General features: G+C 39.2%; 8 protein-coding genes and 1 long non-coding RNA gene across 11 annotated transcripts in view; 3 read left to right on the top strand and 6 right to left on the bottom strand.

The window, feature by feature from the left end:
- Window positions 1-37,293: 37,293 nt before the first annotated feature.
- LOC110919986 lies at window positions 37,294-41,340 on the bottom strand. Its single transcript, XM_022164232.1, has 2 exons — window positions 40,789-41,340; window positions 37,294-37,380 (listed from the first exon to the last, which is right to left on the bottom strand). Exons 1-2 carry the CDS (start codon window positions 41,338-41,340, stop codon window positions 37,294-37,296), a joined length of 639 nt encoding a protein of 212 aa, XP_022019924.1.
- Window positions 41,341-48,756: 7,416 nt separating this feature from the next.
- LOC110916149 (signal peptide peptidase-like 4) lies at window positions 48,757-54,092 on the top strand. Of its 2 annotated transcripts, none has more exons than XM_022160901.2 (14): window positions 48,757-49,110; window positions 49,641-49,799; window positions 49,974-50,085; window positions 50,438-50,557; window positions 50,708-50,859; window positions 50,962-51,144; window positions 51,616-51,650; window positions 51,861-52,023; window positions 52,167-52,220; window positions 52,313-52,405; window positions 52,505-52,647; window positions 53,481-53,551; window positions 53,654-53,737; window positions 53,819-54,092. In XM_022160901.2, exons 1-14 carry the CDS (start codon window positions 48,961-48,963, stop codon window positions 53,926-53,928), a joined length of 1,629 nt encoding a protein of 542 aa, XP_022016593.1. In that variant the 5' UTR covers window positions 48,757-48,960; the 3' UTR covers window positions 53,929-54,092. The 2 variants fall into 2 exon arrangements, with proteins under 2 accessions (XP_022016593.1, XP_022016594.1); XM_022160902.2 differs by having other exon boundaries at window positions 48,857-49,110; window positions 49,942-50,085.
- A 504-nt stretch (window positions 54,093-54,596) lies between these two features.
- LOC110919987 lies at window positions 54,597-55,127 on the top strand. Its single transcript, XM_022164233.1, has one exon. It carries the CDS (start codon window positions 54,597-54,599, stop codon window positions 55,125-55,127), a length of 531 nt encoding a protein of 176 aa, XP_022019925.1.
- A 1,227-nt stretch (window positions 55,128-56,354) lies between these two features.
- LOC110919988 (probable mediator of RNA polymerase II transcription subunit 26c) lies at window positions 56,355-57,240 on the bottom strand. Its single transcript, XM_022164234.1, has one exon. It carries the CDS (start codon window positions 57,238-57,240, stop codon window positions 56,470-56,472), a length of 771 nt encoding a protein of 256 aa, XP_022019926.1. The 3' UTR covers window positions 56,355-56,469.
- A 14,882-nt stretch (window positions 57,241-72,122) lies between these two features.
- Window positions 72,123-73,403, bottom strand: LOC118488308. The gene is made up of 3 exons (XM_035985663.1): window positions 73,274-73,403; window positions 72,727-73,232; window positions 72,123-72,146 (listed from the first exon to the last, which is right to left on the bottom strand). Exons 1-3 carry the CDS (start codon window positions 73,401-73,403, stop codon window positions 72,123-72,125), a joined length of 660 nt encoding a protein of 219 aa, XP_035841556.1.
- Window positions 73,404-81,195: 7,792 nt separating this feature from the next.
- On the top strand, window positions 81,196-82,867 carry LOC110916840. 2 transcript variants are annotated; one of them, XR_004882989.1, is made up of 6 exons: window positions 81,196-81,578; window positions 81,889-81,951; window positions 82,061-82,135; window positions 82,233-82,268; window positions 82,355-82,572; window positions 82,674-82,867. It is a non-coding gene; the product is annotated as an uncharacterized LOC110916840 (long non-coding RNA). The 2 variants fall into 2 exon arrangements; XR_002580070.2 differs by having other exon boundaries at window positions 81,889-82,135.
- A 4,709-nt stretch (window positions 82,868-87,576) lies between these two features.
- Window positions 87,577-88,350, bottom strand: LOC110919990 (probable mediator of RNA polymerase II transcription subunit 26c). Its single transcript, XM_022164235.1, has one exon. The coding sequence runs from the start codon at window positions 88,348-88,350 to the stop codon at window positions 87,577-87,579; it is 774 nt and encodes a 257-aa protein (XP_022019927.1).
- Window positions 88,351-101,523: 13,173 nt separating this feature from the next.
- Window positions 101,524-102,940, bottom strand: LOC110919991 (ATP-dependent DNA helicase PIF1-like). The gene is made up of 3 exons (XM_022164236.1): window positions 102,190-102,940; window positions 102,092-102,104; window positions 101,524-101,974 (listed from the first exon to the last, which is right to left on the bottom strand). The coding sequence occupies exons 1-3, from the start codon at window positions 102,938-102,940 to the stop codon at window positions 101,524-101,526; spliced, it is 1,215 nt and encodes a 404-aa protein (XP_022019928.1).
- Window positions 102,941-143,817: 40,877 nt separating this feature from the next.
- Window positions 143,818-144,179, bottom strand: part of LOC110919992 — a 1,399-nt gene continuing 1,037 nt past the window's right edge. The window contains exons 5-6 of the mRNA XM_022164238.2: window positions 144,107-144,175; window positions 143,818-144,039 (exon numbers count right to left, since the gene is read on the bottom strand). Coding sequence (XP_022019930.2) covers window positions 143,818-144,039; window positions 144,107-144,175 — 291 coding nt within the window. The remainder of the gene's footprint in view (window positions 144,040-144,106; window positions 144,176-144,179) is intronic.

The raw sequence follows: 144,179 nt of genomic DNA, 5'->3' as shown, positions 1-144,179 counted from the left end.
AACAAAGGACTCCACCCTGTGGGCTATGCAAGTCCAAGGAGCACAAAACAGTGGAGTGCAAAAAGATAAAGGACGCAACCTGCTTTAATTGTAATGAAAAGGGGCACATAAAGAGTAATTGCCCGAAGTATGCCAAGAAGGCGGAAGAAACTAAGAAGACAAATGCGAGAGTTTTTCGCTTGGATGCAAAGGAAGCGGTCAAGGACGACAATGTGCTTACAGGTACTTTTCTCGTAAATAATATATTTGCAAGAGTACTGTTCGATTCTGGCGCTGACAAGTCCTTTGTAGACCAGAAATTTTGCCAACTACTAAATATGCCAATCAAAACCCTTGACGTGAAATACGAAGTAGAGTTAGCAGACGGCACGATAGAAACCGTCTCTACCGTTCTAGAAGGATGTGAAATATCCATTAGGAACCATTCTTTTCCTTTATCTCTACTTCCTTTCAAACTTGCGGGTTTTGACATCGTGCTAGGCATGGACTGGTTATCCCATAACCAGGCCCAAATCATTTGCGGCAAGAGACAGATAGTTTTAAAGACTCCGAGTGGTGAATCTCTTACCATTCGAGGAGATACGCATTACGGATTGCCCGAAGACGTATCTATGCTGAAAGCTTCAAGGTGTTTGAACAGAGGCTGTGTAATTTACATGGCTCAGGTGATAATTGAAGAACCAAAGCCGAAGATCGAGGATCTTCCTGTCATTTCTGAATACCCCGAGGTTTTTCCCGAAGAACTACCTGGTTTGCCACCAGATAGACAAGTGGAGTTCAGAATTGACATCATTCCTGGAGCAGCTCCGATAGCACGAGCACCTTACAGATTAGCTCCGACGGAAATGAAGGAACTGAGGACCCAGTTGGATGAACTGCTGGCAAAAGGTTTTATCAGACCTAGTTCATCTCCCTGGGGAGCTCCTGTCCTATTTGTAAAGAAGAAGGACGGATCGATGCGGTTGTGCATCGACTATAGAGAGCTGAATAAAGTTACCATAAAGAACAGATATCCTTTACCAAGGATCGATGATCTGTTCGATCAGCTGCAAGGAGCAAGCTACTTCTCAAAGATCGACTTAAGGTCGGGTTATCATCAACTAAGGGTCAGAGATGAATATGTACACAAGACTGCATTTAGGACTCGCTATGGTCATTACGAGTTCCTAGTGATGCCTTTTGGGCTCACAAATGCACCGGCTGCGTTCATGGATCTCATGAATCGCGTTTGCAAGCCATACTTGGACAAATTCGTCATAGTCTTCATCGATGATATCCTTATATATTCCAAGAACCAAGCTGACCACGAGAAGCACCTCCGTTGCATTCTCGAGTTACTACAACGTGAGAAACTCTACGCCAAATTCTCGAAATGCGAATTCTGGCTAAGAGAGGTTCAGTTTTTAGGACACGTTGTGAGTGAGCGTGGTATCCAAGTGGATCCCGCTAAGGTAGAGGCAGTCATGAACTGGCAAGAGCCGAAGACGCCTACCGAGATTCGTAGTTTCCTGGGATTAGCAGGATACTACCGGAGATTTATTGAAAATTTTTCAAGGATTGCTGCGCCTTTGACTTCCTTGACCAAGAAGAAAGAAAAGTACATTTGGGGCCCGAAGCAGCAAGAGTCCTTTGAAATACTGAAGCAGAAGCTAAGCAACGCACCTGTGTTGACATTACCGGAAGGTACAGATGAATTCGTAGTTTACTGCGATGCATCACACACGGGCATGGGGTGTGTTCTTATGCAGAAGGGCAAAGTGATTGCTTATGCTTCAAGGCAATTAAAGGTGCATGAAAAGAATTACACCACCCATGATTTGGAGTTGGGTGCCGTTGTATTTGCACTGAAGTTATGGAGGCACTACCTTTATGGTATTAAATTTGTGATTTATTCTGATCACAAAGCCTCTAGCACCTGTTCAACCAGAAGGAGTTGAACATGAGACAACGCCGTTGGATGGAAACCCTGAATGATTATGACTGCGAAATCAGGTACCATCCCGGCAAGGCGAATGTAGTCGCCGATGCATTGAGCAGGAAAGAAAGGGTAAAACCCATTGGAATCAATGCCAAGAGCATTGAAGTTAAAAATAAATTGATTGAAAGGATTTTGGCTGCACAGCGAGAGGCTGTGTTGGAAGCTAATTATCCTAATGAAAAGCTGGGGGTAACTGCGGAGCAGTTGACTCTTAGCAAGGATGGAATTCTTAGGCTGAATGGACGTATATGGGTTCCGATTTATGGGGGGCTACGAGATGTTGTTCTCCAGGAAGCCCATAGTTCCAAATACTCAGTCCATCCTGGTGCTGATAAAATGTACCAAGACTTAAAGGCAAATTATTGGTGGATAGGCTTGAAAAAGTCTGTAGCCGCCCATGTAGCAAAGTGCTTGACTTGTGCTCAAGTCAAAGCCGAGCACCAAAAGCCGTCTGGCTTGCTACAACAGCCTGAACTTCCCGAGTGGAAGTGGGAATGTGTAACTATGGACTTCATAACCAAGTTACCCAAGACCAGGAAAGGAAATGATACAATATGGGTCATAGTCGATAGGCTGACTAAATCAGCTCATTTTCTACCCATCAAGGAGACGTATAGCTCCGATATGTTAGCCCAACTTTATGTTGATAAGATTGTAGCCTTACACGGCATACCTGTGTCTATTATCTCCGACAGGGATACTAGATACACATCTCACTTCTGGAAAAGTTTCCAGCAATCTTTGGGCACGCGTTTAAATTTTAGTACGGCTTACCATCCACAGACGGACGGTCAAAGTGAGCGTACTATCCAAACGCTAGAAGACATGCTACGTGCATGTGCAATCGATTTAGGCGGTAACTGGGATAAAAACCTACCCCTGATCGAATTCTCCTACAATAATAGCTACCACACCAGCATAAAGGCTGCGCCTTTTGAGGCATTATATGGTAGGAAATGTAGATCGCCTGTTTGTTGGGCGGAAGTAGGAGAGGTCCAATTATCGGGACCAGAGATTGTTTTCCAGACGACGGACAAGATTGTCCAGATCCGGGAACGTCTCAAGGCTGCCCGCGATAGGCAGAAGAGCTACGCTGATCCAAAGCGTAAGGATTTTCACTTCGAAGTGGGTGAAAAGGTGTTACTTAAAGTGTCACCCTGGAAGGGGGTGATGCGTTTCGGCAAGAAGGGCAAGCTGAGTCCGAGATACATAGGGCCTTTTGAGGTCATTGAACGAGTCGGATCAGTTGCCTATAAACTAAACTTGCCTGAAGAGCTCAATGGAATTCACAATGTGTTCCACATCTGCAATCTCAAAAAGTGCTTCGCCGACGAATCGTTGGTGATTCCACACACAGATGTGCATATAGATGAGAGCTTAAAGTTCATCGAAAAACCTTTGTCGATTGAAGATCGACAGGTGAAGAAGCTTCGCAGAAAGCACGTACCGATTGTAAAGGTCAAATGGGATGCTCGTAGAGGTCCTGAATATACGTGGGAAGTCGAAGCTACAATGAAAGAAAAATACCCCTATTTATTTGAGTAAATCTCGGGTCGAGATTTATTTTAAGGGGGTGAGGATGTAACACCTCGAAATTTTTGTGTCCAATGATGTGTTAACACGTGTCATTTGTTTACACGTGGCATCTATAATAAATAAAGGACTAATTTTGACAAACCTTGAAAGTATATAAATTCGAGGGTTATAATTGTCAACAAGGGTAAATATACTGTATAGTATCCCTAAATAATGCTTAAACCTTCGAACGAATAAATTATAGATCGTACAAAAACAAAACGCGGAAGAAAGTGAGAGATTACAAACTACAGGGGTTAACTGTGTCAACATGTTTAATAATACCTCTGAGTGACCCTTTAACGTTCCAAAGACTTTGTAATGGTATTATACCCTCACTAAAATAATATATATGAATTTCGCGAAGTTTCGATATGAAACGAGAAAGTTACGATCGAATTCGTAGAAGAAGGGTTAAAAGCGCCAACAGTGAAAGTTAAGGCTTTCCAATATAATTAATAAATAAACCGGGGACTTAATAATGCGGGTAATTAACACGAGGCCCCTATCGGTAAATAACCGAGGGCTAAACCGCAAAGTTACCCCTTCAAATCCGAAAGGTCAGGCAAATCATTACGAAAGATTTCGTTATTAATGGCCCGATTCTGTAATCATTATAAAAGATTTGAAAAATTCAGAAAATATAACCTCACGCGACCCGCGTAAGGTTTAAACATAAGTTGAGGCGGGCCGCGAGCCTCCTCTATTTCGCGTCTGATCTTCTGATCCCAGGCGACCCGCGTAAGAGTTGCATGGAATGTCCATGCGGGTCGCGTACGACGCCCAGATGCAGAAATGTAGTAACTACTTGGCTTTTGGAACCTTTGAACGATCAAACACCACTTAATGGAGCATGGGCACCCTACATTTGACCCATAACACTTAGGGGACATCTACCCATCACCCCTGACCTGTTGTGGTAGTTGTAATGATCATAGGAGCTTGTTTTTGGCTATAAATAGCACCTTTGTGTGCATAACCATTCACACAATCAAAACACACAACTACTGATCATTCTAAGTGCTCCCAAGCCTTCTCTTCTGCTCTATAATCAAGAAGCAACTTCTGTAAGTCGTTGATAACCATTTTGGTTTCACCTTTCCATAGTTATAGCTCATAAACGCAACCGTCGTAACTAACGGTTGTCATTGCAATATCTTGCAAATGGTTCAGTCTTATGACGAATCAAAAATGGTTATGAGTTGGTATTTGTGTGGGTAATAAACCTCTAAAAGGGTTCCCCCTGATCACCACTCTAACTATGTCAAGTATCGAGTCAAACGCGCGGTTAAAAAGTCAACAGAAAGCTATTTTGGCGATTTATGCATAATCTGTAATATATATGTTATGGAACCTGTTTTGATAATCATAAAACATGATAATAAGTATATAAACATGTTTGCGCTCGTTTGAATCGATCATTTACTATATAGAACCGGTTCGGAGCCGAATGTCGCAAAAGTTTGACTTTTGCTTTGACTTCAGTTCTGACCCGTTTTAGTGAGGTATAAATATACCTTAGGACTCTCTTAGGACCAGGTCACATGTTGGTATAAGCCTCTGTGGTCGGTTCATGAGTTATCCGAGTTTTTAGCGCAATTCCGTCATTCGCCTAAAAGTTGACCGTAACGGCCTTTTAAAATTAAAACGAGTATTTCGGACACGTGAATGGACCAAAACCTTGCTTGATAAATTATAAGCATGTCCTTAAAGTTTCACGTCAATCCGAGGTCTAGAATGAGAGTTATGCTAAAAGGCGCACTTTTAAGAAAGTTTTGTAATTAACGGCGCAATTAGCATAACGCCCATTTAACCCAAGTTTTCGTCACCAAAACTTTTACCCACTGTGGTAAAATAATATTTTGGGAATTTTAAAGATTTTTAATAATTTTTACCTTGCTCATAACCTGTGGTTATGGCTACGGTTCGGTAAATACCGAATATGCCCTTTTTGGCCAAAACGAGAGTTCTACAAGGTCTTTTGACCCGATTCCAATTGCCACTGGTTTTAAATAATAAATAAAGTATTTTAAGCTTTATAAGCTGTTCGGGAAACTCAGATTTCCTGTAGAACTCGAAAATCCCTTTTAAAGTCTTTAAAATGACCGAAAAGCCCCTACGGGGCATAATATAAACTTAAACTCATTACGGGCATTACGGGAGGTATCCTACTGATACCAAAATACTTTTAAGGCATATTGACTTAGGAAATAAGCGTACGACTCTCATAGTTAACCGTTTCGCCTATTTGCGCACACGGTGCGGCTCATGAAACTAGTTTTCGTGCAATAGCCGATATGGGTCAAATTATATTATTTGAACCCCAAAATCCAGAGTATGAACTATAAACCCATATAAAACAAGTCTCCGAACTTGTTGGGTCCAAATCATACTCCATTCTCGGTTTTCGCCTTTCGTGCGAATTAACCATATCCATATATATCGGAATCAACCGGTTTAAGCTACGGCTAATACAAGGACCGTTAGGATTCTAAGAGGTTAATTAAAACCTTCGTTCCAGATTAGGAGCCCCAGTAAAAGCTATCAGTGACTTGATCTAAATTAAGGATTAATACTTGCAAAGGTAAATACTTTTGACTTATTTCCCCTATATGGGCTTGGGTTACGGTATATTAATACCGCTTGATTGAGCATTATATACTTCCATCGCTTAGGTGGTTAATTGATTAAATATGATCGGCTCATTTAAACAGTTTTGTTGCTTATAAGCCTTTGGGGGGTTTAATGACCGTTGTCCCGGATATCCTCGGCATCATTTTACGAAATGGCCACGACCATCGACATCCCGGTGTAGGCGTACACCCGGTATAAAGTGTCGACATTAAAACTAAAAGACGTAGCCGTTGGTTTCTGTACTACGGTTTTACGCGAACGTGGTGTGTCTATAAATCTTTAACCCGGCACGACCCGGGCTACTGAACGCATAAAAGAACATGTAAAACGTTCACAAGATCATTATGAATTTTCCCAAGTTATAAAAGAGTTTGTGCCTTGTGCATTCAAATCAATTTTAATAAACATTTTCAAATGTGTCAGTTGAATGTATTTACCAGTGTAAACTGACGTATTTTCCCCAAAAAGATTAAGTGCAGGTACCTAAACGTAATTGGCTGGTATTAGCTCCCTAGCGTCGGGATAAGCCTCGCAAGCTTGATTGCAGTATCTAATGGAACAATACTTTATCTGTATTTACGATCCACTGTGGATATTCAACTTCTGTAATACATTTTGATATTACAACCAGAGGTTGAAATTATATATTTAAATTATGCTTCCGCTGTGCATTATATAATTGTGTGGTTTGACTATATTGTTGCCAACATCGTCACGGTAATCCCCCACCGGGCCCACCGGTGAGACACGTGGAAATCGGGGTGTGACAAAAGTGCAAACCAAAGAGACCATCTATATACTTTTAGAAAGCTATAGACGAAATCCAAAATTTTGATAAATCACATAAACCATCCATGTACTATACTCTACTAACAAATTTAGACGAGGATCAGTGGCCGAATCCAACTTAATTGTTTTTCTCTTGTTCGAATATTTTTGTGATGGCTTATTGGTTGTAAAAATAAGTTCACCATTCTATAATCGATTGATAATGCGTATATTGATGCGTAATACAATATAAAGAAAAGATTGATATGATAAATACATGTATGTCTAAGTTTGTCGGGTAATGTGGGTATAGCCTAACGCGCATATGACTTGCGCGACATTTGGGGCCATACCCCTTCAAGTCCCTCCAGTCCAGTGTTGCTCTCATGCGTGGATGGCAGCTGGGTGGAACTTTGGACTAGATGAGTGTTTTTCCTTTGGGGGATTTTGGCAGGAATAGAAACGTTCCACCCTTTCGCGACCTCTGTTGGTTGCGGAGGTTAGAGCGTGGTGTGCGTATTTTGGCCTTGAGGCATATGTATATATTGTGTTTGAATGTTTGTAAACTGTTTTCTGCAATATTTGCGTGTGTTAATCCATTTTGTGCAGGTTATCGCAAATGAGAATTGGCGTAAAGTCATGTCAGGGCGATGGAATGGATACCCAAGTCCACAATCATCCTCATGTGTGTCAGGGTAAAGATCTAGCGTGGTGCAAGGAGTCACGGCCTGCCTTGAAGATTGTGGGTGCACATGACGTTTTGTTTTAGCCAATGTGTTTTTCGTATACCCAAAGTGGGGCACGCATTTGTAGTACAGTTTACATTTTGTAAGTCTGAGGTAACGTAAAGGACCCTTACGTGCTCGTATGTAATGTACGTGGCGACTTACGTGCTCGTATGTAGAGCAGCATGCGCACATGGAGACTGGTGTGACAACTCGTATTTCAGACCTATCTTTGTACCTTGATGTAACGTTTGTGAACATGATACGACTATACGAACTTGAATGATTAATTGAATGTTATGATTGTATGCTATGTGTATTAAATGTTTGTGTTAATCGAGCCCAAACCGCACAACACCCGTCTGATCGCACAAGCTCACTTGGGGCCGTATACCTTGTGTTCGGACCAAAGGGGCAGCCCGTGATGGGCCGGCCCACTCCCCTTTACGCAAACAAACACCCACCTTAAGGGTTGTTCTCTCATTTGTTACAAAACACACACACACAAAACCCTAGTGCTCTCCTCTCTCTCTAAGCCGACGGCAAGCATCCCTTTTCTCTCGAAGATCATTCCTCGAATCGGATCACCCTCTATCTGTCACACCCCCAAAATCCACCTGCGGATAACGCCCGCTCCGAGGGCGTGACTGACCAGGATCCAGCCACCAATCATACTGAACAAGCATATAAGTAGTTATAAAAGTTTAACCATCACAATTGGTGTTTCAAAACAAACAAGTTAAGTTGCAAGCGGAAGCATAAGTTCAAAGTTATAACATAAGTTCCAAAAGTTTTCAAGTTTTAACATAACATGTAGCAATCCCTGTCCCACAACGATCCTCCTCCATGCAAGCTCCAGCTCAGTACCTATGGTCCTGCAAAGCATGTAGTAACGAGTCAACAACTAGTTGAGTGAGTTCACGGGTGGGCGTTCGTTTTAGTTGTTTCGAAAACAGTTTACTTTATCTGGCATCCTGCCGTGGGGGTTACCCCATAGTTTTAAAAACGTGACCAGTTCGTTCCCAGTTACTCCGGCACTCCGGCCGTGGGGGCTACCCCATGTAGTTATCAGGCATTTCGGCCGTGGGGGCTACCCCATGTACATCATCTGGCTCTCCAGCCGTGGGGGCTACCCCATGTGTATCATCTGGCTCTCCAGCCGTGGGGGCTACCCCATGTGTATACTAGACTCGTTACCGTATCGATTGCTGACTGTAGTCATGTTTATGTGCCCTGAAAACATCAATGTCTATCATCATTGACGTGCCCCAGATCCATTAGTTCACGCCCGTCCTCTGCGGCACGGTGTGAGGCTTGTCAGACCTAAATAGCGCTATCTAACTAATGACCCGCTCGCCATTGGCCCGGCGATTAGTCGATACAAAAAGGAGGGACTTCGTGATAGAGTTTTAGTCTAGTACGTTTATCCGTCCATCCGGACGAGGAATCACATTCCTGAACCACTGACGTCCTACCCAAGGTAGACGAGGAACCACGTTCCTTAACCCCGTTCCCAACCCAGGGAATCCCATGCTTTGTAAAGGGTGTGAACTCACCTTGGTTTGCTCGGCAGTCAAACACAGAAAGTCAATCAAGTCGCAAGTAGTCAATAACGTCCTAACACGGATATCACGTATAATCAGATTCGAACCAAGTAGTGCACAAATGTTCAACACGTTTGGCAAGCACGTTTAATCAGTAACAGTTCATAGGTAACAGTTAATCACATGTTCAAAGTCCAAACAGTTGGGCTCGTGATAACAGGCCCAAATAACTCATCAACAGTAGCACAGAAGTTCATAAGTCCGGCCCACTAACTAAGGCCCAAAGTGTGGTCTCGAGTCGCAACCGGACTCGCAAGCATGGTCTCGAGTCATGCTGTGTGTTGATCATGGATGGTTGCGAGTCGCAACCGGTGTCGCAACCATGGTTTCGGTTCATCATGCTGAGGTCTCGAGTCGCAACGGGACTCGTATCCTGTGGTTTCGGCTTGTCCTGTTATGGTTGCGAGTCGCAACCGCGTGGTCTCGAGTCATCACGCTGTGGTTGCGAGTCGTAACCGGGTGATTGCGAGTCGGTAACAGTCGTTGTCAGGTTCACGTGTTGATGCAGATATGGTCAGATTAATGGTACATTATAATCAGGCCCAAATCAGGAAACTACCAATAGCATTCCACTAACAGTTTTCCTAATCAGGTTACTAGTCAAAGATGGATCAAAATCACAAGGGTTTTCACATTCTTAACTATCATTCAAAGTGTTCTTCACATATTCAAACACATATTCAACAAGTTCATAACATATTAACCACTTATTCACCCAAAATCATGAACAACTATCAAGATACAATTTTACTAGCATGCATCCTACTTGACAAACATATTCATTAGCCGATTTTCTTAGTATAAACACCCAAACTTTTCGGATCTAATCCAAGTGCAACCAATATCATCATTCACCCTTTTTAACATACAATGAACCCATTTTCATCATCAAATATTTATGTATAGTTCAACTAATAACAAGAAACATTCATGAACCGATTTCTTTTCAAAACATTATGTACAACTCATCTTAACATATTGTCACATAATCTCATCTTACAAACATAACATGAACACACTAACATTCAACAAAGCATTAAGAACACTAACCGGTTATGGGTTTCGAGGGTGTGTGAAAAGCTTCCAACCGGGTGTGTGTGTGAGCCGATCCAAGTCCAAAGATCCAAGAATGATGAAGTGTGTTTGTGTTCTAGAGTTTAGGTGAGAGAGAGAAGTAGGAGAGTGTGTGTGTTGTAATGTTCAACAAGATGGTAACACTAACTAAGGTAGTGTATTTATAGTCAAAGTTCCAAGTGTGTGCACCCTATGGGTTTCGGCTAAGGGTTTTCGGCCCAATGGCCCAACCGGCCAAAGGCCCAAACCGGCCTAATGGTTATGGTTCACTCGAGACCACATGGTCTCGAGTCGGGTCCTTGTTGTTTCGTGTCGGGTTCTCGGTTCACAATAACACACATACATATATACAAATGCACTCACAACAAAGCACTTATCACATAAAAGGGTTCACGTTATCATTTTAACTAGTCACAAAACGTACAAGCAAGTTACAACGAAAGGTTCTAAATTTCGAGTTGTCACATCATCCCCAAGTTGAAAGAAATTTCGTCCCGAAATTTGATGGCACTCACTGAGGAAGCTAGTTAAGTTGCATGGTTTTCCTGGTTTTCCTGGGGTGTCACATCCACCCCCCGTTGATCTGGAATTTCGTCCCGAAATTCCGTAGCTTCAGCCTCAGTAGCGTTTGTACTGTTCTCAAACAGTTGGGGATACTTTTGTTTCATCCGATCTTCGCGCTCCCAGGTAAACTCTGGGCCGCGACGTGAGTTCCAACGAACTCGAACAAGAGGTATTCTAGTGTTCTTGAGGACCTTAACATCCCGGTCCGTGATCTCGACAGGTTCTTCGACGAATTTCAACTGTTCGTCGATCGTGAGTTCCTTCAGAGGAACTACGTGCGTCTCATCTGACAGACACTTCTTCAGATTTGACACATGGAAAACGTTGTGAACTGCCCCGAGTTCTGCTGGTAATTTCAGTCTGTAGGCCACCTTGCCTATTTTCTCAAGAATTTCGAAAGGTCCAACGTATCGTGGGTTGAGTTTGCCGCGTTTACCAAAACGAACCACACCCTTCCAGGGTGAAACTTTGAGTAAAACCCGCTCCCCAACCTGGAGCTCGAGTGGTTTCCTGCCCTTATCGGCGTAGGCCTTCTGACGGTCACGAGCGGCCGCCATGCGTTGTCGTATTTGAGCGATCCGCTCAGTAGTGTCTACCACATGTTCTGGACCAGTGATCTGACTATCCCCCACCTCTGCCCAACAGAGGGGTGACCGGCATTTACGTCCGTACAATGCCTCAAACGGAGCAGCTTTAATGCTGGTGTGGTAGCTGTTATTGTACGAGAATTCTACGAGTGGCAGATGCTTTTCCCAGCTGTTGCCAAAGTCGATTACACAAGCGCGAAGCATGTCTTCTAGGGTCTGAATAGTACGCTCGGACTGCCCGTCCGTCTGTGGGTGATACGCTGTGCTCATATCTAGACGTGAGCCAAAAGACTTGTGCATTGCCTGCCACAGTTCCGAAGTAAAACGTGCATCTCGATCAGAGATAATAGAAGTGGGCACCCCGTGCCTTGAAACAACTTCCTTGAGGTATATCTCCGCTAGAGTGGAGAACTTATCCGTCTCCTTGATTGCCAAAAAGTGTGCGGATTTTGTGAGTCGATCCACGATCACCCAGATAGTATCGTTTCCGCGCTGTGATCTAGGTAGGCCAGTAACGAAATCCATGGAAATTTGCTCCCATTTCCATTGTGGTATCTCTGGTTGCTGAAGTAGGCCTGAAGGTTTCTGATATTCCGTCTTAACTCTCGCACAAGTCAAACACTTGCTGACATAAGTTGCTATGTGGGCCTTCATGCTAGGCCACCAATACGTAGTTTTAATATCGTGGTACATTTTGTCCGAACCAGGGTGTACCGAGTAGCGAGATTTGTGCGCTTCATCCATCACAAGTTCTCGTAATTTGCCATAGAGTGGGACCCAAATGCGTCCTGTTACATAATAAGCACCGTCTTCCTTCTGTTCTAAGCGTTGCCTTGACCCGCGTAGGGCTTCAGCTCTAACGTTTTCTGGTTTCAGTGCTTCTATCTGAGCAGCTCGTATTTGCGAAGGTAGACTAGAATGGATCGTGAGTTGTAAAGCTCTTACACGCTTAGGCGTAGTGTCCTTTCGACTCAGGGCGTCCGCCACTACATTGGCCTTGCCCGGGTGATACCTGATAGAGCACTCGTAATCATTCAGCAGCTCGACCCATCGTCGCTGCCGCATATTCAGTTCCTTCTGCTTGAATATGTGTTCTAAACTTCTGTGGTCGGTGTAGATGGCGCACTTTGTCCCGTACAGGTAATGCCGCCATAACTTAAGTGCGAAAACAACAGCTCCCAGTTCTAAATCATGCGTAGTGTAGTTCTTCTCGTGGACTTTGAGTTGTCGTGAGGCGTAGGCTATGACTTTATCTCGTTGCATCAATACACAACCAAGACCTTGAATTGATGCATCACAGTAAACCACAAAATCTTCTGTGCCCTCTGGCAGTGAAAGAATAGGTGCACTACAAAGTCTATCCTTTAGATGCTGAAAAGCTAACTCTTGTGCATTTCCCCAACGATAAACAACGCCTTTCTGCGTTAGTAAGGTGAGAGGCTGCGCGATCTTAGAAAAATCCTTAATGAATCTCCTGTAATATCCTGCCAATCCCAAAAATTGGCGAATTTCCTTTGGTGTGCGAGGCGCAGGCCAGTTCTTAATAGATTCCACTTTGGATGGATCAACGTGAATCCCATCCTTGTTCACCACATGCCCTAGGAAATGGACTTCACGAAGCCAGAAGTCGCACTTCGAGAACTTTGCGTAAAGCTGTTCCTTCCGGAGGAGTTCCAGAATAAGCCGTAGATGTTGTTCGTGCTCTTCTTTGCTCTTAGAATAGATCAGGATGTCGTCGATGAAGACTATAACAAACTTGTCCAGATACGGTTTGCACACTCGATTCATCAAATCCATAAAAACTGCCGGTGCGTTCGTCAGCCCAAACGGCATGACCAAAAACTCATAGTGCCCATATCGAGTCCTAAAGGCCGTCTTAGAGACATCCTCTTCCCGAACTCTCAGCTGGTGATATCCCGATCTCAAATCGATCTTTGAGTAGTAGCTCGACCCCTGCAACTGGTCGAACAAGTCGTCAATACGCGGTAGAGGATAACGATTCTTCACAGTCACCTTGTTGAGTTCGCGATAGTCGATACACATTCTGAAGGTACCATCCTTCTTTTTCACAAAAAGTACTGGAGCTCCCCAAGGCGATGAGCTAGGACGAATAAAACCCTTATCCAAGAGTTCTTGTAGTTGCGTGGAGAGTTCTTCCAACTCTGATGGCGCTAAACGATAAGGTGCACGGGCTACAGGCGCGGCTCCAGGAGCTAAATCAATCTGAAACTCGACTTGGCGATGGGGCGGAAGACCAGGTAATTCCTCAGGGAATACCTCAGGATAGTCGCGTACAACCGGAAAATCCTCTAGCTTCTTCTCTTTTTCTGTGGTATCAGTAACTAAAGCCAAAATCGCAGTGTGGCCCTTTCGTAAGCATTTCTGGGCTTTAAGAAGAGAGATAATGTTCTCAACAGCACTTCTCTTGTCGCCACGAATCATGAGAGGTTCACTACCTAAACCAGGAATACGAACGATCTTCTCGTTGCAAAGAATCTCTGCTCGGTGTTGGGATAACCAATCCATCCCAATGACAACGTCGAAACTACCCAAGACAATAGGAATAAGATCGATAGCGAAGGTCTGATTAGCGAGAATAAGCTGGCAACCCTTGACTACGTGCGAGGCTTCCAAACTCTTACCATTAGCTAGCTCTACGGTGTGCTTGTCGCTCAGGGGTGTAGGAATACGCTTAAGCATCTTACTAACTTCTAGTGACACATAGCTAGTATCGGCACCCGAATCAAATAAGACTGTAACATAAAAGTCGTCGAGAAGGAACTTACCCGTCACCACGTTGGGATCATTCCTTGCTTCACCTTGACCAATCACGAACACACGTCCCCTAGCACCATTGTTGTTGTTCCCATTGTTACCATTCCCCTGATTGTTGTTGTTGTTCTGATTCAGTTGGGGACAATCCTTCTTGAAGTGGCCTTCAGCTCCACACTGAAAGCATCCTTTGTTGTTACCCTGCTGCTGTCGCTGGTTCTGCTGAGGTTGCTGACGATTCTGATTGACGGGGTATGCGCTTCTGCAATCCTTTGCAACATGACCAGGCTTGTTGCATCGATGACAGTTGCCCCTGGTGCATGGCCCACTGTGGTGTAGGCTACAACGATTGCACTTGGGGTGATTCCCCTTGTATCCACCATGACTTTGACCACTAGATGACTGCTGACCGGGGCTCTTGTGATCATCCGTCTTTCTCTGCTGAGACTGGGTTTGCACTGAAGTTGAACCCCTGCTTGAAGTTCCATCCCATTTCCGTTTATCCCCACTAGAAGCACCAGAAGTAGTTGCAGCACCTATACGCTTCGGTAACTTGTTCTGCTCCACCGCTTGGTCAGTAAGACGGTGAGCCAACTGTACAACCTGCTGGATAGTAGTCAACCTCGCTGAAGTCACATGACTTTGGATCTCTGGCACCAAGCCCTTGAGATAGAGTTCAATTCGCTTGTAGGGAGGATCCACCATAGTAGGACACAACAAGGCAAGCTCATGCGATCTCTTAGTGTATGCCTCAATTTCTGATCCCGACATCTTAAGATTGTAAAACTCATCCTCCAGTTTGTGAATGTCGTCACGACTGCAGTATTCCTCCCTGATCATTTCCTTGAAGTTTTCCCATGGGGTGGCGTTGGCAGCAACCAACCCTAACATCTGCACTTGAGCATTCCACCACGTGAGAGCCAAACCCTCGAGAGTACCAGTAGCATACTTCACCCTGCGCGCTTCAGGGCATTCGCACATTTCGAACACAGACTCCAGTTTCTCAAACCAGTGTAGGAGACCTACTGCTCCTTCAGTGCCGCTAAAAGTTGTGGGTCGACAGTCCATAAAGGTCTTAAAAGTGCACACCGGTGCCTGAGCATACTGACCTAAGGTAGGTGAAAGAAAAGACAGAGTTTAACACAAAGGTTGGTTCACGAGAGTAGGATCCAAATGATCCTAGAACATTTCGGACTGCAGGATATACCTCCTGCGTGTGCGGCTGCGAGCGCTGCGGCAACTCGTTCGTTGATCAAAGCCGTCAACTGGGCTTGTGTCATGTTAACGCGTCCAGACATGGTTCTTCATAACAAGAGTAATACGTGTGAGAGAGGTTCGCGAAAGTACAATAGTAGGACAGAGTAAGCACGCACGTGTTCAAACAACAGTAGCTATACTAATCAAGCATACTATGAGCAATGTACTACGTAATTAACAAGTAGGCAATATACATACATCATATTACCTAGAACATCGAGCCTTGCATGAGGAGCGAAGTGTCGTTGTGGACCGTTGAGCACTAAACCGGTTATAGTCTGGTTTTAACAAAAACGTTTCTCCTTTATTAAAACCAAGTTCACTATAACCAATGGCTCTGATACCAATCTGTCACACCCCCAAAATCCACCTGCGGATAACGCCCGCTCCGAGGGCGTGACTGACCAGGATCCAGCCACCAATCATACTGAACAAGCATATAAGTAGTTATAAAAGTTTAACCATCACAATTGGTGTTTCAAAACAAACAAGTTAAGTTGCAAGCGGAAGCATAAGTTCAAAGTTATAACATAAGTTCCAAAAGTTTTCAAGTTTTAACATAACATGTAGCAATCCCTGTCCCACAACGATCCTCCTCCATGCAAGCTCCAGCTCAGTACCTATGGTCCTGCAAAGCATGTAGTAACGAGTCAACAACTAGTTGAGTGAGTTCACGGGTGGGCGTTCGTTTTAGTTGTTTCGAAAACAGTTTACTTTATCTGGCATCCTGCCGTGGGGGTTACCCCATAGTTTTAAAAACGTGACCAGTTCGTTCCCAGTTACTCCGGCACTCCGGCCGTGGGGGCTACCCCATGTAGTTATCAGGCATTTCGGCCGTGGGGGCTACCCCATGTACATCATCTGGCTCTCCAGCCGTGGGGGCTACCCCATGTGTATCATCTGGCTCTCCAGCCGTGGGGGCTACCCCATGTGTATACTAGACTCGTTACCGTATCGATTGCTGACTGTAGTCATGTTTATGTGCCCTGAAAACATCAATGTCTATCATCATTGACGTGCCCCAGATCCATTAGTTCACGCCCGTCCTCTGCGGCACGGTGTGAGGCTTGTCAGACCTAAATAGCGCTATCTAACTAATGACCCGCTCGCCATTGGCCCGGCGATTAGTCGATACAAAAAGGAGGGACTTCGTGATAGAGTTTTAGTCTAGTACGTTTATCCGTCCATCCGGACGAGGAATCACATTCCTGAACCACTGACGTCCTACCCAAGGTAGACGAGGAACCACGTTCCTTAACCCCGTTCCCAACCCAGGGAATCCCATGCTTTGTAAAGGGTGTGAACTCACCTTGGTTTGCTCGGCAGTCAAACACAGAAAGTCAATCAAGTCGCAAGTAGTCAATAACGTCCTAACACGGATATCACGTATAATCAGATTCGAACCAAGTAGTGCACAAATGTTCAACACGTTTGGCAAGCACGTTTAATCAGTAACAGTTCATAGGTAACAGTTAATCACATGTTCAAAGTCCAAACAGTTGGGCTCGTGATAACAGGCCCAAATAACTCATCAACAGTAGCACAGAAGTTCATAAGTCCGGCCCACTAACTAAGGCCCAAAGTGTGGTCTCGAGTCGCAACCGGACTCGCAAGCATGGTCTCGAGTCATGCTGTGTGTTGATCATGGATGGTTGCGAGTCGCAACCGGTGTCGCAACCATGGTTTCGGTTCATCATGCTGAGGTCTCGAGTCGCAACGGGACTCGTATCCTGTGGTTTCGGCTTGTCCTGTTATGGTTGCGAGTCGCAACCGCGTGGTCTCGAGTCATCACGCTGTGGTTGCGAGTCGTAACCGGGTGATTGCGAGTCGGTAACAGTCGTTGTCAGGTTCACGTGTTGATGCAGATATGGTCAGATTAATGGTACATTATAATCAGGCCCAAATCAGGAAACTACCAATAGCATTCCACTAACAGTTTTCCTAATCAGGTTACTAGTCAAAGATGGATCAAAATCACAAGGGTTTTCACATTCTTAACTATCATTCAAAGTGTTCTTCACATATTCAAACACATATTCAACAAGTTCATAACATATTAACCACTTATTCACCCAAAATCATGAACAACTATCAAGATACAATTTTACTAGCATGCATCCTACTTGACAAACATATTCATTAGCCGATTTTCTTAGTATAAACACCCAAACTTTTCGGATCTAATCCAAGTGCAACCAATATCATCATTCACCCTTTTTAACATACAATGAACCCATTTTCATCATCAAATATTTATGTATAGTTCAACTAATAACAAGAAACATTCATGAACCGATTTCTTTTCAAAACATTATGTACAACTCATCTTAACATATTGTCACATAATCTCATCTTACAAACATAACATGAACACACTAACATTCAACAAAGCATTAAGAACACTAACCGGTTATGGGTTTCGAGGGTGTGTGAAAAGCTTCCAACCGGGTGTGTGTGTGAGCCGATCCAAGTCCAAAGATCCAAGAATGATGAAGTGTGTTTGTGTTCTAGAGTTTAGGTGAGAGAGAGAAGTAGGAGAGTGTGTGTGTTGTAATGTTCAACAAGATGGTAACACTAACTAAGGTAGTGTATTTATAGTCAAAGTTCCAAGTGTGTGCACCCTATGGGTTTCGGCTAAGGGTTTTCGGCCCAATGGCCCAACCGGCCAAAGGCCCAAACCGGCCTAATGGTTATGGTTCACTCGAGACCACATGGTCTCGAGTCGGGTCCTTGTTGTTTCGTGTCGGGTTCTCGGTTCACAATAACACACATACATATATACAAATGCACTCACAACAAAGCACTTATCACATAAAAGGGTTCACGTTATCATTTTAACTAGTCACAAAACGTACAAGCAAGTTACAACGAAAGGTTCTAAATTTCGAGTTGTCACATCATCCCCAAGTTGAAAGAAATTTCGTCCCGAAATTTGATGGCACTCACTGAGGAAGCTAGTTAAGTTGCATGGTTTTCCTGGTTTTCCTGGGGTGTCACACTATCTCTCGGTTAGTGTTTTGTTATTGTTTTTCTTGTTGAATGATGATATGATTCCATGCTAGACTAAACCGATTAGGGTTGTATATGTGATGATAAGCTAATGAACCATATGTTGGTATTCTTGTGAATCGGAGTTGCATGAGGTTAACCTAAAACCGATTAGATGATGCTAGACTATCATGTCCTGTTTTCGGATTTATTGTGTGATGAATTTAAGATTTAATGATGTAATCGGTGGTATGTTTATGAATCGGACCGAATCACATGAGTGGTTAGTTATTGTTTATGCTTTGAATCATGATTAGGGTTCATAGGGATTAAAAGATAGTTGTCTTGTTTGATCGAAATCACCATGATTGAAACTGATTATCTGTTGATTGATTTGTAAAATTGGAAACTGATTAAATTATGTAACTGATTGCCATGATTTTCGGGTAATTTAAATGGATCGCACAAGTCATCTGGTCGCACAAGATGACCTGGCCGCACAAGAGGTTCTCAGTCGCACAAGGCTGTTGGGTCGCACAAGTTGTATGTTTGTTTAACTGTTTGGGCCGGATGATCATGTTGGGTTGGGCTAGTTCTAATCGCACAACCCAACCGGATCATACAAGGCGACCGGATCGTACAAGCCCATCCGGATCGCACAAGATGCATCATTCATTGGGCCGTATATGTTTGGACTCCCTTTATGATGGGCTTATTTAATTGTTGGGCCGGGTCTTTACGGATCGCACAACATGTTGTGGATCGCACAACATGTTGGGCCGATTACTATTGGGCTTATTTTATTCAAGTTGAATGTATTGTTTGACCTTTAAGTGTTGCCATGATCTATACGTGCTTGTAACGTGTTAACTTGTGTGAAACCTATGTGCTATGCTTGAGTCAAAACTGACTTGTATGGTAACCCTGTTAGGACGTGGTTGACCACTCTTAGTTCAAGAAACCTTTTGTGTATCTGCCGAGCAAACCAAGGTGAGTTCACACAGCCAAGGCATGGGGTTCCCAGGGTGGGAATGGGATTTGGATGATTTATTCGTACATACTTAGTTAATAGAACCTAATGATATGGTCCTCGGGTGAGGAAGAGTAATGATAAGATACGGCTAGACTAGTATATCAATTGAACTGATCTTCGCACACACGCCAGGGGTCGGCCGCGATATTATGACTAATCATTCGCACACATGCCTAGGAAGGCCGCGAACTATATATACTAAAACTTCGCACACATGCCAGGGTGGCCGCGATACAAATATACATAGTCTAGGATATTTGGGGAATATTTCCCCTAATCTTCGCATACATGCCGAGAGGGCCGCGATGGAAACTAATACGAGACATGACTTAACGAACGAACATAATGCTACTCATACTGTTACAATTACTGAACTGTACACTGTGAACTCGCTCAACTAGTTGTTGACTCTCTGCTGCATGCCTTGCAGGACCTTAGGTACATATGGAGCTTGCACAAGGAGGAGCAGGTTGTTGTGGGCAATGGATCGTGAATGCTTGTTAAACGTTTATGATATTACACACTTAATACTTATGTTTGGGTTTTTACATTTATGCTTCCGCTACACTTGATTATGTTGGTTTTGAAAACACCTTTCGTATTGTTGAATAACGATTACTACTTATTCACATGTTCAATATGATTGGTGGCTTGATCCTGGTCATGTCACGCCTCCAAGCGGTGGTACTCCGCGGGTGGATTTTGGGGGTGTTAATTGTAGAATACACAGACTCAATCACTGTTAATTATATCTTAAAACATTTGAGGTTTTGTAAAAACAGCTTACAAAAAGAGTTTATAAAAGGAGAATGACTCACATTGTAGATTTAAGTAAAACTAAAGCTTCCTGGGAATCTCATGATTATTATCTATTAAAATTAAACATTGCACACGTGTTAGTAAAATAACCCAAATCACATTAACCGTATAACTCGAGACAGAACTCCAATGGCTGAGTCTGGCAGAGCCTTGACATGCATTACGGAGTCCTAGATCAATCGGGTGTAACACGAGACAGAATTCCAACGACTGAGTCGGGCAGAGCCGACATGCGTTACGGAATCTTAAATCGATCGTGTAGGGTAATAACAGGGTTATAATACTTACAACGAGGTAGAGCTTTGCTTTATAGTGGGTATTATGCCCGGGTATTACTTCTACTTATAAGAAATTGAGAGAGAATTTTAGAATTTGAATGACTGACAAATGAGCTCGAACACTCAATTTATAGGCCTGATCGGACACCTTGTCGCGCCCCGCGAAGCCCCAGGCTAAGCCTGTCGTGGCCCCCGAGATCTTTATGGGCGGCACTAGCTTAGTCTAGTCAACAGACTAGACTTGACACACATAGGACACGTGGCACAATGCCTTGTCCTACAAACAAAGGGGCTCGCGCCCCGCGAGACCTACGACTGTCTGGGTCGCGGCTCGCGAGCAGCCCATTTTATTTGTTTTTCTTGTTTTTCACAAGTACAAAGGTATTTCGGGTCCGTTTTTCACGTACGGGGTACGTAAGGAACGTTTTAGGGTCACGTTACGAGTTCTAGGAGGGTTGTTATATCCTCCCCACCTTGTTTTAGATCTCGTCCTCGAGGTCTACTGGAACAGGTGTGGGTATTTCCTTTGTATCTCTGATTCGAGTTCCCAAGTGTATTATGGTCCTCTATTGGAATCCCATTTTACTTTGACCAGAACTAGTCTCTTGTGTTTGAGGTTCTTGATCTTTATATCTTCAATCTGAACGGGTTTCTTGATAAACTTAAGTTTCTCATTTACCTCTATGTATTTGAGAGGTATCACTAGTGATTCGTCTGCTAAGCACTTTTTGAGATTACATACATGAAACACATCATGTATTCCTGCCATTTCCTCTGGCAGTTGTAGCTGATAAGCTACGGATCCTATTCTTCTAATAATCTCAAATGGTCCAACATACCTGGGGCTTAGCTTTCCTCTTTTAACGAATCTGACTACTCCTTTCCATGGAAAAACTTTTAATAATACTTTATCTCCTATTTGAAGAAGAAGTAGTAATAAAAGTGAAGTGAATGTAACTTGAGAAATTGTACCTGGATTATCCTTATTTATAACCGAAGTTTGGGTGGGAAAGTTTGTTGACGGAGGACGTAACGGAAAGTAATTTCCGTGAGCGGTTATTTTCTCCCTCGTTAATCACTAACGGATGTGTGTGCACACGGATCGTGGTCATGATCAACGACTGGGGAGGTGCCACGTGGAAAGTGGGCAAGTGTGGATCTTCCTTCAATTTGGTGCCATCATCGTGACTTTGAGGAGTGCTTAGGATGATGCCACGTGACCATTCGGTTATAACCGAATGGTGATGCACGATAAAGCCTTCTAGAAGGTTTACAGCTGTACTCCCATGTGGCTTTGCTTCATGTAAATTCTGTTGTAACAGAAAAGTTATTTTTATCCAAGTCTGAATGACATTCGCGCGGAGATGTTGTTAGGACCTTATCCTAACTATTCTTCTGCATGAGAGCTTGCGCAAAGATGCGTTGGCTCTATCTTGGCGCGCGGACGTTGGAGACTGCTTTCTTTTAAGTTCTCTTCTTTAGAACCAGTGCACTGCCGCGCAAGGTTCTTCAAAAGAGGTTTATTGGTGGTGAAGTTGTGATATGGTCTCTAGCATCTGCGCAAGGTTTTTGGGACCTTCAAGGATGCATTGCAGAGGATGTGGATTAAATTTATAAAAATATAGAGATAGAAAAAGTAAAGATGTAGAGAAAGTGGTAAAAAAAATATGAAAAAGGGGTTGTGTTTATAGAGTATAAAAGTTTTTTTTTTTAATTAACTAGTTGTTTGGCTAACGACTACCCCCAACGGTCGGATTTCCCCAGCCAGGACCAATCACAGCTAGCCAGCTTCCCCCTCACCCCCTCCCCCCAACGCCGGGCTTCAAACCGACGCTGGCTGGGCAACGCTAAACCAACGCTGGCACGGAGTGAGCTAGCCAGCGTTGACTGGTTTCCCCCACCCTAACCAACGCCACCACTCCAGTCGCATAGTATATATTTGACTTCGTATTTACTTACGTTAATAATATAATTCTCAGTTTTGATTAAATATTTAGATTGAACTAACAAAGTTTGTTCATGGTTATTTTATTATCTATAGTCTTCTGTCATTAATTATGTCATACGATGTTAACCAAAGGATTATCAATTCACAAGTATTTAAGTTAATTTAATTCATATCTTAATGAGCTTTTACTTTAGACCATGTGACATATAATCAAGATGAATTAAGCTTTAATTTTTATTCAAAATCAATCTGACTAACACCGTCTTCTAAGGTAAGATGTAATTTATTTTGTTGAAAAAAATGTTATATATTTTTTTATTTTTTTGCACATGGTGTCATTTAAAAGATCTTATTTATTTCTAATTAAAGCTATTTACATTATTTTCCCAATAATATTTGTTAATGATTGAAGCTATAATCTTAGTTAAACCGTACCGTCCAAACTTAATGCACCGTCTCATCAGTACGACTTGTACGGACAGATCTATTTACCGGTCTAGCCGGTTGCCGGTTAATGCAAAAGGTATAATCTCCACGCGTCTACCATTCCTAGGCTATATACACTCACCATTCAAGTAGGTCCCATTTTTGAAAATTAATTTTGTATGATTTGAGATATTTTTCAAATGTTTGACTTTCTATTATTAAACATGGCTCGTAGGCCGGTGTGAAAATGTGAAATCACACTTTAAACTAGAGGTGTACATAAAAACCCATTTTAGGAGCGGAAAAAACCGAAATTATTTTTTTTAATAAAAAACCGGTTTTAAACTGAATTGAACCGTCGGTTAGTATATTGGCTAGGAATCTTTATCTTCGAATCCGGTTTAAAAACCGAAAACCGGTTATAAAATCGGTTATTTTGGCTCAAACCGGTTATAAACCGAACTGGTTATACCAATTTGGGTTCCCATCGTGAAAAACTAAACTGGTTAAAAAACAAACCATTTTTTTTTAAAACAAGTTTTTTTCCCACACAAAATGAGCGGTTTGGTTAAAAACCAGACTGATTAAAAAAACGATCTGTACACCTATACTTCAAAGTAACCGCAATGTATGAATTTTACAAATTCTAAAATATTATATTATATTACCTTATACTATGAAAGTTATGCTAACAATAAATCTGAATGATTCATCCTTTTTTGTCTTTTTTTCTTGCTGTGTTGTCTTTTTAAATATTTTATTTTACCCTTCAACTTTTAGCATTAACACTTACAATCTTTTAAGTTTTTAAAGTCTTTAAAATCGAGTTTTATGTGTTTAATTTTTTATATATGTGTGGGGTTTAAATTCAAATTGATTTACGTTTCGACGTAAATATTTATCGGAAATGAGTTAGGTCAAATATAATACGTTCTTATGCTTATTATCATGTACGTTTTCGGTTAGTCTACGTTTTGACGTAAATTTTATTTTTTCCCGGAAATGAGTCGGGTCAAATATAATATGTTTTCATGCTTATTTTTTATGTACGTTTTCAGTTGTCCACGTTTTGACGTAAAATTTTTCGAAACGCCACGGCAACGCACGAGATAATTTACTAGTTAGTACTATACACCATATAAGCTTTTGATAGGTTGGTATCTAACTTATAACAAAAGACTCCAACCTCATAACGTGGTATCTAAATAATGGCACATGACATTCTCTCCTTCAACCTCATAAATTTTATTTATATTTGTTTAATTAATAAATTTCTTTTAATATTAATATTAATTAATAACCAATATATAGATATCACTTATTTTTATCCTTATCTTTATCTAAAATTAATAAATAACTTCGATTTTGCAATTTTGACTCTTTGGTTTTTACTTTTAACCCATAGTTTTTCATCTTTTGCAATTTAATCCCAACGCTTTTTTATTTTCAATTTTGGTCCACCATGCTTTTCATCTTTCCCAAGTTTTTCGTTTCGTTCTAAATTTTTTGAGTTAACGCACCGCAACGTGCGCGTGGGATTCAACATTTTTTCGTATATTTTTTTCCTGTTTGACTGTCCCCATATCTATTTTTCTGTGTTTGACAAGTTCGTCCAACACGCGGGTCCTGGACTTGGTTATTTTTTTCTATGTTTTACGTTTAGGTTTAATTTCTTAGCAACGAGCGTGCGCGATTCAAAGATTTTACGTCTGCTTTTCACTCGACGTTATTTTTCCTGTTTTTATTTATTTTGTTTTTACGATCTTTTCCGTTGGTGGTCACTGACAATGGTATAGTATTGCTACCACTTAACACAGTTTTATGACAACTGCTGCAACGTAGAGGTATAATACTAGTTCGTTTATATACTGCATTTGGTGATGAAACTAAAATTACCAAAAATTACATATATAGAGTCAAGTGACTAGGAGTTTTATATGCGTAATATATAAAATTGACAATGTTTTTTAGAGGCTTACAGTTACTCAAAGTTGAGTGACATTAACTTAAACTGAAATTTCCCACCCACATTAGATATCATGTTTTTTTTTGAAGAGTGTAGATCAGATGGAAATCCACTACTGAAGAAACATAGATCTAATTTGGGAGTTAATTAGATTGGTTTATGTTCCTTTCATGTTGGTTAATCTTCTTAATGATATTTAAGCTCCGACTTGGTGATCTTAACCTGCAAAACAGAACACCGTTACTCGTTAAGAGGGGAATGTGGGGGTTTCCCTCTTAACCAGGCTCCGGCGTGAGAATAAGCGACTGCTTTGAGAGTAATTAAGTGTAAAGAGTGAGAGCCAAGGGAATAGAATGTTTAACCTGTGAAGCAAGGTCTCTATTTATAGCCGGAGAGGTGTGAGGGGTTATGGGCTGATGGGCCTTGGGCCAGAAGCGGACAACAAAACGGATATGCTCTTTGTCTCACTGGCGTCGACCGCTTAGTGGCTTCTAGATGCTCGTCGGTGCTGGCGCACCTTGATTGGAGCCACGTGTCATTGTTGTCGGCCTTGTTGTCCTTCTGTCATCAGCAGACGAGTGGAGATCGTGGGACAGTTGTCTCCGTCCTCTGATTGGTGCCATGCAGGCGTCCTTGTGTACTTCTCGTCAGGCGATCGTGGCGCACGATTGACCAGAGCCTGCTAGACGCTCATTGGCTCCTTTTACTGCCACTTGTACCTTGTGTACCACTGTAGGTAGCCGCGCGCTTCCCTACCGAGTGGCTCATCTCTTCCATTGTTTTATGTTAAGTGCTGATATCTGGGTTTGTTGTGTGCATTACCTCGCGCGGGATAATCGTAGAGCGATGTAGGCCGCGCAAGGTTGTTGTTAACACCTTGTTGTGTTAAGGAGTATGGTCCCACGCGCAACCTGATCTCAGGTTTGCGCGACTTTCTGGGACCATACCCCTTCAAGTCCCCCCAGTCCAGTGCTGCACCATGCGCAACGCAAGTGGTTGGAGCTCTGGACTTAATAAAAAATAAGAGAAGGGGAAATGGTTCCTTTGATCCTGACTTGTATGGCGGACGTTGAAAACTGTTGTTTTCAATGCGCAGGTACTAGGCAGGTGTCGAGTGATTTCTTGTTTGTCCTTTTAAGCGCGCGAGGTTATAGTAGTTTACGTATATCTGGCGCGACTCATGTGACTTCTGCATGAAGTTACTTGCACGTTTTATGGCGGGAAACTTCGAAATTTGAACTTCTGACAGGTTGGTGAGATAAGTCGTTGAGGGCGACGTTTGAGTTGACCCCTGGCACGGGTGTCATCATACCGCCTGCGGCGGTTGCACTTCGTGTCAGGAAAGTGAGGCCCACGCGCGCGTGGTAACCGTCACCCCTGGTTTTCCGCTTGATGTGGCAACCTCCCGTTGGTTAGCCTAGCGGCGAACGCGGCACGGTTACCCATCGCATTAAATGCGATGGGTATATATATCCGAAGAGAAGGTGAGAGATTCTCACTTCTCTTCGTTTCTTCTCCACTTTTCTCTCAAAACTCTTTGAATCTTCAAAGTGTTCTTCGTCTTCTTCAAGATTTCTTCAAATCTTCAAACTTTCTCTTCAAGCTTTTTCCCGATCTTCTTAGAAACATGAGTGAAGAGCATCAAGAGGCTCCTGTTATTGAGGAGGGACCAGTTCCTGTCCTCAAGTGGGATTTAGGTCTTTTCGAACAGATTGTTCGAAGTTTTAGATTCCCACCGGAGTGGGATGCCCGGTATCCGGCTCAGGGCCAGACCGCGGCTGATGCACCACCCGGTTATATCACCCTTTATGAAGACTTTTTTCTTCAAGGGAACTTCCGACTGCCGGCGACCAATTTTCTGGGCAGTATTCTCTCTTACTATAACTTCCATATATCCCAGATGAGCCCACCCGGGATGGTGAGGGTGCGGCACTTCGAATTCCTGTGCCGGTCTCATGGCATTGAGCCATCGGTAGATAAGTTTCGTGCTTTCTACCAGTTGCAGAGAACGATGGGGTTCTTCTCGTTTGCGAGCCGAGGTGCGGCGAAGAAGATTCTGCTGAATCCTCCTAAGAGTTTCCACGATTGGAAACCTAAGTTCTTCTTCATCAGGGAAGAAGTTTTGCCAATCGCTATGCCTTTTAGGGAATGGACTGAGGCCATACCCAAGGAAGATCTCCCGATCCCGAAGACTGCTCGGTGGTACCAGCAGCTAACCCCAACCCCTAACCGGGTGTTTGGGGAAAGTGTTTTGGTTGCTGCTAAGATGAGTGACCAGTGGTCGCCTAGCAGCAAGGAGGTTCCGGTCTTGAAGATCGGTGATCAAGGTTAGACTTTTCTTTGCTCCTTTTCTAAGTGTATTCGCTTTACCTTGTTACTTACTTATTTTTGTGTGCAGAAGCGCAACTCTATCAAGCTGCCTTCTCCACGTTTGGTGGCTCCATGGGCGTTCGCCCAATGCGCGATGATGAAGAAAGCTGGTATGACCAGATTAAAGGAAACTTCATGTTTCCAGCTGCTGATGCCTTCGCTTCGCCGCCAACTGCTACTGAAGGTGCGCAATATCCAAAACCTCGTCCATTGCGCTCTGTGACTCTCGCTGGGAAAGAAACTTTCTATCTTTCCAGCGAGGAGTCTGTAGGTTCTTCCAACGGCGAGCTAAGCTCTTGGTCTGAAATCTTTGCAGGTGTGTTGCGCGACCTGGGGATTGACCCCGAGGAGAAGAAGAAAAAGCCGGTGAAGAAGAAGAAGAAGGTGGAGCCTGAGGTGACCAGTAAGGGCACCGGCCCTAGTCGCGCAACATCTGCTGCTGTCAAAGGTACTCTTCGCCTTCGTCAACGTGATTTAGGCGACTATGTGATAATCAGTGACTCATATGAAGGTTTATCACATGCAGCTAAGGGAAAAGCTGGTGCTGGTGGGTCAAAGAGTTCTGGGAGCGCGGGTTCTCGTAACCCAGATGCTGGCGCGACCCCCAGTTTTCCCGAAGATGTGGAAGAGGAGGAAGATGCTGGTGCCCAACTTATTGGGCGAAAGAGGGGTAGGAGCGAGGCTACGACTGGTGTGGCTTCCGCGCCTACATCTGTGGTGCTACCCACTATAGGGAAGACAAGCAGGCTGCGCTCGTTGTACCAATTTTCTCCTGGTATGTTCTTCTTTTCTTCTCTTTTCTAAAAAACCTCTTTGCTTACATACACTTGCCTTATTTTGCAGAGATCAAGAAGAAGACCCCTGAAAAGGCGGTTACATTCAGTGAAGCTGGGGTAAAGAGGCCCAAGATAACCGTCAAGTCCACTGACGCTGCAGCCCAGGACGCCGCGAAGGCGGCTGAGGCGCAGCGAAAGGTGGAGGAGGCGCGTAAGAAAGAAGAGGAGAAGAGAAAGAAAGAAGAAGAGAAGGTAGAGGAGGAAAGAAAGAAAAGGGAGGAGGAGGAGAGGAAGAAAAAGGAGGAGGAGGATAGGAAGCGGAGGGCGGAGCAGGAGAGGTTGGCTGAAGTGGCGAGGAAGCAGGCCTTGGAGAAGGAGCTATTGGCGAAAAAGGCTATGGATCAGCCTCTTAAACCTCCAGGCCCTGAGGTTATCACGCCAACCAACACCGGTCCTGTTACTACTTCCAAGGGTTCCAGCCGCTTCTCCTCAAGCGGCGCGAGCTCTGGTGGAGCTGGGGGTTATAACCCCAATGTGGTAGGTGCGAAGGACACCGTTGGGGATATTTACTACAAAACTTACACCGAAGAAGAGCGTGGGGACGCTCCTCATCAGGCCCCCTGGAGTTTAAAACAGAAAGATACTTTCATCGAGTTCAGCCCTGCACGCGAGTGGTTCCTGAACTCCTTTACACCTGCTGAAGTCCATCGGCAAAGGGCGAAACCTCACGAAATGTTGTATCGTACTTATATTCTTGGTGAGGCCAACGCTCGTGCTGCCAACCATCAAATAGTTCGCGAATGGCGAACGATGGTTAGGGAGCGCGCCGACTGGGAGGCTTATCGCGAGCGTATGCTGAAACGTATTGCTGAATTCGAAAAATCTAAAACCGCGTTTGGTGAGGAGAGGGCCAAGTTTGAGGCTGACAAGAAGGCTGAAGCGTGGGGCCGCGAGGGGCTGCAGAAAAAACTCCACAATGTTGAGAAGCAACTGGCCAAGGAGACGGCCGAGTTTAAGCGTATATGCGCCCAAGACAACGATCGTGCTTATGCGCTACGACAGAAGATCGTTGATCTTGAGGCTAAAGTTGCGGACTTGACCTCAAAGGTGGAGGAAGCGCAGGGTGAAAAAGCTGCCAAGCAGCAGATGGAGGTTAGTTCTACTGACTCCCGCTCTTCTCTTTTTTGTTTATGAGATTTCTTTAAGTCAATTCTCAAGTCGTTTGCCAATTTTTAGGTTGAACTGACTGAAGCCAGGGTGCAATTGTCCAACAAGGACAAGGATCTCCATGCCAAGGACGTTGAGATTGCGGAACTCAAACGTCGCTTGAATGATCAAATTGACAGATGCGAGTCTTTGGAGATTGACCTTGAGGCTGAGAAGGTCAAGGCCGCTGATGCGGAGGAGGCGCGTGCTGTGAGCACTGCCGCGCTGAATGTGGCCCAAACCAACTACTCTGAGGCTCAAGGTATCGTTGATACACTTGTCTCAGAAGCGGAGTGGATGCGCACTCGCGGAGTAGTGTTGGTAAGTGCCTTATGCTTTTTTCTTAATTTGTTTTAAGATTTTTCTTTAATGCTTATCTTTTGTTGAAGGTTGCCAACTCCATCCTAAATGCGAACGAGCTAGATCGTGCCGTAGCGGCTCTGACAGATGCGGCGCGTGCGGTGGGTCATCGGGGAGGCTACCTGGAGTGTGCTGATCATGTTGAGCAAATGCTTGGGCAAGAATTTGACACAAGTCATTGCTCAGTGACAGAACATGCCGATGCTGCGCTTGCAAGTGCTGAAAATTCCTATGACAACCTCTCCTTGCCTATCATGGAGTTGGTTGTCGAATCGTTAAAGAAAGACGACTGGTGCCAGCGTCTTAAGGCAATCCTCGATCCACCGGTTACCGTCGAGTTGTCCGACGAAGAGCCTGCCGGTGACGACGGTGATGATGATGGCAATGACGATGATGGTGAAGACGACGGAGATGATGGTGATGATCGTCGCGAAGAATAGGATAGTTTGTTGAGTAGGTAGTTGATAGGCATTGGTGCCTTTGTAGTTTCTTTGATACTCTATGTATGATGCTGCGCAGTTGCGCAAGTTGTTAATGAAACCTTTTGTTTTTTCTGTTGCAATTACTGCGTTGTTATAAAAACTTTATGTTAAATTAGCTCGAATAAATGGAAGCGCTTTCTAAGTATTAAGGTGGCCACCCGGTCTCGCGCTTTGTTTGCGGAGGACCTTGGAGGTGGTTTGAACCACCTTGAAATGCTGGAGTGTTTTCGCGCTAATCAAAAGTTTAACATGCATTTGTAACGAAAAAATGTAATAGAAAAACATGTCGTATGTTTTCATTCAAGTCAGAAGTTGGCTCTTAGGCCTTCATACATATTCGCTAATGGCTCGTAGCCGACGTAGTGAATTGAAAGATGGCGCAAGGCCGAAAAGATTACATATAGCATTTGCGCAATTGTTGCGCATTCCAAGTTCTTGGTAAGATGTGGCCATCTAAGGTGCGCAATTTGTAGGCCCCTTTGCCCAGGACCTCATGAATCAGATATGGGCCTTCCCATTTAGGTGCTAATTTCCCTGGGCGTTCCGCATTTGATGCTTCGTTGTCGCGAAAGACGTATTCCCCTGGATTGAAGGTACAAATGCGAACCCTTGTGTTGTAGTACCTTTCCAGCTGGGTTTTGTACTTGGCCTCTCTGATTCTCGCGATTTCGCGTCTTTCTTCTAACAGGTCCAAGTCTAGGCGCCTTTCTGCTTCATTGTCAACCGTGTTGACCGTTGTCATGCGTGGCGAGGGCAGGCCAATCTCCGCCGGGATTACCGCCTCTGAGCCATAAACCAGGCTGAAAGGGGTCTCGCCGGTACTCGTCTTTGGCATGGTCCGATGAGCCCATAAAATGCTTGGGAGCTCATCAACCCATCCGCGCCGCCTTGTTCCTAATCTGGCCTTTATCCCTTCGACGATGCATTTGTTCACACTTTCCACTTGTCCGTTGCCTTGTGGGTGTGCAACGGAGGTGAAAGTGTGTTCAATTTTCATCTCCTTCATCCAGTTCTTAAGATCGTCCGAAGCAAAGTTGGTGCCATTGTCTGTCACGATCTTGAGCGGGAGGCCAAATCTGCATATGATGTGCTCCCATATGAACTTGCGCACAATCATAGCTGTGGTGGATGCAAGGGCTTTGGCTTCTACCCACTTCGTGAAGTAGTCGACAGCTACTATGATGAACTTTACGGCGCCGGGGGCATCCGGGAAGGGTCCCACCATGTCAATTCCCCATTGCTGAAAGGGCCATGCGGTGGATACGGGGATAAGATCGTTTTTAGGACGCAGCGTTTTTGGAGAGTGCCTCTGGCAAGAGTCACACTTGCGGATCTCCTTCATTGCGTCAACATGCATACCAGGCCAGTAGTAACCGGCGCTCATGATCTTCGCGACAACCATCCTTGGTCCGGAGTGGATGCCGCAAATCCCTTCATGGATTTCCCTTATCAAATAACTCGCGTCCTGGGGGTCCACACAGCGCAGTAGTGGTCCCAGGAAGGATTTTCGGTATAAGATACCGCTGTTCATTTCGTACTGTAGGGCTTTGTTTTGGATCTTTCTTGCTTCCGCTTTGTTTTCGGGAAGCACCCCTTCTTGCAAGTATTGGATGATGGGGGTCATCCACGATGTTTGCCCTGTTTCGATCACATTCACCTGTCGCAGCAATACTGACGGGTTCTTGAGTACCTCTATCCTTACATCCTTGGCGAGATGTTGAAAGGAAGTCGAGGCGAGTTTGCTCAGGGCATCTGCGGGCTTGTTTTCTGAGCGATTGATATGTATGACTTCGTGGGTTTTGAATTGTTGGAGCAATTCTTTCGCTTGTTCCAGATATAAAGCCATGACTTCACCCTTCGCGTCGTATATGCCATTTACTTGACTGGCTATCAGGAGTGAATCAACATGTGCGCGCAAGTTTTTTGCTCCCATCTTGATGGCGAGGCGTAAGCCTGCCAGAAAAGCCTCGTACTCAGCTTCATTGTTGGTGTTTTTGAAGTCGAGCTTAATGGCGTAAGTAAACTCGTGCTTTTCTGGGCTCACTAGACGTAAACCTGCTCCCGCGCCATCTTCATTTGATGCCCCGTCAGTGTAAAGCATCCAAGTCTCTGTTGTATTTTCTTCGGGAGTCTCTACCAGCTCGCACTCCTTGACTTTATCGGCCGGCACTTCTGTGATGAAGTCGGCGAGGACCTGCCCCTTAATGGCTGGGCGCGGCCTATACAAGATGTTATGGCCGCCCAGTTCAATGGCCCATTTCGCCAATCTGCCTGATGTCTCCGGCTTCTGTAGTATAGTGCCAATGTGGAAATTTGTAAGCACAGTTATCACATGGCCTGTGAAGTATCGGCGCAATCTTCGGGAGGCGTGTAGTAGCGCAAGAACCAGCTTTTCCATTGTGGAATATCTTGTTTCTGGGTCTGTGAGTACCCTGCTGACGTAATAGATCGGGGTTTGCACTCCGTTCCTGTCTACCAACAATACTGACCCTACTGCCTTATCCGAGGAGGACAAGTACAGCACAAGGGGCTCTTTTTCAAATGGTGCCGTCAGGGTAGGGAGTTCGATCAGACAGGCTTTCATTTGTTGAAAAGCTGTTTCGGCTTCCGGGGTCCATTTGAACTCTTGCTTCTTTACACAATTGCGCAACGTGCTAATGAAGGGATACGACTTTGCGGCGTGATTGGAGAGAAAACGATTTAGCGCGGCCAGCCGGCCGGCTAGTCGTTGCATTTCCTTGATGTTTCTTGGTGATGGCATTCGTTCTATAGCTTGTACCTTCTCTGGATTCACCTTGAAACCGCCGTTTGTGACAATGAAGCCCAGAAACTTCCCTTCTTCCATGCCAAAGGAACACTTGGCTGGATTTAGCTTCATATTGACGCTGCGCAATGAGTTGAACGTTTTTTCGATGTCTTTTAACATTTGGTCCTCCTCGGGACTTTTCACCACTAGATCATCGATATAAACCTCAATATGCTTTCCGATGTCGCCTGCGAAGGTTTTGTCCATCAAGCGTTGATATGTCGCGCTTGCGTTCTTCAGACCAAAGGGCATCTTTGTGTAGCAGAAGATTCCAAGGTCTGTTCTGAATGCTGTCTTGTCTTCATCTTCTAGCTTCATCTGCACTTGATGGTATCCTTTATAGCAATCCAGAAAGCACTTCCATCGGTATGGCGCGAGAGAATCGATTTTTTTATCGATCTCAGGCAAGGAATAGCAATCCTTTGGGCACGCCTTGTTGAGATCAGTGTAGTCTACGCACATGCGCCATCCGCCATTTGATTTTTCTACCATCACAGGGTTCGCCACCCAACTCTGATATCTTACCTCTCGCAAGATCCCGGCTTTGAGCAGCTCACATACCTGCTCGTTCATTGCTTTTGTCTTGTCTGACCCTAGGCTGCGCCTTCTTTGGACCTTTGGCTCGACAGATGGGTACGTGTTTAAGCAATGCTCGGTGATGTTGCGCGGGACACCGGTCATGTCTGCCGGCGTCCAGGCAAATATATCCATGTTTCGAAACAGCAGTTGCTTTAGACGTGTTCTGATGTCTGACGAAATGGCGTGGCCAATTGTCACGGTCTGCTCGGGGTATTTTCGGTTTAAAACCCATTTCTCCGGCTCAGTCGTGGAGACCTTTGCCGCCTTTGTTGGGCGCAGCTCGTCAGTTGACATTACTTCCTTCTTGGCGTATATGATTGCTACTCCTGTTTTGGTTGGGAAACCTATTGCAGAATGAGGCGTTGACGTCACCATGTTTAGCTCGCCTTGTGTTTCCCTCCCAAGAAGCACATCATGCCTTGATTTCACTGGCATTACCATAAAGTTCACATTTGTTGTTCTTGAGTGTTTCCCGTCAGAGAGCGTGACAGGGAAACTGATCTGTCCGAGAGGAAAAACCATTTCGTTGCAAAATCCAGACAAAGGATAATCGACAGGTTCGAGTCGCGCTTTATCCTCTTCATCCAGCTGATTGAAACATTGCTCATAAATGATGTCGGCAGTACTTCCCGGGTCTATGAATATGTAGTCAGTTTCATAATGCCCGAGTATGCCGGTGATGACCACAGGACGTGTGGCGCGAGGTCCGCCGCGCACTACTGGAAATACAACTTGCTGCTCTTGCCACGAAGGTTCATAAGGGCGTTTGCCTTTCTCTTTCGCGCTGTACCTGGGTCCGTTGACCATGTGAGTCTCTAGTCGACGGACCTTTTTGTGGTTACCTTCATCATGGCGCTGGAGTTGACGGGTTTCCTTGCGTACATTCTTCACTAAATGGCTTAGTTTGCCGCTTTTGAGCGCTCTCTCGATTTCTTGGCGCAAGCTGTAACAGTCGTCGGTTAGGTGCCCTGAATCTTTGTGAAAATCGCAGTACAAGTTAGGGTCTTGCCCTTTCTTGTTTGTCATTGGCCTTGGCGCCTTGAAATCGACATTCTCCGTCATCAATACCTCCTTTGGAGTTTTTGTGAGCGGAGTCCAGTGTTTGTCACGATTGTCGTCTCTGACTGCTTTCTTGTAACCGATTCGGTCAATCGTTTCTCGCGCATCTTCTCTGTAACGTGGCCTGTCGTCGCGGCCTCTGGGTCTCTCAGACTTCCAGTCATGACTCTTGTACTTGTTGCGCTTGTTGTTGTTGTCGCGCGTACTTCCTCTTGAAAATCGATCTTCTGGGTAGTAGCCCTTTCCACCAGCAAGGGACTCCTCAGTTTGCGCGACGATTTTTGCGGCTTCCATCAGTTTATCCCACTCCTTCGGCATTCCATCTTTGCCTGTGATGGTTCTAATGAGACTATCGCAGCGTATAGCCTTTTTGAAGTGACAGCGCATGAGTTGCTCGCTGACGCCGCCTATTTCCAAGCACTCTTTGTTAAAACGTGTGATGAAGTCCTCCAGACCTTCACCATCTCTTCTCCAAATATCTTCTACTTCGGCTGTGTCGCGTTGGTAGCGACGTTGTTGGCTAAAGTAGCTTAAGAATTGCGTCTTGAAATCTGTCCATGACTTAATCTTTCCGGGCGGAAGGCTGTCAAACCAGGCGCGAGCCGCTCCGGTAAGAGTTTGAATGAACAGGTGGCACCACATGGGCATGTTCCACCCTCCCATGCAGCCTACACTCGTGAATGTTCTGACGTGATCGTCTGGGTCAGTCAACCCATTGAATTTCCCAACGGTTGGGGGTAGCTTCTCTCGTGAGAGCGGTGCGAGTGCGATTTTTGGAATAAACTTGGAGTGTTCCGCAGCTTCCGCTGGTCTGTATGCCAGGCGGAAATCTCGTTCAGCTTCTTCTGTATAGCCAATGTGTTGTCTTGGCTTATAGTACTCATGGTTTTTTGGTAAACGATTAAAGACCGATGATTCTTCATCACCTTCCCATGTAGGATCATATGGGTCGGTTTCTTCCCATTCGTTGTTCATGTTGCGCGGCGTGAGCCGGCTGTGCACAGGGCCTCGTTGAAGGTTCGACGGATACTCATAGTAACTATCCGTTTCCCCTCTTGTATCGCGCGTGTCTTGTACGCTTAAACGCCTTGTAGGGGGAGGCCTGTTGGTTCTGCCTTGTATATTGGCCGGTGGTGGCATTTGGCGCACCCCCTGACTCGGAGGGGTGACCAAGGACGGTTCTGCCGTCAAAACTGCTTGCTGCGCGATGAGCGATTGGTATGCTGCATTGATAGTGGCGATGTTCTTGGCATACCACGAGGCCGGGGTTTCGCCCTCTGGTAAGCCAAGTAATGCAGATACATTTTGAGGTGGCGCTGTGTTCGAAGGTCCTTCTCCGTTTCCTGGGGTGACCACTTGTGTGATGCGGGTGAAGCTCCCGCGCGGACCCCCAGTATTGTTGATTTCAACTTCGCCGATTTCTTCGATTTGTTGGGCTTGGAAGGTTTGGACTCCTTCACCCAACGCCGTGTTAGAGTTGGTTCCGAAACCGAACTCTGGGATGACTCCTTGACCAGTCATAGTCGGAAGGAAGGAAAAGATGTCAAAAGCTCAAATAAAAGAAGATGAGGGTGGTTATAGAAAAAATCGGTGGGCGCCAATGAAGAAACAGATGGAGGTTAGTTCTACTGACTCCCGCTCTTCTCTTTTTTGTTTATGAGATTTCTTTAAGTCAATTCTCAAGTCGTTTGCCAATTTTTAGGTTGAACTGACTGAAGCCAGGGTGCAATTGTCCAACAAGGACAAGGATCTCCATGCCAAGGACGTTGAGATTGCGGAACTCAAACGTCGCTTGAATGATCAAATTGACAGATGCGAGTCTTTGGAGATTGACCTTGAGGCTGAGAAGGTCAAGGCCGCTGATGCGGAGGAGGCGCGTGCTGTGAGCACTGCCGCGCTGAATGTGGCCCAAACCAACTACTCTGAGGCTCAAGGTATCGTTGATACACTTGTCTCAGAAGCGGAGTGGATGCGCACTCGCGGAGTAGTGTTGGTAAGTGCCTTATGCTTTTTTCTTAATTTGTTTTAAGATTTTTCTTTAATGCTTATCTTTTGTTGAAGGTTGCCAACTCCATCCTAAATGCGAACGAGCTAGATCGTGCCGTAGCGGCTCTGACAGATGCGGCGCGTGCGGTGGGTCATCGGGGAGGCTACCTGGAGTGTGCTGATCATGTTGAGCAAATGCTTGGGCAAGAATTTGACACAAGTCATTGCTCAGTGACAGAACATGCCGATGCTGCGCTTGCAAGTGCTGAAAATTCCTATGACAACCTCTCCTTGCCTATCATGGAGTTGGTTGTCGAATCGTTAAAGAAAGACGACTGGTGCCAGCGTCTTAAGGCAATCCTCGATCCACCGGTTACCGTCGAGTTGTCCGACGAAGAGCCTGCCGGTGACGACGGTGATGATGATGGCAATGACGATGATGGTGAAGACGACGGAGATGATGGTGATGATCGTCGCGAAGAATAGGATAGTTTGTTGAGTAGGTAGTTGATAGGCATTGGTGCCTTTGTAGTTTCTTTGATACTCTATGTATGATGCTGCGCAGTTGCGCAAGTTGTTAATGAAACCTTTTGTTTTTTCTGTTGCAATTACTGCGTTGTTATAAAAACTTTATGTTAAATTAGCTCGAATAAATGGAAGCGCTTTCTAAGTATTAAGGTGGCCACCCGGTCTCGCGCTTTGTTTGCGGAGGACCTTGGAGGTGGTTTGAACCACCTTGAAATGCTGGAGTGTTTTCGCGCTAATCAAAAGTTTAACATGCATTTGTAACGAAAAAATGTAATAGAAAAACATGTCGTATGTTTTCATTCAAGTCAGAAGTTGGCTCTTAGGCCTTCATACATATTCGCTAATGGCTCGTAGCCGACGTAGTGAATTGAAAGATGGCGCAAGGCCGAAAAGATTACATATAGCATTTGCGCAATTGTTGCGCATTCCAAGTTCTTGGTAAGATGTGGCCATCTAAGGTGCGCAATTTGTAGGCCCCTTTGCCCAGGACCTCATGAATCAGATATGGGCCTTCCCATTTAGGTGCTAATTTCCCTGGGCGTTCCGCATTTGATGCTTCGTTGTCGCGAAAGACGTATTCCCCTGGATTGAAGGTACAAATGCGAACCCTTGTGTTGTAGTACCTTTCCAGCTGGGTTTTGTACTTGGCCTCTCTGATTCTCGCGATTTCGCGTCTTTCTTCTAACAGGTCCAAGTCTAGGCGCCTTTCTGCTTCATTGTCAACCGTGTTGACCGTTGTCATGCGTGGCGAGGGCAGGCCAATCTCCGCCGGGATTACCGCCTCTGAGCCATAAACCAGGCTGAAAGGGGTCTCGCCGGTACTCGTCTTTGGCATGGTCCGATGAGCCCATAAAATGCTTGGGAGCTCATCAACCCATCCGCGCCGCCTTGTTCCTAATCTGGCCTTTATCCCTTCGACGATGCATTTGTTCACACTTTCCACTTGTCCGTTGCCTTGTGGGTGTGCAACGGAGGTGAAAGTGTGTTCAATTTTCATCTCCTTCATCCAGTTCTTAAGATCGTCCGAAGCAAAGTTGGTGCCATTGTCTGTCACGATCTTGAGCGGGAGGCCAAATCTGCATATGATGTGCTCCCATATGAACTTGCGCACAATCATAGCTGTGGTGGATGCAAGGGCTTTGGCTTCTACCCACTTCGTGAAGTAGTCGACAGCTACTATGATGAACTTTACGGCGCCGGGGGCATCCGGGAAGGGTCCCACCATGTCAATTCCCCATTGCTGAAAGGGCCATGCGGTGGATACGGGGATAAGATCGTTTTTAGGACGCAGCGTTTTTGGAGAGTGCCTCTGGCAAGAGTCACACTTGCGGATCTCCTTCATTGCGTCAACATGCATACCAGGCCAGTAGTAACCGGCGCTCATGATCTTCGCGACAACCATCCTTGGTCCGGAGTGGATGCCGCAAATCCCTTCATGGATTTCCCTTATCAAATAACTCGCGTCCTGGGGGTCCACACAGCGCAGTAGTGGTCCCAGGAAGGATTTTCGGTATAAGATACCGCTGTTCATTTCGTACTGTAGGGCTTTGTTTTGGATCTTTCTTGCTTCCGCTTTGTTTTCGGGAAGCACCCCTTCTTGCAAGTATTGGATGATGGGGGTCATCCACGATGTTTGCCCTGTTTCGATCACATTCACCTGTCGCAGCAATACTGACGGGTTCTTGAGTACCTCTATCCTTACATCCTTGGCGAGATGTTGAAAGGAAGTCGAGGCGAGTTTGCTCAGGGCATCTGCGGGCTTGTTTTCTGAGCGATTGATATGTATGACTTCGTGGGTTTTGAATTGTTGGAGCAATTCTTTCGCTTGTTCCAGATATAAAGCCATGACTTCACCCTTCGCGTCGTATATGCCATTTACTTGACTGGCTATCAGGAGTGAATCAACATGTGCGCGCAAGTTTTTTGCTCCCATCTTGATGGCGAGGCGTAAGCCTGCCAGAAAAGCCTCGTACTCAGCTTCATTGTTGGTGTTTTTGAAGTCGAGCTTAATGGCGTAAGTAAACTCGTGCTTTTCTGGGCTCACTAGACGTAAACCTGCTCCCGCGCCATCTTCATTTGATGCCCCGTCAGTGTAAAGCATCCAAGTCTCTGTTGTATTTTCTTCGGGAGTCTCTACCAGCTCGCACTCCTTGACTTTATCGGCCGGCACTTCTGTGATGAAGTCGGCGAGGACCTGCCCCTTAATGGCTGGGCGCGGCCTATACAAGATGTTATGGCCGCCCAGTTCAATGGCCCATTTCGCCAATCTGCCTGATGTCTCCGGCTTCTGTAGTATAGTGCCAATGTGGAAATTTGTAAGCACAGTTATCACATGGCCTGTGAAGTATCGGCGCAATCTTCGGGAGGCGTGTAGTAGCGCAAGAACCAGCTTTTCCATTGTGGAATATCTTGTTTCTGGGTCTGTGAGTACCCTGCTGACGTAATAGATCGGGGTTTGCACTCCGTTCCTGTCTACCAACAATACTGACCCTACTGCCTTATCCGAGGAGGACAAGTACAGCACAAGGGGCTCTTTTTCAAATGGTGCCGTCAGGGTAGGGAGTTCGATCAGACAGGCTTTCATTTGTTGAAAAGCTGTTTCGGCTTCCGGGGTCCATTTGAACTCTTGCTTCTTTACACAATTGCGCAACGTGCTAATGAAGGGATACGACTTTGCGGCGTGATTGGAGAGAAAACGATTTAGCGCGGCCAGCCGGCCGGCTAGTCGTTGCATTTCCTTGATGTTTCTTGGTGATGGCATTCGTTCTATAGCTTGTACCTTCTCTGGATTCACCTTGAAACCGCCGTTTGTGACAATGAAGCCCAGAAACTTCCCTTCTTCCATGCCAAAGGAACACTTGGCTGGATTTAGCTTCATATTGACGCTGCGCAATGAGTTGAACGTTTTTTCGATGTCTTTTAACATTTGGTCCTCCTCGGGACTTTTCACCACTAGATCATCGATATAAACCTCAATATGCTTTCCGATGTCGCCTGCGAAGGTTTTGTCCATCAAGCGTTGATATGTCGCGCTTGCGTTCTTCAGACCAAAGGGCATCTTTGTGTAGCAGAAGATTCCAAGGTCTGTTCTGAATGCTGTCTTGTCTTCATCTTCTAGCTTCATCTGCACTTGATGGTATCCTTTATAGCAATCCAGAAAGCACTTCCATCGGTATGGCGCGAGAGAATCGATTTTTTTATCGATCTCAGGCAAGGAATAGCAATCCTTTGGGCACGCCTTGTTGAGATCAGTGTAGTCTACGCACATGCGCCATCCGCCATTTGATTTTTCTACCATCACAGGGTTCGCCACCCAACTCTGATATCTTACCTCTCGCAAGATCCCGGCTTTGAGCAGCTCACATACCTGCTCGTTCATTGCTTTTGTCTTGTCTGACCCTAGGCTGCGCCTTCTTTGGACCTTTGGCTCGACAGATGGGTACGTGTTTAAGCAATGCTCGGTGATGTTGCGCGGGACACCGGTCATGTCTGCCGGCGTCCAGGCAAATATATCCATGTTTCGAAACAGCAGTTGCTTTAGACGTGTTCTGATGTCTGACGAAATGGCGTGGCCAATTGTCACGGTCTGCTCGGGGTATTTTCGGTTTAAAACCCATTTCTCCGGCTCAGTCGTGGAGACCTTTGCCGCCTTTGTTGGGCGCAGCTCGTCAGTTGACATTACTTCCTTCTTGGCGTATATGATTGCTACTCCTGTTTTGGTTGGGAAACCTATTGCAGAATGAGGCGTTGACGTCACCATGTTTAGCTCGCCTTGTGTTTCCCTCCCAAGAAGCACATCATGCCTTGATTTCACTGGCATTACCATAAAGTTCACATTTGTTGTTCTTGAGTGTTTCCCGTCAGAGAGCGTGACAGGGAAACTGATCTGTCCGAGAGGAAAAACCATTTCGTTGCAAAATCCAGACAAAGGATAATCGACAGGTTCGAGTCGCGCTTTATCCTCTTCATCCAGCTGATTGAAACATTGCTCATAAATGATGTCGGCAGTACTTCCCGGGTCTATGAATATGTAGTCAGTTTCATAATGCCCGAGTATGCCGGTGATGACCACAGGACGTGTGGCGCGAGGTCCGCCGCGCACTACTGGAAATACAACTTGCTGCTCTTGCCACGAAGGTTCATAAGGGCGTTTGCCTTTCTCTTTCGCGCTGTACCTGGGTCCGTTGACCATGTGAGTCTCTAGTCGACGGACCTTTTTGTGGTTACCTTCATCATGGCGCTGGAGTTGACGGGTTTCCTTGCGTACATTCTTCACTAAATGGCTTAGTTTGCCGCTTTTGAGCGCTCTCTCGATTTCTTGGCGCAAGCTGTAACAGTCGTCGGTTAGGTGCCCTGAATCTTTGTGAAAATCGCAGTACAAGTTAGGGTCTTGCCCTTTCTTGTTTGTCATTGGCCTTGGCGCCTTGAAATCGACATTCTCCGTCATCAATACCTCCTTTGGAGTTTTTGTGAGCGGAGTCCAGTGTTTGTCACGATTGTCGTCTCTGACTGCTTTCTTGTAACCGATTCGGTCAATCGTTTCTCGCGCATCTTCTCTGTAACGTGGCCTGTCGTCGCGGCCTCTGGGTCTCTCAGACTTCCAGTCATGACTCTTGTACTTGTTGCGCTTGTTGTTGTTGTCGCGCGTACTTCCTCTTGAAAATCGATCTTCTGGGTAGTAGCCCTTTCCACCAGCAAGGGACTCCTCAGTTTGCGCGACGATTTTTGCGGCTTCCATCAGTTTATCCCACTCCTTCGGCATTCCATCTTTGCCTGTGATGGTTCTAATGAGACTATCGCAGCGTATAGCCTTTTTGAAGTGACAGCGCATGAGTTGTTCGCTGACGCCGCCTATTTCCAAGCACTCTTTGTTAAAACGTGTGATGAAGTCCTCCAGACCTTCACCATCTCTTCTCCAAATATCTTCTACTTCGGCTGTGTCGCGTTGGTAGCGACGTTGTTGGCTAAAGTAGCTTAAGAATTGCGTCTTGAAATCTGTCCATGACTTAATCTTTCCGGGCGGAAGGCTGTCAAACCAGGCGCGAGCCGCTCCGGTAAGAGTTTGAATGAACAGGTGGCACCACATGGGCATGTTCCACCCTCCCATGCAGCCTACACTCGTGAATGTTCTGACGTGATCGTCTGGGTCAGTCAACCCATTGAATTTCCCAACGGTTGGGGGTAGCTTCTCTCGTGAGAGCGGTGCGAGTGCGATTTTTGGAATAAACTTGGAGTGTTCCGCAGCTTCCGCTGGTCTGTATGCCAGGCGGAAATCTCGTTCAGCTTCTTCTGTATAGCCAATGTGTTGTCTTGGCTTATAGTACTCATGGTTTTTTGGTAAACGATTAAAGACCGATGATTCTTCATCACCTTCCCATGTAGGATCATATGGGTCGGTTTCTTCCCATTCGTTGTTCATGTTGCGCGGCGTGAGCCGGCTGTGCACAGGGCCTCGTTGAAGGTTCGACGGATACTCATAGTAACTATCCGTTTCCCCTCTTGTATCGCGCGTGTCTTGTACGCTTAAACGCCTTGTAGGGGGAGGCCTGTTGGTTCTGCCTTGTATATTGGCCGGTGGTGGCATTTGGCGCACCCCCTGACTCGGAGGGGTGACCAAGGACGGTTCTGCCGTCAAAACTGCTTGCTGCGCGATGAGCGATTGGTATGCTGCATTGATAGTGGCGATGTTCTTGGCATACCACGAGGCCGGGGTTTCGCCCTCTGGTAAGCCAAGTAATGCAGATACATTTTGAGGTGGCGCTGTGTTCGAAGGTCCTTCTCCGTTTCCTGGGGTGACCACTTGTGTGATGCGGGTGAAGCTCCCGCGCGGACCCCCAGTATTGTTGCTTTCAACTTCGCCGATTTCTTCGATTTGTTGGGCTTGGAAGGTTTGGACTCCTTCACCCAACGCCGTGTTAGAGTTGGTTCCGAAACCGAACTCTGGGATGATTCCTTGACCAGTCATAGTCGGAAGGAAGGAAAAGATGTCAAAAGCTCAAATAAAAGAAGATGAGGGTGGTTATAGAAAAAATCGGTGGGCGCCAATGAAGAAACAGAGATCTAATTTGGGAGTTAATTAGATTGGTTTATGTTCCTTTCATGTTGGTTAATCTTCTTAATGATATTTAAGCTCCGACTTGGTGATCTTAACCTGCAAAACAGAACACCGTTACTCGTTAAGAGGGGAATGTGGGGGTTTCCCTCTTAACCAGGCTCCGGCGTGAGAATAAGCGACTGCTTTGAGAGTAATTAAGTGTAAAGAGTGAGAGCCAAGGGAATAGAATGTTTAACCTGTGAAGCAAGGTCTCTATTTATAGCCGGAGAGGTGTGAGGGGTTATGGGCTGATGGGCCTTGGGCCAGAAGCGGACAACAAAACGGATATGCTCTTTGTCTCACTGGCGTCGACCGCTTAGTGGCTTCTAGATGCTCGTCGGTGCTGGCGCACCTTGATTGGAGCCACGTGTCATTGTTGTCGGCCTTGTTGTCCTTCTGTCATCAGCAGACGAGTGGAGATCGTGGGACAGTTGTCTCCGTCCTCTGATTGGTGCCATGTAGGCGTCCTTGTGTACTTCTCGTCAGGCGATCGTGGCGCACGATTGACCAGAGGCTGCTAGACGCTCATTGGCTCCTTTTACTGCCACTTGTACCTTGTGTACCACTGTAGGTAGCCGCGCGCTTCCCTACCGAGTGGCTCATCTCTTCCATTGTTTTATGTTAAGTGCTGATATCTGGGTTTGTTGTGTGCATTACCTCGCGCGGGATAATCGTAGAGCGATGTAGGCCGCGCAAGGTTGTTGTTAACACCTTGTTGTGTTAAGGAGTATGGTCCCACGCGCAACCTGATCTCAGGTTTGCGCGACTTTCTGGGACCATACCCCTTCAACTACCGACTTGCAACCGAGACGGCAAGCCACCCGGGTTCGAGACGGGCACCCTACCGAAGCAGAGCTAGGCCGCCCTCTGGAGCACATGTATTCCAGCGGTGCCACAACAGAGGCTCGAACTCGGAACCCATCGTGCGGGAACCTCCCTAAGGAGTAAACCCTCACATTAGATATCATGTGTGAAGGAGAAAAAGAGACAACCCGTTATGAAAAATTAGGCTAATAAATGCTATGTATCATAAACCAACGCTTTTTTATTTGCGAAATTCAGTAGAATTTGAATGATTCCCTTACAAAGAAAGTATATATGGAATTGAGATTCACTTCAATTAATTTCACGCTTTTATTACCTTTTTTTTTTTGAACGGTAAATTTGGATCACTGACGGACCATTGGAGTATCATCGTGCCATCAGCAGAACCACCCGATCATATCCATCTCCACTAGGCAATAATGTCACACCAATTCAGGAAGAAACCCAATAAATCTGGGAAAAACCCCCTTTGTGGGAATCGAACCCATGACCTAATGGTCATAAGCCTTATCCCACCACTAAGGTACCACTAGGCTATAATGCCATGAGTGCTTTTATTACTTTTTTATTTGCGAAATTCAGTAGAATTTGAATGATCCCCTTACGAAGAAAGTACAAATGGAATTGAAATTCACTTCAATTAATCTCACGCTTTTATTATTGAGGTGTGATAAATATACCCATCACAAGGATTAATATACCCAAAAGTCAAATTTAGTAATGATTAACTACTTTATTGTATTATTTTATTATTATAAGTAAAAAGTAATAATTATGTTTTATTATAAAGTCAAAAGTAATAATTATGTTTTTTATATTATTTTATTTTATAATACTTTTGTTACTTTTTTTATATTTTCCTATACTATTATTAGTATTAGTATCAATATTAATAAATAAATAATCAAGACACTTTATTATAAATACGAAAGTGAAAAAGTTAATAATAAATAAATAAATAACGAGTCTCTAATAAAACAGTAAACGTGCAAACATTAAAACAATTAATCACCTAGATCGACAAAACCACTTTCACGACGATAAAGCTTGGTTGTCCACGAGTTTTTTTTTTAACTTGAGGTTCTTGAATGTCGGTTTTACCTGGAAAAAGGATACTTTTGTTATTTTTTTATATTTTGTTATATTTTGTTATATTGTTAGTAGTGTTAATAGCAATATTAATAAATAAATAATCAAGACACTTTATTATAAACACAAAAGTAAAAAAGTTCATCATAAATAAATAAAAGTTCATCTAATATTTCTACACATTTCAAACGAATTTTTATTCAACTTGAGTATGCCAACTTTATATATAAACAAATTATATATAATAAACAAATCACAAGAGTATGCCAACTTTATATAAACAAATTATATATAATAAACAGATCACAAGAGTATGCCAACTTTATATATCTTAAATTAAAAAACTAAAGCATTTATATGACAAAAATTAATGATTGTAATTAATAATTAAAAAATAAAATACAAATATTAGGTAATTAATGACACTCATTTTCTCTCTCCTGCCCACCTTTCTCCCTCCTGAAAGGTTGACTTTTGGGTATATTTAACAACACCCTTATTATTTTCTATGTGAATTGCAAAGATTGTCATTTATTTTTATACCACATTTTAGGGGGTCTCATTTGTCCTTAAATTTAATAAGATTTGTACTTTATGTTTCTAAATCTTGCAGGTTATGTCATTTGGGCATAACCCACTTAATTTTTTTCATTAAATCAGATCATGTGAGCGTCATGTGAGGTATTGCCGTCTTTTTCCACTCTGATTAAAAAAAAAAACTTAAAACCCACCCACCCTTTCTCTCTCTACAAATACACACAATCTTCCACCCTCCTCACTCTATCACAACCACCACCTTCACTTTTCATCAGATAATCTCAAATGCCCCTTTAAATCTTTAATTTACATCGGTTTTCATTATTCTCACACTTTTAAATCTTATTTTCACATCATTTTTCACACACTCTCTCTATATATATATATATCTAAGTATGTATAGAGAGAGATAGAGGGAAGTGGTGTATGAATATTAACTCCCTTCACATAATATGCAAGGCTACTTCACGTATCAACAATAAAACATCGAGCAACATCAATTAAGAATCTTCCAGAATGCAAAATCATCACATTCAATGATTCATAAAATACTAATTTCGAACGAACAAGCTCATCAGCAATCTTCTTCTGAATCAACGCATCAAGCAACGGATATTATTACATCAATACGATGTTGTTTGTCGGCGCTATATTTCTCTGATTATCCGTACGATGAGTAATCATTTGGGGACCTGTATCGTTCCATGGTCTTATTAGTATCATGTTGTTTTTTTCATGTATTGACATTGTTTTTGTTTGTAATAACATGTGTTGTTGGGTGTGTAAAGTAATTTGGTAGTTAAAGTCGTAACGTGATGTGTTAATTGAGGTTTGCGAACATGAAACCTTAGAATCTATCTTCTCGATCTGCAAATTAGGTCAAAGATTTGGGGTTTTTTTATTTCCAATATCAATATTGCTAACCAATAGCGTTAGGGGGTGTGGGTGGGAGGTGGTGAACGATGGGGATGTGGGTGGGAAATAGTGAACGATGAGGATGTCGGAGGGTGGTTTGAGGGTTTAGGGAGAGGGCATGGGTTGGGTTGTGTTGTGTTGGTCGGCTGGTGGTGGCTGGTTGTAAGGGGTGGGTGGTGGTGGTGGTGGGGGGGGGGGCAATAGGTAGTGGCAGGTGGGGGTGGTCGTTGAGGGGGAGAGGATGAGATGAGACTAAGCTAAGTGGTTTTTGTTATATATTAAAATAAAATTAATAGTTTTAAATTTGTTTTTTGTTTTATTTATTAACATATTTTGTAAATTAATTGATAAAAAGACTAAACTACCCTTGAGAGACCTGATTTAATGAAAAAAATTAACTGAGTTAATCCCAAAAGGACATAACGTGTTAGATTTTGAAACATAAAGTAAAAATTTCATTAATTTTAAAGAGATAGGACATCGCCTGAAATGTGATATAAAGATAAAAGAACAATTCTCTCAATTTACTTTTTTTTTACCAACATTTAACTTTTATTCTCCACAAAATACCCCGAAAACATTTATCATGTTTCTTCTCTTTTGAATCCAAATTCCATCCAACCTAAAGCAAAAGAAATTGTTGCCGAATCAGTACGCAATGTTTTTTTTTTTTTTTTTTTTTTTTTTTTTTTTTTTCAAAACCATTTCATTCTTCCAAATTTGTATAATGGATAGCCAAACTTTAAGTACGTAGCTAATTTTTGTTCTAAATATGTAACCGCTTTTAGTATTCATGTGAAAAATTGTGTTCTTTACTCAATGATTGGGGTTTTGTTGACAGTCATTTTGTCGAATTCGTGGAAGAAGACATCATAGATATTATCTGATATAGGCAAGGTTTTATGTTGAATTTTGCCGACTTCAAAAATTAACAAAACACATGCATTTCTTTTCTTTTTTTTGTTGGTTTTCTTTTTATTACATATCTAATTAATTTATAGTTTTTTCTTCGTACATATATATTTTTAAATCTTAAATTAATTACGACATCATCCTGTCTATGGTATTATAGCCTAGTGGTATTTTGGGGTGACATAAGACTTAGGGACCATTAGGTTTTGAGTTCAATTCCTAGAGGTTTTCCCAGATTTATTGGGTTTCCTCCTGAATTGGTGTATAGATATTACTTGAATTGGTGTATAGATATTACTGCCTATTGGAGATGGATGTGATCAGGTAACTCCGCTGGTGGCACAATAATACTTCAATGGTCCGCCATTGATTCAAATTTATCGTTAAATTTTTTCTTACGACATCATCCTATTTCTAAAACTGGCTCAACTGATGAATTAATAGAGCAGTCGGTTCGATAACTCGTCAGGTTTTAGAAACCTTGGATTTAGGAAAGGACGACTAAATCTCATTTATTTCTCTTTGCATTCTGCGTCAATTTACAAATCATATATCATATAAATTTTATTGGATTAATTACAATTTCTCTTCAAAATATTAAACGAACCCAAATGCATCTATAAAAAGTAAACATATTTTCATAAAGTTTATATATGGGTTAATTTTCCATTATTATATGTATCCTAACATATATCAAGCCTAAATCTCATGCTAAAAAATCTAAAAGATTAAATATAAAAACTATCTAAAAGATTAAATATAAAAACTAAAATCAAGCCTAAATCTCATGCTAAAAAATCTAAAAGATTAAATATAAAAACTATCTAAAAGATTAAATATAGTTGTCATGTACAAATAGTTTCAACCGTGCGATTTTAGTCTACTCCCTTAATTCCATCTATTTTTTCTGTTAGCTAGAAGGACAATTCTGTCATTTTATATGGCCGAATTGCGTTTCTAGTTACATATAAAATGTCATTTTAGCTAATAGAAAAAATGGATGAAGTTAATCAAATGAACTAAAATGACAACATTTAAAACTATTTAAACAAAATATAACATTTCAAATATTTGGATTAAACTGTCAAAATGATTCAAACACGGACTAAAATAACATTTAATTTAACTCTTAAATATATAGCAACGACTTTCGAGTTGGGCAGAGCGTCTGTAAAGCACGCAACGTCTGCGCGTAGAAAAGAACCAAAGAAAAAGAAGCCAGGCACACTAAATACTAAGCAAAGCAAGTAAAAAAATCACACGCTTCCTGTACGTATAAATTTCTCATTTCGTACCATGTTCATCTCCACCATCATCTAACCACGATAACAGAACAAACCAAATATCATACAAAACCCTAATTTTGACTTTTTTCTGCATCATTCTCTCTTCATCAACTGCTACTTCTTCTTCACACCAAATAAACTCAACAATCCTCTAATGGAAGTACCAACAAACCGAAGCAGAGCCGTACTTCAGGTAGCTGTATTTTCCCTGATTTGCAGCTTTTCTTTCGTTTTCGCTGGAGATATTGTTCATCAGGATGATATAGCACCTAAACGGCCTGGATGTGACAACAATTTCGTTCTGGTATGCTTCAATTTCAGACTTTCAGTTCTGTGTTTAGATCATTGTTGTATTGTTGTTGTTTTGGTTTTTGATCTTTAGGTTTTCATGTGTAGATAGGTTTTTGACTTTTTGTACATGATTAAACGGTGATGAGTTGACTATATGTGTTTATTGTTGTTATTGTTTTTTAGCAAGTTGAATTTTGAATAAATTTGATTAGATTTCTTGTCAGTTTGCTAGAATATGATACGTGGTTAGAAGAATTAATTTCTTATGTGGAAATTTGTTGATTTTTTATTTGCAATTGTCATTTTGTCCTTTTGTTGATGTATTTTTGGTATAAAATTGAAGATTGTTAAGTTGTGATCTAGGATTTAGGGTAGAATATAGAATTTTAGTAAAGTGTGATCTAGAAATTCGTTGTGATGGAAATAAGAAATTACATGTTTAATAGAGGTTTTGCAGTATGAAAATTTGATTTTTTGATGTAAATGATATTTTATGATTATAGGCGATGTTTTCTTGTTGTTTGCTTATTTGTTGCATAACAGGTCAAAGTGCCTACTTGGATTGGTGATAGTGAAGAAGAAGAGTTTGTAGGCGTTGGTGCCCGATTCGGTCCTACATTGGAATCGAAGGAGAAGGATGCGAATAAAAGCAGAGTCGCTCTTGCAGACCCTCCGGATTGTTGTAGTACGCCTAAAAACAAGGTTCACCTCTCTCTCTCTCTCTTTCTCTCTCTCTCTCTCTCTCTCTCTCTCACACACACACACACACACAAGTTAGATACATGTCAACGGTAAGTGTGAGGATGGTTATTTGATAGCTGTTTGAGTTTGCTACTTATATCAGAACTCAGCATTCGGAGGTCTTATTGTCTGTAGCTTACGGGTGAAGTTATCTTGGTGCACCGAGGCAACTGCAGTTTTACTGACAAGGCACATGTAGCTGAAGCTGCAGGCGCTTCAGCAATCCTTATTGTTAACAACCAAACAGGCACGTCTTTTTACAAGCATTTATCTTGTCAATAATCCCTAGCTCAGCTGGTGGGTTGGCTGGTTGTCTCCATTGGAGGCGCCGGTTCGATCCCTGGCTGCTGCAGGGTGAGACATCCGGGTGAAGGCTCGGCTCGGGATTCATCCCGGGTTCGAATCTAACGGGGGGTGAGGGTTTACCCATTCCACGGGGTTCCCGCGCATCAGGGGTGTGCTACGCTTTCTAGCGGTGGTCGAGTAGTCGGCCTTTGGACATAGCTCCGAAAGGGTGGGTTTACACGTGGAAAGCAGTTAGCCGTTCAAAAAAAAAAAAAATACCTTATCATGTGAAACCTAACAAGATATTTCTACAGAACTCTTCAAGATGGTGTGTGAACCAGATGAAAATAATGTGCATATTGGCATCCCCGCAGTAATGCTTCCCCAAGATGCTGGTTCTAGCTTGGAAACAAGTATCCAGAATAAATTAAACGGTATTTTGTAACGATTATGCAAGCTTCTATATTGTCACGTATGTTTTTCCTTATATTTTTCGAAATTTTGTTGGTGAGTGGTTGTGTGCAACATAGCATAATTTTTCAGTTTTTTTTTCCTTTTTCATTGAAGATATGCTCTTTTCTCAGTTTACGTGCAGCTATATTCTCCAAAGCGCCCTCTGGTTGATGTTGCTGAGGTGTTTTTATGGCTTATGGCTGTTGGTACCATATTATGTGCGTCTTACTGGTCTGCATGGACTGCACGAGAAGCAGCCATTGAACAGGACAAAATATTAAAGGTCATCCATCCTAAGCTTATAAATATCTATTGAATTGACCCCTTAAAAGGCTTTTATCATTTACAAATGATAAATACTGAATAATAATAATATTCTTGTCAGGACGCTTCTGATGAATACTTGAATACAGAATCTTCTCGATCAAGTGGCGTGGTGGACATCAACACAACATCTGCAGTTCTGTTTGTTGTGATCGCATCATGTTTCTTGATCATGCTTTACAAGCTGATGTCATACTGGTTTATTGAGGTCCTTGTTGTCTTGTTTGCCATTGGTGGTGTTGAGGTGTGTTTTATAGTCATATAATAAATAAATGAATAATAATTTTGAATAATGCAAGTGGAGGCCACTTACGTATTCAATTTTTTCATCAAGTCTAGCCATATATTGAAGTCACTTTATAAGCCACCCAAGTGGTTATCAAACATGCTAAATGACGAAAATGCCTTTAATATTTTTGAAAAGACAAAAATCACCCTAGTATCGACCTATCAAAAAGCAATGATTCGATGTAATAAAAACCATGGGATTTTGTTATTTTACAACAAATCAGCTTATGTCGGCTGGATTTGGTATAAACGAAATCGCATATGTGCTTGGGTGCGCTATAAAGTAGTTTCAAAGTATGGATGTCCTTGATAAACAAAAAGTCAATATTTGGGTGTCCCCTACATACATTATTTCTAATAATTTCACATTTAATTGCTTTGATTGTCATAATGTTGATGGCTGAGTTTTAACTCTTTTCATTCCCAGGGCCTGCAAACTTGTTTGGTGGCTCTGTTATCATGGTATTCAAGTTCCTTTTTCTTTATTATTACCTGTGTATGCAAATTTATTAAACTTTATTGGATACATCATACATAACAATAAACCGTTACATAGATCACACTATTCACACAACGTTTATTTAAAAGGTAGATATGTAATAGACAAATAGTAACTATACTTAGTTATAGACTTATAGGTCTATAGTCTGAACTAACACTCAAATATTGCAGTTTCAGATGCTTTGATCATGCTGCACAAACATTCGTCAAGGTTCCGTTCTTAGGTGCTGTCTCGTATTTGACCCTCAGTGTCTCTCCATTCTGTGTAACATTTGCTGTTGTATGGGCTGTTTATCGCAGAATTTCCTTTGCTTGGATTGGTCAAGATATACTTGTAAGATCATTTTTTTCTTATCTAATTAATTTATAGCTTTTCAATACATGATAGTAGGTACATTTGTTTGTTTGTTTGTAATACACGAATAAGACGGTAAGTTCAAAAATTAATATGCTCATTTTGTATTGGTCTTAAACCAGGGTATCGCGCTGATAGTCACGGTAATCCAGATAATACGAGTGCCTAATCTCAAGGTACTTGTATTAATCCATTATCAGCTGCTTTCTTCTTTCATTAATTCATTATTGCTTAATGGGCTTCGATTATTTGCTTTTTATCAAATTAGGTGGGAACAGTTCTCCTCAGCTGTGCATTCTTGTACGACATTTTCTGGGTGTTTGTTTCCAAATGGTGGTTTCATGAAAGTGTGATGATAATGGTGAGATTTTGTCAGTTGTCCGTTGATCACCATTATAAACTTTATTTAATTTCAGAATTTTCACAAAATGACCATGTTATTCCTCTGAATACAATACAGGTAGCACGTGGTGATAAGAGCGGAGAAGATGGCATCCCAATGTTACTGAAAATCCCACGAATGTTTGATCCGTGGGGTGGCTATAGCATTATCGGATTCGGTGACATTATATTACCGGGGCTATTAGTGGCCTTTTCTCTAAGGTTTGAACAATTGGTTCCTTTTATTGAACATTAATTAATTTAAACCGCAAGTTTTCCAACAATTTGCAAACTTTTAAACCTCTTAGATTCACTACACCAAAATGATAATTGATTTGACTTGATACTTGGTTAGACTAGTTGTCAAAATATAGAGGTGGAAAAATGGGTGGGTGGATAACGGGTCAAAATGGGTGTTTTTAGGTACTAGTCATATGTAAATAGACTGAAATTACCAGCTTTAAGTAAAATGCCATTTTCGTCCTTAGTTTGGCCAGTTTTGCGACTTTCGTCCAAAGGCCATTTTTCCGTATCTGGATCCAAAAGGTTTGAAATCTTGCCGTTTTCATCCGCCTCGTTAACTCCATCCATTTTTCTCCCTTAAATCAAGGGTATTTCCGTCTTTTTGTTGACTTAAAGGGCAATTTAGTCTTTTTCATGGGTATTTACATAAAGTGAAAAAGACCGAATTGCCCTTTAAGTTAACCAAAAAGACGGAAATACCCCTGACTTAACGGAGAAAAATCGATGGAGTTAACGAGCGGGATGAAAATGGCAAGATTTCAAACCTTTTGGGTCCAGATGCGAAAAAAAAACCTTTGGACGAAAGTCGCAAAACTGGCCAAACCTCAGGGACGAAAATGGCATTTTACTCACCAGCTTTAGTTAAATATCTAAACCATCCCTCATTAAGATGCATGTGGACCCAATTAAATAGCATGAATTGTAACAAAAACAATGAGTAATAGGTACATGAAAGCTTTCAAAAAAAAGGAAATATTGCAATTTTATTATACATGTTACTAGTTTTCTGACATTATTCTCTTCATTTATAGGTATGATTGGTTGTCAAACAAGAGTTTGCGGGCCGGCTACTTCTTATGGGCAATGCTTGCTTATGGATTAGGTACAGGAACCTAAAAACATGTTTTTGTGCACAATTTGGGACCTTTTGGTTGTGTATCTTGGTATAATAGTTATGTTGATAGCTTTGCTTTTCGTTCTGCAGGTCTGCTAATTACGTACGTGGCTCTGAACTTGATGGACGGACATGGTCAACCTGCTTTGCTTTACATTGTTCCTTTCACAGTCGGTATGATTTTTCGTTTGGCGGATTAATGAAAAACAAGAATGACACATAAGAGAAACTCGTGTTGATGGTTTGAATTTGCAGGCACGTTATTGACGTTAGGGAAGCATCGAGGAGATCTGAGACACTTGTGGTCAAAAGGAGAACCTGACCGGCTTTGCCCTCATGTTCAACTACAATCTTCCGAACAATAAAGTTATGTATGGGACATTGCTCATAGTTTGACAATAATTTGTCCCGTTTAGAGAATGTCGTGTTTTCTGATAGACTGAGAAACAATATACTTAGATTAGAGTTTTAGACGACTTTGGGCTTTTTATCATCGCGATTGCTTCTCTCACCACTTCGTATATTCATACACCAATCTAATGTGTTTTCCCATCTAATGCAACCCCCTCCTGTGGGTGCGTGTGCCTTGCAAGATGGTAGATACCGAAACAGTAATTCCAGCAAGTTTGAAGATTAATTTTGGCATAAGAACGCTATAGATATTAATCAAGGATCAATGTGTAGTCGATAATCAGAGCCGCGGAAATTGGACTTCTTATTGATCTATAAGTAGTCATATTCATAGAAAGTGTTGGGTAAGAAAATGTAATGTGTATTTATTCTGGAAAATTTAAATATCTGAGTGAAATATATTAATTTAAAAAAAAAAAAGGAAAAGAACAAGGATTTTAGTGCAAGCATTGCTGTGCTTGTGGTTGGTTTTTATTTTTTATCCTTTATATTATTTTCAAACTGGCATATTTCATGTTAAACCTAGTAACATAACTGGATATCGGAGAACAAAGACAAATGGGTTTGGTCCTTGGAGGCCGATGGAATCTTCTCTTCTGCATCGTTAAAAAGGCTGGCGGCTATGGATCAAGTGAGGGAAGGTATGTCTCCTTATTATAAGTGTTCTTGGGTGCCCGAGAAATGCAATATATTTGTGTGGAGATCTAGGCTTGATCGGATCCCTACTAGACAAGCTCTAGCTAGGCGTAACATCCATATTGTTTCGGTCGATTGTGTGTTTTGTGGGGAAACGGCCGAATCGGTGGACCACTTGTTTACGGCTTGTGAGAAATCCATGAGGGCGTGGAATCGGTTTTGTGCGTGGGCTAATATCCCCCACATCTTGGCGTTTTCTTTCGGTGATCTAGTTGATCATTACAAGAGCTGCCCTGGGAATAAGGATTACAAAGAGGTTATTAAGGGGCTTATTGTCGTGGCTTGTTGGTGTATATGGAAAGCGAGGAATGCGAAGTTTTTCTCGAGTATGGAGAGTAGTTGGGGTGAGATTTTTAGGGAGATTAGGACTCTTGGCTTCTTTTGGTTAAAAAATAGATCGAAGCATTGTAATATTGAATGGATAGAGTGGTGTAAATCCCCGTTGTATATGTTCTAGTTTTGGGTGCGGTTCTGGTGGTTTTTGGTGCCAGGCTACCTATTAATAATATTACCTTTCAAAAAAAAAAAAAAAAAAAAAAAATAACTGATTCAATAAAATATAAGCAACCTAACTTTTTTAGTTTTGTGATTCTCTATAATAAGCGCTCCCATAGAGAGAGTCGGTAATCATGTCAAAGCATACTCGCACATATGGTCCTTAATTATTTATGTAGATAAAAAACATCGTATCCATTTTGGATGACATACATTACTTCAAATTTTTATCACATTATAGTGTTAGTTATGAATATAGATAGCAATCAAAACTTTAAATACACATGCCTCATGACCAATAATGGTAGCAATTTCTTCATCAGTAGTAAAGTGCTCTAACAACCCAGTAAACATAAAAATCTTCCCACAAGGCAAATAATAAGCATTTACCTCATCTTTCTTCACCACCAAAACTTCCCATTTCAACCCCCTCCAAATGCACACTAGCCAACTTATTGCCACTTTCTGAACCCTCTTTGCAATGCTTCAATCACATCTTTCAAAATCATTCTTACCCTAACACTTTCTGGATGAATTTTTTGTAAAACTTTCTTTTTAAAATTACCCTTGAGCTTCTGAAACACATACACCCCAATCTTTCTCTCAAACATATATGGCACTACAATGAAATGCTTCCGTTTCGTATACGGTATCGTCTCGACTTTCCCTTGAGCTTCTGAAACACATACACCCTTGAGCTTCCGTTTCATTTTGTTTAGGGAGGACCGGAGGGGTGAGCTTGAAGAGAAGATGATAAGAGTGACTCAGTGACTAGTGTTATTGCAATGGTGCCTTTTTTTAAGTTAAATATAACTTAAAAAAAAAAGAACATTATTATCTTTGTTGGTGTTTTATAAATTTAAAAACGCATGATTATATTCATTTTGAAACTCTAGTTTCTAAACATATAAGTTAATGAACGCCAAAAACGATTACAATAGAACATCAAAGTTACACCGACTCGACCATTCTAGTGTATTAAAACTCGATCTATTTTGAATCACACAAATAAATATGCTTTAATATCCTCGAATAACCTATACAATTATACCAATTCAAAACAATGAAACATAAACATCGAGACTTAAACCCTCAACCTCAAACACAAAACATAGAAACATTAAATAACACAAAATAAGACGTAATATAAAATATGTATGAAATCGTTTAACACCATTCAATTCATAAACATTTGTCACCTTCAAAAACCCCATAGCATGTTGTATGGCAAAAACAGCACATGAACACTATCTCGTTCCGTGTAACCTAAACTAGCACTTGTCACAGGATGTTTACAACGATCATCATACCGAGCTAATACGATGGCTGATGTGCTTGCCAAACCTGCTGTCTTGGTGTTTTGGAGCCAAACCCAGCCTCAACACGTCATGCACCTCAATCATTTGTATTCTTCTCTGTCTCTTGGTCTTTTCTGCTTCCTTGTAACGTTCTTGAATCTTTCTTTTAGTGGCCTCAAGTTTCGCTTCAACACTTCTTTTGTCCGAACTCATTAACGAAACAACCGACTTTGTCGGCATTTGCAACTTCATTGTTTCAACAGTAGCAGAAGGTTTCCGACGATCCACTGCGGTTGATTGTTTCTCCAAAACAACCATAGTTAATGGTTTCTTATGCTGTAATTTGGGTTCTTTAGGTTTTTTGTTTGCACCGTTAAACACTGTCGGTCCCACTGGTTTCTCTATGAGGGGATATTTCTTGTTTGATTCATAACATTCTTCATCTTGAACAGCAGGCATATGATCATTAGCAACCACCCATTCACCCACCATGCGTCTCCATGATCGGACAAGCATCCTTGCAGTCCGCCTAACATCTTTTGATGCGTGATTCATAAGGCCGGTAACACTCACTCCGATCATGGATACCTGAAGAACCTTCATCGACACCACCATTTGTTTAAGCTTTGATAACTCACACAAGACCTGTTCAGATTTATATCCACTGCTATTAAGAATGGCTTTGATCCTTAAAACTTCACCAATCATTCTGGTTTCTTCTTCTGTTTCACGAATACTATCAAGAACGCCTTTAACTCTTAAAAACTCAGAGCCCATTTTTTCAAAAGTTTCTCGAATTTAAAATCACAAACTGAGAGAGAGAGAGAAGTTGTAAGTTTTGTCACAAACTACGTACGGAAACAGGAAAGATCGAAGATAAAGATATTGTATGTAGGTTAAGAGGGGTGTTTGGCTGACAGTTTGATTTGATGGTGGGGAGAGAACTGCATGTGAGTAGTGTGCGTAGATATATATATAGATATATAAATGATACAGAATGACGATTGAGTTGCCCTAATTTCGAATTGGAAAGATATATTTATTAAATATCACAAAGCTGTTAAGATATGGGTTCGGTAAATATTTATTATCAAATCTCACTAAAGATATTAACTAAACAAAATTAATATATTCTGCAGTCTGTAGTCATTTTTTTTATGGGTTCGGTAAATATTATACATTATATTTTATACATATGAAAAAAAAGTGGTGATGAATAGTAATGATATTTTTTTAGTATTTGTTTTTTTAGTCTTTTATTTGTTATTTATTTTGATTTTTAGTAATGAATATTATTTTTTTTATAACTCTCAAAGTATTTATTCTTTTTATTTATGACAATAAGTATTTTAGTTACATTCAGTTTGATTTTTTTAGTAACAACTTGCGTTCGTTGACTTAAAAAAAAAAATCTAAATTCATCAGGGTAGCGAAACGATATCCGTAATCAAACAAGTGAATGCATATCGGTACCGGTGTTGTTAGGTTAGGTGCAGTATGGTAGCGGCACGATGTCAAATTTTTGAAAGCAAAGAACAATAAAAATTAATAGTGGTACCGATACATATGACGTACCATTGGTTTCGGTTCGTTTTGATACGATAGTTATAGCAACGCAATTGAACAACATTACCGGTATTAATATTCGTATTTAATTACTGTTTTAGATCGATGTAAGGTCTCTTTCAATAACTATAGCGAGTGCCAATATCATAATAAACCAAACAGATATCAACCAAATTCTCGTCGCGAAGCGCGGAAAAATTTCACTAGTTTATTATAAAATCTCACTAAAGATATTAAGTAATTTTTTCGCTAACAGTATGAAGTGAAGTGAGAAATTTACCTAACTTTTATTCTTTCTGACCTAACAACAATATTATTCTTTTACAATAAAATTAAATCTTTAAAAGTAAAAAAAATCGTTGAAATAAACTAGTAACGGTGTAGGTCCGGCTAGGGGAGGATCTAGTCGCCTACTCCTTGTGTACAAACCAACCCGGTTGTGCGGAATCCAACCGGGAAAGCAAACCGAGATAAAGATCGACAAGAACACGAGATACAAGACACGTAGATTCAATGTATAACACACTTGTATATCAAAGAGAAGAGTTCAAGTACAAGATAGTTCAATATCCGATTAACACACTAAAGCTCTCTCTCTCTCGGGTTCTCACCTTGTGTTACTCCGAAATCACTTGATATAGTCATATATGTGTGTTCTTCACATGTTGTTTGGTATGGGGTTCGGCCCATGTGAGTAGAAGCCCAAACATTTTGATTGGCCCAAAATTCATATACATGCACGTACATGAATTCTCAAATATGAATATTGTAACATATTAGTCATCGACATCATCATGACATCATCATGACATCATCATGATGATGTCATGATGATGTGGCAGCGGGAACCGGCTCGCGGCGCTTCGTGCTTCACGTGTCGAACTCTGGGACGCACAACGGAGGAATGTCGTGACGTTGGGCTTGAGCCGAACCGAACCGAGTCGAACCGAACCGAGTCGTGTCCACATAATATGTATCAACAAACTCCCCCTTGGACACTATCGTGAGGTTCATCTTCCATGTCTTCCATGTCGGAGGATCTTCAACGTCTTCACGTGTCGTAAGTAGAAAGTGTATCAACAAACTCCCTTTTCATTTAGGTAGTGTGCCAATAAACTCCCCCTTTGATTATGCTTGTGAATCTTTTGACTTCAATGCTTGAGATCCTTGTGGTGTTGGTAATGGTCAGCGGCAACTCGATCATCTTTATCTCTTGAGTGCCTTCACGTCGTGTCTTCATTCCGAAGCTTGTCCACGAACATGTTCTCTTCGCCTTTAGCATCTGCACATGCAAGAAATCTAAACGCGTAATGAGAACAACTGCTTGGAATATAGGTTAACATAAACAAATAACACACATGTGACCATATTTCAATCAACTACCGTCCGACAGCTTGAAAGTTTAACAAATTTATCAATTTTAGTTTTCAACTTTCAAAACTTGCAAATTTCGACCGTTTATGAAGATTTAGTCAATTCGGTTTTCGGTCAGGTTTCAGGTAACGAAGACTCGAGCTCCAACATCGTACGATCGAAAATAAGATAGAAATAAAATCTTTTTGGCTTTTATAAAGTTTATATTAAAACACACCTAAAATCTTTTTGGTATTTTTGAATATTTCAAATGTAAAGACTGAAAGCAGTAAATAAATATTCACATACATTCTTTTTGCGAGTTTCGAGGGTAAGAGAATCATATCAGTGTACGGTCACGCCAAAACGCTCTTGTTGTTCAGTTAGTTAACATTAAGATAAGCATCCTATAACGATTATCGGTATTGTTGTCCACATAAGCTCAACTTATCAGATGTAATCATGGCGAGGGGATACGTTAAGGTATAATTTATACTTACCGACCGGTGTTCATCCACATCACGACACATTCCCGTATCAAGGTATGCACGAGAGTTCATCTTACCGGTGAGTATACCGATTATCATCTGTTTGACCGTATATGATGTGAGAAACTCACTTATTTGATTGAAAACAAGCCTTATGTGATAGAATCACTTATTGATGAGGAACTTGATTTTCATATGCATGAGGGCACAGGAGCAAGTCCGTGAACAGGTCAGTACTTTCGTACAGCAGAGAGACGAACTTGACTCCCGGATAAATGTGATATTTTATCACTTATTTGTTTGGACATGTGATTGTTGATCACTTATTGAGGTCGAATGCAGTATGTACACGTATGTATAGTATCATGGAAGATCTAGACTTGCGTCCCCGTTATTTTTCGGTAAAAGATACAACCATGATACCCAGATGATAAGCAACATAAAGACCGAATATCTCAGAAACTCGGCAATCTATCAAATGAAATTTCGGTACTAAGACCATATGCCAATGAATGGTTCCCACCTGATCTTTAGTCTATTTAAGTTTATATCACCCTGCACACTTTAAAATGGTTGTGAGCCTACCGCTACATCTTATATAGAGCTGCTTATCGTTTTTCATTTAAGATTTAAAGAGGTTTGGATAGACCACTGATATACTATCATTTTCTCTTTTGCTCGCCAGGAAACTCATTTTTGTTTTTCTATTGTTTTTGTGTTTTTAAATTTTTCAATGTTTTTGGATTTTCAAATTTTGGATTTACTCCCCCTAAAATCAACAAACTAAGACAAATTTAAAACACAAAGGTATTTACAAAAATGATTTTCCGATGTTGGTTTTACTCTTGCTTGACCTTAATGCCGTTTACCAATAATAAAAAGTCAAATCTTGATTTGTCAAATGCTTTGGTAAAAAGGTCGGCACGTTGGTCATCGGTATGGACCTTAACAACATCGATTAGCCTTTTATCAAAGCAATCACGTATGAAGTGATATTTGATTTCGATGTGTTTGGTCTTTGAATGCTGCACAGGATTTCTAGTGATCTGTAATGCAGCAGAATTATCAACGTAAATAGGAGTAGTTAGGAATTCAAAACCGTAGTCGCGTAATTGTTGTTGGATCCACAGGACTTGGGAGCAACAACTTGAGGCAGCAATGTATTCAGCTTCGCATGTTGATGTAGCGACACAAGTCTGCTTCTTGCATTGCCATGTGACTAGGCGATTTCCCAAAAACTGACATCCAGCCGTTGTGGATTTGCCGTCGATTTTGCATCCGCCAAAATCAGAATCACTGAAAGCGATCAAGTCGAAGTTATTATCCCTAGGGTACCATAGACCGGTGTCAGGGTAACCCTTCAAATAACGAAAAATCCTTTTTACAGCTGCAAGATGTGAGGCTTTCGGGTTGACTTGATATCTGGCAAGCAGGCACGTTGGGTACATTATATCTGGTCTTGATGCTGTGAGGTACATAAGAGATCCGATCATTGCGCGGTAGTATGAGGGGCTAACAGCTTCACCCTTCAAGTCTAGAGTAATTCCATGATTTTGTGGCAATGGGGTACCGATGGGCGTTGCATCAGACATCTGAAACTGGCTCAAGATGTCACCAACATATTTAGTCTGATGGATGAATATCCCAGACTCAGTTTGTTGCACTTGTAGGCCCAAGAAGAAGGTCATTTCCCCCATAGCACTCATCTCGAATTTATCCTGCATAATGCGCTCAAAATTCCTACACAAAACATCATTAGTAGAACTAAAAATAATATCATCAACGTATACCTGTACCAGAAGAAGATCTCCATCTTGTTCTTTGATGAAAAGAGTGCAGTCGATAAGACCTCTGCGAAATCCATTCTCCAGCAGATAATTTGATAAGGTTGCGTACCAAGCTCGCGGTGCTTGATGTAGACCATAGAGAGCTTTGTTGAGCAACCAAACCCGATCGGGATGGATAGGATCTTCAAAACCTGGAGGCTGTTCGACGTACACCTCTTCTTCTACCACACCATGTAAGAATGCACTTTTGACGTCCATCTGGTAAACCTTGAATCCTTTGAATGAGGCATAAGCCAGAAAGATCCGAATTGCTTCCAGACGTGCAACAGGTGCATAGACTTCGTTGTAGTCGATCCCTTCAATCTGACGAAAACCTTGAACGACTAATCTTGCTTTGTTTTGGATAACTACTCCACGGTCATCCTTTTTGCATTAAACACCCAACGGGTACCAATCTTCTTGTATCCAGCAGGTTTCTCTACGAGTTTCCAGACACCAAGCTTCTGGAATTGTTGCAATTCTTCCTGCATTGCTTCCACCCAAGAGTTATCTTTCATAGCTTCTTTCCAAGTTCTTGGTTCTTCCTGTGAGACATAACACGCGAAAGACCAATAGTTTTGTTGCCCGGATTCTCGAATAGCTGCATACAGGCATGCATTGTTGTTGTTCCGCAACATGTTTCTTGTTTGAATGCCACTTTGCACATTTCCGATGATGTTTTGTTGAGGATGGGTATTGTGAATCCTTGTTTCTGGATTATCTTGAACTGGAATATTTATACCCAGATTGTTGAAATTGAGATCAACAACTAAATCAATGCCCGGAATTGATGAAGAGGGTGATGCAGTAGCTTCAGCTGTTCTAGGGGCATCCACTGGAGGAGTACCATCTGAAGTACCAAGAACTGCTGTTGTCGAAGCTTCTTGATCTGCATCTAGAAATTCATCATCCTCTGAAGATTCGTTCAATTCGGTAGCATCGTGAAAATCCTCATTGTCGAGAGCATTGTTGTTCACTGAAGATGGTTCTTGATTGACAAGAATTGGACGAACCACCGGTGAAACTGTTGCATTGTCACTCTCGAAAAACATCCTTGCTGTAGCATTTTCTTCAACGGCTTCAACATTGATCGAATTGAAAAAGTCATCGTACTCAAACATCCAAGGCTGACCAGGACATTTGACTGGCAATGTGTGCCTTTGTACTCTGACCTCAGACCATTCCTCGACCCTTTTTGTCTCTAGATTCCAGACTCTTAAGTTCGGGGTGGCATACCCAAGAAAGTATCCTTCAATTGCTTTTGCCCCAAACTTTCCATTAGGATCGATTATTGTGCATGGAGCTCCAAACGGTTCAAGATACGACAAATCTGGTTTCCGTTTGTGAAGAAGCTCAAAGCAGATCTTGTTGTGCCTTTTAACTGTAAGGACTCGGTTCAACGTGTAACATGCAGAGGCCATAGCTTCAGTCCAGAATGGAATGGGCAACTGCGACTCTACTAACATTGTCCTAGCAGTCTCGATCAATGTGCGGTTCTTACGTTCAGCGACGCCATTCTGTTGAGGAGTATAAGCTGCACTAAATTCATGAAGAATACCTTTTGAAGTGCAAAACTCCGCCATGGCATGATTTTTGAATTCAGTACCATTGTCGCTACGTATCCTCCTAACCTTCAATTTATACAAATTCTCAATCTGAATGATTAAGTTTTTGATAATACCAAAGGTTTCACTCTTGTGTGCCATGAACGCCACCCAAGAAAATCTTGAATAATCATCAGTTATCACGAGGCAATATTGATCATTCCTGATACTTTTGTGCTTGACAGGACCGAACAAATCCATGTGCAAACGTTCAAGAGGAACTGCCACCGTGTTGATCTTCTTAGTAGGATGTCGTTTCTTCGTTTGTTTTCCTTTCTGGCACGAAACACAGATGTCTTGAAGATGGAAATTTTTAAGAGGAACACCATTCACCAATTCATTTGACACCAAATGATTCATTTTGCGTAAGTGAATGTGTCCCATTCGTCTGTGCCAAGAGATTGAGTCTTTTTCTGTGGCTTGGAAACGAAACATGTTGCTTGTGCAGACATAGTAATAGCTTGGCTCATATCAAGGACATACAAATCATTTATCCTTGGAGCAGATAAGAGAATCCATTCTTTTGGAATTTTGAAGCCCGGTTTCAGCACATAACATCCATTAGCATCAAAGTGTACTGAGAACTGCTTATCACAGATTTGAGAAACGCTGAGAAGATTGTGATCAAGTTGTTGCACGAAGTTGATCTTATCAAAACTGACAATCCCGTTGGATATCATTCCTTCACCCGTAATATATCCGCCCTTATCTCCAGCAAAAGCAACATAACCTCCTCTAATAGATTTGACGTCGTAGAGAAGCTTCATGTCGCCTGTCATGTGCCTGGATTGTGACAACCCGTAATTCTGAGGTTAGTATGACTTAGATTCCACAACCTTTGACGCGTATCTCGGTACCTAATTATTTATTTCATTTCGCGATCGTACAAATTCATTTACTTGTGTGTGTGTGTGCGTGTGTTGGAAATGCTATGTGTGCAAAGTGTGTACTCGAAGTCGTTAAAGGACCTTGCGTATCCGACTACTTAAATCTAACTCGTGTATGGGCCAATCTTATGGACTACTTAAACCTAAGCCTAGACCCAATTCAGCAATGCATTCGGTAGAGGGAGCCGGCCCAAATAACTCTCGTCTCACTAAGAAAACCACCGGCCCAAAACCCTCATCTTATATTTCCCTTGTACGTAACTGTGGTAATGCACAAACACCAAACCCTACTTCCCTGTTTTGAGTAGCGATGGCATAGCAAACACTCCTTCGGAGTATAGATCAATCGGTGAGTATTACCACCCTCAATCCTTGTTGTTTATGCGACTATGATCCGGTGACTAAGCCCTCGTTTGTACGCAACCCAGGGAATTCGTAAAGGAGACGGCAGCTCGGAAGCTTACACTCTCCGGTTTGGGGTGCATCTTGGTCGACTGAATCATAGGTTATTACCCTCCACTTGTTTGTTACATGCTATATGTGTGCTTATGTTCCAGTCAGGTGTCGAGTAGGGTTAGAAGCAAACTAGGGTTACGTAGGGTCATGCATGAACTGTAAGGTTATTTGTGTAAAGTATATGAGTTGATTTGATTGCTTAATTGCTGTGATCAGAACCGAACCCAACCAAGGATATAGAACCCTATCGAGATGAACCATGGTCTCATGGTTATGCCATCTCCCAGAACGCATCACTAGACTGCTGTAAGACGTTGTGTCGGGTATTGTCGAGCGAAACCGCATTGACCCATACGCATGAAATAACCCACTGTTGAATGCTTATCCTACTTGATGTTAAACTGTGAATTGAAAGTGACATGTATTAGTGATTTAATATGTTGGATAGCATGCTGATAAGAGTATATACTGATTAGATTAAGCTCATAATAGTCATTAAATCAAGTGAAGCAATGCATGTCCACAAACTGTATAATATTAACGTATGGACAAGTGAAGGAATGTGAATTGATGCAATGAGTGGGCTTGACAGTTTGGTTAGCCGGGTAGGAGGTATTGCTAATGGGCCATGAAACTTGGGCCGACCCACTCAATAGGTAATCGGATAGGGTGGGTTGTGAGTGAATGTCGAGCCCACAAATGTGTATATACTAAACTGTGTGAATATGTGAACAAGATGAATAAATGGTAGGTGATACAAGGACCGGAAATACACTGGTTATGTTTGTGGGAATTATAGTATGATCCAATGTGCTGTTTGTCATTAAAGACATTAAGGAATTTAATGATCGTATGCATTACTTATACGTGACTTATGTGATGATACCTGAAAACGAATTGTGAAACTGATAAACATCAAACACTTATCTAGGTCGTGAGTATTGAACTTATTTAACGAGTAACTTATCTGCCGAGCAAACCAAAGGTGAGTTCATTGCATTTTCTCAAGCATGCGTCCCGATGGTTTGGGACAACTGGTAAACATTTGGAAGGGAAACATTGGGTAAATAACTTAATCGGTTTTGGTTATTGCCTGGAGGGCAATGGGGGTGATTAGTTGATAGCGCTATTAGGTGGGAAACCTCACACCGGGCCGTAAGGACGGGCGTGAACTAATTATCTGGGTATGGCTATGGTTGTTAGAGGCACACTCCTCGGATACATATGGGCACTCTCCCTAGGGTATCTAACGAAGGCAACATAGCAAACGGTCGTTAAGGGGTACCCACTCCCCGGATACTTATGGGCACACTCCCTAGGGTATCTAACATGAGCAACATCAAAACGTCAAACATCATAACAACAAACAACACATCATTTTGCAAACTGTTTTACTCACTTGATCGGTAACACAACTTGGTAAACAAACACAAACCTTGAACTCACCAGCGTAGTCTGACACACTTGTTTACATGCTTGTAGGTAATTATTGAAGGAACTTGGAAGCTTGCTGTCTGATGCTGCTGGAGTGGTTATGGTCATGATAAACATTTATATTGATTGGGTTTCGACACATTTATACATTTATACTTTTATGCTTCCGCTCAATACTTTGGTTTTGGTTAAACTTCTCAAACGTTATATTTATTTCAATTGGGTATTTCAATACATTATGACTTGTGTTTGATATGATTGGTGGCTCTTTGTTGGATCGTTGCACCTCCAATAGGGACATACCCTAGGTGGTAATTTGGGGGTGTGACATGGATGCCCCACTATCAACAATCCAATGACTACTGATAGTTCCTCCTGGAATACCCTGCACATGAACTCACTTGATTAGTTGGAGATGGGGACCTAAGCCATTGTGGTCTTGGGTCTTCCATTTTCATCAGCAATAATAACTTCTATTCTTTGATGATTTGTAAATTGTAATGATCCCCCTGATTCAGTAACCGTTTTTCGTTTCCAGGTCTGTTTTGTTTTACCAGTGTCATTCTTAAAAGTCTTAACTTCATGGTTGTCTGAAGTTTTTGAATTGTCTGGTTTTACAGAAACAGATGTTTTGTTGACCACATCGGCGTTAATTGCCTTTTCAATTTTCTTGACCTGTTGGCGTTTCTGTTTCTTTTCCCTTTCTTTTACAAGACGGGGATCTGGTTTTGTTGAAACAGATCGCTTGCGGTCACTTTGTTCATGGGAATCATCAACTTTTCCTTTTTGTTTATGAAGATACGGACAGTTTCGAATTATATGTCCAATTGTACCACATTCAAAACATGATCTTCGTTCAACAAACCCCGAAGTATCATGTGATCGTCTTGCCGATGATGATGAACTTTGTGAACTCGAGGTACTAGGCTTTGAACAGTTTGGTTCATTTCTTTTTAACACTGTTGCTTGTTTAACAAAATCTAAGTTAGATTTGTTTTCAAACGTTTCAATTTTGTCCGTTCCCTTTGATTTCACAAAGTCCACCTTCTTGTTCTTCTTTTGGGTCTGTTTCTTCTGACCCTGAGTCGGTGATTTTCCTTTTGGTTTGGTATGATTTGGCTGCCTTTTCTCTGTTGGTAATTTCTAATTGCCATATTGTTTTCGAATTTCGGCCTTTGGAATAAGAGGGCACTGTGTAACTGTAACATGTGATCCTGTCTTTCCCAAAAACTTACTTGTCGAATTTTCAAAGACTTTACTGATTAAAGACTGATTAACATTCTTAATAGGAAAATCTTTGTCAGAATATATTTTATCATCACCAACAAGAGTGTACAGCAACTTCACACTCTCCGACTCTTTTGCAGACGAGGACTCGATTGCAACAGTCTTGGCGGGTTTTGCAGGAGGATCACACAGAATATGATTCTCAGGAGGTATGTCCTCTTCTTTGATTCCCGCATCAGACTTTGCTGGATTGGTATCATCGGATTCATCATCAGAAGAATCAACATCCTCAATAATCACTGGAGGATCCTGATTCTGTTCAGCAGAAGACACACATGTATCTGCTGATACATCTGAATCTGATGATCCTTCTTTCTTGTATCCGAGTCCTGTTGCAAATTCCTTTACATCCAAAGGAACAGATGGTTTAAAGAAAGTTCTATCTTCCTCGTCAGGCATGGCATCATAATTGTGTCTCACAGGTGGTGGACATTTCTTGTAACCTATGCATGTGACATCCCGTTTTTCTTTCTGAACGTCAATAATGTGATCCAACACATAGCTAGAGCTCAAATAACTGTCTAGCTTAAGTTGGATCGCCTCACTTTCGGTTTTCACACAAGCCATCTCTTTTTGCATTATCTCAAGGCGAGTTATATACAAATTTATGTCAGTTTGTTTTCTGGAAACCATTTTAGTTAATTCGGTTTTATCTTTCTTTAATTTCTCAATTATCGATTTAAACTCCTTTTCATGGTTTTCATAAAACATGTTGGCTTCAGTGCACTTGGAAAGATCCACGGTCAATTTCTGATTGTGGATGAATGTCACATCATATTTCTCTTACAAAGCCTCGTGTTTGCTTTGCAATCCACACCACTTATCATTCAACGAAACATGTTTGTCTTGCAAGTCAAACAAACTAGCTTGTAAAGCATCATGTTTTCCTTGCAACTCAGACATGTTTGCTTCTAAATCAGCACATTTAACACTCAAACTATCACAATTATCACATATAACAGCAGTGAGTTCATCGACACATACCTGACTTGATGAATTGTCGACATTAGCCATAAAGGCTGAATGGAGAGAAGACGAAGAATAAGCAGCTTGATCCACCAAAATAGATCTTCTATTAATTTCTGCTGCAGCTTCCTCCAAAAGCTCATCAATATCTGCATCAACTGACACACTTGATGTCTCACCCACATGATCATCACCTGAACTCGAGGATTCTTCATCCGAACTTCTACTGTAACCAGAAGAGTCTTCATCCTCAGAAGATTCAGCACCATTGGCGGAAGATTCTCCACCACTGGCGTGATTTAAATCCTTCACAACTTCAGCAAAACAGGCTGTTCTATCCGAAGCATCACCACTCAACTGGATTGACCAATCACAACCTTCATCTACTTGAACCATAAGTGCTTGGTTGGCATTTGATGGTCCTGCTTGACTTTGGTTGTTGATAGGTATCAATGTACGCTCATTGTTCCTGTTCTGATTCTGCTGGTTGCCTTGATTTCTAAAAGGGTTATGGTTTCCATGCTGAGCTGGCTTTGTACATTCCCTTTTGAAGTGACCCCGTTCACCACAATTAAAGCACTTTACAGCCTGCTTATCGAAACCATACTTGGTGTCTTTCTTGCTTTCCAAGCTGGTTCTACCTGTTCTCTCCATGAAATCCTTTGCTCTCCTCACAGCACTTGCAAAGGCCCATTTGATATCCATCAAATCCATCTCTTCCTTATCAATCTGCTGATAATCTTCTTGTGTCAGATTAATGTTGCCAATCTGACCTTCCACTAATCCACAATACGCGCTCACCAAAGTGTTTAGTAGCTCCATGTGTTCCTTAGCTACTTCCACACTGACTTTAGAAAAGCTTGAGGTGTCGAGCCGTACTGTATTTGGCTTAGATGGCTGACTAGCAGATGATGTACTTCCATAACATGCTTGTTGTTGAGCAGGAAGTGGATTCCCATATAGATCAGTTGCTACGGTAGATGGCCGATATACTTGCTGTTGAGGAACTGGCTGAAGAGGATTTCCATACAAGTCTGTTGTCGGAGCTGGCTTGACAGGAACCTGTATCTGATTCCCATAAAGATCTGTGCTCGTAACAAAAGCCGTCTGAAGAGGAGCATGAGAGACTGGTCTTGCAGAAGAGGTGCTGGAGGTTCCAAAAGCTGCACGAAGTCGTTGATGTTTGTTGTAGCCAAAACCCCATTGTACTTCAGGATTTCCAAGAAACTATTCCATTGAGGTGGCAACGCATCAGCAAACTTCTTCACTACCTCTACTGGAGTTGTCACTACCCCAAAATTACCCAATTCGGTAAGCAAGTGATATAACCGACTTGTCATATCTCCCAACGATTCCTTATCCATACACGTGAAGCCATCGAATTCTTTCTTGAGTAGATCATGTCGCAATTGACGTGTTGCTTCATTTCCTACCCCTCTAGTCTTCAACGCATCCCACAATTTCTTTGTCGTCTTGAAGCTGACAAATTGATGGCAGATATCTTTGCTTAATGCCTGAGTAAGAATAGCATAAGCCTTCTTTTCCAGATCATACATCTTCTTTTGATCTTCAGGAAGATCGGCAAACGTAGCAGCAGATGAAGCGGCAACCTCTATTGTTTGATCGAAATCTGTGGTGAAACGTAACCACAATTCTGTATTTTGCCCAAGCACGTATGTGTAGAACCTATCAACCCATCCCGGATACTCATTTAAATGCATCAACTTTGGAGGTCGATTCAAACTTCCAGTTTCGCTTTCGCTCAATAAAATGCTTTGAATACTAGGCGTTTGATTTGATACGAAAGCCCATTGACCGGTTGATATAGCGTTTGTTTGCGAAGAAGCGGATGCGGGAGATTCGGCCCATGAAGGAGATAAACTTGTATTTCTGTACTTTCCCTCATCTGGAGACGGAGTACCCCACCAACTTGGATTCATGTTTGATAAGTAAGAATAAATCCATGACAAACACACTTAAAGCAAACTGTTAAACTATAAATGCAAACCTACCTTTTTTTTAAATATCTTGATGAAACAAAGTCCCACGAAACAAAGATCCGTCAAAACAGGTCTTGTGATATAATGCGATGAACCACACTTCTTGAAAGATAGGCGACGAATAACAGGTAATGAAGTGATCCCACGAAACAGGCGAAACAGATGTTGAATGTCGATGAAACAGAAGCCCAAACAGAAGCCCAATTTTTTTTTTGTTGTGCGAGCCCAATATTTCTTGTGCGACTAATCAGACCTTGTGCGAGTAAACAAATCTTGTGCGATTAAAATATCTTGTGCGACCAGACAAATCTTGTGCGATTAGATATCTTGTGTGACTAGATATCTTGTCTTTCTATCATCTGACACAAAGTAAGCTTCCTTTTCAACTCAACTTTCGGCTCACTGTTTCCAATTCACCAACCATATGCCATACAAATATTTTAATTCTAAAAACACTTTCCAATGTACAAACAAACACTTGAATATTCAAATTTCAAAGGATTAAAAAGGTTAATTTTAATTCTAAAAACAATGAATATTCAAGAACACTTTGAGTGTTTCTTGAATATATGAAGAACACAACCCAGAAATATGAGTTTTCCGGTAAACTTATGAGTTTTCCGGTGAACCGTAAATTGCCGAACACGAATTTTTGCTAGAAACTTCACTAAAAGCCTTAACATATCATGCTTAAAAGAGTTTTAAACAAGGTTTTCTATGAACTAACAACAAAAACACCAGAAATTTCGAAGATTCAAACAGATTTTTCAATAACAATACAAACTTCAAAAACCCGAAAAACACCCAAAAACAACTCGGTTTTAACAAGGAGAAGAGCCAAGGCTCTGATACCACTTGTAGGTCCGGCTAGGGGAGGATCTAGTCGCCTACTCCTTGTGTACAAACCAACCCGGTTGTGCGGAATCCAACCGGGAAAGCAAACCGAGATAGAGATCGACAAGAACACGAGATACAAGACACGTAGATTCAATGTATAACACACTTGTATATCAAAGAGAAGAGTTCAAGTACAAGATAGTTCAATATCCGGTTAACACACTAAAGCTCTCTCTCTCTCTCTCTCGGGTTCTCACCTTGTGTTACTCCGAAATCACTTGATATAGTCATATATGTGTGTTCTGCACATGTTGTTTGGTATGGGGTTCGCCCATGTGAGTAGAAGCCCAAACATTTTGATTGGCCCAAAATTCATGTACATGCACGTACATGAATTCTCAAATATGAATATTGTAACATATTAGTCATCAAGTGACATCATCATGACATCATGATGATGATATCATGATGATGTGGCAGCGGGAACCGGCTCGCGGCGCTTCGTGCTTCACGTGTCAAACTCTGGGACGCACGACGGAGGAATCTCGTGACGTTGGGCTTGAGCCGAACCGAACCGAGTCGAACCGTACCGAGTCGTGTCCACATAATATGTATCAACAAACGGAAAAACTCTTGACAGCTAACATGTGTTTACTCTTTTTACATGTTTTTTTTATTCTCAATACTACTAACGAAAAAACTCTCAGACAGATAAATTCTGCAAGTTGACAGGTCAGGACCAGCACGGGTCAGGACCAACACATACTTGAAAGATTACTATGAACTCAAACAAAACATCACTACTAGAAAAAGGGACAATTTCTTACAGAAATTTCCTACACAATTTTTTTCGTCACAGATTACAACACTTTTATGATGAATTTCCTATAAAAAAATTTCAAGATTTTGTTACAAATTTTCGATGCATCCACGACGAAAAATAAGAAAACCCTAATTAATTTACAGTTGCGTCACAAATCTGTAGAAAATAACCTACAAAAGGTTAATTATTATTCTTTACCGAATAAATATTTACATAAGCAAAAAAAAAAATAAGGGAAAATAATATCGTTTCCTACACATTTATGACGAAAATAAGAAAACCCTAATTAATTGACAGTTGCATCACAAATTTGTCGGAAATAATCTACAAAAGGTTAATTATTATTCTTTACCGAATAAATATTTAGGGTAAATTACACTTTTCGCCCTTTATGTTTGTATTGAATTACAATGGGTGACCTTTAACATAATTACAGGCACGGTCCTTTATTTGAAAAACTCTGTACATTTTTCGCCCTTTAAAAGTAACAATGTTAAATTTTTCAGTTAAGTCTAGTCACATGCCATGCACATGAGGGCAAATTGGTAATTTTACCCATTTATTAAAAAAAGATAAAAACTATAAATGTATGCACATAAATCCATATAAGTGGTCATCTTCTTCCTTTCTTCAACACCCACTCCCCCCCACCCACCCACCACTGCCACCATTTTCTTTCTCTCTCTCATGCTCTCTCTCTCTCTCTCTCTTCATCTTCACCACAATCCCCACTAACCTGATCCAAAACCTTGCAAATCCCCAAACCAAACCCTAAATCGAAACTCTGTCTCTGGCTAAAAAAAACGTATTTGTAAGTTGTGGAGACAGTATCAGTTCTCACTTCTTTAATAATCTTGATCTTCGAAGCTGCTTCAAACGAGTCAAGTTTCAACTCAAAGATGGACTTTTCGGGCTTTGTCTCTTCCTTTGCAGCAGTTTGACCTTTTGCCGCCACACCCGATACCCCGGCGGCTCCTTGCTTCATCACTGCCACAACTGGCGGCTCTTTCATACCCATCTTTTTCATCATTATTGAAGAAAGTTCAGCTACCTCAACTAATGTGAGTGATGACATTTCGTCTACGAGTCTCCATACGCGTTCTGTTGGTGGGCTGCAGTGTTCGGTTGGGTCAAATGTTGCAGGGTCGTAATCTGTTGGGAGTCTCTTTTGGTCGATCTCAATTTCGTCTTCTTCTTCCACTTGTTTTGCGGGTTGACTGAACATTCTGGTCAAAGTCAAACCTGTTGTGAATAGAATCCATGGGGTAAATGATGCCTGATGCCTGGACAGAATCCATGGTCGATCTCAATTCCGTCTTCTTCTTCCACTTGTTTTGTGTCAATGAGGTTATGATTGCAGGTTGAAGGAGACTTGAAACATATTTGGGTGTTGTTATTCAGATACGAAATCATAAGGATCGAACAAAAATATCAAAGTCTGAAGTGATTTTAATAAGCTTGATATGTTTTTGATGATTAGATTGTTTGGGTTTAACAAGAAATTGCAGGTTTTGGTGTTTAAACATGGCAATGAGGGTTTTACTTTGAATTATTGAAGTTGGTTTATTACGAAACATTTAAATAAAGGCGTGAAATGACCAGAATACCCTTATGTGACTAGACTTAACTTAAAATTTTAACGTGGTTAGTGCTAAAGGACGTAAGGTGTAGTGAGTTTTCTAAATAAAGGACCGTGCCTGTAATTATTGAAGTTAAAGGCTATCCATTGCAATCCGGTACAAACATAAAGCACGAAAAGTGTAATTTACCCAAATATTTACATAAGCCAAAAAAATAAAGGAAAATAATATCGTTTCCTACACATTTATGACGAAATATTTATTTTTTAATTAAATTAAACCAACCGTCGGAATTCCGTCACAACTTTTGACAAGTTTCCGACAAAAAATAAGAAAACCCTAATTAATTGACAGTTGCGTCACAAATCTGTCACAAATAATCTACAAAAGGTTAAGAGTGAATTTCATGAATTGTCCTTTATCTTTATACCCATTTTCAGGCATTGTCCTTTATGTTTAAAATTGACGAGTTTTGTCCTTTATGTTTTCATATCATACACGTTTAACCTTTAGGCCTAACCCAGTTAGTTTTTTCAGTTAAATTTGGTTATATGCTTTGCACATTAGGGCTTTTTTGTCAATTCAAAGGTAAGTTCAACGGTAGATTTACAGCTCAAAGGTTTTGCAACCTTTGAACTGACAGAAATGCCCTCATGTGCAAAGCATATGACCAAATTTAACTAAAAAAACTAACTGGGTTAGGCTTAAAGGACAAAACGTGTATGATATGAAAACATAAAGGATAAAACTCGTCAATTTTGAACATAAAGGACAGCGCCTGAAAACGGGTATAAAGATAAGGGACAATCCTTGAAATTCACTCAAAGGTTAATTATTATTGTTTACCGAATAAATACTAATATATGCAAAATAAATAAGGGAAAATAATACCATTTCCTACACAATTCGGACAAAATATTTATTTATTAATTAAAATAAACCATCCGTCGGGATTTCGTCACAACTTGTGACACATTTCCGACAAATATCCTTGTATTAAATATAAATACAAGGAGATATACTATCATATTTATAAATAATAATAAAACTAGTATATACTAATTATAAAATAAACATATTCCTATAAATTTATGAGAAAATGCTTATTTTTAAATATAATTGTCACAAAGGCATAGGAAACAAGCCATGTATAAATACAATTTTCTACGCATTTATGACAAAATGCTTAATCCATTGCAAGTTGTGACACATTTCTTACGACATTTAAGGATTTGTCACAAATGTGTAGGGGTGACATGACATGTTAACCGGCATTGCTCACCACTCCCTTGAACTTTGTCGGAGAAGCTCTTAGTTGGTATAAATACTTGAAAACAAATAATCTTTTGGGTACCTGGCCTAAATTTTCCCGCGCCCTTGAACTTCGTTTCGGTCCTTCGACTGTAACACCCCGAAAACGGGTTTGGTAATCAAACCCCGTTAATACTAAAAGACGGGTAAAGTACCGTTAGTGGTAAAAGTAACCAGGTAAATATTAGGATTTAAATAAATAATCCTTATATTAATTAAAAAGCGGATAAGTACTTTCAAGAAATAAAATGGATAAAAGGCCCGAGTTAACGGAACTTAAAATAAACAGGTTAGAACTCCCGGGACTCACTAAGTTAACTAGGGGTAATTAACCTAGTTAATTATTTGTTTAAAAACAATAAAGAAGCATGGACTAGTAAGCCTTTTATAAACCGAACGATAGTTAAGGGACCAAAGTTGTTAAAATTGAAACATGTAATATTAAAACAAAATAATTACACCAAACACACACTTAGGTATGTGTCTGGTCGACTAAACACAGGGGGCGATCCAGGAGCTCCTCAACAAACACTAACTCTTGCAAAATCTGCCAAATTAAAGGATCAAATCTGTTCCAAATCAAAATCTAATCACAGAATAGTGATCTCCTCAGTGAATGGATCATAACGTATGTAAATTTCATAGAAAATTTCCACCTAAAATTTCTGGATGAACATAAGAAATTTGAAATTGATGTTGCATGATTGTGGTATGGATGAAATTGATGTGAAATTGCCAAATTGATGTTAATCTTAGCTAAATGACAAGTTATGAACTTGATTGTAAATATGTAAAAATTATGCCCACTAGGTGTTTGTTAAAATGCCTGAATAAAATTGCGGTCTACTCGGTTGTGTATAAAACTTGATTATAATAGGTATTCGGATGAATGCTAAATAGTATGATGATACAGGTCTCGCTTATAAAAGGGAACCCTTAGCTCTTGTGAAAATGAATAAAGAAACTAGTCACGATAATCGTTTGAACTAGTTAAAGAAATTAGAAGTATAATGAATTTGATGAGAAAACTAATTAAAACGGTAGTGTAAGAATAATGCTTATCGGATATTTAACAAATTTCATAAATGAATTGTTGAACTTAATTGTGTAATTGCTCGTGTTATAGGCCGTTTGACTTTTAAAAGTCAAACTGACCAATAATGAAATCAATTGGTGATTTTGATATAAAGTCCGTAAGGTGAGATAGTCTTAATAATAATGACTAATCTAATCACCTTGCGAATGATAAAAAGTAGATTGACGCTCGAAAAGCTAGGTGGAAGCTTGGGTAGAAGCGGGTCAAACGGAACTAATACGCGTGGAAAAGCATAGTCGGAATTCAAGGTAAGTAAAAGCTTACACCCTTTTTATAAAACATGTATTTATTCATAGATTGTAAATATGACAAAAGCTATATCCGAAATATGTTTCCGACACGAAATAATACGGATCGGAACATATAAAATGATGAAAATCCTTGGTTAATGGAAAAAGGGATCTAATGGTAAAATCTGAAATGGGTCGGATGGGCGAATTGGTAGTTAAAAACCATGTTTTGTTATGTATGTAAACATTTGGTCATATAGGCCAAACGGGCCAAATTGGATGATAACACCCATTTGGCAATATCGACTAACATTTGGTTATCAAGTTATATGTTCACAGGATTGAACAGAAATTGAATAATTGCGTCACTTTGGAGTAGCGGCTAATAAAATCAAGGTATAAAAATGAAACGGGTCTATATGTTGACCGAGCCAGGTACGCATAAATACGATATTAGTTTTATGTGCGATTTTGGGTCAAATATTTAGTGGAAGCCCGTCATCGTGAATGAGGGGCTAAAGTTGACCAAAACGCCCTTGATGGGTAAAACGGATAAACAACCATCATCAACAAGAAAGGAGTTACATCATAACGAAAGACCGAACCCGGACCACAAAACCATGCTCTCGTTGAGCGAGGGCCTGCACTCACTCCGTTCACCTCCCCTGAAGGTATAGAGCGTTGTCTTTTTTTGTTATTTTGTTTTTATGCCTTCAGGGGAAGAAGGGAAGGTGTAGCCAGGCGAGGGAAGCCCCGAAAGGCTTCTTCGCCGGGCGGCTAACAACAGCAGGTAAAGGTCTAGAGATTTCATCTCTCTCTCTGCCGGTTGTAGCCAGGGGAATGAAGTTCGGGTGATCTTCATTCTCCGGGCGGCTAACCTCTAGTGACTTTGTATTAAAGCCGGCTGAAACAGAGGGCTTGCTTGTATCCCAAAAAGAGGAAAGCAAGCCCTCATGCCTGAAAGCCGGCTAAAGAGGAAAAGTCACAGAGAAAGCCTAGCCTCGAGTCCGCAATTCGTAAAGTCGTTTAGAACATGTATTATGATAAGTTAAAGTTTAGTTAGGTGTAAAGCATAGGCATAAACCCCTTACGGATTTAATGCCTCAAATGGTTTCTGGTCGTAAAATAATAACCGAAAGGGTGATTTCGGAATTAATCAATTAATAACCAACAACCCACCATAAGGATAGTTGTGGTGGAAGTCCACATGGCAAGTAATGTGAAAATATAACGCTAGAATAAAATGTAGGAGTTTATGCGAAGAGTTGCGTAAATATCCTTAGCGGGTCAAATTAAGCACATAACCATAAACGGGTTAATGATGTGTAATAACCCGTGATTTGAGACTGATATGATAGACATTATTGAATTTAAGAGATTTATGGGAAATAGGGATCAAACAAAAGTTTGATAAATACATGAACGAGTCATAAATTAGCAAATTATATTTTAGTCCGAAAGCGTAAAAGTCCATGATTTTGTTAAACCGGATGTCGGATGTTAACTCCATATGATGGAGAATTAAATTATGGTCGTGTAGGAAAAAGAATCGTGTAAAACGGACATCCCGATCAAAAGTTCTGAAGCTTTGAAGTTAGAATTTCGATCGAAATCGAAGCTGGGCAAATGCAGCAACAAGCTGCAACATTCTGGAAAAATCAAGGCCTCGCGCCACGCGACGCCGAAGGCCTCAGGACGTCGCGCGACGCGACGGGGTGCCTGATGCGCGAAAATTGTTTCTTTTAACTTTTTATTTTGCATTGTGAACCCATTTAAATACGTTTTAAGCTACGTATGACTAATCTAACTCATGTTTTATTAGTTGCAGGTAAAATTCTAGTACTGGAGGACGATCAAGCTCAAAGAAGGACCGAACACGATCAAGTTCAAGCTTCCGCACATAGTTTTTGTCGTTATTTTTAAACGGCAAAGTTATACTAGTCATGATGTAATATTTTTAAATCTAGAAAAGATTTAATTAACCTGTATTTTCCATATATATGTAACTAATATTACATGTTCGTTTCCGTAAATTAAACGAAATAAGTAAAATATTAGCGAGGGTGTTACATCGGCCTACGAAAACCATCAAGCCACGCTCTTTAAACTCACCCAAACATCCACTGTTACCGCCTTTCAATCCGAATTCGAGCGAATTTGCAATTGTGTGGTCGGTCTACCAAGTGAAGCCTTGCTCAATTGTTATATCTCCGGGTTAAAACCGGAAATTCGCAACGAACTCGCAATCCACAAACCCACTTCCCTACATCAGGCCTATGGCCTTTCCAAACTCATCGAAGACAAACTTACTCTAGCCAAAACTACAACCTATCAACCACGTACCTTCACCTCCTCATCTAACTTCAAAACCACACTTAATTCCACTACCACAACACCAAACGCAGCCACTGCCTATTCTTCCAACAACCCAAAACCTTCTACCACACCCCTACTACCCACACCTAAATCGACCCTTCCATTCACCAAACTATCACCGGAGGCCATTCAAAAACGCCGCAGTCAGGGCTTATGTTTCCGCTGCCCGGAAAAGTTTTCTCCCGGTCACAAATGCAACCCGCCACAATTCCTACTCGTTGTTGATGATGACGACGAGAACCCATCGGATCCGCTCCCTGACCAACCGCTGCCACACACCAATCATCCGAACTCACCACATCAATTGTTCACGTTGTCCTCTGATGCCTTTTTTGGTTTCTCGTCACCTCAAGCCCTCCGTATCACGGGTTATGTGGGGAACCAACCGGTGCAAGTGCTTGTCGACACCGGTAGTACACATAACATCATCCAACCTCGTTTGGTGGCTTTCCTCAAATTGCATCAGCAACCCATATCGCCGTTTGCAGTCATGGTGGGCAACGGTGAAGATCTCAAATGCGATGGTATGTGCCCGTCCTTAGGGTTACGTTTGGTAGACACAGAATTCCAATTGCCTGTCTTTATTTTACCAGTTGTAGGGGCCGATGTGATACTAGGCTTAGCTTGGTTACGGACCTTAGGCCTAGTTTTGGCTGATTTCGCGGTCCCACAGATGACTTTTAATGTGGGGCCCAAGGCCATAACCCTCACTGGTGAATCTCGCACAAGCCCTGTCACCATATCATCCTTACACACCCTAATTTCCAAACATAGTATAGCCTCCCTTCACACTCTTTATTTCCAGTTTCACCCTACAACACCTACGAATATGCCATCTCAACCTACCCATAATGATCCCCAGATACAAAACCTTCTGGAATCATTTTCCCATATCTTTGTGTCGCCTACTTCCCTACCCCCAAGTCGAACCCAAGATCACCATATTCCAACCGTTCCTACATCCAAGCCAGTAAATGTTAGACCATACCGTTATCCGCAGTTTCAGAAGGAAATTATGACCTCACTCATAGCCGATATGTTGCTAGACGGGGTGATTAAGCCAAGTACCAGCCCGTACTCATCCCCGGTTCTACTGGTACGCAAAAAAGACGGATCTTGCTGTTTCTGCGTCGACTACCGGGCTTTAAACTCCATCATAGTTAAAGATCGATACCTAATTCCAACGATAGACGAGTTATTGGATGAGCTACATGGCGCTACGATTTTTTCAAAAATTGACTTAACCGCCGGTTATCACCAGATTCGACTAGCACAGGAAGATACTCACAAGACGGCGTTTCGAACAGTCGATGGTCATTACGAATTCCTCGTAATGCCGTTTGGGCTCACCAATACTCCGTCTACCTTTCAAGCCACCATGAACGATATCTTCCGGGATGCATTGCGTCGATATGTGTTAGTCTTTTTTGATGACATCTTGGTCTACAGTTCGACGAGCACCCAACATTACCAACATTTGCACAATGTTTTTGAAACATTGGCTTTTCATCAGTTCTATGACAAACCATCTAAATGCATCTTTGCTGTGGATTCCATATCGTATTTGGGTCATGTCATATCAGCCAATGGAGTGTAAGCCGAACCCGATAAACTCTCGGCAATCCAATCCTGGCCAACACCCTCAACTATGACCAAGCTTCGTGGGTTTCTCGGTCTTACGGGTTACTATCGTCGTTTTGTCCGCAACTATGCAACCATTGCTTATCCACTCACCGATATTTTGAAGAAGTCGTCTTTTGAGTGGAATGAAACGGCTGCCCAAGCTTTTGCTCAACTCAAATCTGCCATGGTATCATTAATAACCCTTATATTACTTGATTTTTCCAAACCATTTGACGTAACCACGGATGCCTTTAATGTGGCCATCGAGGCTGTTCTCTCTCAGAATGACAGACCGATTGCTTTTTTTAGCAAAAAGATGTGTCCTCGTATGCAAGCGGCTTCGGCGTATGTAAGGGAACTATACGCTATCACGGAGGCAGTAAAAAAATGGCATAAGAACGCTATAGATATTAACCCCCTCCTGTGGGTGCGTGTGCGTTGCAAGATGGTAGATACCGAAATAGTAATTCCAGCAAGTTTGAAGATTAATTTTGGCATAAGAACGCTATAGATATTATATATATATATATAGGGGATGGTTCAAATGAAAACCACTTTTATTGTGAAAACTCGAAAACTAACTAAAAAAAGCCTAAAAAACACACAAAATTTTTTTTTTTCAATTTTTTTTTATAAAAATCGCTAGTTTTTATATATAAAAAAAACTTTTTTTCAAAAATTTTTTTTTTGTGTAGTGCACATGTGTAATAATACACATGTGTAGTACACATACATATGTGCAGTATTACACATGTGCACTACACAATTTTTTTTTTTTTTTTTGAAATTTTTTTTTATATTAAAAAACCTGCGAAATTTTGATTGCAAAAAAATAAAAAAAAATTTTGTATGTTTTTTTTGGCTTTTTTTAATTAGTTTTCGAGTTTTCACAATAACTAGTGGTTTTCATTTGAACCTTCCCCTATATATATATATATATATATATATATATATATATATATATATATATATATATATATATATATATGGAACCCATTAAGTGGAAGTTACCTTTGAAATCAATATTATCCGTTCGATCATGCTGAGATGAAATCTCAGCCGTTTAAACTCCCAAAAATAACCGCTATGATGGCGGTTTTTTTTACAGTTACTTGCAGTTTCACAGTTCCACACTCTCTCTCCCATAAACCTGCAGTTAGCGACGGTTCTAGCTTTTCACCTAAATTCCCGTTCTCTCTTCCCCACGTCGCCACAACTCCCCTAAATTCCACGTTCTCCACCTACCCACATTATTCGCTGGTAACCTCCCATGTTTCGGTAAACAAATACCCTCTTCTCGCATCTTTCCACTCTCCAGCCACCAATCTTCGTCTTCATCGTATCTCTCTGTAGTATCAGCCTCTCTCTCAAGGTACGTTTTAATTTTCATTGAATCAAAGGGGTTTTTTTAATGGATTTATACGCTTTGCTTGTGTATTCATCATAGTTATGGGATTTACCCTAAATCGGCGAGATTTATGTTTATTTGCATATATAGGGTTTTGATTTTTTGAGTTCACTGATATCAATTATCCATTAATCATATCTCTGAAGTCTAGCGCACTGACGGAGGTCCGATGGAACTGTTACAAAGTGGGCGTTGTTCATAATCATCGCTGGTCAACTGTCACCACGATCTTTTCTTTGAAGTAAACTAATTTTTTGGCGTTTCTTTAGTGTAGACTTTACTATGCTCTGCTGTGAAGCTTTTACGCAAGGGAAAGAAAGATACAACAATAGGAGAGGTATGATTATATCATCTTTCATAGTTTCACTACAATAGATGAAATTATAATATTTGCTTCTACATATATCTATTTCCTAATCAAAACCAGTTGTTCACTGTTGAACAAGTTTTATATTGATATATGCAAATCAACATTGATACCACTGGAACTTTCTTGCATGTGTAGAGTGCTCGGTGATCAGGTAACTGCCTGCACATAGTAGTTGACTATATAGCGTTTATCTAATAAAAATAATCTTTTTCTGATAAATTCCGTTAAATTGTTGTGATTTTTTGTAGGGCCAGAGATGATAAATTAAAGGAGTAACTTTGCAGGTATACAAAACAGACATCATTTTTTCATTGCTTCGTCCATCACCCAAAGTATTATATACTAATAATTATTTGATCAATCCCTGCAGCTGATGATTGAGAAGATATGGCTATGCTTCAGATAATAAATAGAAAATAATATTATTGCGGTACTTTGACCCTGTTGGTGCACACCCTACTGGTGAGATTGGTGAACACTCACGTGGGGTCCCCAACACTCATATGTTTTTTCAGTAAGTTGCCATTGGGAGCCTACCTGAACTTAAGAGTTTTTGGAACTGACTACTTAACTAAAGATGGAACAAGGGTATGTTGTGTAATGTTTACTTGATTGGATATTTAGAGTTTTTGAGTATGCAACGTTTGCGAATTTGATCTTGCTATTTCAATTTACACCGTGGACTTTAGGTACAGGATTATATCCATGTACATTTAGCTGACGGATACGCTGCTGCATTGAAAAAGCTCTCTGTCCCAAAAATAGGTGTGTCTATGTATTTTTTCCCTACTAATTACAGTTTAAAGAAATATGCAAAATTGATACATAGGGTTGTTTCATTTGTGTCAAGCTGCTGCTGTATTTGGAGGGAAGAGTTTGGCAACCCAAATATAAATATCTGAGAGATTTGCATATGAGGTTTATGTTTTTATAAGACTTGTCTACATATTTATTAAAAATTTGAATTAAATGTTTATTAATTAATCTGATATAGATTGCAGGCGCTATTTTTTTCATTATCTTTGTAATCCAATCATTCTTTCCAACAATAGAATCATGAGTATGGATACTGGATACTACAAAGGTTTGTATTCATCATCTTTCTCATTTAGTAAAAGTCATCTAATAGTTAGATTATTAATGTCAAAATTCATTGCTTCCACCTTCAAGTCCTTTATTTATACTTTTGATTGAATGTTGGTAACTAGATTAAATATATAGGATGTGCAACTAGGATGAGCACGGTACCCGTTCCGTACCGAAAAATGGGAAAAGTTGGTATCGGTACTGGTACTGAATATACCGGTTCGATACCGGTACCGGTACCGAAAAACGGGGAAAGTGGGTACCGTTATCAATACCTTAACAGTTTCCTTTCTAATCAAATTTTCCCTAAATTATGTTAATTCAATTTCTTAGTTGAATTCTCTACTTATAATCTTATTTGATTATGATGCCAGAGTGTAACCATAAAGTTTGAAATGTTGAGGGGAATATCATTTGTGTTTAACAAAAATGTTGTGGTGACAGGTAAGTTGAATACAAGTGCTATTTTGAAAATGATACAATTTAACAGGGCTTTAGCATTATCAAATCTCCAAGTCTAATTCAAACCAACTAAAAGCTCAGTTATAGCAGCCTCAGTTTCCATTATTAATATGCAAAGTAGAGTGTTTGCAAAAGAAGAACACGAGTTTTTAGCATCAAATTCCGATGTTTAAAGCTCGCGAGTCGGCGTCATTTTGTGTGGCTTTACTCTTAACAATTGTATGAAGTTTTTAATGAGGATTTAAGAAAATATTTTAATTTTGTCATTCTTCACTTATCATTAGTTATCAACTTATTAATATGACATTTCATTGCAATACTTTTAGTTATTATTGATACACACCTTTTCTTTGAAATACAAACTTGTCCATTGCTACTTCGAAACTTTACTAAGAGCGTGGGGTATGGTGGAGCGTGGGTTGGGGGCATGGTGCGACACGTGGACTATGGGACAACCAAGACCAAAAGCCAATTTCAAAGGGGTATGGTGGGGCGTGGGTTGGGAGGCGTGGAAAAAAAACCCATTTCAAATGACTAGTGCTCTTGGCCAATGAGGTTCCGCCATGTCATGTGGTAGCCCCGCCCCACGCCCGGCCTAAAACTCCCGCCCAAGGGGCCACGCCCAAACCCAAGCCCACCCGGGGTGGTGACTTGGACATTTCTCTCCAACTCACGCCCCAACCCCCGCCCCATACTCCATAGTCTAAGGTAAGAATGTTGTTTGACACACTGGCTGAACATAACTTCAGGATTCTTTTCCATCTCAGCAATCCGTGATCCGATTGACCTAGGATGCAGGCTCACACCATAATCTAGAAATAACCAGAGTGGCCTTTGAATTGTGTTCCGGAACTTACTGCTTCATCAAACCAATAAATTTTAAAGTGCTCGGAGAGGGTATAGAGGTTGCTTCTTGAGGTAATTTATTTTGGCAGTGATGCATGATTTAATTCAAAACTGTAACTTTGCAAGTCTTTTATTATATTAACAACTTGTTTTGAATTGATGGTAGCGCCCAGTTGGAGATTTAGAAGTTGTTGCCTGCTGATACATGGGATCTTGGATAGAGCTTGTAACTACTCTATACATATCACCACTATATGCTAAAATAATGTTTTGGCCTCTTGCACTACCATAAAAAAGTCACTTCAAAGCTGCAGCAAAAATGAGAGCTATGAAGCTTGAAAACGGTATTTACCTTAATGTGGTCTCGGATTTTACAAAAACTATTCTTTCTCTTTTGTCAACATACTTCATCTTTTAGACAGTGCACTGCACTTTTTTACTGAAAAAACTATGTATTGAGCCAGGAGAAGCATCAAAATATCATGATCATTCATTTATTCTTATGTTATCACTGACTTGGCTATTGTTGCTTTCAATGAGGCTTGTAGGATGATTGGCTTTAATTTACATGTTTTAACGTTGATCATATTGTTTTTTTTTAATATTTTTATCAACTTAGAAACTATGCAGTTAATATCGGTGATATATCAGTTATATCGGTCGTATCGGTCCCTTAGTAAAATATCGATGTCAAATATCGGTCAAAATATCGGTACCGATATTATCCGCGATATTGACCGATATTTGACCGATATATCACCGATATTTGACCGATATAACCGATATATCACCGATATTTGACCGATATAACCGATATATCACTGATTTATCACTGAATTATTGTGTTAAATTGCTATATATATAAATTTTGCATTATATTAAAATTACCGATATCTCAGCGAGATAACCTATATTTCAACACTCTATCATTTCTACTTTTTTTCGTTTTTTGGTTGTAAATTTTTAATGTCCGTTATCCTTTGATAACTTAAAGAATGGTACTTTTGTTTGTCACACTGATTAATTCTGTGAGCGCTTAGTATATGTTATCTTTGTTTCTCGTATTGTTTTGTTTTGTGTATAGTTCTTTGTGTTTATAGGTTCATTCAGGTTATTATAGTAAATAAACGTAACCCGTCCACCGGACGGGTATTAAACTAGTTAATCAAGGATCAATGTGTAGTCGATAATTAGAGACGCGGAAATTGGACCTCGTATTGATCTATAAGCAGTCATATTCATAGAAAGTGTTGGGTAAGAAAATGTAATGTGTATTTATTCTGGAAAATTTAAATATCTGAGTGAAATATATTAATTTAAAAAAAAAGGAAAAGAACAAGGATTTTAGTGCAAGCATTGCTGTGCTTGTGGTTGGTTTTTATTTTTTATCCTTTATATTATTTTCAAACCGGCATATTTCATGTTAAACCTAGTAACATAACTGATTCAATAAATATAAGCAACCTAACTTATTTTAGTTTTATGATTCTCTATAATAAGCATACTCACACATATAGTCATTATTTATGTAGATAAAAAACATCGTATCCATTTTGGATCACATACGTTACTTCAAATTTTTATCACATTATAGTGTTAGTTATGAATATAGATAGCAATCAAAACTTTAAATACATATGCCTCATAGATAGCAATCACTAGTGATAGAAATGGACTAGGGGTGGAATCACTAGTGATGGGGATTCCAATATACAAGTATTAATGCACAATGTACAAGTCATACCCTATAAAACTCAAAAGTTCAACGCGTTATGGCCACCACGCGTTTACATTTCCACGCGTTATATTGTTGGTGGCGGCGGTGTAGCAAAAGCCCATCACTCGTGATGGGGGGCCGAACACGGACCACCCCGGGTCCTCTAATGGTAGCAATTTCTTCATCAGTAGTAAAGTGCTCTAACAACCCAGTAAACATAAAAATCTTCCCACAAGGCAAATAATAAGCATTTACCTCATCTTTCTTCACCACCAAAACTTCCCATTTCAACCCTCTCCAAATGCACACTAGCCAACTTATTGCCACTTTCTGAACCCTCTTTCTTCAATCCTCTTTGCAATGCTTCAATCACATCTTTCAAAATCATTCTTATCCTAACACTTAATTTCTGGATGATTTTTTTTTGTAAAACTTTCTTTTTAAAATTACCCTTGAGCTTCTGAAACACATACACCCCAATCTTTCTCTCAAACATATATGGCACTACAATGAAATGCTTCCGTTTCGTATACGGTATCGTCTCGACTTTCCCTTGAGCTTCTGAAACACATACACCCTTGAGCTTCCGTTTCATTTTGTTTAGGGAGGACCGGAGGAGTGAGCTTGAAGAGAAGATGATAAGAGTGACTCAGTGACTAGTGTTATTGCAATGGTGCCTTTTTTTAAGTTAAATATAACTTAAAAAAAAAAGAACATTATTATCTTTGTTGGTGTTTTATAAATTTAAAAACGCGTGATTATATTCATTTTGAAACTCTAGTTTCTAAACATATAAGTTAATGAACGCCATAAACGATTACAATAGAACATCAAAGTTACACCGCAACTTGACCATTCTAGTGTATTAAAACTCGATCTATTTTGAATCACACAAATAAATATGCTTTAATATCCTCGAATAACCTATACAGCTCCATATTGAACCTGTTATATATACAGCTCTATTTTGAATCACACAAATAAATATGCTTTTTATAACCCCCGATACTAGCCACCTTTTGAACCTCTTAAATGTCTAAACGAGAATGCAAAAATTTGAGGTATCCATCACTAAGAACATACGTTTTGCCTTAAAACCAAGCCGCTGGACATGTTGTAAATAAATGAGCAACTGTTTCCACCTCTGTGTCACCCAACACACAACTATTTGAACTAAACTGATCGAATGTTTCTCCTACCAATTCAAAACATAAACATCGAGACTTAAACCCTCAACCTCTAGGGGAGGGGAGCATCATTCCAACAAATTCTCAAAACACAAAACATAGAAACATTAAATAACACAAAATAAGACGTAATATACAAATATGTATATATGAAATCGTTTAACACCATTCATAAACATTTGTCACCTTCAAAAAACCCATAGCATGTTGTATGTCAAAAACAGCACATGAACACTATCTCGTTCCTCCGTGTAACCTAAACTAGCACTTGTCACAGGATGTTTCTAACGATCATCATACCGAGCTAATACGATGGCTGATGTGCTTGCCAAACCTGCTGTCTCGGTGTTTTGGAGCCAAACCGAGCCTCAACACGTCATGCACCTCAATCACTTGTATTCTTCTCTGTCTCTTGTTCTTTTCTGCTTCCTTATAACATTCTTGTATCTTTCTTTTAGTGGCCTCAAGTTTCTCTTCAACACTTCTTTTGTCCGAACTCATTGACGAAACAACCGATTTTGTCGGCATTTGCAACTTCATTGTTTCAACAGTAGCAGAAGGTTTCCGACGATCCACTGCGGTTGATTGTTTCTCCAAAACAACCATAGTTAATGGTTTCTTATGCTGTAATTTGGGTTCTTTAGGTTTTTTGTTTGCACCGTTAAACACTGTCGGTCCCACTGGTTTCTCTATGGGGAGATATTTCTTGTTTGATTCATAACATTCTTCATCTTGAACAGCAGGCATATTATCATTACTAACCACCCATTCACCCACCATGCGTCTCCATGATCGGACAAGCATCCTTGCAGTCCGCCTAACATCTTTTGATGCGTGATTCATAAGGCCGGTAACACTCACTCCGATCATGGATACCTGAAGAACCTTCATCGACACCACCATTTGTTTAAGCTTTGATAACAACTCACACAAGACCTGTTCAGATTTATATCCACTGCTATTAAGAATGGCTTTGATCCTTAAAACTTCACCAATCATTCTGGTTTCTTCTTCTGTTTCACGAATACTATCAAGAACGCCTTTAACTCTTAAAAACTCAGAGCCCATTTTTTCAAAAGTTTCTCGAATTTAAAATCACAAACTGAGAGAGAGAGAAGTTGTAAGTTTTGTCTCAAACTACGGAAGGAAACAGGAAAGATCGAAGATAAAGATATTGTATGTAGGTTAAGAGGGGTGTTTGACTGACCGTTTGATTTGATGGTGGGGAGAGAACTGCATGGTGAGTAGTGTGTGGAGATATATATAGATATATAAATGATACAGAATGACGATTGAGTTACCCTAATTTCGGATTGGAGATATAGATATATTTATTAAATATCACAAACTTGTTAAGATATGGGTTTGGCAAATATTTATTATAAAATCTCACTAAAGATATTAACTAAAAAAATTAATATATTCTGCCTGTAGTCATTTTTTCATGGGTTCGGTAAATATTTATTATAAAATCTCACTAGTCACTAAAGATATTAGTAAAAAAATTAATATATTATGTAATCTGGTCATTTTTTCGCTAATAGTATGAAGTGAGAAATTCACTTAACTTTTATTCTTTCTGACCTAACAATAATATATTATTCTTTTACAATAAAATTAAATCTTTAAAAGTAAAAAGTAAAAAAAAAAATCGTTGAAATAAACTAGTAACGGAAAAACTCTTGACAGCTAATATGTGTTTATTCTCTTTACATGTTTTTATTATTCTTAATACTATTAACGAAAAAACTCTTAGTCAGATAAATTATGCAAGTTGACAGGTCAGGACCAGCACGGGTCAGGAGCAGCACATACTCGAAAGATTAATTATGAACTCAAACAAAACATCACTACTAGAAAAGGGGACAATTTCTTACAGAAATTTCCTACACAATTTTTTTCGTCACAGATTACAACACTTTTATGATGAATTTCCTATTAAAAAAATTTCAAGATTTTGTTACAAATTTTCGATGCATCCACGATGAAAAATAAGAAAACCCTAATTAATTTACAGTTGTGTCACAAATCTGTCGAAAATAACCTACGAAAGGTTAATTATTATTCTTTACCGAATAAATATTTATATAAGCCAAAAAAATAAGGGAAAATAATATCGTTTCCTACACATTTATGACGAAAATAAGAAAACCCTAATTAATTGATAGTTGCGTCACAAATTTGTCAGAAATAATTTACAAAAAGGTTAATTATTATTCTTTACCGAATAAATATTTATATAACCCAAAAAAATAAGGAAAAATAATATCTTTTCCTACACATTTATGAAGAAATATTTATTTTTGATTAAATTAAACCATTAGTCAGAATTCCGTCACAACTTGTGACAAGTTTCCGACAAAAAATAAGAAAATCCTAATTAATTGACAGTTGCGTCACAAATCTGTCACAAATAATCTACAAAAGGTTAAGAGTGAATTTCAAGAATTGTCCTTTATCTTTATACCCATTTTCAGGCGCTGTCCTTTATGTTTAAAATTGACGAGTTTTTTCCTTTATATTTTCATATCATACACGTTTTGTTCTTTAGGCCTAACCCAGTTAGTTTTTCAGTTAAATTTGGTCATATGCTTTGCACACGAGGGCATTTTTGTCAATTTAAAGGTAAGTTCAACGGCATATTTACAGCTCAAAGCTTCTGCAACCTTTGAATTGACAAAAATGCCCTCATGTGCAATGCATATGACCAAATTTAACTAAAAAAACTAACTGGGTTAGGCCTAAAGGACAAAACGTGTATGATATGAAAACATAAAGGACAAAACTCATCAATTTTGAACATAAAGGACAACACCTGAAAATGCGTATAAAGATAAGGGACAATCCTTGAATTTCACTCAAAGGTTAATTATTATTGTTTACCGAATAAATACTAATATATGCAAAATAAATAAGGGAAAATAATAATATTTCCTACACAATTCTGACAAAATATTTATTTATTAATTAAAATAAACCATCCGTCGGGATTTCGTCACAACTTGTGACACATTTCCGACAAATATCCTTGTATTAAACATAAATACAAGGACATATACTATTTATTTATAAATAATAATAAAACTAGTATATAATAATTATAAAATAAACATATTCCGATAAATTTATGAGAATGCTTATTTTTAAATATAATTGTCACAAAGGCGTAGGAAACAAGCCATGTACGAATACAATTTCCTATGCATTTATATGACAAAATGCTTAATCCATTGCAAGTTGTGACATATCACTACAAGAAATTTGACCATTAGCGACGACCCTTTTACCAGCGACATCAAAGAAATCATCGCTAAAAGCCCAATCCGCATCCAGTCTTTAAAACAAATACCTGACCGTTGATCTTATGTGCAATCTGACGGTCCATGTTTTATTGTAGCTTTAGGTGAAGAAAACCAGTGGCGGGCAAACCATTCACTCATTCCCCCCAACTCAATCCACCAACTCCCCCAAATCGCACGATGCCGCCGGAATCATCTCACCTCCTCCACTGCTTGCAAGCCGCACCACGTCTGCTGCACCAGGTACTTCCCCAAACCCTAGACTGACGCCGCTCACCACGCCGGACCACCTAGTATTCTTGCTGTGCTTGATAGTCTCTAATTTATATTATCTTTACAGATTTGTTGAGTTAAAATGTCAAATTTCTTTTAAATGTAGTATGGCAGGATATTATGTTGTTGTTGTGTTGTTCTTGAGTTAAATTAGAGGTTAATTGCTGCATTTTTTTTTTTTTGATAAATAGGTTTAGAAAGTAGTTGAAGTTAGAGGTGCACAAATCGGGTTAGGGTTTGTACCCGAACCGGGTTCAAACTAGATGGATTGAAGCTTAAAAAAGTCAAATCGGGTTGAGAGTGAAACTTGGTTGGGTTCAGCCCGTGTTAGTGGTTTGTAAAGCTGAACCCTATGAAACCAGTTCGGGTTAGGCCCTGCCCATCAAACAATCCTGGGTGTGTTTCGAGTAACCTGAAATCGTGGTCTTGTGTGTTCCCTTGGAGAGTTCTGGACAAGTCTTTGGATAATGCACTCCAGGTGTTTGATGTTTTGTCATTTGTGGGGTTTGTATGTTTACTTTAATATAATGAAGAGTAAACTGCCATTTTGGTCCCTGTGGTTTGGGTACTTTTGCCATTTTAGTCCAAATCTCAAACTTTTTACATCTGGGTCCCTGTGGTTTGCATTTTGTTGCCATTTTAGTCCAAAATCCAAAAACCCTCTATTTTGACTGTTGAAACCTGATTATTTTGTTCTTTAGTGCAGGGGCATTTTGGTCATTCTGATTTTACTCTTCTAATAAATTAAAATAAAATTAATTATATATTATATTATAATATATATATATATATATAGGGAGGGGCTCATGCGAGAACCACCCTTATTGTGAGAACCTTGAGAACCAATGTGAACACAACCTAAAATAGCTAAAAAAACCTAACCCCCCCCCCCTAAAAAAAAAAAAACCTAACCCCCTCCCCCCAAAAACCTAAACCCCCCCCCCCAAGCTAAATGCTAAAAAAAACTTAAAAAAAACCTAACCCCCCCCCCCCCCCAAAAAAAAAAAAACCTAAACCCCCCACCCCCAAGCTAAAATGCTAAAAACTAAACCCTCAAAAAACCTAAAAAATCTAAAAAAATCTTAAAAAAAAAATCTAAATTTTTTTTTTGAATTTTTTTAATATTTTTCATGTTAAAATCGCTACTTTTAGAAGCCAAAAAATTTTTTTTTTTTAAAAAAAAAAACTTTTTTTGGCTTCGAAAAGTAGCGATTTTTTTATAAAAAATTCAAAAAAAATTTTTTTGTGTGATTTTTAGCTATTTTTAGGCATTTTTGGTGTGTTCACATTGGTTCTCGCGGTTCTCACAATAAGAGGTGGTTCTCGCATGATCTTCTCCCTATATATATATATAACCCTGGATCTCTCTCTCACTAAAACAACACAGATACACCACACTCTCTCTCTCTCTCTCTCAGTTTTCTCTCTCTCTCTCTACACCGTTCACCACCGTCATCACCACAGATCACCACCGTCCACCGCTATACACACACTCTCTCTCTACACAGATCTCTCCTCCATCATTCTTTCTTTTCAGATCTGTAAATAGGGGGTGGTTGACGATGACTGATTATGATGATGATGACTGATGATGATGATGGACGGTGATTATGATGATGATGTAAGGGGGTGGTTGACGACGGCAGTGGAGGTGGTTATGGTGTGGCTCGGGTTTGGGTTTGCTTTGAGTTTGGTGAAGGTGGTGACGGCGGCAACTCCGGTGATAGGGATACATCGTCTGGTAAGTGATTATGTGAGTATTTGGGGATTTTGGGTGTTTTATGAAGTTTCTAGTGAATATCTGGGGATTTTGAGTTTTTGTTTCTAGTGAATATTTGAGGATTTTTGGTGGTTATGGTGGTGGATTTGAGGGTTTTTCATGGTGGGTTTTCGGATTTGAGGGGTTTTCACGATGGTTGTGGTGGCAGGTGGATGGTGGTGTTGGTGGTTGCAGGTGGGTGGTGGTGACGGTGGTTGTGGGGGTAGGAGTGGGTGATGGCAGGTGGTGGGATTGAGAGGTGGTGTAGAGAGTTGGGGGCGGTGGTGGCAGATGGGGGCGGTGGTGGCTGGTGTTTGCTGCTGCTAGTGTTCATCTTCATCATCGACAACTTCAGGGTTTTATTTGCGGAGCCGCTGTCACCGGAAAACGAGGAAGGAGGTGTGGGTGTGACTGTTGGATGGGACGACGGTGGTGGTGGTGGTGGTGCTATAGAGAGAGAGAAGAGAGAGAGAGGGAGGAGGCGGCGGTGGTGGTGGTGGTGCTATAGAGAGAGAGAAGAGAGAGAGAGAGATGTGATTATGTTGGGGATGATGATGATTTATTTGATCTGCTGGTTGCACAAATGAAATTATATTTAAAAATGACCAAAATGCCCCTGCACTAAAGGACAAAATAATCAGTTTTCAACAGTCAAAAATCAGGGATTTTGAGTTTTGGACTAAAATGGCAACAAAATGCAAACCACAGGGACCCAGATGTAAAAAGTTTGAGATTTGGACTAAAATGGAAAAAGTGCCCAAACCACAGGGACCAAAATGGCAGTTTACTCTATAATGAATTATAATATGTTTGGTGTTTTTGTTTTTGTTTTGTGAATGTTTATTGTAGCAATTGCAGGAAGCAGTCCTTGAAGCTCAGAAGAATGCCAAGATTGAGGTAGTGAAAGACACACCTGATGGTAATTTACTGATTTTGATTCACTTATACCATGTGTAATGTAGAAGTCGTCTTAAAGTCCTGTACTCAGTTTTTCCTGCTCTTTGTCTCCGTCGTGCGGCTTAATGCAGATGAAATTCACATCGTCGGGAACTCAGCGGAAAATGAATCTAGTGACTGGTGGTGGCTAGAGGAGCTTCCAAAGAGACCTTTTTTAGTAGAACTTTTTAAGTTTTGTGTGTATTAATGGCTGAGATTTAGTGGCATATATAAAACACAGGAGTAAGGACAGATTGGTTTACAGTGGCTAGTGGCTAGCTGTTATTTTGTAAATACTTAGGAGGGTGAGAATGATAAAGGCTTGTAGTGTCTGGTGAATATATTGATTGGTTTAAGTTGACCATAACTTTGTAAATACTTAGGAGGATGGGAATGATAAAGTGAAACTTGTATTATGACTAGACGTTTGTTATTGTCATTCTTCTTTCTTGGATTAATCTGGTAAGTTTACATATCTCAAATTTTAACTAATTTATGTTCAAATGTGTAAATATAGGTAATTGAAGATGGGTAATGCAATTGACTGGAGTGGTCAGGATGAGGCATTCGTCAAATGCGGGCTGTTGCAATGGCGATTGGCGATAGTTGATTCACATGAGGATAAGGTATTTGCTTTTTTAAAGAATGTTTGTGAAAAAAAAAAAACATTAACTCATGTTATCACCAGCTGGAACGACAGTGCAGTTACCATTCTGCCAATAATCAAATATCTCAGAGGAAAGAAAGCAAAAGCCTAATAAGGTCAAAGCTGATTTCTTTGACCATGTTCTAGAGGAACTGAAGCAGGCCAATACAATCCTCACAGAAGAAATTGCATTGGACTTGATGTTTGTGCTTTCATTTACAAGCTTTGAAACAGCTGCCATGGGGTTATTAGTAGCTATTAAGCTTCTCACGGACAATCCTCGAGCGTTAAAGGAATTAACGGTACGTATAGAATAGAAACTCAAACTAGTAGTTAAATTCGTACTAGCTTGAATGGATGGGACATGTTTGGTCCTTACATATAAATTACTTGTATCCTAATCAGTGGCGGAACTAGAAGAAAAAATCAGGGGTATCCTAACTTTTTTTCACCATTTCTAAGTATTCGAGGGTCCTGTGCGGCTAGTAAAAATGGGCCCCTAAAATCTTTTTTTTTTTTTACCTAGGGTCATATGTGACAAGTGTTTGTGTCTATATATATAATTATTAGGTTACAGACCCATGAGTTGAATAAAAAATTATTAAAAACTTAGTAACAAGATTTAGAAATTACAATATAATTTTTTGAGATAAGATACGATAGAAATTAGGTATTAGATATGTGTGTTATAAAACTATTTTTAGAAGCAAAATAGTTAATCAACCTTTCTTAATCCATGTATTATAATATAGTGTGAGAGAATGAAAACAAAATAGTTATAGTATCCAACTATAAATTCCATTTTTTTCATTTTAAAGCATATGTTGATTATCATTTTTTTATCAATGCTGAAACACACACGAGAACATTATCAAGTATTTTTTTTTTATAAAACTTTAAATATTATTTAGAAGTTTTATAAATCATATTTTATTTGTGATAAAAATATCTTTAAAAAATCCAAAAACTTATTAATAAAGTAAATACAATACTGTATAAATGATAAATAAACGAAATAAAAAAATAAATAAAATAAACAGGTAAATGGTTATAAAAGAAATTAAGTTTTACTATATTAAGTACAATTGCTTTTCATTCATATTCCCAATGTTCCTTTTTCATTGAATGAACGTTTTTTTAGGGCTTGGTTATTCACACATCCCCCTTGGTTATTTGCACATTCCTTGAACCTTATAGGAAGCGTATAGGGCAATACGGTTCCTCTGGGTCCAAGCGTATTGAGCAATACACTTCCTATATGTGTACTTGAAGTACAAACTTTTCAGTAGATGGTCAGCTAATGATTAGGGGACCAGAGGAAGCGTATAGGGCAATACGGTTCCTCTGGGTCCAAGCGTATTAAGCAATACACTTCCTATATGTGTACTAAACTTTTCAAAAGATGGTCAGCTAAAAGGAAGCGTATTGCCCAATACGATTCCTATAAGTTTAATAGGAAACGTATAGGGCAATACACTTCATATTAGTTTTACTTAAAAATTATAAGTTGCATCAAATTTTTAACTTATTATTGTTATCTTATAATGTTTTTATAAAAACACTTATTAAACAAAACAATATATATATATATATATATATATATATATATATATATATATATATATATATATATATATATATATATATATATATATATATATATATGTGTATATAGAAAATGTATGGGGCAATATGGTTTCCTTGGAACCAAAGTATAGGAAGCGTATGGGGCAATATGGTTCCCATAGAGCCAATGTACAGGAAGCGTATAGGGCAATACGGTTCCTCTGGGTCCAAGCGTATTAAGCAATACACTCCCACGGACATCATCAATACTCGTCAGACTCCTCGTCAGACTCAGCGAGCTCCTCCTCTGTAAAGTTCGGGCCACGCCTAGTAGAGGGTGACGGGCTGTGCCGTGTATAGGACGTGCCTGAAGCCTATAAAAAATTCAAACAAAATACTCATTACATAACATTAAAATTGTTCGTAGAAAATGAAATAAAATAAAATAACATACCTGCATGGAAAGGTCGGACAGAGGAAAGAGCGGCATGGTCTGGCCGGACCGAGGAAAATGTGGCAAGGAAAGGTCGGGCTGAGTATAGGACGAGTCGTAAGGCTATAAGAATTTAAACAAAATACCCATTACATAACATTAAATTGCTCGTAGATAAATGAAATAAAAATAAGATAATATACCTGGATAGACGGGAGGGGCTGGGTAAAGGATGGCATGGATGGGTCGGGCTGCTGCATAAAGAACGGGCCCTGGTCCGGATAAACTCGTGGTGGTAATGGAATGGAAGAGAGAATGGAATGGACCAGGTAATGGAATGGACAACGGAATGAAATAGATCATTCCATTCCATTGTGATGTTTGGTTACTCATATGTGAATAGAATAAATCATTACTTTGTACAATTTAATAAGCAAAAAAGATGAAGTAACGAAACACAATTGTATTAAAACCGACAAAAATATTTTTTTCCGAACAGTAAAAATATAATTGCCTCAATAATAATAATAATAATAAGATATTAATGGTAAAAAATTAATAATAAATTTTTTGATATATATTAATATTAGTATGAATAATAATAATAATAATAATAATAATAATAATAATAATAATAATAATATAAATATAATAATAATAATAATATATTTCTTTTCATTCCTTGAAGGAATGGAAAAAAAACACCCTCATACCAATGAATGGAAATTGTTATATTTGGAAGGAGTTACATTCCTTTGGAATGCACCATTCCATTACCACATGATAACCAAACATGTTTCTTTTCATTCCATCAGAATGATCAATTTCATTCCACCTTCTATTCCTTCATACCAAACGCTACCTATGAGTAGCTTTACTATTTGTGGGATTCACTGGTATGGTTGTTGTTGTTGTATAAAAAATGTATAAGATAACAATAATAAGTTAAAAATTTGATGCAACTTATAATTTTTAAGTAAAACTAATATGAAGTGTATTGCCCTATACGCTTCCTATTAAACTTATGAGAATCGTATTGGGCAATACGCTTCCTATTGGGTCACTTTTCAAGAATATTGTACCAATAGGAACCGTATTGTCCAATACGCTTCCTATTGGTGTCGCATTTAATACTTCAAACCCTATGGGAAGCGTATTGGCCTATATGGTTTCTATTGAGGGATGTACAAAAATTTTAGGGGATGTGTAGATACCATCACCCTTTTTTTATGCATTTCCCAATGACTTCATCTTCTCCTCCATGAGTTGCAGCAACCTGCAAGTTCTTATCGACCGGAATTTTCAGATCGAAAATTTTCATTCCATCTCATCTTCACCTAAACTAGTATACTGAGTGGGCATTATAATATTTGCTTAGGGGTATCCCCGATAAATAAAACCGAGTTGAGATATATTAATTGCACTTCGCCAAAAAAGTTGAGGGGTATCCCGGGACACCCCTGGTGTCCATGTAGGTCCGCCCCTGATCCTAATCAACTCATTATGTAAATGAGTTGAAATTAAAACATGTATCATTCACCGGTGCATCTTGTTCTTTGATACAGGAAGAACATGAGAAGATCCTAAAAGAGCGGGAAAATCTGGAGGCTGGACTTACATGGGATGAATATAAGTCAATGACATTCACATTTCAGGTGTGTTGAGTAAACCCTAGTTAGTATCACAATTAGTGATAAAACTATCTAAAAGAATTCTAAAACACTCTAACATGTACTCACTATATGGCATTACATTTCAGATTATTAATGAAACAGTAAGGTTGGCAAATATAGTTCCTGTTATATTCAGAAAAGCACTAACAGATATAAAAATTAAAGGTAAATATATATATATATATATATATATATATATATATCCACAAAGGCTTATAAATTTATGCAAATAGTACATTCACATGGAAACAGTGTTCGATGCAAACTACACTATTCCATCTGGTTGGGTTGTTCGGAAACCGGACCTCTGATTTTGTTTATTTCTTTCATTTCCAGCGTGTCGGTTTTTCGGAAACCGAGGAAAGTTTATGATGGTCTATGGCTGTATATGATGTTCAGAAACCGGACCTCTGATTTTGTTTATTTCTTTCTTTAACTAAATGCGAGCAACAAAGCTTTAATAGTTGGAGCGATTAAGTCCAGTTCTTCGACTACAAAGCTTTGTTTTCATTTGATTACTCAGAATGTATTTCCTAACTATATATATTATTGGGTTGTTTTATTAGGTTTACTAGCAAAATATACATGTGTCAGCAGTTAGTTGATGATGGTGTAATGGGCTGCTACATAGGTAAGAAGGTCTGTTTCTTTTTTCCCTTTGAAACTTAGGTAGCGTTCGTTTCATGGAATGGAATGGAATGGAATTAGGAAGTTTTTCTTTGTAAAATTGATCTTGGTTGGGGGAGGGAGGAATTTGAAATCCCATGAATTTCCTTAATCAGTGAAATTTGTGACTATTTCAACATTCCTTAGAAATCCTTCACTCTAATGAAGGAATGGAATGGAATGTTGAAATAGTCACAAATTTCATTGATTAAAGAAATTCATGGGATTTCAAATTCCTCCCTCCCCCAACCAAGATCAATTTTACAAAGAAAAACTTCCTAATTCCATTCCATTCCATTCCATGAAACGAACGCTACCTTAGTATTTCCAATTAGTTGTAATAAACCAGTTTGTCAAAGATTGCGTTGGTTACTTTTGTTGTTTGAGGTTATCTAATAATAATATAGTCAATTTTTTTAATGTTTAGCAAATTCTATTATTGTAGAAGAGGATGTAAGTTGGACTGACAAATATATTGGGATAGTAGAATTTTTCTCAGGGAACTTGATAGTTAAAGGGGAAAATATACGTTAACAAAGACTATTCTTGATGTTTTGGAAGAACCGGATGCATATATAATGGCTTTAAATGTTCTCGGTTGCAAGACTAAATATAACTAGTTATAGATTTTTTAGTTTCTGATGAATTACACAAGTTTTTAATGTTTATATACTTTTATGTATATATATGTATACATCAATAGTTTGGTATGTATTCGGGAAAATTGGATATAGCAATAAAATGGAATTTTTTTTTTACTGTTTTTTGACTTTTAGTGGCGACAAATATCGCCGCTAAAAGTGAACAACCTAGCGGCGACATCTTTAGCGGCGACAAATGACCATTAGCGACGGACCACTAGCGGCGACCCTTTTGCGACGACATATCGCCGCTAAAGCCTTTAGCGACGACAGATGGGACTTTTAGCGACGACAAAATCCGCCGCTAATGCTTTGTTTTCATGTAGACATTTAAGGATTTGTCACAAATGTGTAAGGGTGACATGACATGTTAACCGGTGACGTGCTTGTCGTGGTACACGCAAATTTAATCCAAATTACAACTAGTAGATAGTGGTAAATGGGTATCGAACGCAGGGAGTATGTGGAAAATGTGTTGATGTTATAGCTTTGCAACTTAACTACAATTAAACTAGAATGCAGAAATTAAAGATCAATGATTTGGATTGTTTGTTTAAGAAAACTAAATTACTAGCTACTTGCAAATCAAAATTGGTTGTTTAACAGATTAGGAGAAAATGACCATCTTAGGTTCCGGTTTCCATTAACAATTGTGCACGAATCCAACTAGAAAGAGTTACATAGACATAACTCATGTATAAACGTTTGTTGTGATAAAAGGGAACGAAGTACTCGGATTATATAAACGCGAGGTTGTTACCCGATGATCAGTTAACCAATATCCAACCCTAACCCTTCCCGTGATATCTCGATTGTCAACGACACCAAGAACGTACGATTTAGACTAGAATTGCAATACCAATTAACAATTTACAATCAAGCATTCATACACCATAATAAACATAGCAAACATACCAAGTCTATTATTCTAGAAATAAAGATTCATCACACAAAAGTCATAGAAAACCTTCACCTAAGATGATCACCGGAAGTTTAGCCGAACATGGCTTGGTGAATCATCATCCCAACAAAATCAATGTTCATATGAATCGAAATACAAACCGAATTGTTTAGAAATGTTTAGAACCAACAAGAACCAGCCAAAATCGCCCCCAATGTTCAGAGAAAACGTCCAATGATGAGATATGTGAAAAGACACATCAAAAACGGTTTTAATGAGGCAGTTACGCATCTGTCAGTCACCTCCACCGTAAATTACGGTGGACATCAAGTTGTTACGGTGATATGCTACTGTAGTACGGCGGAAGAATGCAAGTTTCAGGGCCACCGTAAATTACGGTGGCCACCGTAATTTACGGTGAAGCCCTGATTCTTGGGTTTTGTTTCTTCTTTCATTCTATGCATGACCCGTTCATCTCCAAACCGTCCAAAGCAGCGTTTTAACCCTTTTAAGCTCCCGAACTGCACCTGAAACATAAGCAACCATAGTTTTCTAATTCAAGATAATTACGCGATCAAATGAGGGATAAAATAGTCTTTTAACATCATTAAGGGTTGTCCCATGGACCACCCGTCACATCCCCACACTTAATCGTTGCTTGTCCCAAGCAACTCATCAAACCATTTTTAAAACAAGCGATCAACATAAATCAAACGCAAACATGCAATCCTTTTACTACCCCTTTTCTTAACACCCAAAATAATGCACCCCTCGCTATGTCTCTCCTCTCGGCAACAAGTAAGCACTAGCAACTATAAGCTAGACACACAAAAGGCGAACGAGTGGGTCACAACTATAAGCTTGTACCTAAATCGGCTCTCCTCCTATAAGTGTCAAATATGAATGAAAATCAAAGGGAATTTAAGGTTGTAACAAGGCTAGGCGAATGGGTAGGAAATGGAATATATATGAAGTAGTGAAAACTTAACCCGGTCTTTTATTACACAACTGAAACAAACTACAAATACCAAACTTAACTACTATGTACAAGGTAATGCAGCATCAATCTTTTTCTTTTTCTTTTGCTTTTTCCATTTTCTTTGTTTTTTTTTCATTTTTTTTCTAACAATTTTCATCATAACATCAAATGTATCTACAAAACACTACAACTACTACTAACACTATAAGACCGGATTAAGTTGGGTAACTTTTAGGAACTAGCTAAGGGCAACAATCGATAGGCCTTAAGGCACAAAATGGGCAACTAAATGTCCAAACCCCCGCCCCTCTCGCAACCAAGCTCATATATATAGTTCACTAGGTTATCACCCGGGAATGCTTCCCGGGCTAGAGAAAGTTATTAATTTACTTATTATTTATGAGCAATACATACTTAAAATGATAATAAATAAGTGACATGTTAATGGAATAAAAAATAACAGTTTACATTATAAGCTACCAAAGACTTCTTTATAGACAACATTAGACGTCTTATTTGTTGGTTTTTCATCGGCATCGAATATCAATATTTTAACTCCTTCTCTGGTCTTGACCCTTGATAATGCAACGTACAACTGACCATGAGTGAACACAGGATCTTTCAAATACAGACCAACTTTTGATAAGGATTGTCCTTGACTCTTGTTAATTGTCATGGCAAAACAAACTGATAGAGGAAATTGTCTTCGTTGGAATTTGAATGGTATTTTTTTGTCGGACGGAATCATATTAAGCCTTGGAATAAAAACTCTTGTGCCGATATTACCGCCAGATATAACTTCAGCTTCTATTACTCGTTTTCCTAGAAAAGTAATTTTTAGCCTTGTACCGTTACATAAACCTTTCTGTTGATCGATATTGCGGAGAAGCATAACATGAACACCAACTTTAAGAACTAATCTATGATTAGGCAAACCAGAAATCTTAAGAGCATTCAAATTTTCTGTTGAGTATAAACCTTCTTGAAAGGAATCAAGCATTTGTTCAGTTTAACATATGCTATCGGAACTCAAATACTCTTTAGCATCACCTAGAAATAACGAAAGCAATCGATCATTAATTTCATGAACCACGTCATTTTTTGGTGCTAGAATTGCTCGCTCAGAAAAAAAAACCAGGATTCCAAAATTGTTCCATAATTGAAGGATAGACGAAATCAATTAAGCTTTGTATTGGATCATAATTATCGGTGATTAATAGATCACCGGGTATCTGAATAATTGCTTCACCATCGTTATCATCTCCCAACTTACCTTCACCAATATCAAGTAGCCATTTCGCAAAATCCCTGATAGAGTCCATATCAGAACTATCAGCTCCAATTGTTAGGCGCATGTTTTTAGTCAACCTTAACAGTTTGCACTTTGACCATATATATGAAGAGCTTAAAGACGCACAAACGATTTGTTGTCTAGTACCATTAGGAATAACTGGTAGGATTTGTCTAAAGTCACCGCCGAATACAAAAACTTTCCCTCCAAACGGAACATCAGATCGAATACCCCTACCGTCAGAAAATACGTCAGACATCGTCCTATCTAAAGCTTCAAAGGCATGTTTATGGACCATCGGTGCTTCGTCCCATATGATCAATTGAGTTTCCTTTAATAAAATGGCGATATCACTATTTGGCTTAATATGACACATGGAATCTTCAGTGAGATTAATTGGGATATGGAAGCAAGAATGGGCTGTCCTTCCACGAGGAAGTAATAACGAAGCAATACCACTTGAAGCAACATTTAAAACTATCTCACCTCTACATCGAACTGCTGAAGCCAAAGTCTTCCATAAGAACGTTTTTCCAGTTCCACCGTAACCATAGACGAAAAATAACCCTCCTTTACGGCTTGCAACTGCTGCCATTATTTCGTCAAAAACAGCTCGTTGTTCATCTGTCAGACATTAATGCAACTTATTAAACTCAGTTTGTACTTCATCTACGTCATGTGATAGCTCTTCATTGATTAGACGATTAGTAGCATCACGTAACGAATCATCATCAGGAAAAGGCATCGTGTTAAATCCTCGTAACGACGAACCATTAGAAACTAAATAGTTTTCAATTTCCAACAAAGGGTATGTTTGGCAAAAGTAGCTGGTGGCTGGTAGCTAAAAGCTGGAAACTGGTAGCTGGTGGCTGGAAGCTGGTAGCTGTAGCTGGTAGCTAGTAGCTGTAGTTTTTTAGATATATTTGGTGTTTGGTAGAGTAGCTGTAGCATTTAATAAAATGTATAAAATTACAAAAATGGACATAACTAAAAATTTAGAAAGTTGGTGCATTAAAAAGTTCCTTATTTTGAGAGGTTAAAATAGTCATTTTTTCCTAAAAGCTTGTAGCTCCTTCTAAACGCTACTAGTAGTAGCGTTCAACCAAAAGCTTCAAGCTCCTAACCTAAAAGCTTAAAGCTCCTTCAACCAACAAGACTTTTTATTAAGTAGGATCTTTTTCTTAAAAGCTTAAAGCTAGAAGCTCCTAAAAGCTTCATGCCAAACATACCCAAAGTAAGGTTTTTAACTTGATGTTCAGGAAGCACTAAACCTACAAATTCAAACAAAATAATTGTTGTTAATAATCAAACAGAAAATTAGAATGTAAAGAACCTGAAATATTTGTTTCTTTTTGACGTCTGTATAAAATATCATATGCTAAGTATTTCCACATGTTCTCCCACACAAACTCTGGACGTGAAAGTGTATTTGACAACAGCAAGGTAGCAAATAACGCTCGGAGATACCCAACATGTCCTTCGAAACTTGCTTCTTTAATGGCCTCAACTTATTCATTGTCATCATCTAACAGCCCCATTGCGTAGCAAGCATCTCTAAAAGTCGGGAATAACTGACCGTTAACAGTACGTATTTCCTCGAAGGATCTGGGACCTCTAACTTTATTCAGAAGTATCCTCAAAAAATAAGGTTCGCCTAATGCGGGAGACACAGAATGTATACGGCCAACAGTTTGGTACGTCTTACGTACCTGCCAACATCTATCTTGAAGTTTCCAAACAAATTTGGATGGAAACTCGACATAACTCAACTTTCAAGCATCTTCATTTGACTCGTTTAATTTCATCCATTCAACAAATATTGAAGAAGCAACTGAAGGCTTGTTTAACACATTATCAATATCGTCATCCGCACCATAAACAACATTCTGTTGACCCGACATATGAAAGGGAAGCCTCATAACTGCAAGATACCTATAATGAACCTCGTTTGAGAATATTCTCCATGATGCCTCACAAGCTGAAATATATCTACAATCATAATATTCCTTGATCTCATCTCTTAGCTTATCCTTAATGCTTGGATTTGAAATACAAAAAACAACCGCAGTAGCCATATCAGGGCCTTTATTAATGTACTTGAACAAATATTTAACTGAACCGGATTGATTACACCATTCTACATTGATGTGTGCTTGATATCTTTTTAGAAGCCTTTTGTTATATGGAACAATGCTTCTATTGTCCAATCTAACACCAGATTTTATAGCTGTGTGGCCGGAATCTCGTCTTCGGTATACAGGTGTTTTGGTCAAAAATTACCTAAGCAATTTAATGATCAAATTAGTTAAGTGAGGTAGTGTGCTAGAAAGTGTTGTTGAAAATGTGTTTGCTAAGTTGTTTATGAAAACAGTATTCGGGATACGGCTCAGGATATCGAGCTGTATTATTGATCAAACAATGAGTAGAAAGTAAAGTAAATGACACGAGATGTACAAGGAAAGCCCTTGATCAATCTAGATCGCCGGCATAAAACCTCGGGAGCTGACAATCGCAGCTGCCTTGTTCTTCTATTGCTTCAAATATCAGGATACAGTGCATGATGTGGTGCGGATCAACTAAGTGTTACAATGAGATTTGAATACAAGTGTTTGTGTGTAGTGGTTGCTAGCAGCTAGAGAGCAAAAGTGTACGGAAGTGTTGGTGAAAAAGTGTGTGCCTTAAACTGATCCGCCACATCTATTTATAGTAAAGATAAACCAACAAACTATCCTAAACTTGCGGGATCCACCGGATATTCCCTCATTGAACGTTGTAGACCTGGTCTTTCGGGCTCAACGTCTCTTCTTCAACAAATTCGTCCGAGTCTTGAGGAGAAGAAGTCCTTTCGACCGTTGGTAAGTCTTAGTCTTCAACCTGCACGTGGTTAATTAACAAATCTCAGGATATTACCCAAGATGTCAGTAATATCCTCTTCCAGCATCCTGGTCACAAGCGAACAAACAAAGGCAGGATATTGGTCAGGATATGTATGCTTAGAAAATGACCCATAACAATTGTCCCCAAATATATCTGTTGGTGTACCAATCCAACGGATATATTTTGAAAACCTTATCCCATAACTCATGGCATTTAAAATAAAGTGACGGTCAAGATCACATCGTAACTTCCAACGCGTTTTTTACTCAATGGAGGTTTACGATGCCCCTATATCTTCTCTCTTCTTGTTTGAAAAGCAGATATCTCCAACATATCCTTCAGGTAATTTCTTCATTTCAAATTTTCTTCTTGTCAATCTACTTCATTTCACTTGCAATGGATAGCGAGACCTTCATTCAGCAGAATCTCCTTAAAAATCCCGAAAAGGAGATCTGCGCTTTTGACAATGCGGACATCGCAGCTTTAAGAGCTTCCTGCGCTTTCCCCGACAGCACAGTCTTCAGGTCATTCGATCGGTCAATCCGATCGGATGTTTCTTTTACCGAATGGATTTGTTTTCCGGCATATCCCTTTTCACTAGGTTTTCGGTACCCTTTTCCTGAATTCATGATGCAATTCTTTCGAACCACCGGCATCTCTTTTGCTCAAACCATGCCCATGGTTTGGAGAGTACTGATTGTACTTAACCAAATCAAAAATCTCCACTGCTCCGACCTTTGCATCGAGGATTTGCCTATCGCTTATCGTCTCCGATCCCATGGCTCTAGCCGATTTTTACTTTTTTCGACATCCAGCAAACCCTTGATTCTCAAAGCCACCAAAAACGAAGACGGATGGCAACGCAAATTTTTCTTTGTCAAACGAGATTCCATTGCCGAGGGTGCCAACCTTCCGGTGGAGTGGTTAACCACCGGTAGGATCATAAATATCCTCACAGACCATTTAATTGTTATCTTTTATTAATACCCTCCTTTTTGATCTTTATGCAGTGAACTTTAAGGAAGTTGCTCCCCCTAGCGCTGATTCAGAAGAGAGAATCAATACCATTTACCGGTTACCTGCAATAGATAGAACTTTCACCACACACGTCCCGAGTTCCAGCCAATACTCATCATCTGAGATGTCTGGTAAGAATTTCTTTCAGAATAATTAGTCACAATAGTATAGTGATAAGAATAAAAATTAAAACTTTTCCCTTTTATGCAGCACCAGCTAAGATCCCTGAAGTCTTTGACCTTGACGAATTGGACAGCTATTCTGATCAGATCCAGGTCAAGAGAGAGCCTAACCCCAAAACTACAGCTACATCCAAACCCAGCAGCTCCAAGGCCATCGTCATACCTAAACCTTCACCGGCCACCAAACCCCGGAGTTCAAGTTCCCGCAAAAGGAAATAACCTGATTCCCCTGTCATTTCTGACACATTTCCTTACGAGAAGCACGAGTTCATTGAAGCTAGCGGGTTTATGACTTCTTTTCTTAATCAAGTCAGTATTCTCATACCATATCCTGCAATTTATATTACTATCAAAGGTTTATCAACATTAATATCTATCTTTTTACTTTTGTAGGGTCTCGAGCGTTTGGTTAACTTATATCAAGAATCCTGCAAGCTCAACAAGACACTCGAATCTAAATTAAAGGAAGCAGAAGTCACGATCTCCGACCAAGGTATGATTGCGGCCGCCAAATCTCGTCATTACGAGGAGAAATACAAAGCTATGACCCAAGAACATCAAGCTGCTCTCAACCAAGCCACTCTTCAAGCCCAGGCCGATCTAGAAGCCGCCCATGTGCAATACGAACGGGATATGGTCAGCTACCGGGAGAGCCTCAAAAGTTCCGTCGTAATTTCTCTCCTTCAAGCCAGGTTGAAGATGGCTCACGAAGCCAAAACACTAGGCTTTGATTGTCCTTCCTGGGATGTTGCTGCTTGGGAGACCAAACTAAAGAACCTCGGCGGCACCTTTTCCAAATCAAATGCCGATGAATCTTCCAAGGCGGCCGAAAAAGCAACCGATGCTGAGAAGGATGCTGGGACGGATTCCAAGACGGATGCCGCTGAAACCACTATGGACCAAGAAGGAGCTACCCCCTAGAACTTATTTCCTTTGAATTTCTCGAACAATTTTATGTTTCTAAGAACAATTTGCATTTCCGTATCTAAACAATTCGATAACCGAAGGTGGATGGGTCCTGGGTTTCAGGATGAAACCTTCGGTTATCAAAGAATAATTTCATCTCTTTATATTTCTAAGTATAAATTTTAGCTTTGCAAAAATTTCATACTGTTATCTTAATATCCTGATCAGTATGCTCAGTAATATACTGTAAACTTTTTATTAGATAGAACTTACAAACATCGCTTCACTTTGTAGAAGGTTTTCGATAAACAACCAGTTTTTAAATGATCACAGTTCCAAACCATCATTAGTTTCAAACACCCTAATCAAATATTCTGAAAGAGACTTTCAGAATGTATCAGGATACTTGTCCTTTTTATAAAACATAATGTCACTAAAAACTTAAACGATGTTTACAAAGGAAAGATCATACCAGAAATAGGATAGAAACCTATTACCAAACTTCAATCCCTTTGCCATTCTTCCCATAAAGATGTCCCCTGTGCAAGGTACTTAGTGCATTAGTTCCAAATCCTATCTTTTTAGCTTTTGCACCACCACCTTAATGGAAATGCCCCCTGTGTACAATGCCTTCAAATACTTTAGAAATCTTCTGAATGTCAGTTTCCATTGTTTAGGCAATTTTTTATGTCCAAGGGCAAAACCCAAAGGTGTACTGGAGATAAATCCCTTATATCCTGGGGAAAATCCCAAATTTTCATGCGCTACAGGCGGGAGTGTATAAACTCCAAGACTTAGAAAGGTGAAAACCTTTAAACCTTAGAGAGTATAAAAATACCCTTTCGTGAGAGGGGGTGATCAATCCTCATATACCTTTAGGATTCAGGACATAGCCAACAGTGACGAAATTGTCAGCCACTTTTACATGGACTGGTCCCGCCACCTTGAACTATCCCTGAATAACTTGCGCTCCAGGCGGGGTGTTTAAACCCAATTCGGAAGAAAGGTGAATACCTTTAAACCTATGAAGGGATCCGTATCCCTTAAACGTGAGAGAGGGGGCCAATCCTCTAATCTTTCGAGTTATCCTGAGCACATATCCTGGAGCTACATCCTGAAACATATCTTGCAAAACAATTGTAAACTAAGGTGGGTGTTAGCTTGGCTAACACCCCTCCGATGCTTAAGTCAGTATTGGGTTACAAAGAATAAATTAAACCAAACATATTTAAAAAAGGTAGAATTCATACCATCCTGAGTTAGAAATTAAATTCTAAACTCACTTGAAATAGAGCTTGAGGTGTATAGCATTCCAGGACCTTGGTAGCATATCCCCCTCCATATTCTTGAGTCTGTACGCTCCTTTTCCTGCTTCTGATTCAACCTCGTATGGTCCTTCCCATTTTGGGGCTAGCTTGCCATCGGCAGGATTAGTAGTATTCTGAAAAGCCTTTCTTAGCACCCAATCTCCAACCTTAAACCTTCTGGTCCTAATGTTCTTGTTATATGCCCTGGATATTCTCTGTTGATATGCTGCCATCCTTAGCCTTGCCGCATCTCTTTTTTCATCTATAGTGTCTAAATCTTGACACAAGGCTTCAGGATTCTGCTCAGGATCACTTAGGGTAGATCTTACAGTGGGCATTGTCATTTCTGTCGGGATTACTACCTCTGCTCCAAATACTAAGGAAAATGGAGTTTGCCCAGTAGCATTCTTCACAGTTGTCCTGTCAGCCCATAGGACAAATGGTAATTCTTCTGCCCATCTTCCCTTCTTAGCCCCAAGTCTCTTTTTCAAATTGTTGACAATTATCTTGTTTGAGGATTCTGCCTGCCCATTCGCTTGAGGGTGTACTGGAGTTGACGTTATCATTTTGATTCCCCAACTCTTGCAGAAATCAGTGGTCCTCTTACTTATAAACTGGGACCCATTATCACAGATGATTTCAGCTGGTACCCCAAACCTGGTCAGGATATTCCTTTTTATGAAGGATACTACTTCTTGGTCTCTAACTTGAACAAAGGCTTCAGCTTCAACCCACTTAGAGAAATAATCCGTCATAGCTAGCATAAAGACTTTTCCTCCCGGGGCCTTTGGTAATTTTCCTACTAGATCCATCCCCCATTTCACAAATGGCCAAGGGGAAACAATAGGATATAACGGTTTAGCGGGCTGATGCATTATGTTACTATGTCTTTGACATGCATCACATCTTCGAGCATACTCTGCGGCATCTTTTCTCATTGTTGGCCAATAATATCCTGTCCTTAATACTTTCGAAAATAATGACCTGCCCCCAGTATGGTTACCACAATCCCCTTCATGTATATCCCGAAGTACTTCTTTGGCTTCAGTATCCTCCAAGCATCTCAAGTATGGTCCTGCAAGAGATTTCTTATATAAAATATTATTTATAATAGTGAATCGTGATACCTTCATCCTAAATGCCTTAGGATTTTCATCTTCGGGGATATGTCCTTCCTTGAGATATCTCATAATTGGAGTTGTCCAGGATTTAGGATCCTCTTCAGGATACACCACTCCAGGATTTTGAATACTTGCTACTTCCTTATGCTGAGGATCCGTTGCAGGATACAGGATATGTAATATCGGTATCGGGGTCCCTTCTGGTATCCTGATTGAGGATCCCAAGTTTGCCAATGCGTCTGCTTCGGCGTTATCCTCTCTTGGTACCTGTTCAAGTGTAAAAATATCGAAATATCCTGCTAATTTTTTAAGAATACCGAGGTATTCAATTAGTTTCTCACCCTTGACTGCATAGGATCCATTAAAATGATTAGTAATTAACAAGGAATCAACATATACTTGCAAATTCTTGATATTCATATTCTTAGCCAATTCTAATCCTGCAATTAAAGCTTCATATTCTGCCTCATTGTTAGTAGCAGGGAATTCACATCTAACAGCCTGGGGTATTATGTCCCCCTGTGGCGATTTTAGTAGTATTCCTAAACCTACACCCCTTACATTAGATGCACCATCAGTGTATAATGTCCAGGATTCTAAGTTCTCTCCTAGTTGTTGCACTTCTAGGTCTACTTCATTTTGAATATCACTACTGAAATCAGCCACAAAGTCTGCTAGAGCCTGAGACTTTATTGCATTTCTAGGTTCATATATTAAATCATAGGCACTTAATTTTACCGACCACTTAGCCATTCTACCCGACATCTCCGGTTTCCTAAGCACATTCTTAACAGGATAATTAGTTTTAACATGAATCCTATGTGTTTCAAAATAATGTCTAAGCTTTGTTGATGCCATTACTAGAGCCAATATTAGCTTTTCCAGGTGAGAATATCTAGTTTCAGCATTTAACAAACTTTTGCTAACATAATAAATAGGATACTGCTGACCTTCATGATCTTTTACGAGTACTGCACTTACTGCATTCCCTGATACTGCAAGATACAGGGATAATGGTTCGCCATCCTCAGGTTTCATCAATAGAGGCGCGGTTGAGAGATACTGCTTCAAATCCTGTAGGGCTGCTTCATGCTTCTCGCCCCATTCAAATTTCTTATTCTTTTTCAGGATATCATAGAATTCTTTACACTTTTCCGAGGATCTTGAAATAAACCTATTCAAGGCTGCCACTCGTCCCGTTAGCCGCTGAACATCCTTCATATTCGAGGGTGACTTTATATTCAAGATAGCTTTAATCTGCTCCGGGCTCGCCTCTATCCCTCTTTTTGTCACCATGTATCTGTTAGGGCTGGGTTTTTACTATAAGTGATCCTTATATGTGATCCTAACCAGTGATCCTTGTTTCTTTGGCAGGCAGTGATCCTTAGCGGACTTCAGGATCAGGATCATAGGACGCTATGGTGATCCTTATGCTAACGGTCACCTTCGCTTACTACAATATTATTTTGCAGGAACATCTAGCAGGATATGCTCTAGGCATCATGATCTAGGAACGCGTTTTCACAATTATGGCAAGAGCTGAATTGAAGATGGACGTTGTACCGGATATGGAAACTTGGCTTGATCTAAGGGCAGCAATTTAGGCTAGATTATCTTTATTTCTAAAGGGGTAATGAGCTGATATTTAGTCACTTTACCTAAAATAGGTCACCTACACATGTATAAGTACCACTCTTCTTCATTCGGAAGGGGACACACGAACATACAAGGCAACTCTCACACACTTAGACACCAAAAGCAATAGTGATCCTTGTACTCAGCTCATTATCACCCAAAGTTGTAATCATATTTTTGTTATATTGAAGTTGGTGATCGGTAGTTGCCATCACCCGAGGTTTTTTATGCCGGAGATCATTCATTGATCAAGGGCTTTTTCCTCGTATAAATCATTGTGTCTTTGCATCTTCATCACAGAAGTGATCCTTTACTTTCATAGTTAACCAAGCATCATACCCCGTTTTCATAAAGTTTGGTTACATTATCCTTGTGTGATTTTTGACCAAAACAGTTTGGCGCCCACCGTGGGGCAATTGGTGCTTCATTCATAAGAAAATCTTTTGTTCGAAATCATTTCAAAGAATTACATGGCTTCATCATTGAAGAACACGTCCACGGCGATGTCTGCGGTCACCTCATCACAGATCACCTTGTCTCCTCCACCGGCAGGATCTCAGAAAAATACTGAGAAGAGATCAACTCCCACTTTCTCTAAACCTCTATCTTCTTCTGCTATGAATTCTTCTATTCCCAGTACTAGTGATGTATTTGCTTTAATTTTGCAGATGAAGGATCGTATGCAGCGGCAAGATGAAACCAACGAAAGGATCCTCAGGGAAATTGGAGATCTCAAAAGACAAAAGAAAGCGGCAGAGGATCATTCTCCACTGATGCCCAAATCCTTGAGCTTCGATACTCCAATAATCACTTCCCAGCCATCAGGGATCCCGGACGTGCAAATCATAGGGGAGTCAAGAGGATCACGTCTCAACTCGGCAGCAATGACTCAGACATCAGATTCACATTTTCAGCCAATAGGATCCTATCCTCAATACACGGGATCCTTCATGAATCCGGGAGCCTATCCGGGGGCACAGCAGGTTCAAGGATCCTACTTTGTTCCAGGATCATTCCAGGGCCAAGGATCCTCCTTTGTTCCAGGATCATCCCAGGTTCAAGGATCCTCCTTCGTTCCAGGATCATCCCAGATACCAGGATCCTTACAGATGCCAGGATCCCTAAAAAGTTTGCAAACAGGAAGTCTAGATGTCCATCAAGGGGACTTCATTCCAATGCAGACCATTGCTTCCACTGCTCCCTCCGTTGTTCCAGAATCCCAGCAATGTGGATTCCCTAACCTGAACCCAATGGGAGGTAACACTTTAAATAATTATCCTACTACTAACCTTGGATTCATGCAGGATACAGGTACCAATCATGTTATGGCCAGGGAACTACAGAAACTAAAGGACATGATCTCAAGTGTTCCGGGGGTAGTCAAGCCTATCCCAGAGATTGCAGATGGAAGCCACAAGGTATCTCGCTTTGCACCACCAATTTGTGATGCAGAGGTACCCAAAAGGTTCCATATCCCTACCATGAAGCTGTATGATGGCACGACGGATCCAGAGGAGCATATAGCACAATACAGGGAGAGGATGGAGATCAATCCTATCCCAGAAAAATTGAAGGAAGCATGCCTATGTAAAGGATTTGGATCTACTCTTACTGGATCAGCCCTTAAATGGCTGCTAAGTCTTCCCCCTTACTCTATTACTTCATTTGCCAATTTAGTTAATTTATTCAATAACCAATTCTCTTGTAGTAGAAAATTTGAAAAATTAACTAGCGATTTATACAGGATAACTCAAAATCATAACGAATCGTTAAGGGATTATATAACTAAATTTAGTAAAGAATCCTTGGACATTCCCAACTTGGACATGGCTACGGCTGTTGAGGCCTTCAAAATGGGACTGCTTAAGGATTCATTATTCTATGATGATCTTGTTATGACACCATGCAGGAATTTAGATGAAGTAAGAACTCGAGCACTCAGGTTTATCCGGCTAGAGGATGACAAGAGGATCCAGGAAAGACAAGTAGGATCCTCAAAACAAGATAAGCAAGGACCCTCCTTCAAAAGCAGCAAGTTCAAATCCTACCATAGAAACGAGAACAAGAATGTGCATGCTGTTGACCAAGAAGAGGACGATGAAGAATATCCTCCAATCTCAGAATATTGTTTTTCCGTTGATAATCATGAACTAATCCTTGCAATGCAGAATTTAGGTGAGAAAGCTAGGTGGCCCAGGAAGAATGATAAACCATCCGGGACTAAAGACAAGTCCAAATGGTGTGCATACCATGAGGATTTCGGGCATCTAACTGAAGATTGCATAGCCTTAAGAAAAGAAATTGGATACCTGCTAAGCAAGGGGCATCTAAAAGAATTATTGGGGAGAAAAAAGCAAAGGACCCAGGATCCTGAAAGGATCCCTGAAAAGGCTCCAGCACCTCCGGCAAACGCACAAGTAATTAACTTCATATCCGGAGGATCAGACATTTGTGGTACATCCTTCTCAGCGGCCAAAAGACATGCAAAAGAATCAAAAATGGATAATGGAGAAAGGCCTATTAGAACCTCAAGTGTCTCGGAAGGGAAGATGATAACATTTGATGAGGATGATCGCGTTAATGTTCAGGATCCTCACCATGATAGCCTAGTTATCACTCTCTTTATCTCTAACCACTTTGTCCGCAGGATCCTTATTGACGGAGGGAGCTCAGTGAACATTATCCAGCTTGATGTCTTGAAGAAGATGGGAATCCCAGAATCAGACATCATCCCAAGATCCTCCGTGCTTGTTGGATTCAGTGGAGAAACGAAGAAAACTCTGGGGGACATCAAACTCCCAATCTACGTGGAAGGATTACATAATTACCAAAAATTTTGTGTAGTTGACTGTTTATCTTGTTGCAACGTTATCCTTGGCAGGCCTTGGATACATGACATGAAAGCAGTTCCATCTACCTACCATCAATGTGTGAAGCTCCCTAGCCCATGGGGGATAATCAAGATCGACAGTGATCAGCAAGAGGCTAAGGATTGCTATACCTCATCCATGAAGCCAACCTCGAAGCCAAGGGAGCAATAGCAATTACAGTATCCTCCGAGGAATGTCTTGGAGGCAAGGGAACAAGATGTAGATGAAATCCTCTTGGATCCTAGTGATCCTGAATCAAAAATCTATATCGGATCAGGGATCCTTGGCAAGATGAAAGAAGACATGATATCCTTCCTCAAAAGAAGAAAATCTACCTTTGCTTGGAAACATGAAGATATGACAGGTATATCTAAGGATATTATTACTCACAAACTTGGCATCGACAGGTCTATCAAGCCAATCCATCAAAAAAGGAGGAAGTTTGCACCAGAAAGGAATGCCATTATCCAAGAAGAAGTAGAGAGACTACTTCGAGCAGGTATGATCAGAGAGGTAAAGTATCCTAAATGGTTAGCCAATGTGGTTGTTGTCCAAAAGAAAAACGGAAAGTGGAGGGTATGTGTCGATTTCACTGATTTGAATAAGGCATGTCCCAAGGATCCTTTCCCATTACCCCACATTGACTCCATGGTGGATGCAACAACGGGGCATGAACTGTTAACTTTTATGGATGCATCATCTGGATTCCAACAAATCCAGATGGAACCATCTGACCAAGAGGATACAGCCTTTATGACCCCAACCGGTTTATATTGTTATATTGCCATGCCTTTTGGACTAAGAAATGCAGGTGCAACATATCAAAGGCTGGTAAATATGATGTTCAAGGATCAAATTGGAAAAACTATGGAGGTGTACATAGATGATATGGTGGTCAAGTCAAAGAAAGCTGAGGATCACCTAAGGGACTTGGAAGAAGCATTCGATATCCTTGATAATTATAACATGAAACTTAATCCTTCAAAATGCCATTTTGGTGTTAAGGCAGGAAAGTTCTTAGGATACATGGTAACCCAGAGGGGCATTGAAGCAAGCCCGGAACAAATCAAAGCATTGATAAATATCAAATCTCCTGCCAATGCCAAGGATGTCCAAAGACTGACAGGCAGGATAGCAGCTTTGAACAGGTTCATATCGAAATCCTCAGAGAAATGCAAAGAATTCTACGATATCCTAAGGAAGAACAAGAAGTTTGAATGGACTGAGAAACATGAGAATGCTTTACAAGCCCTAAAAGAGTATATGTCCTCAGCACCAGCATTAGCAAAACCGGAAAAAGGAGATGTGTTATCCTTATATCTAGCGGTATCCTCAACTGCTGTAAGTGCTGTCCTTGTTAAGGATCACGAAGGTACACAATATCCTATCTACTATGTAAGTAAAAGTCTACTTGATGCCGAATCCAGGTACTCACACCTCGAAAAACTTATCCTTGCATTAATCATGGCATCCACTAAGTTAAGGCATTATTTTGAAACCCATACTATTGTTGTTAAAACTAATTTTCCAATTAAGAATGTCCTCAGGAAACCGGATATGTCAGGGAGAATGGCTAAGTGGGCAGTGAAGCTTAGTGCCCATGATATAAGATACGAACCAAGAACAGCCATTAAATCTCAAGCACTAGCTGACTTTGTGGCTGATTTCAGTAGTGATCTACAAAAGGAAGCAGAATTGGAGGTCCAGCAGCTGGATGAGACCAAGGATCCTTGGATACTACACACCGACGGATCCTCAAATATCAAAGGCACAGGGCTAGGGATCCTACTAAAATCGCCACAGGGGGACATAATACCCCACTCCATAGCCTGTGAGTTCCAAGCAACTAACAATGAGGCTGAATATGAAGCCTTAATCGCTGGCTTACAGATTGCTAAGGATATGGGGGTAAGATATCTCGAAGTATATGTAGATTCATTATTGATCACCAATCACTTTAATGGATCCTATGCTGTTAAAGGTGAAAAACTAACCAAATATCTAGAGATAGTCAAAGAATTGGCACTCTCTTTTGTTTCTTTTAGCTTAACACAGGTACCAAGGGAGGATAACACGGAAGCTGATGCATTGGCCAACCTAGGATCATCCTTAAAAATTCCAGAAGATATAAGTATCCCTATCATCCATATCCTGGCTCCTGCTATTGAAAATCAAGTAGCCATGGAAATAGAAGAGGATACTGCAGTAACCCCTAGTGAAGAAGCTCGATCTTATTCAGGATCATGGATCCCACCAATCATGAAATACTTGCAAAACGGAGAGATCCCAATGGGAGAAAATCCTAGAGCTTTCAGGATCAAGGTATCTCAATTTACAATCTTAAATAATATGCTATATAAACGATCCCTTGCAGGACCATATTTGAGATGTATTGAGGATCCTGAAATTGAAGAAGTGTTGAGAGACTTCCATGAAGGAGATTGTGGAAACCACACTGGGGGCAGGGCATTATTCTCAAGGATCCTTAGAACAGGATACTACTGGCCAACAATGAAAAGGGATGCTATAGAGTATGCTAAAAGATGTGATCCTTGCCAAAGACATAGCAATATCCTTCACCAACCAGCTGAATTACTACACCCCATACCATCCTCTTGGCCATTCATGAGATGGGGAATGGATATAGTTGGCAAGCTCCCTAAAGCACCTGGTGGAAAAGTATTTATGCTTGCCATGACTGACTATTTTTCCAAGTGGATAGAAGCTGAAGCCTTCGCTCAAGTCAGAGAAAAGGAAGTCATATCCTTCATTAAAAGAAACATTATAACTAGATTTGGCATTCCCTCTGAAATTGTATGTGATAATGGCTCCCAATTCATTGGAAGCAGAACCACTAACTTTTGTGACAGTTGGGGAATCAAGATGATCACATCAACACCAGTTCACCCACAAGCCAATGGTCAAGCAGAATCATCCAACAAGATCATCATCAACAATCTGAAGAAGAAGCTAGGATCCAAGAAAGGAAAATGGGCAGAGGAGTTACCTTATGTGCTATGGGCTGATAGGACAACCCCCAAGAATGCCACTGGCCAAACACCCTTCTCTTTAGTATTTGGGGCAGAAGCAGTGATCCCAACAGAGATGGTAATCCCAACTGCTAGAACAAGCGCTCGTGATCCTGAAGAAAATGCTACAATCCTAGCTCAGGATTTAGATACTACTGAGGAAAACAGGGATCTAGCTAGGATAAGGATGGCAAGCTACCAACAAAGGATGGCTGGTGCCTACAACAAGAATGTCAGGATAAGGAAGTTCCAAGTCGGAGATATGGTGTTGAGAAAAGCATTTCAAAATACTATCAATCCTGCTGACGGGAAGCTAGCACCAAAATGGGAAGGTCCCTACTTGATTGAAGCTGAAGCAGGAAAGGGGGCATACAGGTTGCTAACCATGGAAGGAAACTTGTTACCAAGAGCCTAGAATGCTGTTCACTTAAAGAAATATTTCATGTGAACATGATCCTTCCTGCCTGTGATCCTTACATTGAAGTATCCTTGAAGGATCCTGGAGATATCGGTGATCCTTACTCTGGTAATATGCTTATCCTAAAACTATTGCATTTTCTTACTTTTTGCCTAAGGATAAGGATCATGTATCCTTCATCCTCTACTCACAAACCATTTGAGTTATGATAGTTCAGGTATCTTCAGCAAATCGTCAAAAATCTCCAAGAGCACCACAGATCCTTGGGTCCAACCCCAGTTATCCTTGGGATTATCCCCAGTTTCCGCCAGCAGCGCACGATGATCCTGGTATAGTTCACGTCTTTGGGACCAGTACCCACTTTCGGGGCTGACAACCTCATCGTACTGGCTATATTTAGGATCCTACGTATAATGGTGGACGCACCATACATCCGTTCCTAAGGTTTCTAACGTTTTCACGTTAGCTAAGGTTTTGACATTTTCATGTCACTAAGTTTGGATAGTTGCCAGAAAGGGCCATACTCCAGTTTACATACGATCCTTTGGGCTTGTCCCCAGTTATCCTTTGGGCTTGTCCCCAGTTATCTTTTTGGGCTTGTCCCCAGTGATCCTCTGGGATCATCCTCAGTTATACTTTGGGCATGTCCCCAGTTACTAATTTATCTTTTACATTGGCTTAGTCCCAAGTTATATCTCACTTTTCAGGTTTTGGAAGTCTAAACATATAAGGATCCTTAATCCTTATTAATTATCAAAGTCTTATCTATGTTGTCTTGATTGAAGGTCAGGATCCTAACGTGGATCCTCAGGTATGATCCTTGACTATTTTTGATTATACTCTTTATCCTAACCAACCCTTATACTTTGACAACCGAACCTATGATCCTTGAACTAAAACGCTTTAAGAATTTTCAATATGAGGATATTTGATCCAGGATCATATCCTAAGATTATTTAACACTTTGTCAACTCTTGTCATTTTAACAAAAATAGCAATTGAGAAATAAGAGGATTATTGAAGGATAACAACACAAGATAAGCCAGAAAAGTTAAGTTATATTATTAAACAAAAGGATCATTAACCCTTTCAAAAAGTTGTCAAAATTGCCAACCCACATTTCTACCAGCAAAACGTGGCCCGTCCACATGGGTTGGCAAAGGGTGTCCATTGTCTATGCGGTCTTAGCATTTTTGCAGGAAAGTAAAAGCGGCAGGATCACAAAGGCTTCATCCCCCAAACAGAGGATCCCTCCACCTTTCGTAATCCTACCTATTGTCTAAAAGGATCCAGGATCCTTAACCCTAAGAAACTATTGTTTAAGTTACAGACCATAAATTGTTCCAAATACCACAACCACAAACAAACCTAAAAAAAATTGGGCTCCGGCCTAGTCAACAATATCCATCATCGCCCAATCATGCAGCCTACTCCTTCGCTGCTCCATCTCCACCAGCTTCTCCATCCTGATCCTTATCAGCATCACCTCCCTCCAGCCTTGGGATATCCTCAGCATCCTCCTCATCATCCAAGTCCGCCAGCCTTGCCTTCCAACCTTCAACATCCCATGAGCTTTTGTCAAAGGTAGGATCCTGAGCCTCCTCGGCCATCTGAAGTTGTATCTTATACATAGCAATTGCCGCGGAGACCTTAGCATCTTGGGTGATCTCCTGCTTCTCGTTATCCATATCAGTCAGCCTCTGAGCAGCTTCATCCTTGGTGGCCTGGAGTTCCTTCTCAAGATCCGCTATCTTGAGATCCTTTAACACACCCATTTGCTGAAGATCGGCAATCTGGCTCTCCTGGTCCTCAACATTGCCAAGATAAGTTTCAATCTCAGCAAGTTTCTGCAACAGGAGAAGAAAAAGATAAGCATAGGATCAGATGATCCTCCAGAAAAGCAGGATACACAGACAGGATATGATAGACGGATAACCAACAGGGGCAATGATCCTTACCTCATTCACGTAGTCGAGGAATTGCTGACGGAGGAGGGGAAATCCTTGGAGATCTTCAGAGGTTTTCCTCTTTTTTCCCTTGCCCCGGATAGATGCTTTAGGAGCTGATGCTGAAGGACTGGCAGCAGGAGCCTTCTTCTTCTTTGAAGACGTGACATTAGCAAGATCACTTATCCCAAACTTGGAAGCGGATTTAACAGACCTGGCAGATTTTCCAGCACCTACACAATTCAAAAACAAGATAAGTCTCCTTGTTAAATTAAATACTTTTACATAAAACTTATTTTCTATAAAGATACTTACTTGACATTGTGGCAGATGCAGAGGATATTTCTTGAGAATCTTGGATAGTGATTTGGAAGCTTCTAACTTCAGGATCAAGCTTTTTGAAAGCTAACACTCTCTCTTTTGCAGCAGGGGTTAATTTCAGACGAGCAATGGAAATAGCTGCATATAAGACAAAGGAAAAAAGACATCAGTGATCCTCATCATATGAGACAGGACTGATAGTGATCCTTCGAGGATCCTCTACCCTACCATGAGTGGCCCATTCCTTGGGCAGATCCTTCCCATCCGGGATGGAATCCCTCTTAACAAAGAAAAACCGACGTTTCCAGTTGGTATCATTCTTAGTAACTTTGAAGATTGGGTGATCCTCCCCAGCTTTCCGTTTCAACAAATATCGGTGAGAACCGAAGGTGGTGAGATCGTAAAACTCAGCTAACTCCGCCATCCCCAGATCAATCCCTTCTTGCTCGATGATCCTCTCGAAGGTATAAAGAACCCTCCAGATCATCGGCATAGCCTGGATGTAAGAGATGCCGGTTAAGGAAAAGAAAGACTGGGTAAAGTCTGGAAAAGGATATGAGTAACCTATAGTAAACGGAGTAGCAGGAAAAGCCACCCAGACATCTGAGACAAAATCGCTCAAAGCAGTAGGATCAAAGGATTTAAAAACAACATTCGTCGGAAAGCAATGGCGAATCATGTCTATATGGACATCAGTAAAGCAGCACCTCTCCGTAGGAGAGTCCTTGATAATCCCCTGGCTTTTTAAGGGACTATCCTTCTTGGAATCCTTGTATGGAGAATTCCGGAGCAACATGTTTTGTGACGGAATAGAAACAGAGACGAAGTAGAAAAAACAGAGTAAAGGAAAGGAAGAAGGGAAAGAGAGAGGAAGAAGATACCTGAACAACCTTCGGTGCAGAATATAAAGGGAGTGTATCTCGAATTTAAATACAAACTGATCCTCACCCTATCTCCTATTTATAATCATGATCTGCAGGATTGTCACATCTGTGACGTAATGATCACAACGGCTAGTTCATGTGTAACGGCTAGTTAATCGGAATCGCCCGTTAGAGATAAGATCGAAGCAAAATATAACTCGTCTATTTACAATTAACTCCTTATATTTTGGGGGCAATTGTTAGGGCTGGGTTTTTACTATAAGTGATCCTTATATGTGATCCTAACCAGTGATCCTTGTTTCTTTGGCAGGCAGTGATCCTTAGCGGACTTCAGGATCAGGATTATAGGACGCTATGGTGATCCTTATGCTAACGGTCACCTTCGCTTACTACAATATTATTTTGCAGGAACATCTAGCAGGATATGCTCTAGGCATCATGATCTAGGAACGCGTTTTCACAATTATGGCAAGAGCTGAATTGAAGATGGACGTTGTACCGGATATGGAAACTTGGCTTGATCTAAGGGCAGCAATTTAGGCTAGATTATCTTTATTTCTAAAGGGGTAATGAGCTGATATTTAGTCACTTTACCTAAAATAGGTCACCTACACATGTATAAGTACCACTCTTCTTCATTCGGAAGGGGACACACGAACATACAAGGCAACTCTCACACACTTAGACACCAAAAGCAATAGTGATCCTTGTACTCAGCTCATTATCACCCAAAGTTGTAATCATATTTTTGTTATATTGAAGTTGGTGATCGGTAGTTGCCATCACCCGAGGTTTTTTATGCCGGAGATCATTCATTGATCAAGGGCTTTTTCCTCGTATAAATCATTGTGTCTTTGCATCTTCATCACAGAAGTGATCCTTTACTTTCATAGTTAACCAAGCATCATACCCCGTTTTCATAAAGTTTGGTTACATTATCCTTGTGTGATTTTTGAGCAAAACAGTATCCAATAAACTTTCCTGCCCCCACTCCGAAATGGCATTTAGCAGGGTTCAGCTTCATGTTGTATTGATCCAGGATATCAAACGCTCCCTTGATATCCTGGAGGTGATCCTCAGCCTTTTTAGATTTCACCACCATATCATCGATATACACTTCCATGGTGTCCCCCAGTTTGTCTTTGAACATCATGTTCACCAATCTCTGGTACGTGGCACCTGCATTTTTTAAACCAAAGGGCATAGCAGTATAGCAGTAAATACCTGTTGGTGTCATGAAAGTAGTATCCTCCTGGTCTGAAGGTTCCATTTGAATCTGCTGGAATCCTGAGGATGCATCCATGAAGGTTAACATTTCATGGCCGGCAGTAGCATCCACCATCGAGTCTATATGAGGCAAAGGGAATGGGTCTTTTGGACAAGCTTTGTTCAGGTCTGTGTAGTCTACACAAACTCTCCACTTCCCATTCTTCTTTTGAACCACTACCACATTTGCTAGCCATCTAGGGAATTTGACTTCTCTAATCATTCTAGACTTCAATAATCTTTCAACTTCCTCTTGGATAATTGCATTCCGTTCAGGGGCGAATTTCCTTCTCTTTTGTTGTATAGGCTTGTATGACCTATCAATTCCAAGCTTGTGAGTAATAATGTCTTTTGATATACCTGTCATATCCTCATGCTTCCATGCGAATGTAGACATCCTGCATTTCAGAAAGTTAGTTAATTGTTCTTCAATATCCTGAGGGATATTGGTTCCTACGAGCACCGAGATATCAGGATTATCCTGGTCCAGGATAACTTTCTTCACATCCTGCTCCGAAGTCTCCACGATATCCTGGGCCCGCATCTTTAATTGCTATACTGGACTTGGTTTGGCCGAGGATTTCATTGAGGATGAGTAACATTCTTTTGCTTCTTGCTGATCACTATCGATTTTGACAACTCCCCAAGGGGTAGGAATCTTAATGCATTGGTGGTATGTTGATGGAACGGCCTTCATATCATGAATCCACGGTCTTCCGAGGATGATGTTATAGCAGGATAGAGAATCCATCACACAGAAACGTTGCATCTTGTTGACTCCTTCGACATATACGGGCAGCTTTATCTCTCCCACTGTGTTCCTAGCTTCTCCACTGAAACCAACGAGCACAGTAGACTTCGAAGTGATATCCATCGGAGACACATTCATTCTCTTCAGAGTCTCCAGTTGGATTATGTTGACGGAACTGCCATTGTCAACCAATATCCTGCGTACAAAATGGTTAGCCACATATAACGTTATTACTAGAGCATCATGGTGAGGATCATGCACAGTATCCCTGTCATCAGCGTCAAACGTGATCATTTTGTCGGTTGTGAGGGTAGTCATCTTGACAGGTTTGTCTCCCCTCTCAGCCTTAGCTTCTTTTGCATGTCTCTTCGCCGCCGAATACGAAGTCCCACAAATATCTGATCCTCCCGAAATAAAGTTGATTATCTTGGCATCTGGGGGAGGTGAGGCTGCTCGTTCAGGATCCTTTTCAGTATCCTGTCCTTTATTCTTTTTTCTTCCCAAGAGATCTTTTAGATATCCTTTGCTCAGAAGATAACTTATTTCCTTCCTCAAAGCAATGCAATCCTCCGTAATATGTCCGAAATCCTCATGGAAGGCACACCATTTGGATTTATCCTTCCAATCAGCTTTTTGTTGATTCTTCCGAGGCCACCTGGCTTTATCTCCCAGACCCTGCATAGCATACATTAGTTCAGGTATATTAACAGAAAACAATATTCAGATAACTCAGGATATTCTTCAGGATCCTCGTCTTCAACAGCATTCACTCTCTTGTTGTCATTTCTACCATATGGCTTGGAGCGATATGGCTTATATGAGGATTCTGATTTCCTGTTAGTCGATTCGTATGTTGAGGATGCATTAATCTTTTCTTGCATTTTCTTGTCATCCTCCAATCGAATATATCTCAGAGCCCTGTTACGAGCTTCGTCAAGATTCCTGCAGGGATTCATTACAAGATCCTGATAAAACTGAGAGTCCTTTTGCAACCCCATCTTAAAGGCTTGCACAGCTGTTGCAACATCAAGATGTGGGATATCCAAGGATTCTTGACTGAATTTGTTCACATAATCCCTCAAGGATTCTTGAGGTCCTTGAGTTATCCTGTAAAGATCACTGGTTAGTTTTTCAAAACTCCGACTGCAAGAAAATTGACTATTAAATAAATTGACTAAGTGGGCAAATGATGTAATCGAATGCGGAGGAACATTTAACAGCCATTTCAAGGCTGATCCTGTTAGAGTGGAACCGAAACCCTTGCACAGGCAAGCTTCCTTGAGATCTGGAGGGATAGGGTTGATCTCCATCCTTTCCCTATACTGGGCAATATGCTCTTCAGGATCCGTGGTTCCGTTGTAAAGCTTCATGTTCGGAGTCTGAAATCTTTTTGGGATTTCAGCATCACATATAGGATGCACGAACCGAGATATCCTGTGGCTATCCTGGGATACTTCAGGAATTGGCTGCACCACCCCAGGTACACTGGATATCATATCCTTTAATTTCTGAAGCTCCCTGGATAATTCTGACGTTACAGTTGTATCCTGCAAAGATCCAACACTGTTAGTGGTAATAACATTATTATTATTAGATACGTTACCGGTCGGAGGATTCTGCCCATATCCCGAAACATATCCCGAGCTCCTCAAGGTAGACATCCTAACCGAGGAGGGTATCTCAGGAGTAGGATTCTGAGGGAGGCTGGGCACAATATTCCCCCTATTATCCTCAGTATACACGGCTGAACTAAAGTTCAAAGCTCTGGGCTGTAATGGAGTAACGATATCCTCAGCAGGTCTGCTCGAGCCGGACTTCAGGAGTTGTATCTCCCTCAACAGCATCTGGTTTGTTTCTTGTTGCTGCCTCATTTGTTCCTGCACACTCCCAAATAAGGTTAGGATTTCATCATTAGAAGCCAAAATCGGAGCAGATCCCTGAACAGTCCGGGTAGGGATAAGGTCCTGAGGTTGCGAAGAAGATTGCATCCTTGGAGGAGGTGGTGGAAGCACTGGACCAGTAGTAGCAGAAGTCATAGCAGACACAGTAGAGGAATTCATGTTTGATCTTGAGGCCATTATGGACAATGTGGCAAAAAGTTTTGAAAACAGAAAACTGATTAGCGATTTGATAAAGATTTTTAGTAAAGAGAGCACCACTTGCCCCACGGTGGGTGCCAAATTGTTTTGGTCAAAAATTACCTAAGCAATTTAATGATCAAATTAGTTAAGTGAGGTAGTGTGCTAGAAAGTGTTGTTGAAAATGTGTTTGCTAAGTTGTTTATGAAAACAGTATTCGGGATACGGCTCAGGATATCGAGCTGTATTATTGATCAAACAATGAGTAGAAAGTAAAGTAAATGACACGAGATGTACGAGGAAAGCCCTTGATCAATCTAGATCGCCGGCATAAAACCTCGGGAGCTGACAATCGCAGCTGCCTTGTTCTTCTATTGCTTCAAATATCAGGATACAGTGCAGGATGTGGTGCGGATCAACTAAGTGTTACAATGAGATTTGAATACAAGTGTTTGTGTGTAGTGGTTGCTAGCAGCTAGAGAGCAAAAGTGTACGGAAGTGTTGGTGAAAAAGTGTGTGCCTTAAACTGATCCGCCACATCTATTTATAGTAAAGATAAACCAACAAACTATCCTAAACTTGCGGGATCCACCGGATATTCCCTCATTGAACGTTGTAGACCTGGTCTTTCGGGCTCAACGTCTCTTCTTCAACAAATTCGTCCGAGTCTTGAGGAGAAGAAGTCCTTTCGACCGTTGGTAAGTCTTAGTCTTCAACCTGCACGTGGTTAATTAACAAATCTCAGGATATTACCCAAGATGTCAGTAATATCCTCTTCCAGCATCCTGGTCACAAGCGAACAAACAAAGGCAGGATATTGGTCAGGATATGTATGCTTAGAAAATGACCCATAACAACAGGGAAACCACTTGAATCAACAGTTGTATGTGGTGAAAATTTCTTTGGAAAATTTTTTGAACATCTTTTATCAACCATGCAAGGATAATTCAAATTAGCATTTCCACATGGACCGTGAATCATAATCACTTACCAAGGAATAAAGTTTCGGATCTTCATTTTTATCGGGAATCTCAGCCGATATAAATGGATCTATGTGATCTACAGTAGGAAGTTTGTGATCGACCTTCATAAATAAGCATATATGTGCATGAGGAAGACCACACTTCTGGAATTCTACCGTATAAACAACTAAATAAAATAAATTAGTACTTTATAAAACTAATTGCAAATTATACACGAAAAGAAGAAATGTAAAAAAAAACTAACATACCAGCGTTAATCTCACCGAGATAATTGGAATCCTTCAAATCTTTGACTATTGAATCGAGCTTCATTTTAAACAATCGACACAATATGTCAGGCATGTCCTCAGCTTTGATGGTGGAATCTTTTAGAAATCGTTTTACTTCTGGCCATTTAGGATTACAAGTTATAGTTATGAAGAAATCTGGGTACCCGTACGACTTACATAAGGCCATTGCATCGAGGTAGTTTTGTTGCATGAATCTTGCACCTCCAGTAAATGAAGAAGGTAGTATAACAGGCTTTCCAGTGTCGTTTAAAGTTTGTTTACCTTTAGCTTTATGCTTCTGAAGATTTTCAAATGTTTCAGATCGAAGTTTTGTTTGTTGTCTCCGAATGTAATGTAGTCTCTCGCTCTCGATCATCGTATATGCGCCAACCAAAAATTGTTGTAACAACCTTCTTCCATTAAGAATTAAGGAAAAACCATAATTTCTATCTTGGATCCTATATGCAAAAAATTCTCTCATCGTGCACTTTGGCTTTATTTTCTTTTGTGTCACAATGAAATCTCTATGGGGAATATCAATTCTATATCCATCATCACCATATGGGAAAAGCAACGGATATTGCAAAGAAAGATATGATGGATGTAATTCGCTAATACGCTGCAGCATTCCAGACTGAGTCTCGACAAGAATATCACGATGGTCTATAGCTTTATCTATGTCTCCAACAACCAAAGCAGCAACTTCAAACGTGGTTGGTACGTTATATGTTCTGCCATCTTTTCTCTTTTATACATAAGACGAAGTTTAAGGTTGGCCTCTGGGGATTCGTGAAAATGGTCTCTGACCATCCTATATGTCTTAACCAACATATTTTCTGAATCTAGTAAATTCCTCAAATACTGTATCATTTCAACATCAAGCTCTTTATCATTAGAGGATGAAGGTTTGCTTGTTTTCCTGACAAAATATAAATAAACAACATAAACTTAATATAGCATAATAATAGAACATCGTTTTCTATAAATATATATAAGTAAAAAAGATAGTGCTTATAATGAATCATACCCGAATAATGCCTGTCTGTTTGTTATTTCATTTTCAGTGTCATATATGTATAGCTGACAAAACTGAGGTTGATTTCCATTAGAAGGTTTAAGACTACCGATGCAATGATAGTTTTGCCCACTAATACGATATATAAATGGAGCATTGCTCTTGTTAATAGTGGAATCAACCTTTCCACCCATAGATGTAAAAGAGAACATAGAGTTGTATCGTCTTATATTCTTCTGGAAAAATTTGCTTTTTTCATTTGAGGAAGAAAACAAAATTTTATAAGACGGATGCGCATCCTTTAAAGGCGGTAGCTCAACTTTACCATACCCACAACACATACTATAAGACAGCTTATTCATAGTTATTCGACCTTTTCCACCTTCTGATGTCCATAACTTTGCACTACAGATTTGGCATGTAAGAACTTGGTCACCATGGTCCAAATAATCTATTAAAAACGATTAATGGTTATATTGCAGTTTCAGTATAATATATCACCTAAAAAGATGAAATAGAACAAAACCTTTAGATACCCCTTTATAAGGGTCGTCCACTCTGAATAAAACAACATCATCTTCATCAGAATCCAAATTGACCATAGGTATAGGAGTAGTGTCACGTTTCTTGTGCTCGAGCTTACATTTACTAGAAGACAACCTTGTAATGGTAGACGTAGTACCAAATACCACTTGATTGTTACTACTATTAATGCGAGGAGGTATGGAATATCGACGATTGTCATTTGACGGTGTAGATTTGGTTCTAGAGTTATCTAAAGGTTACATATTTTATCATAAATGTTAGTATAAGCATCTTGGTTAGTAAAATATAATAGAAAACTAAGAAAAAAGAAACATAAGACATACCTGTTATGGTTGAAACTAATGAACTTGTATGATTTACACTTGTATGAGGACCAATGGAGTATATGTTCCGGTCAGTATTATTAGAAGACTGCAGCGAATATTCTCAGGCAATATGTTAGGAACATTTGTTGATGATAAAGATTTCTTTGATCTCTTGTTATTATTAGAAGACTGCAGCGAACTTATGTTCTCAGGCAATATGTTTGGAACATTTGTTGATGATGACGATTTCTTTGATCTCTTGTTATCAAGTATAATTTTTCGAAGCTTACGCCTTTCAGCAGGTGAATTAACTTAATAATTAAAAAGGTAGAATACGTAAGGAACATAAGAATAAGTAGCATTCGAAACATAAAACGTAAAAATTATAGTTTTAAATAGATTTAACAGCATTTACCATTTGAGATATCTGAAAGAGGAGTTCTAATAACAGGACCTACAAAAAAACAAACATGAATAGAAATTTAATCTAAAATATGCATCATTTGTGGTTAGGGAAATGAAAACTGAATAACTTAGAATGTCACTTACTCTTAAATATTTGTTGTGATGAATTCGGATCCTTTAAAGATGAACGAAGTGATTTGATCTTTTTGACAGAGTATACGTGAATAATCACAACTTTATTAAAAACAAACACAAAGAAAATTATTAGAAAACAAAATTGTTCATATTAAAATTGTAGAATAGGTAAAGGAAATGCAATCGGTGATAATTACATCTTCTATATAACATGAACTAATGATGAATACATATAGAATTACCTTCGGAAATTTAGATACGCATGAACTGGAACATAAAGAATTGAAATGTGTGTACGAATGTCTTTGAAAGTGGGAAGTTGTCTGTTTTGAATTTAATTAAGTATTATGCATAACAAATATTCTAATGCAAGACGAGAGGGTTAAATAAGGTCTTTTTTATATATTGCAGTAATTGAGATTATCTCTTAAATTTGGTGAATTGATTTTCGGTTACATTCAGTTACAAACTTTCTAAATTTAGTTTAAAATTCCCATTTATACATACTCAATAATATTATTCTATTTTATGAAAACGGTAAATTTTAAAACCTTAAGTATAAATAAAACGATTATAAAGGAAAACACAGGAACTTCAATTATAAAAATTAAAATAGAGTCTAATACATAAAACAAAGACTGAAATCAGAAATCTTAAATTCTTGTGACTAAAAAAAAACAAAAATGATTTCTTCATTAGTAACTCTGTAGACTTCAATCAAAATCTTTCTTATCTTTTTCTTCATCGATCTTGCTCTTTGAAGAACAACTCGGAAATGCTGGATCAATGTCATACAGCTCATACAGATTGCGTTTACGTTTTGCGATATTCTCCTTCTGTAAATGCAAATTATTTTTTTTAGTTACTTAAATATTTAACAATTTACTATAATAAGTAATAATATGTATTCCTCATAAGCAATATTATTACCTGTGCAATCAAAAGGCTCTTTTTCACATGTGAAATAACAGAATAATCGCTGCTTATGGCAGTGATATCATAAACTTCATCAAATTTTTCGATATTTTCGCGGGTAACTTGAATCTTATAAGCAAACAACTTCCCAACCAAAGACTTAATCTCCTTTGGAAACATCGGATAATCATCAATCTGTTAATATTTAACAAATGTTAACAAAATTATTATAGAATAAAAGTATTATAAACTGAAAATATACTGATTCATTCTCTTTTAGTAATTGATCAGCAGATTTATTCAAAACCTGTATAGCTTGATCATGAAATAATATAAGATGAGTTGAATCACTATCGTCCTCAACTTCAATTTTGATCTTAAATTTCGGCAGAGGTTTTATGATATGTTTAAAACATTCATAGTTAGAGCAGCGATAAACTTCGTATTTCTTAAAATCAAAAGAACCATCAAGTGAAAGATATTGCTCAATCTCCGTAGTAGCCTCATGTAAACACGTTGGACATGTCATGTAGTGCCAACCAAAACCGGTAAATACGTTCTTGATGATACCGAATATGATGAGAGACTTTGGCTAAAAAAATTGCAAAATCCAACAAATAGTTAAAATAAATAATTGAAAAGTTCAACGGAAAATTAGTTACGCATACCTTAGTTGTTTCCCATAACACATCAATGCTACTGAAAGATGCATTGTTAAAAAACTCAGAAGAGACATCATGAGAGTTTGAAAACATGATTGTTTACAAATAAAAGGCAAACTTCAATTTGAGATAATAGGTTTAATGTTAAACCGGTTGTATTTATATGGTTAGAAAAATTCAATAACTTTGAAAAAGATTAGGAAATAACAAATCTATTGTATACCAGAGATTTTGTAATATTATAAAAGATGAGAAAAAATTTGAAATAAAATTATATGAGATATAGGAATAAAATTAAGTGTAATCATTTAGTATTTCTTTTAATATTGTTGAATAATAACCGAAATTTTATATTATTGAATTAAAATTTCAAATACCTTATATGTATTTGGTATTTGGGATGTAAAAACTTGATATATTTTTTAAAATATTAGTTACTAATTGTAATAAGTAATAATATTTGGTAAGATTTAATTGACTAAAATATAATGGAAAATTGAATGCTTGAATTTTATGAAACATTCTAAAAATTTAGAAAGTCTCTTAATATGGAAATTAAGTAATTTACTTTATATTTAACATCTAAATATTTCAATGGTTTAATTAAATAATATACGGTTATTTCTCATTTTGTGTACTACATAAGTAATAGATATATGATAATTAATTTAAAATAATACAAAATGTTAGAATATATATATATATATATATATATATATATATATAACATAGTCGTTGCTTTTCAAGAAACATCACTTCAATAACTTCTCCCAAAGAAATACCATCATTACTTTGTATTAATCTAATATATCTAAATATCTAAATATTAAAAACAAAATAATATCACTTCATCACCATCCTAATCATTCATCGGTTAGGGTTTCAACTTGCTTCTTACATTATCTTGAAGACAATCCAAGTGAACCGAAGAAAGGTTGCTGTATAATTTCGAAGAAAAGGTAAGATCCGTATCATCAATTTTGTTAATCGGTTACTATTTTTTGTATCATAAGATCACTTAAATAGATATTCAAGTATAGATTTCATGTACAATGAACAGGGAATCGAGTAACACAACAAATCAGTAGTATTTATAGATTGCATGTTAAGATTATCAAGGATTTAGAGTGTTCACAAAGATAATAGATGCTATAAGTCATAAAAGGAATAAATTTGTGCTTAAGGAACGAACGAAATGGTTAAAATAATTAATTTTTTTTATAAAATTATGTAAAAATTATAAGTGTATGCTAAACAAATAGGTTTCAGGAAGAAGGAAATAAATAAATAATGGGTAAGAATGGTCTATAGTTCTATGGTTTGTTCAACTGATAAAAAATATGAATTCGAAATAATAAGTATTATCCATTGCAGTGTACAAAATGGTTCTATGGTTTGTTCAACTGATGGAAGATCCTAAAGAGCTTTCGTTGGTACGTGTACTTTCCGTTTCTCGGTTGATCAAATATAACGTTGTCACCATATGAATTATTTACATATGTTACTTTGTATCTAATACACGCCGTATATGTATATATCAACGTTAATGTAGATGGTACTTGTTGCATTTGTTAAAAAAATGGGGCAATGACTGGCAACATATGAACATAGAGGTTCGTTACGAAGACGGTAGACATTGGACGGTTCGACTTAGACACATGGATCAGCTACCAGTATTAACAGATGGTTGGAGGGCTGTTGTTAATAATCTTAATTTGTTAAAAAACACATGGTTGTTATTTAGAAGCATTGGGGACAAAGTGTTGGAGGTTTATCCTTTCATAAACAATGTGCATGGTCAATCATACATAACAAAGAACAACTACACAAAACTGGGTCTTACGGTAAGCGTACTGTTTGATAGTAAATTAAATGTGAACATTCTAGATAGTTGAAATGTAATACATATTTAGTAGTTATAATTATAAATCTGTTTTCATAACTTGCAGGTAATTCCAGATGAATTTATTAACATGTTTTACAGAAACCACGAGCTAAACGGCATTTACCAAGTATTTGCGGGTGGTAAGTACTGGGATGTAATGGCAGCTAAACTTCATGTTACTTATGCTTTTAAGGATGGATGGCCGAAACTGTGTGAAAGTTTAAACATATGTGATGGTGACACACTGATATTCGATAAGATTGGTAATGTGATATTTCATTTGAGGGCATTCAGGAATAGAATTGAAGTTGGATTGGGTATTCAAAAAGAAGCAGAAGAGAGCGATTTCTGTGAAATAATATCTAAATCAACATTCCAATGAAATGCTAATTATGTAAGTTTCTTACTGTTTAAAAAAAGCTTTATCAAATAAATTTGATTACTATTGTTTATAAATTTTATTTACAGAACTTTGTTGAATCTGATAATGGAATGGATACAAGTGGAGATACGTTGATGAATGAGGTAGTGTGTTATACTTTGTATTTTTTTTAATACTTCATGTTCTGAGGTTCACGTCAGTGAAAAGGTAATAATCACTTAATATAAATAGAAACCGCATTCCATATGATTAGTATCTATTTGATTTAGAAATTTATATGTTATAAATATATAATTAATAGGTTGAAAACAAACGCAAAAAGGTTGCACAAGTTGTTGTTTCAACATCAAAAAAAGGAAAGGAAATTGAGCAAACTCCAGAAGTGCTCAAACCAGATGTTTCAAACTCTCGTAGATCATCAATAAAAAGAGAGGTAACAATTGATTTATTCAAATGTGTAATCAAGTATGAATGATTTCTATAGAACCAAAATTAAAATTATTTATTGGTTATTATTGATTATTGATATTAAACATGAAAGGTTGTTAACTACTATGAGAAGGTATCGAAAGTTGGACAAGAAAGCCAAACTAGACAACATAGTGGAAAACGAAAGAATGCTGAAATTGATCCAGAAAATTATGAGTTTACAAGAAAAGGAGAAAATAGATTGGTATGATAATTTGTATAATGAGTTGTAGTTACATAATGTATAAATTATAGGGTAAATTCTAATAATGTAATGTAACATATTTTATGTAGAGGCTTCCTGTTGAAGTAGCGAAGAGATCTGGTCTTACAAAGGAACTTCATGCATTGAAGATTAAAACTTTGGATGGAAAAATGATGGAGAACGAAGTGGAAACTAAAAAAAATGGTGACGTACCGCGTTACAAAATGGTCATGTGGGGTAACTTTATGTCAGCAAATAGTTTGAAGAATGGTGACATTCTTCACTTCAACTTTGTTACCTCAACACAGGTGATGGAGTTAACAAATGTGGATCGAATTTAAGGCATGTGGAAGGATGGTAATAGGTCTGTTTGGTGGTTTATGGGTTGTTAATGCTTATGGTTTTTTGGGATACTTATATATTTGCATATGAACATGTTGTTGGTAGTTTGTTTTCTAAATGTTTAGTTAATATTTCAGTATATGTATGATGTCAAGTTTTTGAAACAATATATAACTATATGTATGAATGTTAAAAATATTGTTTATGTTAGGATTATATTGTATCATTACTTGTCAACTGTGGTCGTACATTAGTAATACTAAGAAGACAAATAGATATTTATTATTTAAATTATAACTGAAAACCAAGTAGTAATGATTTCAAAAGAAGAAAAAACGAAAATATTGATTTGAACGATACTGTTAGTTGGCATCATCATAAACTTGATAGAGAGTACGTTGACCATTCTCAATTATCACCACCTCCTCAGAAACCTTTAAATTTGTCTGACTTAACTGTTGATCATCAAACGTATAGAGTTCAATGAGTTGACGCGGCCAAAATTCTAGCAAAACAGAAGAAGTAATCAAAGAACCTTGTTCTTGTAGCATTTCCTACAAAAACCGATTATAAAAATATGAAATTAATAGCAAAAAGAGTTGTTCACAAAACTAATTGTATTGTCAAGTAAAGAGTATAAAACAATAAAATATTACCATATAGTCTTCAACATAACAACCACGTTTGAAAGCAAATTCAGAAGATGACAGGCCATCACGCCATTGTTTAGATACCAATTTAAATCGATGAATTGATTTGGTATCAATCTTGATTAAAATTGGGAAATTGGCCTCTAATAATCCCACCTAGACCTTATTGGCCATTAATAATCCCACCTCAGAATATTCCCCGCACCAGTCCCACCTTTCACCTATTTTTCCTACAATGGTCCCCCGTTAAAAAAACTTAACGGAGTTAAGTTTTTTTCTAAATTACAAACAGATTTTTTAGGGCTTTTGCTTGGAACGACGATACGAATCCATTGTTGTAAAACATGACTCGAACTGGTGCTCCAAACGATGAAAACGGCGCTTCGGTTCGGGTGTTTAAATTTCCAATTAACCAAAATCAAGTCACTTAGAGCACCATTTCGAAGTAAGTTTTACATCAATGGACTCGTATCGTCGTTCTGATCAAAAGCCCTAAAAAATCTGTTTGTAATTTGGAAAAAAAGCTTAACTCCGTTAAGTTTTTTTAACGGGGGACCATTGTAGAAAAAATAGGTGAAAGGTGGGACTGGTGGGGGGAATATTCTGAGGTGGGATTATTAATGGCCAATAAGGTCTAGATAGGATTATTACAAGCCAATTCCCCATTAAAATTTGGAAAAGTGTCAGTTCAAAAGGAAGATCAACCATTGTATGAAATGGTATTTGCATGAGTGATTTATAAGAATGTCTATGGTGTATTATATAAGAATCACGATATCAAATATGGAATTATAATAAACAATAATTTCAAAAATTATAAAATTTAATTGTCATATAAAGGTTTTTCGAAAATTCAATGTTAATGGTATATTATCATTGAAATACTTGTTCTAAAGTTATTGCAAATATTGGAATTTTTTAAAATGTTGAACCATGTTAATCTTAGTAAAAATATAAATATGTTATGAATATATTTTATTATTAATGTGGTTATCAACACCCAAAATAGATTAGGCTTGTTCCACAAGTTTTCCTCAATTATATATAGTCTTTTGTATCTCCTGTAATATACATCTCAATCAATGAAATATTAGATATTTTCTCCCTATTATTTTCTTCTTCTTTCTTTGTTATTAGGCTAGTTTCACAACACGTTATCAGCACGAATGTGCTCTCACCAAAACCCTAATCCCCTTCTCTGTTTTCTTGTGAATTCCCAACGTGAGAGGTGGCGCACAATTTTTTTTTTCTTCATCGTTGTTGATTGAATTCAAGTTGCGTACAGCTTTAAAGATTGAGATCAAGCATAAAAAAATAAGAAGATTAGTGGTAATTGTATAAGCCATGTTTGTTTACTTGGCACACCATTGATGAGTGCCCATATGTCTTTTATAGGAAAGACTTTAATACGAGGACAAAATAGAAGACCCATATGTTTAGCTAACCATGTGTCTTCACTCAAGATTACATTGCAGCCATGGTCAAATCTTTGAATATATTTTTGAAACTTTTAGTTAACATATATGTTTGCAGTTGTTGTTTAGCTGTCACCGTTGATGCATCATTGCAGCCATTGACTCACTGTAACTCCACAACAGCCAATTGATTTCTTCTGCTCTAAAAACATCAGGTAATACCTTCAAAACCAGTCTTTTGTTTGAATATTAATATACAATCGGAACTTGGAACTTGGGTTTGGGAATTTCTCTTTTTAGATAATCTAGTTTTTTGTCAACCTGTAATTTAGATATGGAGTTTTCTTTTCCTTTTTTTTTCTCTGTCATGATTATCCCAACCCAAATATCTCATGGAAAAATTATTACCGATTATAATCGAAAGGATATTTCTATACTTCTAAAATTCAATTTAATGTTTTTATAAGTACAAAGATAATTGTGGAATGAGATTTACCACATAAAAAGAGGTTTTCTTTTAGGAAGTAGATCCTTAGTGAATTTTTCTTTTGTGTAAGCTTTTTTTATTTATAAATTATTTTGTCATGTCTTAATGTAGTGAAAAAATAATTTACGAATCAAACGACCGCTAAGGATATTGCTTTAATAATTGTTATCCACATCATAAAGGCTATAGTTTTTTTTAAGTTAAGTTTGTTTTCGATCGATTTCTTTTTCTTATCAAACCGCAGAAGATAAGTATTTATTATTTATAATTCTTATCGATATTATGATTTCTCTTTAAAAGTTAGTTGAGTTATAATTTAAATAATACTAAAAGTTTGCTAGTAGATGATACATGGTATATATGGTTATGATTTGTGATATTACCTTGATTTCAAATATATTTTATGATTTAAATAGTGGATTATATGTTTGAATACTATGATAACTACTAAAAATAGTTTATCTTATTTTATGTTCATGTTATCATCAATAGATTTGAATCAGTAGAAAAATAAAATAATTACAATATAATGGTTGAACTAAAATATTTTCTCCGATTAGTTATATAAGATGGGTTAACAAGATAAGTGAACACAAATTTTGGGTTACTTTGGTTGAACTTTTTTATTTTCTTAATTGTAAAATTATGCGTCCGAGTTATTCAATTTAAATGTTTATTGTTATTCAGATTAACAACTAGTTAAATAAATTAAATAAGACTGGTTGTTGTATGAAAATTGGTTCTGCTGCCTTATGAAAAAATTGGCTAGCGCATGAAAATTGATTTTAATATATATGTTTTTTGTTTCTACTTTAATGACATATCCTTCCGATGTGAATAATCAAACAAACACTACATATTCAAGTTGATATCATCTTTTATTAGTAAGTCACTTAAAGTGCATTATTTAAATCGTTGGTTTATGATCCTAATATTATTTTGTAATATGTGTACTTTTATTGAATTGTGTATTATGAAAGCAATATGGAGCATGATAGGGATATTAGTTTATGCTTTTAATTCAAGTAATAAATATTTGTATATAATATGTATATGTGATTAGTTACATTCTGGTATGTTGATACATAAATTATGTATATGTTTGGTTATAAGTAATGGTAAAAAGTCTTATCCCATAAAGTTTTATTATAACTTGTTATATATGGTGACATGTTAATGTAAAAGTATTATTTGATTTTACTCTATGTACACCTTGTATTCTATATGTTATAGTTTATTATAAAGATAGTATTTAATAGAACGATTAAATCAAAGTTGTGGTTTAGTATCAGTCTCATGAAAGAATATAGATATGCTTAGGCATTACACCCGAAGTGTCATACTCATAAATCTTATATGACTCAGACATCTAATTACTTCTCTATTGGTGCTATAAAAATTGCAAAGAGAAGATTATTACAATGGAAAGTCGGATAAATATTTTTGTTTTGTCGCACCTCAAATATGCTCTTGAAGAAGCAATATTATTAAAAGGGTGGGATTCGTATGTCCGATAAAATAAAAAATGAAAAGCTAAGAAGCTTGTTCTGGTTATTCCATTCCCTAAAGTGAATGATATTATATAAAGATCGTTGAAAATGTCATGATCATGGACATAGTTGAGAAATTTGTAATGATGGTCATGTTAATAATAAAATCATCAGAAGTGCTATGATAACCAAGTTGATAATGAGATTGACCATCAGAATGTCATTGTTATGATAACCAAGTTAATAATGAGGCCGACTATCAGAATTGTAATAATGGTAATAATGATATAGACCACTAGAAGTGGCAAATTATGGGAGTGATTATATGATAACAAAACGTGAAAAGGATAAAAGTTATATAACATGATAGTTTGCAATGATCAAGTGATGTTCTCTCGCATAATGCAACTAATACGCATACGATCGTAAACTAGAAGTTTATGTATCATGATTATTTACTTAGTTGGCATGAGCGGTTAGACCACACCGAGTCAATGATGATGTGAAACATAATGAAGAACTAAAAGATTCTTCAAGCTAATAATTAGCATGTAATGTTTGCTCTCAAGAGAAATTTTATATTTTGCCAAATAAAGAGGGTGTGTATCCTTAAATATTCTGGAAGTGATTAAAGAATACGTATATCCCAACATGATACCATTTAGTATTTAAAACCGATGCATCGTCTAAATGGTTATCGAATACACAACTAAGGATTGTGTGATTTTGTCTTGGCTATGATATAGCAAGTACATTGTTCCAGAATGGCATATTTATTTCAGTTATAACTGTGAAATTTATTTTCAAGTTATTAAGATCACTAAAATAAGTGTTTTTGTTGAAGACGATCACTAAACGTCTACAACTTATTGCAAAGTCAATAATCACGAGAGCAAAAGTTCATGTTTCTATTTTAGTACATGTAATTTTACATGCAATAACATTAACTAACATCAAGCCAACATGTTGTAATAGTTTCTCCCCATTATAGTTGGTTTTTGGTCAGGAACAAAAGATGTCCCTTCTAAGATTTTGGTTGTGCGGTATATGTCGAAAATGATCCACCACTACGCATAAAGATGGGACCTTAAAAGATGGATTGGGAATATATGATAACGAATAGAGCCTTTCGCGAGATATTTATTTACGACTCAATTAATTAATATCCATCTCAATGGATTAACATTCCCAATATCAGGGGGAGATAAAAGCAGTTGGAAAAGAAATGAGTTTGTATGAATTATCATTGATCCTCAAAACTAAAGGTGTGAACCAGAAGTTCAAAGAATAACTCATTTACAAAGATTAGCGAATCTATTACCAGACACATTCACTGACCTTATAAAGGTGACTATGTCACATATACCAACTACTAATGCTCCAATTAAGATGAGTGTCCCAGAAGGACAACCACATGTTTGTAATAAGTCTATTGCACGTTTGAAGCGTGGTAGACCAGTCGATTCCAATAATAAAGTTCCTCGAAAGTTGGAGCAACTAATTAAGATGGTCAAGTCGAGGTTATATTAAAAAGGTCTCATGAAGAGACATTAGACATGAAGTTTCAAGAAGGACCTCAGGTACCTGAAAATAAAGAGATCTCGATAAGTTGTATCATGTCTAAGATATGTATGGAATCGAAACAAAATCGACGTCATTATACTTTTGTGTATAATATAGCGCTTGAAATGATGAAATGACAAGGATCAAGATTTAAGATCTGCCTATGAATGAAAATACATAAATGATTGGCCAAAATGGAAAGACACAAATATGGCAGATTTAAATTCTCTAATGAAATTGAAAGTTTTCGGACCAACAGTCCATACAATTGAATTTGTAAAGTATCTTGGATATTAATGGGGCTTTTATGCGAATCATGTGAAAATCAAATTAAATGAGATAAGGCAAATATGGTGCACAAGGATTTTCGCAAAAACCCATGATTGATTATAATGAGACACATTCTCTAGTGGTGGATGTAACGACTTTCCAATATTTTATTAGTCTGGTAATACAAAGAGAGAATTGATATGCGTCTTATGAATGTTATGTATCACTTGATACTAAAGTTTACATGAAAGTCCCTCAAGGATTTGAATTATCAAAAATCATGTAAAATGAGTTCTCGAGAACGATATGATCGTTGTATACAAATTCATATTTGAATACGTTGAATATAATTGAAACTCCTGATGAGTATCGTAAAGCATTAAAGTGCTTATAAGGTTAGTTGAAACATCTTAGGGATGTAATTCTTTTGCACCAATAACTATACATAGAAAACTTGTGCCTGGTTATTATGGCATCTTAATGTACAATGTATAAGCATGGTACAATATGGATTAAATATTCAAGACATCCTTGCATATGATATAGAAATCAATGAGGAGGTGTATGTAATAGAACTCCTAAAGAGTGAATGCACATACATCTCGTACCAAAGTAGAGATTCTTATTTCAAAAGTACCATGGCTAAAGTGCAATTGTGCATTAACTTAACTTTCTAGCTATGCATGATAATATATGTTTTATTTGAATTTATTAACATGATATAGCACATGTCCAATGAGGAGACATTTGAATGGCAAAGCAGATATGTCGATACCCTAAAGATAAGAATGATATGTGTCTATATTTTACTAACCCATGAAAGCTAGTTCTCTTAATCTTGTAGATATAAAGAATGTAACACAAATAGTCTTGGATCTTATGATATTTGTTTGCAAGAGGAAGCACTAGAAGTCTCACAAGAAGATTTTACAACTTTACTCAATATAAAGGATTGCACTTCAAGGCATCAAACGACAGATCATTCTACAAAAGTTTTGAGCAACTTTCGAGGATGATGGACACACTTTACTTAAAAGATACATATTATAATGAGGGGGAGATTTATTCAAGTTGCACTCTTTTTCCCTTAACTAAGTTTTATCCCAATGGGTTTTCTTAGTAAGGTTTTTAATGAGACAACATACCTGATCCAGAAGTATCAGGGGGAGATAATGCGCATTACACGCTGCACTCTTTTTCCCTTAGCTATGGTTTTGTCCCACCGGGTTTTCCTAGCAAGGTTTTTAACGAGGCAGCATCAAGCGTATTATGTTGATAACCAAGGGGGAGTGTTATGAATATATTTTACTATTAATGTGGTTATCAACACCCAAAATAGATTAGGCTTGTTCCACAAGTTTTCCTCAATTATATATAGTCTTTTGTATCTCTTGTAATATACATCTCAATCAATGAAATATTAGATATTTTCTCCCTATTATTTTCTTCTTCTTTCTTTGTTATTAGGCTAGTTTCACAACAAAATATGTGTTTTCTATATTTGAAATAGTTGTCAAATGAATAATTCAGTTTTAGTTATTAGGTTATAATCTAAATTAACGATTTTCCATTCAGTTTGAAATGTAAATTAACGATTTTCTTGGTTAGAAAATTCCTTAAATAACAAATCAGTTATTAAAAATAAAATCTCATTTCCATTCATAAACGAATTACCAATTTTGAATTAGAATTCGTTTTTTTTTTTGTTTATTCAATTAGGCCCAAGTTAATCTATTATATAAAGGATATACATAGCATCTTCAATTTTAGGTTTCAAGTTTTTCATAATGGTTTATATTCCTTTCGATATTATACTGTTTGAAATTTTAATTAGGCTCAATGATAGATCCATTGATTAGTACAAATGTGTATGTAAACAATGGAATGAAGGGCTATCATCATGGCCGTTTGAATGGTTACGCGTTAACTATGCCGAAGAATATCTGGTAATATATTACAGTTGTCTTTTACTTACATTCAAAATTTAAATTACTTTTATCAACATTGTTCATTTTTACTTCAAAATTATTTGCGATTTATGGACGCAGGAAAGTCTCTGGGAGGATTGCCCATCGCTATATGGCGAAGTTTATAAAGCATTTTTCCTCCTGAATCGAATCGCAACAAAATAGAAGAATATGAGGCAATGGATGAAGATAACACGATTGGTGAAAAAAAGAATTAGTCTTTTGGAACATTTGAGTTTTGGCTTCTTTGTTCGTTATAATAAGGGTTTACTATGTTTAAATAATATTTTCATTTTTAATTTTTCTTGGATTAAAAAAAAATTGTGGTATGCAAATCAATGGTTTTTTGGTTATTATAATCTGTTATATAATATATGTAGTATCCATTTTTGAATTATGTGATTTATAAGAAAAACATCAACATAAGAATTCATAACACATAAAAACTAAAAATAGGAAAAATAAAAAACAACGGCGCCGCATACATTATCAAGTAATATATGTGATTTATTAAGACAAAATAATTTATATTTCATTATTATAAATCGAAAATTGTGAATAAATGGTGTTAATAAAATAACATTTAAAACTTGTTTTATTATTCAAAATAAAAGAAACCAATGACTAATCCAAAACAAAAACACACAATTTAAATCCACCGAACTACTAATTCTTATCTAAAAAGTCATATTTCTGAAGCTGTTCAGGAGGCCAAAATTCTACATAATACTGATTAACGACATAGAAGCCTTCGTCTCGAATATAATCCTGAGTACAAAAATGTTTAAAATATGACATTAATATGAAGACAAATTGTATAATAATAACAAATATATTAAAAAAGTATCAAAATAAGATCTTACCAAATAATTTTCAACATACGTAGAATGATGAAGAAGAAACTGAAAGGATGATAGACCGTCACGCCATTGTCTACATACACATTTATAGCGATCAATTGATCAAGCATTTAGTCTTGTTAAAATCTCAAACAGAACCATATCAAATGGCAAATAAACCATTGTATTTAAACTTTAAAAACTTTAACAATGGATAGTCAATAGGTTAGAAATCTAATTTATATGTAAGAATAAAAAAATTTGGGTTTAATAATTTTTTGTATGGGCCTGGTCCGATCTAATTCAAAATAATGGTTGTTCTTTATTCATATAGATATGTTGTATAATATAAAAAGTTGTTAGAAATCAGTTTAAGAAATATTTACATATTAAACTATCTATCACCATCATACCATCATATCATCTATAATTACACTTTGAATTATTTAGACCATATGTAATGGGGCTTTATAAGGGCATGAAAGATTTTGATAATGCCCTTACACCATTACTCATGGGCATTATAGGGGCATGAAGAGTGAGGGGCATTTCTATAATAATGCCCAAGGAGAAGAAAAATAATGGAAAGTAATAAATGAAATGGGCATTAACCATTACACCTTTTCTAAAAGGGCATTATGATGATGATGTGGTGAAAAATGCCCCTTAGTGGGCATTAACCATTACCTATGGTCTTACAGTAAAGGTTTTTTCTAAAAATAAATACATTCAATTAAGGTAAACATTTATTTACAATTTTTCAATTTAAATTCAAAAGCATTTATAGTTTATGTATATTTTGAAAGTATCTAATCTCGATTTATGTAATTAACAATACCAATTTTAAGAATTAAATAAAATGTCAACAAATTTAATATCCACGTTTTAATATGTTAAATTGTATTGTAGAATCAATCAAGATAATCAAATATATTATTTTCGATAGAATATATATTTTTTTCTAAATATACGTTCAATTGTTATTTAAGAAGAAGTAATAAGGTCAAAAATAATTTAATACTAAAAAATGCAAAACGATATGTACTAATTACAAGTACTATAAGAAATTAAAAAAAAAGAATATTAATCAACATGAAATTGATTACTATAAGAAGGGTCTATGATGTATTATATAAGACGGTTATAAGGAATTGAATTTCATTATATTAGAAGTATATAACAAATGGAATTTGATTGCTATAAGAAGAATATTAATAAATTATATTTTGTTATAATAGAAACCACATCCGTTGATAATAATATAAAATAAAAACATATATTGTAATGAAATATAGAATAAATGCTCTATTTCTTTTTTTTTTCGTTAATAAATAAAGTAAAATGAAGATAATGATTGTATGATGATTACAATAAAACAATATAATAAGATGTTTAAATAAGAAGATAAGTTTATTCAATTAAAAAATAAAGGGTTATTTAAAAAAAAACACTAACTCAAAATCCATAAGAAAACTAAAACCATGTGTTGAAACAAAATACCACAATCAAGCCAAACAGTGAAATTGTTTATTAACTTCAAAATTCAAGGATTATCCCAAAAATTAAAACCACCAATTCAAAATCCATAATAAACCCAAAACCATGTGTTCAAACAAAAAACCATAATCAAAACGATAAAGTGAAATTGTTTATAAAATGCGGGAAATTATTTCTCAGTCTTCGGAATCAATGTCTTAGAAAGACCAACAACTTCATCTTCGATGATTTCATCACTCATGCGGCGCTTTGTAGAAGAACAACGTAATGCATCATCTAATTCATAAACTTCACCAAGATTACGTTTTACTTCACAAGAAGACGCCTTCTTACTGCTTCCAGCTCCATTGGAGATAGGCGTAACATTGTCACCGGTGAATGACACATCATCCTAATATAAAAAAAATAAGTATAAATCTTACAAACAAATTATGTAAAATAATAAATTATTATATTACCTTAGTAACCTCACAAGCATTAGACAGGCTGGCGGACAAAGGAACACCATACGATTCCGACTGCTCATGCTGC

Source organism: Helianthus annuus, chromosome 16 (assembly GCF_002127325.2).
Source record: "Helianthus annuus cultivar XRQ/B chromosome 16, HanXRQr2.0-SUNRISE, whole genome shotgun sequence".
NCBI classification, from domain to species: domain Eukaryota; kingdom Viridiplantae; phylum Streptophyta; class Magnoliopsida; order Asterales; family Asteraceae; genus Helianthus; species Helianthus annuus.
This window is presented reverse-complemented; position numbering and strand designations above follow the sequence as displayed.

What these genes read in the sequence shown, in the direction of transcription:
- LOC110919991 (XM_022164236.1), bottom strand. Translation starts at nt 102,940, where the DNA reads ATGGCAGCAGTTGCAAGCCGTAAAGGAGGGTTATTTTTCGTCTATGGT.
- LOC110919986 (XM_022164232.1), bottom strand. Translation starts at nt 41,340, where the DNA reads ATGGTCAACGGACCCAGGTACAGCGCGAAAGAGAAAGGCAAACGCCCT. An exon ending in GCCCAACAAAGGCGGCAAAG is followed by an intron (nt 37,381 to 40,788) that starts GTCTCCACGACT and finishes ACTTTTGATTAG; the next exon opens with CGCGAAAACACTCCAGCATT.
- LOC110916149 (XM_022160901.2), top strand. Translation starts at nt 48,961, where the DNA reads ATGGAAGTACCAACAAACCGAAGCAGAGCCGTACTTCAGGTAGCTGTA. An exon ending in AACAGGACAAAATATTAAAG is followed by an intron (nt 50,860 to 50,961) that starts GTCATCCATCCT and finishes TATTCTTGTCAG; the next exon opens with GACGCTTCTGATGAATACTT. An exon ending in ATGAAAGTGTGATGATAATG is followed by an intron (nt 52,406 to 52,504) that starts GTGAGATTTTGT and finishes AATACAATACAG; the next exon opens with GTAGCACGTGGTGATAAGAG.
- LOC110919988 (XM_022164234.1), bottom strand. Translation starts at nt 57,240, where the DNA reads ATGGGCTCTGAGTTTTTAAGAGTTAAAGGCGTTCTTGATAGTATTCGT.
- LOC110919990 (XM_022164235.1), bottom strand. Translation starts at nt 88,350, where the DNA reads ATGGGCTCTGAGTTTTTAAGAGTTAAAGGCGTTCTTGATAGTATTCGT.
- LOC118488308 (XM_035985663.1), bottom strand. Translation starts at nt 73,403, where the DNA reads ATGATTTCGTATCTGAATAACAACACCCAAATATGTTTCAAGTCTCCT. An exon ending in CGACCATGGATTCTGTCCAG is followed by an intron (nt 73,233 to 73,273) that starts GCATCAGGCATC and finishes TATTCACAACAG; the next exon opens with GTTTGACTTTGACCAGAATG. An exon ending in TTTGCAAGGTTTTGGATCAG is followed by an intron (nt 72,147 to 72,726) that starts GTTAGTGGGGAT and finishes TATTTTCTACAG; the next exon opens with ATTTGTGACGCAACTGTAAA.
- LOC110919987 (XM_022164233.1), top strand. Translation starts at nt 54,597, where the DNA reads ATGGATCAAGTGAGGGAAGGTATGTCTCCTTATTATAAGTGTTCTTGG.